The following is a 144,179-nucleotide window of genomic DNA, read 5'->3' as shown; positions in this document are numbered from 1 at the left end:
AATGGCGCCCGTGTTTTACATTACTTTAAACTGTTTGTGATTGGTAAAACTGTTTAGTAGGTATTCTCATGAAAAAAAATCTAAAAGAAATTATATCATACTTATCGTGTTTACAAAATTGAATTAATTTTCAACAAACAAAAGAAAGGTACCTGTATTAAAGGAAGACTAGTTACAGAGAACATGTACATAACATTTCTATACGATGTTTCATTACTCCTACAATATGAAATTAGCCATACATAAAAAATATTAAATACAGTTAGCAAATCATAACTTTATTTATCTACATCGATAGCTCTTACTGAGACTATATTTGGCTGTGTACAACGAGCACACATAACCTCGGCCATCGGGTAAGACCTGCACCTGGCTGAACCTGTCAATCAAACTCTGTGTATTTGTTTTCATTGGATGGTCACGCGTCTCCTTTTTTTCAGTAGCCAATAGAAATTTAATGACTTCAAGGTAGTCGGAATCAGAATTTGATGAAGCAAACAATCTAAATGATAGGAACATTAACAATTATTTGAACAAAATTAAACGTAAATATAAAACAAAAAATTACTGTTTATTTCTATCAAATGCGGGAAGTAAATTCTTTGGAATCCCGATTAAGAATATGTCTACAAGTAATTATTTTAATTATTTAAAAACTGTTAACGGAAAACAGCAACTCTTAGAAGTAATCAATACACAGTGATTTGCCTACTTTGTACATGTACATATGCAATTTATTATTATGGAAATCTATATGCATGGCACTTAATTCAAATAGATTATGATAGATACACTGTCCGCCGTTATACGGGGCGCCGGTTATGTATACGAAAATTGAGTCAAAAATTTAATTTATTTTTATGTTTTGTTCTTTCCAATACAATGTTGAATTACTTCTAGAAAAAAAACCCGAAATAGTATGACAATTTTTTGTTGTTGGTTAAACCGATTGAATTGTTTCTGGGGTTTTACATGTATGTACGAAACATATTTATTAACGCGAATGCTCGGACGTTTAAGACAAAAATCAATCGGTTGTTTGAATAACATTTTTTTTCTAACGTATCTGACTAATTTAGTTTTAAATAAATTTCAAAATTACCAATGCAAATAATTGCAGGTTTATATACTGTTTGTATTTTTACTTCGTATTTTCTGAAACCAATAAAAATACTAATGTGAGAAGAAAAAACTAATCCCGCCGAATACTGTAAAAACCGATTTCAGTTTGTAATCAAACGGTTTTTGTTTTTGGTATTGATTACCGAGTTACGGTAACTTTTTTCTGAATTTTTTTTTATTATTTACAGCATTGATAAGAATCATGGATATCTCTTTTGTGGCTTTCTTTTGTCATAAATATACCTGTATTTAGTAACATTTTTATTAATTCTGTGAATTTTTTTTAATTAATCAATTTAATACCTGTGTGCATATATGTTTCTATTATCAGTATTTCTATTATTTCGTGTTTTCTTATAATTAATTCTAACTAACAGGGTCAAGGGAAAAATCCGAGAGGACGAGAAGGAAACGAAAATCGATCTGGATAAAAGTGTGTCCAAAGCGTGTGAACAGCGAGCTAATCGTTTCGTGCGAGAATCGTTTGGTGTAAACCGTTCAGCGTTTCGTGTAAATCGTTTAGCGTTTCGGGCAAAGCGTGCAGCGTTTCGTGTAAACCGTTCAGCGTTTCTTGTGAACCGTTTAGCGAGCGTGTAGCGAGCGTTTTGTGTAGTAGTACGTTTCAAGGTCTCTAAAAACCTTTGCAATTTTGTTCTCTAGTATTCTGACATATTCTTAGGCGTATTGTCTTTTGCAAGCTCCACACAACAGGGAGTGTCATGTGTAATTAATTCCAAGTTTTGACAGTAGTAAAGTTTTGCACAGTACATGCTGAAATTCTGGTCAGCTCTCGGCCGCTAACCTGGCAGTGTGATCCAGGGTAGAACATTTACAGTTACACCAAGTGACGAGGCATTCAGAGTGCTCAGCAAACCACCCTAACAGGTGAGAGGCGTGGCCTCCGTGTCTACATGATTGGCACCAGGTGAAACAATCGTCAATGGCTGTCATCTTTGCTGAATATGCTAAAGAGAAGAATGCAAAAATTAAGATATTTTTGCTCAATATGTTAATGAGAAGAATACAAAAATTAAAACACATTTGCTTAATATATGATAATGAGAAAAATACAAAAATAAACATACTTTTGCTGAATATGCTAATGAGAAAAATATCAAAATTAAAACACATTTTTTTTAAAAATCAAAATCAGGTCTGTACATAAAAAGTAGATGATCAAAATTGCACTTCATCATCAATGTTTTTATAACTTAATGTGGTTCAGACACAGGGAAGGGGAGGGGCTTCCTACATCCTGGGCAGCACGAAATCTGGAAACAACAAGAGTATGCTCCCTTGATCATATGAGCTTAATTTACATGTAAAGAGTGTTGTGGTCATCTTTTATCAACTTGTTTGTCAGTAGCTTGCTTCGTCTTAAGAACTGTTCATACGAATAGCATGCCCGTGCGTATCAAATCAACTGAGAGACAAAAACACCATATGCAGGTGATGAAAGTATATTGCTACATAAGCATGGAAAGATTACTATGGAAAAAATTAAGTCATCACGTTTATCATAAAGTTTTGTTGTAAGGTTACCATCAATGTCTATGTCCAGTAAAATATCCAAATTTAAACAGATGACGCAGACTCTGTGGTATCTTTTATATTAAGTTTACTAGGATATATATCGGGTGACGTCGGTATGGAAATAACAACTGTTAATTGTTGATATGTCGTCGATAAACCTGAATGTTGAGTTGAAGGCCACAGCGAGTGATTTATTTTTTTCACGTACAAGTTTTTGAATAAATTCTAATTGTAATACAGTTTGTGGGTGTAGTAGTATTTTGAACATCAATCAGTTTAAAAAAGAATAGAAAATCTTTAATTATTTAGTCAAAAGAAATAGTATCGTCATCTGGGATTTAGGTTTTTTCTTATCATAAACTATAAACTACATGGTTAAAAATATTAAAAACTGAAGAACTTACTCGATTTTTGAGCAAATGTGAGCCAATTAGATGTTAATGTGGAACATCCCTCTGATAAGAGAGATAACTTCTGTAGAAAATAATCTCACTTTGGTTCTGTTAGCTCACAATTAGTAAGGCATGTAGCAATAAGGGAAGCAGTGCTGGACCCCAATTCATGTTGGAAGGCGACATTTATTTAATATTCAATTATAAAAAAAGGAAATTTGAACCAAACAAACTAAACCCAAACTTTTGGCAAGTGTAAAAAAGTAAAGAAAATTTCACAAAAAAAAGTAAGAAGCGAATTATATTTATCAAAATTTAATGAGACAGTGTCTACATGTATACCCCTTCCCCTCCCCCAATGGATGAATTTTTTTTAGAAATATTACTAATTTTATGTACTAGTTCAGTACATGAACAGTACGTGTTTGATGTTTTAGGCCAGATAATTTTGGATGAAATTTTGCTCTCTCTCTCTCTCTCCCCATTTATAGCTCGTTCACAAAGGTGAATGAATAATAATTGATAAAAACGTGACCAAGACAATTGCAAACTCTAGACTTCATTATCATTGTTTGAAACATAACATTTCAAATGTTTAAAATTGAATATGGGTTTTCTTATCTGAGAGAGCAGATATGGGACAACAGAATTAAAGAAATAATAATATTAAATTATATTCAAGACAATATATCTCTATATTGAGATCATATCAATTACTGGAAGATCATTTATTTGATCCCCTTTTTAGTGTTATAACAAAATGCTCTCACGAATGGTTTACATTTTTAGCATTTCTAAAACATATGGATCCAATGACATGAACTATTATATTATCCAAATTGAAAAACAGAAAACACTTCTGATTAATTAGAAACTGTGGCAATTTATCAAGTACTGTATGTGAAATATGTATGTACAACCTTTAATAGTCTATGATAAAGAAAGATAACTCTTGCTAATTGAAGCAATTTGTGTTACAAACCTATGCAACAAAGTGCTATTCTGAACTAAGAAGCATCGCTTCATTATGTTTTCTAATATGAATTGGCAATGTATTAAACTATAGATTATTTTAATTTGCATTTAATTTTTTTTATTTTACGCTGCGATGATAAAATTTTGCTTTTTCTATTCACTATGTCTAGTTTTCTTCATAACATGATTAGACACATTATCAATTTTTGAAAAATCTAGCAGTGCTTCATCACTTCAACTTTGTTTCATCTGAATCTATTGATATTGAATTTCATGAAAATCAATATGATTTTTTTTAAAAGATATGGTAAAATTAATAGCAGAGGGATATTACGCCTTAAGTAGTCTAGTGCCATCTAAAATTGTAAAGTGAAAGGTAAAAGAGACTAGGCGTGATATAAAGAAGCATTTTTTCTATAAACTGTGCGTCATATTGACGTCATGTTTTACTATGCTCCGCGGTGACAAAACATGATGTTTTTAAATTCGGGTATCATAAGTACATTTTCATCAAATGTAAAACTTCATATATTAATTAAAAAGGTGTTGATGCCTACAATAATCTGTTAGATATGACTTATTTAAAATGTATTTGTCATGATTAAAGAGTCACATCGTCTTTTTGATTGACCCTCGTATGTCATTATGATTTGTTTTGACACGTTCAATAAACAAATCAATGACATTTAATTGAAGCATGAATTATCAGCAGTTGTGTGAATTGTAGAAGGAAACTGAAGAACATTTAACCCTGCATATTTAATTATTTGCCACCATCCATTAAGTTGATATGCATTGGAAAGGAATTTAGATGCAATATAACGATCAATAATACTTTTAAAAAGATTTAAACAATCTAGTCAAGTTTTGTAAAAGACTTCATTTAACATCCAACTAGATTGTAAAAATATATTAAAACATTTCTTTACTTAATAGATCCACTTTAATTGTAAAATATATTTAAATAATGTATAAAGACACCCGCATATATTTATTGGTGTACATTAGTGTTAGTTATCATTATCTGCAACGTAATTCTTTACAATCCAATCCTATCGTATCGTGTATCAATCCTATCGTATCGTGCATGCATACTGTCCTATTGTGCGTTAATCCTATCCTATCGTGCGTTAATCCTATCAGGTTTATCATTTGATTTTAACTTTTTTTTCATTTAATCCTATCGTGTTAATCGTTTCATGTCTTTTGATAAGCAAATACATTTATTTCAAAGTTACAAGTCGTTCAGTGCAGCGTATACGTAAATTTATCGAACAAGAAATGGAAAACCCTATCAAGCCTTCTATCATGATACTTAATTTTTAATTCTTTAGATCAAAATTAACCAATATTACATGTAAATCATATCTGTAAGCAGTGGAAGTGAAAAATTAAAGTAAATAAACTATAGAAGATCTTAAGAATAAGGTAACATATTTACCTGCATATCGATTATACTAAATCGTACGCGGAGTGTATATGTATATTTTTTTGCATCAGATTTTACGGAAACAAAGGTATTTATGATAAAATTTATATCTAATTAAAACTAGAGTTGTATTTTAATTGAACCCGTTATTTTCCGTGTGATATTTGATCTCGGGCTGAAATGTTCACGGCGATCGGTTTGGGTGTGGGTAATGATAACAATGTTTAACTTAACACTTATTTAACTTATTTGCAATACAACTCGTTTTTAATGCATCATTTTTTATACAAAATTAAATGTATTTATGATAGATTTTATATTTATTTAGAACATTTTTTTATTTAACCCGCTATTTTCCACGTGATTGATCACGGGCTGAAATGTTCGCGGCGATCGACTTGGTGTCAGTATTCAATACAGAAAATTTATTGATCAATCTAGCTCATAATATTTGTAAAGAAATAATTACTTCATTCTATAAATGATGCTGCGATGATTAACAACTCGGCATTTGTTGATAGCAAGAAATTTCATGTGTATATTGATTTGTACGAGTTTTTTCTCAGATTCGGCAATTATCAGGTTAATCGTGAAGATCGTGTAAGATGATCATACGTTTAACATGAACATCGTTTATCCTATCCTATCGTGTATCAAACCTATCGTATCGTGCATGTATACTGTTCTATCGTGCGCCAATCTTATCCTATCGTGCGTGAATCCTATCATATCGTTCATCTTGTAAAAAATAACGTTGCAGGCACTATATCAGAGCAAATATACCCAATGATTAAATCAAGTACGTGACGAACTGCTAATGTTACTGTTACTATTATTTGTATTTTTAACCTTTTGCCTATATTTAGAGCAAGAATAGCGTGGAATCAAGAGGGACCAAATGTGAGTATGAAATAAGAGATTAAATTTACGTCAATGCGATATTTTAGAGAATTAAATACTTTAATTGCCGATTTCTGTAAATACAATATACTGTAGCTAAGATTTTTGTAGTTCTTCTCAATAACTCGATTATTGTTCATTACAACAGAAACAATTATTTGTAAATATCGGATCAATTTCATTGTATTGAAATGTATTTAAAATGCACGGAATCTATTATAACCAAATTGTCTGCGTAGGATAGGTTTAACCTTAAGTGGCAGGGGACAGTTTTTTTGATACAATTCATTGTAGCCAAAGGATGCATGTCTTCGGAACTCTGTAACTAGAATTTCCTCAGTTCCCATTCAGCACAAATACCTTTACTTCACTCTTTATAAGGCCAATAACCAATTCCTGAAGAAAATTATTAGTCAAAACCTGTAAAATTCTCTACATACTGGTTTTTATGAGATTTTGACCCTTTCATATTTTGCTAATTTTTCATGATTTTTCAGCTTTTTAGACCTCCCCCAGCTAATTCCCTGCAGAGGGTTGAACTTGCGTACCGCGTGCATGTTGCACTATCACATGTCAGAAACTTACCGGTGTATAGTTTACAATGTCCCATCCACCTACTTTTCGTGTTATTTTACCTCCCGTCTGTAACTTGCAATTTCACTGTGTAAAGTCAGCACAACAGTCATAGCCGCAGGTTTTGCATTTTACTTCTGATTCTCATGTACCTAACATAAGGGGCCTAAATATTGCATATCAATTTCAACAACAGACACCCCTCTAACTAATGGTAATCATTAAAAACCATTTCATGAATTTTAGCAACACTCATAAGCCTTCAAGTACCGCAACTCTCAATTTTACAAAAATATTGACGGGTACTTTATTCGAAACTGTCCCTTGCTACCTTTAACATACACTAACATTCTCTGAAAAGTCATCTTGTCTTAAAATAACAAGCCTTATGCTATTCTGAGAAAAAGTACACCACATTTCGACAATTCCATTGAGGTTAAAGAAAAATATGGCCATTTAAGTGAACCCACCATTTCCACTTTCCTCTATTTAACACAGATTCATAGGGCTCTCCATAAATAAAGCATCTTTACCTAATCTTTTAGAGGTCAACTGTTGTTCAACCTCTTTAAATAAGAAATCTTATTCAATAATACATACATTTGCTTGATATTATCATGATAAAAGCATCACATCACTTAGAAATCCCTCTACATGTATACCCTCCCCCTATCTTTTGATTTTCACAAGAAGGATTAGTTTGAACACTTTAACCTAATATTATGAAACTTTTGGCAGTTCCATGACTGATTTCTTACAAATATTTGAAAACAACCTTCACTGATATTTAAAATTGATCTTTTTTGGTAAATGGATGATTTGTAGCATTTTTATTCACAAAAAGTCATGTCGCCTTACATGTGATTTCTTGTTTTCATGAAAAACTAAGCCTATAATCATATTTAGTGGATATCTTACATATTCTGGTTTCTAGTCTCCTTTTAACTTTGCTAAATTAGTAAGACCTACAAGTGTGATGTGTGCGTTTAATTAAAATGAAATTCAAACACACCCGGGTACCTGGAGACAGATGAGAATTCCATGAAAAATGTTCAAATTTCACATGTTTTTCTACATTTTTGATGCATATATACAATAAAAGGGTAAAACTATGTTGTTTTGTATTCATTTCAAGAGTAATTATCATAGCAGATGTTATGTCAAGGTCAAATGTACATTTACATATCCTACATGTAATGGTAATGGAGTCCATTGGAAAGAGGGGGTGGCTTTTTCAATTATGTAAATACATCTAAAATACCATTTTTTGATAGGAAGGAGCAAAAACTTGAGTTTTTTGACATATTGAATACTTTGATAACTGCATTTGTCTACATGTAAAGTTACTTTGAAATAAAAATATGCTGTTTTAAAAAAAAATGGGTGATATAAGTCAGGTGGCTTAATGTTATTTCATAAAATCAGACAGCAAAATGGCTGCAAATTCATGAATTTAATGATTTGATTGATAAAAACTGTTTTAAAGTATTTATTCTTATCTCCGTAATTAACTTAAGCCTATTAATTGTCATCAGGATAGGAAATACCTACTCTCTTAGCCAATTTACTCTAGTGGTGGTTATTCTACACATTTAAGAGGGAGTTACTCCCCTTGAATATTTTAGCTAATAAATCATGTCATGGCATCTATAGCCAAGAAAATCATCCATTTTCACAAAATGTATTACTTATGATACAAAATCTACTCAAAATTACAGTTAAAGGATAAGTATGAAAATACCATGTAGTCTTGAAGGTGGCAGGGGACAGTTTTTTTTATACAATTCATTGTAGCCAAGGGATGCATGTCTTCAGAACTCTGTAACTAGAATTTCCTCAGTTCCCATTAAGCACAAATACCTTTAATTCACTCTTTATAAGGCCAATAACCAATTTCTGAAGAAAATTATTAGTCAAAACCTGTAAAATTCTCTACATACTGGTTTTTATGAGATTTTGACCCTTACATATTTTGCTAATTTTTCATGATTTTTCAGCTTTTTAGACCTCCCCCTGCTAATTCCCTGCAGAGGGTTGAACTTCCGTACCGCGTGCATGTTGCACTATCCCATGTCAGAAACATACCGATGTATAGTTTACAATGTCCCATCCACCTACTTTTCGTGTTATTTTACCTCCCGTCTGTAACTTGCAATTTCACTGTGTAAAGTCAGCACAACAGTCATAGCCGCAGGTTTCGCATTTTACTTCTGATTCTCATGTACCTAACATAAGGGGCCTACATATTGCATATCAATTACAACAACAGACACCCCTCTAACTAATGATAATCATTCAAAATCATTTCATGAATTTTAGCAACACTCATAAGCCTTCAAATACCGCAACTCTCAATTTTACAAAAATATTGACGGGTACTTTATTCGAAACTGTCCCTTGCTACCTTATTGTGAATTTTTATTTTCTTGAAAAAAAGGTGGGCACAATATACTAAGTTTTACAAAATAAGGATATTCGAAAAGAAAATAACACAATATCCTGATACAATATTTCTTTTGATCTTGACTACTAGTGTCTACAAATTCAAACTTGTCAGCAGTAGCTAGCTCAACATTCATTGAGCGTCCGATATCGGAAGTAGAATATCCAGCTTCCAATGTTCTAGATGAAATTTACGGCAACGACTGCAAAAATATTAATGTATACAGTTCTATCAATGAAAAGGATCCATGGTTAGAAGTAGCATGGTTAGGAACAATAACAATTTGGAGAATAATAATCTACAATCGTTATGAATGTTGTGGTAAGTAATGTTAAAAATGCCTCCATAAAAGACTGATGATTAAATTTTTAGTATTTATAAAAAAATCTAAATCAATAAAATATTCAGATTAGTACATAAAAAAAAAAACTGCGTATCAGTAATCGAAATAGTTATGAGAAATTGTAAGGATCCGAGCAAAATTCAACTCTAGTCTCGTTCAACCAGACTCTCAGCTGTATCCGTTGATCTCCATACTCTCTGCTTGTCGGAGATTTACGGAGACAGCCGAGCGTCTGGTTGAACGAGACTATATTGAACTCTGGCGTAGGAATACATTAAATGTACGACTTCAAAAACTATCTAAATTTTAAATCTGACTATGTACAAGGTATTTATAAATTAGTGTCCTTGAAAAACAATGCTTAAGAACTCATTTCATCGAATTATTGATTACAACTAAATGTTGTCAGCGGTGTTGATTTGTGCTTAGGTCAAAACTCTGTTTCACTTTCGGTTTGCCTGAGTAATTGCATAGGAAAGTTGATTAAAATCAACTTCCAAAACTCACTTAGTGAACACTTGTATATTTGACTTGATCAACTGTTAAGACCAATGTTATGTCTTTTGATATATCTCACATCATTCTATACAATCTAGTGCGACTAGTTTTGACACAGGGAAATTTTGTCTAATATTATATTAAAAAAAAACTATCTACAAATTCTGCAGGATAACAGAGATGTAATAAACGCACAATTTCTTACAATTTTTAAAAAAATATTTTTGTAATGACATAGTAATTTCCTATCATTAGTCAGCAGCATGATTGATCTTAATTTACAAATAATTAAATTTATTGACACCATTCAAATAGATTCATACATCTGTACAAACATATACTTATAACTTCATCTATCTATCATTTCATTTTGACAGGTTATCGTTTGGTCAATTTAAATGTCACATACAAAAGCAACGGGGTTACCGGCATTTGTGGCTTTTATCCGGGTTTCTTGTCACGTGACGGTGATATCCTTCTGTTTTACTGTCCACCAGAAGCTCATGCTACTTCAGTAAAGCTCCAAATCCATACTAAGCCAGGACAAATTAATGAACTGAATTTGTGTGAAGTTGAAATTTATAAGAAAAGTTAAATTCAATTCTTTTATAAATCTTGGTTATTTAAATATTTAGTTTAATAATTCTTTTTTTTTTTTTGCTATTAGTATATCAGAGACAGTGGACACTTTCAGAATTAATTGAAAGAGAAATTGTTCCCAAAATATCGCTTTATTTTGTCATATTCAATTCAATTCCCCAGTTACATGTACATACTAAGTATGTCAACAAACAAGACTTTTTTCTAGTTCTATGGTTTTTTCATTGTTGACAAAAATTGAAGGTTTGAATATTTCATAAAGATGTAACTATGTAACGATGTAGAAAAAAAAATTCTTATTCTAGTATAAGTGAAACATAAAAACTAACTTATTCTACTTTTGCAGTATTTGATCGGAAATTAAAAAAAAATCCTTATTTTTTTCATTTTTTAAAGACTTTTTTCGTTTCGATTATTAACCTAGTTGATTTCTCAGTATTTACTTGTCAAACGTAAATTTGATTAATTGTTCATTAAATCAAAATGAAAGGAAATGGAAAAAAAGTATATTTTTATTTCTTTTTTAATATCTTACAACTTGGCATAGAAACAGTAATCAATGTTAAAAATCTAACAAGGACTATTTTTGGGCGGAATATTGGCGTAGGAAAATATCACATTTTTCTCAATCCAGAATTGATGTAAATTAATGAGTTTGTTTTTGGCATGTTTAAAACAATAACATTAATGTTGGATTTTTTAACTAATGTGAACTAATGGTATGATACTTGGGTTTCAGAATCTGTTTTTAAAATAAGATTTAGAGAATAAAAACCTATGGGTTACTTGATATTAATGACAGGCGTTAAACTGGTAAACAGTATTACATGTAATATTGATCTGACAAAGTTTCACTTTTCTTTTCTTTCTTTTTTTTCAATAACATGTATTTAATTCAATCCATAGCAAATATTACGCGACGTGTGCTGACTTGATATATTTTTAAAGATTCAGCAACAATTCTTTTAGGTTTCTTTTTCTTTTTTTCATAAATGTTATATAAAAACTGTACAATACAGACCAAAATTCTGAGCTAGCAATATTACCGTATAACGGGTATTTTTAACGTCCTGCTAATTTTTACTAATTTTTACGAATTATATAAATCCGTAAAAATTAAACGCTTAAATTTTCACAGAAGTAAAAAAACACCGCACGTAAATCTCTACATCGTACATATGAGAGTAATGGTCATGACCTTCAGCTCAGTCCCTGACGGCTGTACATGTACATGTACATGTAGGTATATTTGGGCGTTTTTGGTTAGGTGGTGATAACAGTTCAGATCTTTCAGTCAATCTTGAGTATTTTTTAAAACTACGTATAAATCCACGTTAGTAGCTAGATGTCTTTTTTGGTTGGGAGAGAAAGAAAGAGAGAGAGAAAAAATGTTGAAATGGAGTTGTCTTTCTTTTTTCCCGGTAAATAGAACTGAGACGAGCACATGGTGTACATCAATGATGATACCCAGATAAATAGGAATAAGTAAAGTGTATATCACATATGAAATAAAGGTAAATGTATAAAGTAAGGATGTCAACGAGTACCCGGTTAACCGGGTACTCGATCGAACGTCAGAGTATTGAATACAAAAATTGGTACTCGGTTACTCGGATGTATATTTTTTAATATTTCTAAGTTTATTGAACAATGCATTAAAACATCGGTTTTAAAACTTAAAACGTCCATTGCACTTGTACATACAATTATTAGGATTTCCTATGCCTCTAAATATGCTAAATGACCGTTATCGCCTGTGGCAGTGTTTATATAGTAATTATCGTGACCAAACACCTGTTACCTAGCTTTTCTCACCTTAGGCTGTCTTCTACCCTTATTTTTGGCTTACTTTAATGATTTTATTTCACTAAACATCGTCGTTATATAGTCTATTATATAAATTAGATAGCACACAGTAGAGAAATTGAACATATCTAAACTTCAAAGGTCTAAAAATATTTTAAAAGAACTGAAGATTCAAAAAACGTAAAATATCAATTGTGCGAGTAAACTAGCTTATTCTATACGTGGGGAACGACAAACATGTTAAATAACATTTGTCTTAAACATAAGGAGGAATTTCTACAAAAGTGACCAAGTTTTTACAGTTATCAATGTACTTGTTCATATTTATTTACACTCTTACCGAGTACCCGGTTCTTGATCCCAAAAACGTCCGAGTAACCGAGTACTAAAAATTGACTAATTTGACATCCCTAGCTATAAATATAAGGAATCGTAACAGAAAAACGATTTTCTGATTTTTATATATATGTGTCAACTGTAACAAAGTCAAGGTGAAATTTCCCCCTTTTACCACAGATGATTTTAATTTTTACAGACATGTCAAATTCGTAAAACTAGATGCTGTCATTAGACAGTAATACCCGCACCAAGTGTTTGCCCCTAAAAAACAATGTTTTGTACCAGTTTAATTAAAAATGAAGGCCACATACAAGCTCCGGTAATACATTTAAAAATTATAATTTTCATAAGGATGAGATCCCTTCACATTTGATAATACACATGAGCAGCACTTTATGTGCAATTTGGGGTCGAACTGTTTGCAGTGAATTTTCAGTTAATCAATAATCTTAACATTTCATGTCATAGAAAGTATAATGGTCTATATAATTATTACAAACAAAATCAAAAATTAGATAATGCCCCCTCGAGCTCCCCGTGGCGGTTGCCGGTTTTAGATTTGCTTCTGTGTGCCTACATGTACATAATCATGTGCACAGATTTAGAGAAGGGGTGGGAGTGAGGGGTCCAGACCCCCCCCCCCCCCCCATGAAAATTCATTGATATCAATTGTAAAATTACCAAAAATACATCTTGGACCCCAATGCTCTTACAGACATGTAAACGCTCTAACCCATTGCGCTTCAATGTTAGGTAACATTTTTGGGGGGTAAATATTTAATTAATATTTAATATACTCTCTTCTTTATCTCAATAGGAAGTATACATCACAGTATGCAGGTGTCCTGTACCACCTTAAAACTGTTATTTACCTAATAAAATAGTGCAAGTGGATTTGAAGAATAGGTCATAAAAATGCATGCATGTTACAAATGACTGATCTTTGTCTGAAGTTACGTACACAACACAGGTCTGCAGGTCTCATTAGCGGGTACTAGTTTTACCCAGCTCTTCGATTAGATTGGTTCACGTGTTTGCATACATGTCTGTGTTTTCCATAATGCAGAAAAGGATTAGTTAAGATCAGCTAAAGGAATTCATTATTGTGTTTATATTGGATTATCATTATGATGTTGACCAATATAGGTAAGCATAATACATACAGTAGCAGTAGCACAATATAATGAGATGCAAGCATACATAAGTTCTACTTTCACTTTCTAAATGTGATCTCCCTTTGACAGCATACTGTGTCATCATCTTTTAATATTTAAATAAGCTTATCATCGTTACCTATCCTATCGCATTTGTAAAGTTTCTTTCATTTTAGTTGCAAATTAGTTATTTTTTTCATTTGTCAGACTAGCACTATTGAGTTGACCCCATATTGACCCTGTATAAACAATTTCTTATTAAATTTGTGTATTACATGTGAGTAAGTGTAGACACTTATCATTTTAATATGACTTTTAATAGGAAGGAATATTTCTTTCTTAATGTATTATAATGCATCAAATACAATGTAGGTCATGACCTTATTGGACTGTTCTGACCCCACGAAAAATTGAATTAAGCAATTTCCAAAATGTTAATGTGCATCAGGAGAGAAAAAGCAATCAAGAAATGATTTAAAATTTGCTACTGTACACATATTAGAATGTATTAAGAAAACTGAATCTTTAGAACCAGGTTAGATTGGGGGGGGGGGGGGTGAATTGAATTAAGCAATTTCCAAAATGTTAATGTGCATCAGGAGAGAAAAAGCAATCAAGAAATGATTTAAAATTTGCTACTGTACACATGTTAGAATGTATTAAGAAAACTGAATCTTTAGAACCAGGTTAGATTGGGGGGGGGGTGAATTGAATTAAGCAATTTCCAAAATGTTAATGTGCATCAGGAGAGAAAAAGCAATCAAGAAATGATTTAAAATTTGCTACTGTACACATGTTAGAATGTATTAAGAAAACTGAATCTTTAGAACCAGGTTAGATTGGGGGGGGGGGGTGAATGTGGAGTATAAACATTTATAATTTGAATAATTTATTGTTATTAATTTTTACTTGTCAATGAATACTAGTTATTGATCCCAAGGTAGAAATATGACCTCTGATATTATCTCAATAGATCATTTGTCAAATACACAAGGTGTAATGTAATTTTTTTTAAAAATAACATTTTTTACCTGTTTATAAAATTTTTTAGACACCCAAATTATATTTTGATTTTAATAGATCATTCGACAATTATTGGGGGGGGGGGGGCAGTTTATATTTGAGTTTGTTTTGGGGTGGGGGTTCCAAGTCATAAATTTGACAATTTTTTAATGTAATTTAAAATAAGACTTAGCCATACTACAGTCATGAACATGAATAGTATAGAACAAAACATAAACTAATACATGTATATATACAGAGGAAGTATTTAAAAACATAGATGATTGATCTATATATGGGTTCTTAAATTGAATCATATATCATGTATTATTGTTTCTTTATTCAAGGCATTTCAGATGGTATGTGGGTCATGATCCCAAGTGCTCTTCCTGAAATTATCAAATATCATTAAAACCATTGCGATCCCCACCTTAATCCAAAGATATTGTTCTTCCTTAGGTCATGGCGCATCAGATCCTTATGGCATGTAAGTCATGACCCTAACGGGTCATCCTGATCCCCTAAGAATCAGAAATTGTCAATTATCTTTAAATTATTGATGTTTGATGATCCTATCTCTATTTAATCTTTATTATTAAGTCTCCAGAATGAAATTTGGAGACTTATTGTTTTTGTACGGTTCTTAATACATGTTTTATTATTCTTTGTCTTCTTTTTCTTCTTTCCCGCTCTGAACTTGTTTCTCAGACATGGCTTAAACAGAATTGTACAAAACTCTACGATATAATAGGCCTGCATATTTAGTTGTACACCCAGGTTTGATTTTTCTCATTTTGGGTTAGACAACCACTTTTCGGGGAGGGGGGGGGGGTGTCAAAAGGGTGTGGGGTCTAACATTGAACCTTGTATGAAGAATCGTAGACTATTGTAAATGGTAACTTGAAAACGAACAAAGATAATAATATAGGGTTTTCATAATCATATATTGACTGTTACTTGCAATATATAGGGTTTATTAGATTTGACCCCTTGGGTCATCCTCACCCCCCAGGAATTTGAAATTACCATATATCTCAGAAACTATTATAATCATGACCCCTAAACCATATATATTCATGTTTCTGATGTCAAGGGGCATCAAATGTTAACGTAGGTCATGGGCCCTCGAACAGGAAGTGCATGAATATCTCGAAAACGGTTGAGATCCCCACCCCTTAACCATATATATTCTTGATCCTTAAAGGGCATCAAAAGGTATGTAGGTAATGGGCCTCAGTGTTAAATTTAATTTCTCAAAACCGTAATGCACATCTATGGAACAGTTCCTATCATATCCCAAGATATGATGTGTCTATCCATTAAATCATAAAAGGAGTTCTAGGATCTATGCATTTTTGAAGTGATAAATGTCAATTTGCTGCTACTTTTTGACTCCCTGGATGAAATTTAAATTTTTAAAACCTTACTGCACATCTATAGAACAGTCCCTATCATATTACAAGATATGATGTGTCTATCCATTAAATCATAAGAGGAGCTCTTGGATCTATGGTTTTTTTAGTGATATACGTCAATTTTCTGCTACTATTTGACTCCCTGGATGAAATTTAAATTTTTAAAACCTTATTGCACATCTATAGGACAGCCCCAATTATATCCCAAGAGATGACGTAGCTACTCAAAAAGTTGTAAGAGGAGTTCTGGGAACCATACTTTTTTTTCAAAAAAAAACGTCATTTTCTGTTGCCCACTGATCCCTTTAATAAAAAAAAATTCTGGAACCTGATCACACCTCAATATGACACCCCCCATCATATTCTAGAAGATCATTTGGCTATTGCCAAAAAAAATGACGTTTTTGAAACCAGTTTTTTTTGTAAAAAAAAAAAAAACGTCATTTTTCAGCCATTAAATGACCCCAGGACAAAATTGAAAATTTCGAAACCTTATTGCACATTTATAGGATACCCTAAAACATATTCCAAAAGATGATTTGTCTACTGTTGAAAATGTAGGAGGAGGTCGAGGAAGAAGGTTTTTTGTGAAAAAAACGTCATTTTTTACCAATTATTTGACCCCCAGGACTACCAGAGAATTTTTGAAACCTTTTTACAAAACAACATGATACCCCAAATTAAACTCCAAGAGTTCAGTTTGCTAGTTTATAAGATGTAAGAGCAGTTTGAGAAAGTAAAACGCGACAGACGGACGGACGGACGGACGGACGGACGAAACAGGGTAAAAACTATATACCCAAAATTTCTTTAGAAAGTGCGGGTATAAAAATAACGCGTAAAAATTTAAATCACCCTATTTTATGACAAATTCGTGAAAAATTACAGCAGTAAAATTTGCCCATTATACGGTATTACAAAGAAAAAAGGTACACGTAGATAATTGATCCACTTTCCCGTTTTCAGAAATTGGAGGTGACATTTATATTCGTTAGGTTGTCATAAAAAGCAATTATAAAAAGTCAAACCCCTTCTCACGACGCGCATCCTCAATTTGTTCGAGGAAGAACCCAATTGACATTTATATTATGAAAAATATCGAAATCAGCAGTTAGTTATTGAAGCTAAATGGATAATGTTCAACAATTTACACGTTTAACTTGATTTCGAGAATATATAAAAGGAAATGAAGTTGAATGAACGGCGGCAAAAATGGAACTCATAAGGTCCTGTTTTTATTTTGTCTTATTTGTCTACTTTGGAGCACAAGGTTTTTCATTTGATGATCACCTTAGGATAAGGACGGTTCAGAGAAATGAAGGTATGTAATCAAAATAGAGGGATTTCAATGAAAGGTCAGTTCATCAAGATATGATATTTCTTAAAACATGTTTATTGATTATTAAAATATATTGTCCCCTTTGGTGTTCAGAAAGTGCACTTATATGATTAAACCATTACATCTTTTGCTTATAATTTATGGTATTTATGGCATCATAGAATGCAAACAAAACATGTTCTTTTAAATCAAAGAACCTGATTTGAAAATTGTGTATATCTGCATCTTTCTTTGAATTCTGATTTTTTGAAAATCCGGCTTTTTTTATTGTTCACGACAATTTCTTTCGTATTTTTTACAAGATACTAGTAAACTGTTAAGTTTCAATTAATTTTTCCTCGAAACTCTTTAATGAAGGCAATAAATAATCCTGTTTTGCCAATACATTCAATAATCATATTTTTACAATTTTTACAATATCATATAAGTCAAGCTTATTATTTATTATCCAATTATCCTTTGTCTTGTATACAAATATATCAATAATATATCACTCTGTAAACTGGTAAATTATACTACATACTATATACTATATTCTATGATTATTTTATAACACCACTTCTTGACTTTGTATTTTGGAGAGGGTTTATATAGGCTTTGTCTGTTGCCTAATCCATTTGATTACTAAATAAAATATGTTTAAATTAAATTAATCAAATTTTTACTCGTTTCACTAAAAAGGTCAAGACAACTGTCCGACGTATAAGCGGATGAGAGCATGTATGAACGGAAAGGTAGGCGATCCACCTTTCAACGAAACATCCGATGGAACATACGTATTCCCCGAAAATTTTTTTTCTCGTGTGTGCAGGTAAGCAAAGCAATCTTTTTATCTGAAAACTTTGGTATGATGGTATTGTGACGTCGTTTCAACAGACTCATGTTTCAAGTTAATATAACACGGTAACTTTTTTAATTTGTTTGTGAATTCCATCGATGCCTTTCATTCACAAAATAAAAGCTAAACTGCTGGGAAATGTCACTAACATAATACTCATTTATCTTTGCTTACAATTCAAACATAGTCAAAGTTCATCGTTCATAACATCTAACATATTTGCAAATGTGAATAATACTGTTTTATGTTTATTGTGTTTATTTGCTTCTGACAAAAATTGATGCTATATGATACAGTGACAAATGTATGGCATACGATTTAGTAAAAAATTGATTGTATATAGTTCATTGACAAATTAATAGTATATAATTCAGTGAAAAAATGATAAGAAGTTTATACTAAATGAATCGTAGATGAGTTGATACTAAATCATTCAGAGACAAGTTAATACAGAAATATCAAACTCAAGGTTTTTAAGCCAGGAAACCTCAAAATAATTATAACTACATTAAGTTAGTTATGTTGATCAAAGCCGTAGCAGCAAACAACAGAAATTTTTGGACGATAAGAATATATTGTCAAGGTTACTAGACTAAGTGTAGAAATTCAATGTAAGTATACTATCTCTTTTCTCTTTAATATTGGCTGGTCAGAGAGTTAGGAATTAATAAATCATAATAATTATTTTATTTTAATTTTTAGTATATTTACTGAAGTAAGTAAATGCTACAAAAGCTTTGGACTCCCGGACTGCGATCAACCTCTGCCAACCTATATGAAGAAGTCACGTGATCTAGCAAATTTGGTTTGTCGTAATAAAGACAGTAAGCTTGTATTTTATAAACATGTGAAAACGTTAAATGGCAATATAGAACTTCTAATATATAGATCTAATCTAAAGGATAACCTTTAAAGTGGCATGGTCATAATTTGAGCTGAAACTTTTCATATTGTATTTCATTTCTTTATTACTCAGTGAAAATAATTATCACAATAAATAGTTAAATTGATCATGTATAAGTTGATATATCTTATAACAATATGTAGGGTTACCAACACTTTTGTATGTAAACGTTTATATATTTTCTATTCGACTTGTTCGGGACCAGCATCGGGTACCCAAACCACCAACTGTTATTATGTATCGTTGTACATAAAATGTTAAATTTTTTTTTGAAATAATAATTTTGCCAATTATGCCCAGGGACTTGTACATTGTTTATCCTAATTTTCACAAGAATATGTTACTTTAAGATGAAAAAAAAGATATGGGTTGTCTCAATAATTTCCTCGTTCTTAAATTATGTTTAATTACTCAGCACAATGCTTAATTGTCTGTGTTTCTTTTTTAATATTCAAACAAGCGTTGATTTATAACCAAGAACGTAGATCCAGTTGTTTGTTTAGTCCTTGCCGAGTTTAGTTAATATTGATTCATTAAATTTGTTCTACATCCAGTATAAAAACACAAACTTACATCTCATTTTAACGGTATGTGCCATTTTTCCTCCTTTATATTTAACACATTTTACATTTTAAATTATGTAACGGCTTTTGCATCAACATCATATAGCTGTCATGAAACACACACACATTGGTATAGTTGATGAACTGAGCAAATGTTGACAAACTTTATTTTTTTACTCATCAGAGTGGACTACGCTGTTAGGATGTATGAATAAGAGGACTTTTCAATCTGCAGTTACAACCTTTGCATACTCAGAAATCCAACAAGTCAACGCTGAAAATATATGCTCGTACGTTCAGATTACATAAAGTTTAACTATTTTAAAGGGGTTCTGATGGTAAAAAAAAAAAATAACTTTTTACAAAAGAGAATTCTAAAGACAAAAATTATACATGTATATACGAAAAACAGTATCATTTTACAGTGTTTTTGTCATTTACATCTATCTTTGCTGGCTTCTTAACCTTTTTTCATCATTTGTCATCAACAAAGTAACGAAAATGGTAATTAAAAACTAACTTTGTAAACTTCTCAATCATTCTTCAACATTGCATGCCTTTTTCGCTAGCCTTATTTCCTATTCGTTTTCTCGTCGCATTATTCCGTGTTTAATAACAAGAGGCCCACATGCCACATCGCTCACCGGAACAACAGTGCCTTGTAACATTTTATTTTGTAGCATATATGCTATTTCTATTGACAATTTAGAATCTACGCTGTTTGAGGATCATTGCAGAGTAGTCACACAAACTGTAGCAAAGACGTTTTCAATAGATATTTCTATGTTAAACTTTGTCCCCGTCGCGGGACCCCAGTATTAGTCCGATAGTTACAGCTTTATCAATTTAGAATCTTCATTATTTAATGATGCTTGCATAGTTACATTATGTACCTCACAACGTTAAACAATGTAGTTCTTCAGAAGATTTTTAAACAGTTTTTATGCTAAACTTTGAACCTTTCTGGATCCCTAGTATCAAATCGAGGGTCGCAGCTTAAATAATTTAGAATTTGGGCTATCTGAGGATGCTTAAATAGTAATCTGACAAATTGAAGCTATGTGATTCTCCAAGATTTTAAAATATTTTCCATATATCCTTTTATGACTTGTACGTTAAATTCTGAACCCATCTTTGGTCTTTAGTATTAGTCCAGGGATCGCTATTTCTTTTTAAATAATTTAAAATTTACATTATCCAAGGTTGCATAGTTTTTCCACTGAACCTTCGTTTCAGTTGTGAACCTTCGGTTCAGGTGAACTAACAAGGGCTAGCTCTGCTCTTTTTATATTGGTTTGGGTTGGTTCAGTTGAAATGTCAAGCTACATAATAAAATGCGTCAATTGGTTCTCTGTAAATTATCTTTACAAGGCTAAGTTTTTTTTGTTTTTTTTTTTTACCAAATAAGCCCAAATAATTATTTTTATTCTTTAAATCATTGCACATGACATTCGTGCGAGCATATGAAGATAGCGAGCTTTGTTTTAAAAAGTACACAATTTGTGACAGCATTTTTCTTTCTCTCCTTTTTTTGGAAAAGAAAATCAAATATATCAATTTGGGAATATTTGTTTTATTATTTCAAGCGGTGGAACTTAGAAGATGCATTTGATTCTTTCTGTTACATATGTAGTAAAAGCGCAATGAATAACTGATAATATTTTTGTTTATCAAGGGCTGTAAATAAAAAACTAAATGAATTCCTGCAATCTACGCGTACAGCTTGTGGAGAGGAAGACTATACAACGATAAAGACGGCGCTAAGCAGAGATGTCTTCGTCATCGTTGGTTCATTTGGGTTCCCGCGTTACCCCGAGCAATGTGACCTTCAAGTTGACGAGACACCTTCGTTTGCTCTGTAAAGATTCCGAAGCTGATCCATGATGAAACTAATTTCATGAACAACAACCGACTGAATTGAATCTTAAATAAATATCACATCATTTAATTGGTTCTGGTTTTTTTTCTTCAATTTAAAAAAAATATTTTCGTTGTCTGTTTTTTTTTCCCATTGTAGTTGAGCTTTTTAACGAGAGAGTGTCAATGAGACCGATTTGATCTTGGCCTTTCTCTGACAATTCACATGCACAGCTGTACATTGCATTCATCTAAACCCGGCGTGGAGAATCAAACTAAAACGAACATAACATTTCAAGCCATTATTGCATCACATTTCATATGAGTTGACTTTTAGACATAAGTATGTCCTTTATTCCCTGCATTTACATGTTGAAGCATTCTGACATAAGATAAACATGTATGCAGAATATTCAGCACTTTCTTTCACCCAATATTTAACGGATTTTCAATACAATGTGTTAGCTTCTGGTACTGATCTTTTTTTCCAATTAAATTGAATTAAAAAAAATTCTATTTTAAAGATGTCAAATCCTACAATGTTTTTATTGTACACTGAATAAAAAGATGCACTTGATTGTGAAATCACTTTTTTAATTACATTAATGATAAATGAACAATGTTTTAATCACATATCTTTTAAATATTAAAATATGACACTGTCTTGAGTCATTTGTAGAACAAATAATATGGAATCATTGCAAACTTCCCCTCGATTTTCACTTTATGTTCTGAATTATTTTAAATTTCCATGCATGTTCTTTAGGAGTTCACTGTTTTGGCAGCGCGGTTTAGGTAAAACCTTTGCAATTTTGTTCAAGTATTCTGACATATTCTGAGGCGTTTTGTCTTTTGCAAGCTCCAACACAATAGGGAGTGTCATGTGTAATTAGTTCCAAGTTTTCACAGCAGTAAAGTTTTGCACAATACAGGCTGAAATTCTGGTCAGCTCTCGGCCGCTAACCTGGCAGTGTGATCCAGGGTAGAACATTTACAGTTACACCCAGTGACGGGGCATTCAGAGTGCTCAGCAAACCACTCTAACAGGTGAGAGGCGTGGCCTCCGTGTCTGCATGATTGGCACCAGGTGAACCAATCATCAATGGCCGTCATCTTTGCTGAATATGCTAATGAGAAGAATACAAAAATTATGATATTTTTGCGGAATATGCTAATGAGAAGAATACAAAAATTAAAAACCATTTGCTTAATATATGATAACGAGAAGAAAACGAAAATTAACATACTTTTGCTGAATATGCTAATGAGAAGAATATCAAAATTAAAACATTTTTTTTTAAATCAAAGTCAGGTCTGTACATAAAAAGTAGATAGTCAAAATTGCAGTTCATAATCAATGTTTTTTTATAACTTAATGAACAAATGATTGTCTAATATATGCGTTACCTGGTAGTCATTGATTATGCCTTTAATTTAGTCAATATTTATGAACATGAGAAACAAAAGAAAAGCAAAGAGACTGAACTTTATGTAATATCTTGGGCCTACATAAAACTAACTGTAACAAGCAATTAAACCCTATATATTTAATGTTATATCCTAAAAATACATACTTTAACCTTTTTTTTTTTTTTTGTACAATGGTCAAAATAATACATCAACACATATTAAGGCAAAACCATAGTCTTGTTTTAACAAATAACGTAATTTCAGTCATTTTGAATAAACATTACAAAATAAATCTCAGTGAGGTTTCAAATTGCAGTTACTCAACAAATAGTTTATATTCTTTATAAATTGTTAGAAATCCTTTAAAGCCTGAGAATGTACAGTAAAACACGCTTATAACAAAGTGCCAGGGATTTGATCAATACCTGATATAAATATGTTTCATATCGTACATCATGTTCAATAGACAAAGGACATGATAATCAACCTGATTCAACGCGTACAGGTGACTCCTCTTTTTCGCTTTTTGTTGGACGATTTTGCTTCATTATATGCATAATTCGTTATACTGTATCAGTCAAGTTTACAACATGCAATAGAGTCACAGGGAATGAAAATTACGACGCTGTACGCATCAATTCATTATAAGCGTGTTCGCTATAACCGTGTTTAACTGTAACTATTGATTATCAATAAAACATACAAATGGTGGAGATCTATGAACGAGAGAGAGGAAAAGATAGAGAGATATAGAGAAGTTGTGTGAATGCTGACTTGTTTTGTCCTTCTGTGTGTACAGAGCAGACCCTGAGGGCGTCCCTAGGTGGGTCAGACACAGGGAACACCGGGGGAGGGGCTTCCTACATCCGGGGCAGCACGATATCTGGAAACAACAAGAGTACGCTCCCTTGATCATATCAGCTTAATTTACATGTAAAGACACATATCAAATTAAATCTGAAAGGGATATTTAAACTAAAAAAAGCTTTGGACAAGACGATGCTAACTTTGTTAAGAAACATGAGGGCATCATAACAGTTGCCTCTATGCATGAATTTCAAATCAAATTCTATCTGTGAGAAGTATTGTATTTGAAAAATAGTTACAGGCAAATGTGCTTGTTTTAATTAAAGCTAGTGCTTTTCATTGCCATCGAATGTCAAATGTTTGGTCATTAATTTAAAAACATCCTGCATTTTCATCAAGCCTATATACATGTATCCTAATGAAAGGTTTAAATTCCAAGTAGATTTTTCCCCTAAACTGTTGAAAAAGTCCACTGTACAGTAAGAGAAATACACATATTTATTACCATAAACTGTTCATAGAGAATCAATGACTACGGAAATGATCTTAGACACATGTACAATTATTATAGTGAAATACCTTTGGTTTTGTGGACGTCAATGTTCCGGCTGAGTAAGAATTGTGTGGTCGAGCACGACTAGCGACGGGCATGTTGCAGGCGATGGATTTTCCGCAGAAGTTACAGCTGACAAACGCCTGGGAGATGACGCGGAAGTTGTCAGTGGCCCGCCAGATGATGTCAAACTTAGATCTGTAAACAACACCAACATGTTTTTATAATAATTGTTTTTTTTTTCGAACATGAGTGTAGATCTGTTAAAATTAGTGATGATAATTTAAAAATTTTCTATTCACTTTGATTTGTAAATTTTCTGACACCACTTTCTTTTTAATTTGATCTCTAGAATATTGTGTCAACAGTTTCTTTTGTGTTTTTTACCTTCATACTCTACTGTTTTATCTGAAAGGGGCATGGTCACAATTTTGGTCAAAAATTATTTTTTTCGATTTTAATGTTTACAATGGGTGCGTCTGTTTACCCCAATGAACCCCAATGATACCCCAATGAACCCCAATGAACCCCAATGATACCCCAATGAATCCCAATGATACCCCAATGATACCCCAATGAACCCCAATGATACCCCAATGAACTTTGAAATACCCAAAGTATGTTCATAATTGATACACTTAATGAATTTTATGTAACAACATGTTACACAAATGAAATTTCAACTACGTGCCGTTTTTTCACCGATTGGGCCATATCTTGTAATGGGAAATGATTAGAATTTTTTAAGCTAAAATTTGAATCAAAGATTGTTTGTGACCTGTAATTATGTCCTGATGGAAGCTTTGGTCATTGGTGCTAGTTCAACATAACTTTAAGAAAAAGAGACATATCGATTCTTTTCCATTAGAGAAAGACTTCAGTTTTAATATTTTCATTTGTGAGCTTGCTCGCAGTACCTCTAGTTATTTTCAAATGACTATTATTATCAAAGTACATTGTATACATTTATTAAATTATACAAAACATATCCCCAATATTAATAACACAAGGCACCTTTAACGTGTCGGGTCTAAAGATATCTATAGATACTAAGCCAGTAAATTGAATATATAGAGCACAGAAAATGGCTAACAACGCGAATTTTCACAATTTCAATTTTTCGTGTCGCTAGCCATTTTTAGTGCTTTATATACGTGCGGACCCATATACGAGAGTTTTTCAGTAATTATTGAGACATTTTCTCTTATTCGTTAAGGAACAAAAATTAGCCCTTGAAATTTCACAAAAATCTAAATAAGGATAGAGTTTATTGATGTGAAAAGTTTTCTGTCTACGGCATGATTAGATCATCCCTAAACGCTTCAGTTAGGCATCATTAATACGGAACCAAAATGTCAGTGTCATTTGTTAAGTTATAAGCAAGTAACATGGCTTACAATTCTTTGCTATGTAAAAAAAGCCTTTGTTAGGAACTGTTCGTTTATACTTAAAATGAATAAAGAGATAAATTAATTAGCTTGAAAAAGATTTTTACTGGTATTTTGAACCATAATTTGTAAACAAAAACAGGGCACGGGCCTTGTTTGCGTGACAAAAATTGTGAGCGCTGTATCTTACTTGTAAATCAACAACCGACTCTCAGATTTCACTTGAATTTTAGAAATGCATTTGTAAAGTATTGTAAATAATTAAAACAGAAAAATAGAATTTGACCAAAATCATGACCATGCCCCTTTAAGTTACAAAATAATCCCATAAATTCTTAGGTACCAATTCCTACCAGTACAAGAGACAACTTTTTCTAGGCAAAATTATTATTTATAACTGTCATTGCTGTCAAATATGCAAGCAAGGTATTTGCTATTGCAACAATTTTATATAGTTTAAATATTTAATCAAATATCTCTAGAAAATTTTATAAATTAGATACAGGTATAAGCAAATTTTAAAAATTCAAGTGTTACACGTACAAATTTTAAACAATGACCATAATTCAATGTTAGCATATTGATAAATGGCAAGGGGGATTTGCTGTATAATACCTGTGGTGCCAGAGTCTCCATCGATCCAAAAGTTCTCTGTACCTGCCACAAAGAGCAACACAGGGGCTTATATTTTTGTCCTCAAATGTAATCTACATACTCAATGACCTTTGATATAAGCAATAACCTAAATATTCATACACACTTTTGATTATTAATTTTAATACTCATATACTTTTAGTTTAAGCAATAGAAACAACAATTAGAAATAGAATATATTGATGCAGATTGTGATTTTATCCATTTCAGCACCCACTTATCCTCGAATATTTCATTGTGCAAGGAGAACAAAGAGCTCATACTAATTTAATCACTGACAATGCTGTATATTCCTCATTAAATGCAAAGAATTAATATCCGCATAAAATCGGGAGAAGCTTATCTCTCAAATTTTACAATCTCGTTTTATTTTTCTGACATATGCAAACTACTTGGAGTATGATAAAATTAATGAATGTATGTTCTGGCGATTAGGCAGAAAACTGCTGAATCACGTAATAAAGTATTTGAGGAATCTACAGTAACTAAAGGGATAACGATTATATATAGTAGGAAGTCACGGATTACGATTCTATCCAGTTCAGCACTCGCTCGTCCTTGGACATCTCGTTGGGCAGTGAGAACACACACAGCAGGGCAGCCGTCTGTATATCACCCGTCATGTCCACAAACCTGGAGATGAGGGACACTCCGTCAGGGGTCAGACCTACAACATAATATAGATCATACTGAAATCAATGAAAACTTGAAGATTAGGGACACTCCATCAGGGGTCAGACCTACAACATAATATAGATCATACTGAAATCAATGAAAACTTGAAGATTAGGGACACTCCATCAGGGGGTCAGACATACAACAGACCATACACTGTAGATTTTTAAAAACTAAAACTGGCAACATATCAAAAAAGTCTTTTTTCCTATGAAGTAAAAAGTATGCAAAATTAAACTGGTTGTGTACAAGACAATTACAAATTTGTTGATTAACAGAAACAATCTCCATAAATGAATGTTAGGTATGAAAGCCTTTAGGACAAAATAATGTATCATTAGAGATTGTTATCAATAGGTTATCTTCTCTGTAGTTAATTCAAAAATTCATGTTATAAAAGATACCAGTAGGTGCTGTTTCCTGTGAAAAATTACAAGTGTAGAAGACAGCAAAAAGGTGCACAGAGATTTATATAACCTGTACTAATGTTCACTTAACCATATGAAAAGAAAGTCAATAAAGTTTAAAATGGTTAATATGCTACACTGTACATTAAACCATCTTCATCAAAACAAAGACGAAATTTACATGTAAAATTAAATGAAGAAACAAATCCTTAGAACAATGATAAACTCAGACCTGTAATGAGTAGTGCATCTAGGTTCCCGGCCTCTATCACCTTCCTTGTCAACCTGTTGATGTACTCTTTGAGCTGCATGGTGATAAAAATCAGAACACGTATCATAAAACTGAAGTATGATTTTAATTTCAAATTGTATGGAGCCGATGTAACTACAGACTAGTTACAGACCAGTGAATGGAACATAGTTACTTTACAGACAAGTTACATGTTATTACGCGGGGGTGTTAAGGAAGCATATGGAATCTGAGTTACATGTAATTCCGTGAAATCACAAATCTTAGTTATTATGTACATATTCAAATATATAAGCAACGAAACGTAGACAAAAACAAATAAAAAATACTCAAAGACAATTTTTGTCAAACATTAGTTTGTATTACGTAGATTTACACATTGATGACGTCATGGCTAAAAGTTGAATGTCGTGTGAATTTGATCGGAAAGCATTGTAAACATATTCAAAATATAACTAATCTAAGAACTCTAATAAAGTATTATAGTGTGATTTATTGAGAATTGAACATAAGGATACTGGGGGAGATGTTAGTTTTATCATTCATTCGCTAAAAGGTATGTAAATTTGCTTTTATTTCTCGGCCAGGCTTTCCTCTGTCGTTGTTTACAATATAAAAATCCAACTAGAACAACACTACCCCGTGTATGTTGAACTTGAAATTTTATACGTATCGTTAGTTTGATCAATGATTAAATTGAAAAGTGCTGCTAGAATCCCATGTTGTGTGTTGTTTAAATGCAATTTGCCATTTTCCGTGCAAACTTTATAAAAGTTGGGAAGGTTTTACGAGAACCGGATGAATAACTTTTTAATAAGGAAAACCATAGGATTCTAGCAGCGGTTTTGATTAAATTGAGATGTTTTGCCTTCACTTGGTATGTTTATTTTATTTTGGAAACCGCGGGGTAGTGTTGTTCTATCTCATTTTATGTTAAGGAATATACGTAAGCTATTTATAGCTGTCACGTGATAATGCACCAATATGGCAGTGATGTACTACCCGATTTTATTTCACTGACATCTATTTTAAAGGATAATACTACGTTTTTGATCTTATTCAAAATAATTATTTAATTTCACGATTTTGAATACAACAGTCAAAATAAGACGGCAAATTGTCCATATGCTTCCTTAACACCCCCGCGTACATGTAAATAACTAAATACATTTGAAGACCAGTTACATATTTCTACACTTAATTACAGTTAAGAGACTAAATATATGTAACTACAGATTAGTTACATGTTACTGCAAAACGTTACAAAATAGTTACATAACTGTAACTACAGATAGTTGCAAAAAGTATCAGACTAGGTACGTGTAACTCCAAATAGTTACAAACAAGTAATCTATAACAACATATAATTACAGACTATTTATATATTACTGCAGAACTACTCAAAAACTAGTTGCATATAACTGCAAATAGTTACACTTAGTCTAATGATCTATTTTACAGATAGTTACATACTAATTAATAGTTACTTGTTATTAAAGATAGTTACATGTACATGTTACTTCAGACAGTTACAGAATATTTACATATTTTAATTACATAATGAAAAATTACTACAAGTAACTATAGACAATTATGTGTCAGTGAAAATAATTCTATACTAATTTGAAAATTTTGGAACAAGCAACCATTCCAGTTATAAGTCCAATGAGTTAGTTTTATCTTATCATTGTCCAGATGAATGCAAGCAAAGGCCACCTTGTCAGACAGCTGCAAGCCGCCTTGTTCAGTCTGTTGGCAAAAATAAATGTTAAACAAATTAAAAAATATACGGCAATACAAACCTTCATCAAATGCATGATGTTTACTAGTAGCTGATGCACAAGTGCTTCATAACACGAATTAATAAATTGAAACCTCGTAAGCATTAATCAAAAGTCCTTAACTTTTGAGGGAAAAGTTTTTCAAACAAGCACAAACTTGCAAATTTTAAAAAGGTATGATTTGATTCTGATGTGTGTAAAATTTTGTTAACAACTGGAAAAATGGAAATTTTAACAGATAATACATAATGTGCTGCAATCCAAGGAAACAAAAGTGACTGCTGAAATCGAACTCGTTATTTGCAGGTCATAGCCTGTTATCATAACCACAGCACCACAAAGTACTGTAAATTTATTTAATATATTAAGCATGTAAAATATATGGTGGAAAATTATAAAATATTGCTGCATTTTAAGATTATACGGCAGTAATAGAACCTTCTTTTTGGTTTCATTAAGAACATTATGATTTATTAATCCCTATGATGAGCACTCCTGTGGTCAGAGAATTTCACTCACTGCTGTTTCTTATTTATATTGTGGTATTATGCAAGAATATTTACCATGTTTAGCAAAATCAATAATAAAAAACATCCTTCCTTTTGAGAGAACATTTGATTATTAAGCATGCATATGAGAATTATACACTTTTGCACAAATTCATCTTATGACAATGTACACGTTAATTTTAAATTAAATATTTTTCAACCTAAAAATTTTAATAAAATACTATGTTAATATTAATCATACTTAATATGATGAATATGATTAAAACCACACCATTAGTTTTGAATAAACTACTGAAATAATAATGATTATATGTTTTGTACAAAAATTGTTCTTGTCGATGAATACTCATGCAGCATATTCATACTAAGTTGTTGCAATTACAATACATTTCTTCATTTTAAAAATAAAAACATATTTCTTCCAAAAATATAACTGCAGGTGTTTGAAAACTGCGAGAAAAAACCAAATGGCAATGCCCTACAGTAATATACATACAATCAAATTATCACAATTTCAAAATGAAATTCCAAAATTCAATAATAAAACCAAATTATTATTTCTAATCATACATGAACAATCTTCCCTTTATAATATCTGATTTCAAGAGACTAATTCCCAAATATGAAATAATTTCTGAATGAATTGACATGATTAAGTTTAACTTATCTCTACAGTCTTAAGAACACTGTCTTATAATTAGTTGTCATGTAACATCTTTATTGTCATACAATTAATTAATTAATTAATGTATATCATGAATATCTCTGTGAATGATGTTTTTCCTCCATTGCATAGCTTTGTATCAGAATAAAATGATAAAATGTTAATAAAAGTAAAAGTTTGCTTAATGTTTACATTTGCAAACAATATCATATCAATTTTATTATTAATTTCACACAACAGATTTGAATACTAAATCTAGTTGAAATAGTTTATTCAATATCAGTTTTGAACATATGCCAAGAATGTCTGGTACTCATTTGATTTGATCAAAACATATCCATTCATCTTTGTGTGACTTCGAAAAATGCTCGTTGATAGTTAATGAAGAGTCTAGTAGTATTCTACTATTTTACTGGATACGTATAATAAAGTTGTAAAACAGAGAGATTTTAATCTCATTATGCACAAACTAAAGCATATATCTTAAAGCATATAGAATTTATAATTGGAAAAAAATCAGTATGCAAACATTATAGCAAAGTTGAAAAAATATACAAAGTACTTAACATTTATAAATACAATCAAAAGAGATAAAATGCCACTATAAATGCTAATTTCATCTGATGGTGATACAAAATATGTCTGTAAATCAATGTTCCAAAAAAAATTACACGAAATTGAATAAATAAGAAAATGAAAGTAGAATAAGATATGCATGAGCACAGACTGCTAAGATGACCCCGAGTATATGATACTGACTATGGTGGCCCACAAACCTTTCTCCAGCCATGTCTCTGGGAATAAAGTGCCACAACATCAATAAAGAAAAAAAAAACATTTAGTGTTCACTGTTAAAACATCGGTGCAATCATTATCAGGAATATATCACTTTCAAAAATTCATATTGCTGTCCGTCACACTATTTGTGACAATAATTTCAAAACTTTTTTCGACTTACTTAGTATAGAGCTATTTATAAATTTCCAATGTAAATGAAACTAAACATATCTTATATCAGGTTTGCTTGAGGAGGGAGACAATTCTGTGCTTGTATGCTGTGTACCCAAATAAAAAGATCCCCTTGTAACATGCCTGGACCTTTAAATTATTGCAGTCACTGTGAAATATACAATGAATGCCCCCAGCTCACCAGAATTTCCTCGTTATTTTCGCGGTCACAGGTAAGGAAGGCGAACATTGCGCGGAGGTAGGGGTCCTCCAGCTTCTGTAGCAGAAACATGCAAGTCTTCCTCCATAATGTGTTCTTCTCCTCCGTGTAACCCGCGATCGCCTTGGTAACCGTGCTGAGGTTGGTGTTTCCATTTAATATTCTGTTCAATTGTAACCTTCAAAACAACTCAAACAAATTACCTTTTGAATATTTCAGCATAATTGTAGCATAGCTTACTAAAATATGTTCATTGTGCATATTTTTCTATAGTCAACTTTGTCCGCTTGTGTAGCAATGCACCTTCATCTAGTGCACCTTCCTGCGTACGTTGTTTTTGTCTCTCAGTTAATTCGATGCGCAAGGGCATGATCTTCCCGTGAACAGTTTATAAGGCGATGCAAGCTACTGACAAACAAGTTGATAAAACAGGACTATCAACAGTTTCGTTAGAAATCATCTTTTCGTAAATTCTATGGTCGAATAATGACCGTGTCACCAAATACAATCTTCCACTGGGTCGCATGCTGACTGACGTTTTTATGCTGCAGACGATTCTCACTCCTCCTAGGCACCTTATCCTACATCTATCTTTTTGGAGGTCTGTGCTGCTCTACTTAGCATTTATGTTTCGTTTTTTGGATTTTTGAGATGGTTGACGCTTTTTTTTTTTTGGTCATTTTTTCATGTAGAAGATGAATTGACTTTTTTTCTTTTTGATAAAAAGAGTGCTTGAGAATTTTGGAATATACTCGAACATCAAAGCTTTATATTTTTAGTTTCTGATTTACTGTGAGTTAACCTCGTTGAAAAAAGCTGCAAAGTTTTCAGTATGGATACAGCAGGTGAATAAATTTTGCTCAGCTGAAATCAAAACTTGTTTAAATTAATACAGCTTTCAACAATTTCATAACAAATTTTGCATAAAGTTTTGGAGTTTCAAAGATCTTATTTAATTAATGAAAATGAAAATTCAATAAAAACTTATGAACATAATTCTTATTCGCCTCAGTACTCGCCCAAATATTTTATTTCTTCTATATAATAAAGAAGAATAAACAGTTTCTTTCAATAATTGCCCTAAAATTCAAAAGTTGTTTAAATCTCATAAAAATACACATGTACCATCTTGAACATTAGTGTATATAAAGTACCAAACTATACGCTTTTTTCTCGGTTCAATAAATAGTTATGACCTAAACTTTACAGCATATTTCTAAGATTTGGTAAAACCTGAAGAAAAATGGCACATTTTCTCATAGTTTTTGGAAGAAGAGAATGTGTCCACAGCTGTCGCCCACATTGAAATTAATATATCTTATGTGATATCACATGATAAAGTTATAATGTGAGTTTCATCGTCGGCGACGGCTGCGGATATTTTTCTATTCAAAAGAACTACTAAGGAAATGGTGTCTTCTGCTCAGTTTTATGAAAATTACCGGAAAATGCATTGTTCGTGACGTCACAGTTAAACTTGTGGACGTCTAATCGGGTAACTATATATAGATTCTTAATTTATGGGTATTCTTGTGTAAATAAACGTTACATTTCAATGTCTTGTGATATCTTAAAAAATCACTCTAAAACAGGGCAAAATATAAATGAAACTGTTCCTAGTTCTTAAAAAAAAAACATAGGCTCGTCTTTATTTTTCTACCCCCCCCCCCTCTTAAAAAGAAAATAAAGTTTCTGAATTGCAAAATGGATCAAAAAAATTCCCAGGAAACTATTCGTTTGTCCAACTAAGACTTTATTCATATTCAATGAAATGGCATATCCATACTTTGTGATATATGGGGAATTGTCAACCAAACCAATATGAAAATGAAATGACGGTATTTACTGTTTTTCGAAAAATAATTAAATCCGTTTGAAATAAAGATGAAGTAAGATTATACAATACAGAGGTCTTGCTGGTGTTACTTGATCAATAGAAATGCAATTTAGAACGTGCTTGACTCTTCATCCTTAGGGACCGCTCTCTAAGAAATGAGTTTCTGATCACAGTTCTTTTTCACTTTATAAATTTTTGAAACAAGATATTAGAAAATGCAAAACATTTCCTCTTGCATGGCATGATAATGCTTATACGTTAACTCTTTTGAGGATTCTTCTATTAACAGCGAAGCTGACACCATACAGTTCCAAGTTTTCAACACAATAAGTGTTTGTATTATTGCATTGTCCCAACTCTCAAACAACCAACAACCAGCATCTTCGACCTACACCATGAATAAAAAGTTTATCGGGTCACTTCACGAAGATCGAGCAAAGCCTCTCTGGGAATTCGAGAGGGAATCTGTTGAACAAACTTTCAGTAAAATGTAACGATACAATCCTAAATGATTGATACAATACTCAATGATTGCTTTTATTGGAGAACCCTTATTATATGCAGTTTGTTTCGCAATTTATTAAAGAAATGAACTCATGTTATACGAGTATAACATGTGTTGGGGCAATGTACGCTTTAAAGTCCGCAAAGTTGATTAAAAAAAGCGTTAATTGCTCGAACCCAGGTTATACGAGCATAACTTGGATAGATATTGAGTTCATTCCTTATAGTCTAATTTTCTGCAATTTGCTGTACAAATTGAGCCCGTTTTACTTTTAAAAATGATATCAATTTATTCAAAATTCAAATACAATGTCAGAAAAAAAATTAAGTCGATATTGTTTGTAAAGAGAAATGTTTATGCTTTAAACTTTAAATCACAAAAACAAGAGACAAAATAAAAGTTTTTAAATACTTTCCGGGTTTTCCCTCATTTTCAAAAATTTTGTGACACTGGAAAATCGTATATTTACAGTATGACGGTAAATCAAAAAATACGACAACTTTTGCCATGGCTTAATTACTTAACGTCATATCATTACAAAATTTGAAAACATGATTTAATAAGCTTTTGTTTCAATAAATTTGGAGTCAAAAAAGCTATTATATTCTTTTATATCTAAGAATTAATACAACCTAATCCTGCAGAAAAGGGTCAGGGTGCAGGGTCAAAATTTGTGTTTTGTCGGAATATAATCTCGAAAGTAATATTTCAATAAATTCGGCTTAAAACAAAATAATATTGAAACCTCAAATGATGCATGTCACGACATTTTACCAAATACTGTCGGAATTTAGTGTTTTTTTTAAAGAATCATTTGCTATAGACAGTCAACTTTAAGGTCAGACGATACGTTCCTCAATTTTAGATAACGTTTTCCAGGAATTTGTTAATGGTTTACTACTACTTTGACAAACCTTCTTGCAAAAAATTAGGGTACCTTACCAGGCATTTCTGCAAAATACCAGAGTATTCAATTTCCTATATAATCTTCTTAAAAATACACTTGAATCGCTGATATAAAAATAATTACATCTATTATTATTAGTAGAATATTAGAACTATATCTCCACCGGTAAAACCTACACGCTTCTGGCAGTGAGCGGCCACGGTTCTAACCACTCGACCATCTAGACATATAACCACATCTAAGTAAATTTTAATCATTTTTAAAGTAATTATAAAATAAATATTTTTTATTGGAACTCTTTATTACGAGGAGATACAAAAAAAATTTTCGAGGAACGTGTCGTCTGACCTTAAACTTGACTAAAATCGTTAATGTCGCTGGAGGTCGCAGTGCAATGAGAAGAACAAAAAGTATGGATTTAAGTCAAGCAAAAGCATATACAAACTGTGAAAATGATTTATGGTGCAAATTATAAGTCAAAACTGTTTTGCATATTAGTGTTTAATTGAAACATTGACAATAACAAACCGTGAACCATCTAAAAAATCCATTAAACAAAATATAAATTTAAAGCAGAGCAACACGGCCCTCGAAAAAGATAAAGGTAGGATCAGGTGCCTCGGAGGGTGAGCATCCTTTGCTGACCTGTCACATCCGCCGTGTCCTCTTTGTCGTAAGCGGAAAAAAAATTGGAAAAGTCCGTAGACAATTATGTGATTAATTATGGTCAAGCAATTAGTATAAAAAAAGTCAGTCAGCTTGCGACCCAGTGGAAGATTGTATTTGCTGACAAGGTCGTTGTATCGACCATAAAACGTACGAAAAGATGACTTCAAACGAGACTGTTGTGGTTCTGTTTTTTCAACTTGTTTGTCAGTAGCTTCTTAGAAACTGTTATGCGAATAGCATGCTCCTGCGTATCGAATCAACTGAGAGACAAAAACACCATATGCAGGTGATGAAGGTATATTGCTACATAAGCAAGGAAAGATGGCTAAAGAAAAATTGAAGTCATCACATTTATCATAAAGTTTTGTTTGCACAATTTCAATGTCTATGTCCAGTAAAATATCCAAATTTAAACAGATGACGCAGACTCTGTAGTATATTTTATATCAAGTTCACTGGGATATATCGGGTCGACGTTAGTATGGAAACAATTGTTAATTGATAATACGTCGTCGATAAACCTGAATGTTGAGTTGAAGGCCACAGCAGGTGATTTATTTTTTTTTTCACATACACGTTTTTGAATAAATTCTAATTGTAATACAGTTTGTGGGTGTAATAGTATTTTGAACATCAAACAGTTTGAAAAAGAATAGAAAATCTTTGATTATTTAGTCAAAAGAATTAGTATCATCTTTTGGCGTTTAGGTTTTTTCTTATCATAAACTATGAACTACATGGTTAAAAATATTAAAAACTGAAGAACTTACTCGATTCTCGAGCACGTGTGAGCCAGTAGGATGTTAAGTATCTAGTGCCATCTTAAATTGTAAGGTGAAAGGCAAAAGAGACTAGGCGTGATATAAAGAAGGTGTTTTTCTCTTAACTGTGCGGCATCTTGACGTCATGTTATACTATGATCCGCCGTGAAAAAACATGTTGATTTTTAATTCGGGTATCAAAAATAAATTGTCATCAAATGTGAAACTTCATATATCATATATAGGTGTTGATGCCTACAATAATCTGTTAGATATGACTTTTATGAAAAGTATTTTCATTAATAAAAAGCCACATCGGCTTCGTCTTTTTGATTGACCCTCGTATATTAATATGATTTGTTTTGAAACGTTCAATAAACAATAATCAAATCAATGACATTTAATTGAAGCATGAATTATCAGCAGTTGTGTGAATTGTAGAAGGAAACTGAACAACATTTAACCCTGCATACATAATCATTTGCCACCATCCATTGAGTTGAAATGCATCGTAAAGGATTTAAGATGCAACATAATCATAACGATCTATAATACTTTTAACAAGATTAGAACAATATCGTCAAGTTTTGTAAAAGGCTCTATTTAACATCCAACCAGATTGTAAAAATATGTATAAAAACAATTCTTTACACTATAAATCCACTTTAATTGTAAAATCTATTTAAATAATGTATAAAGACACCCGCATATATTTTATTGGAGTACATTAGTTTTAGCTATCATAACCCGCAACGTTATTCTTTACAATCCCATCCTTTCGTATCGTGTATCAGTCCTATCGAATTGTGCGTGTATACTGTCCTATTGTGCATTAATCCTATCAAATTTATCGTTTGACTCTAACTTTTTTTCGTTTATCCCCGTGTTTATCGTATTATGTCTTTTCATGAGCAAGTACATTTATTTCAAAGTTACAGGTCGATCAGTGCAGCGTTTATTTACTTAAATTTATTGAACAAGAAATGTAAAACCCTATCCAGTCTTCTATCATGATACTTAATTTTTAATTCTTTATATCAAAATTAACCAATATTACATGTTAATCATATCTGTAAGCAGTGGAAGTGAAAAATTAATGTAAACTATCGAAGTTCTTAGGAACACGGTAACATAATTACCTGCATATCGATTATATTAAATCGTACGCGGAGTGTATTCCTTCGTAAACATTAACTTTTATGCAATATATAATTTGTTTTTACAGACACAAAAGTTTTTATGATAAAATTTATATTTGATTAAAACCAGAGTTGTATTTTAATTGAACCAATTTTTTTTCCGTGTGATTTTTGATCTCGGGCTGAAATGTTACCAGTGTAACGCAGAATTTTAACCCGGGTTGAAAATTGACCCGGTGGTCATTTTTCCACGTTGAATATTGAGACCAAAATTGTTGAATAAAGACCCTAATCCGTTGAAAATTGACCCGCAACGTGGAATTTTGATCATGGAACCGGTTCAAAATTCAACACCAAAGAAGCGCAACATGCCGAATCAATGTTAATAACTCGAGTTTATCCAATTGAAAATTATTTTTTTTTCTTATTTATTCTGTCGATTTACATGTTAACATGTTTTAACTGGGGGGGGGGGGGGTTATATGTAATAACTTTTTTATTCGTAATAAACTTCTCGCATATAATTGCTGTTTTGTGTGATCCATATATTAAAAAAAGAAAAATGTTTTTTAAAAAAAAAATTTTGTACACATGGTTACACCTTAAACAATTAAATTCAGTAAAACTCCTTTAATTTTTAATTCGCTGAAGAAGTGTACAAATACAATGAATTTAAAAAAATAACAATACGTCATATTGTTTAATTTTGGTTTTACATTCACCCAGTAAATTGAAGCTTTGATATTGTTCATTGTGAATTTTCTGGGTGGGTATATATACACAATTTACAGTATGTCATATTGATTTTTTTTGTGTTGGCACCAACACAGTTTTTTTAAAAACTGTGACATTATGAATTTTGTATTCACACCCATTCAGCCAATAATTTACAAAATGGTGATACGCTAACATGTACTCTTTCATGAACAATGCTGTAGTAACTATAAATCTTGAAAGCGGATGTTTTAAGTGTTTTATTTGTTCCGTTAGGATAACTTCTGATGTAACTAAATATCATTAAATCGCTAACTTTTCTAGGCATAAACAATTCTGCTTCATGGAATCTGTAGCAAGTGAGCGACCTAATTTTTGTACAGGATGACAATAAAATAATTCTGCTTTAATAGTTTCTAAATTGCTTTGATCACAAAACTTTAACATATTTACTAACAGTAATTGTTTTCGTCAATAAATTGGTAAATTACATTTTTTATAGAAATATGTAGTAGAAGATCATACAACAGCGTTGGAGTAGATGGTTGATTTTCCTATCACAGGCACCTACATTATTAATTTAATTTAAACGTTTTTTATTGAACGTAATGTTGAAATTATTGAATGGATTGGATAACAGACATAGCCTTTGTTAACCCTTTCAAACATACAAAGTCAAAAAGAAATTATCTATAGACATAAAAAAGTATTACAAGTTTAAAAAATATTATTGATATTATGTGTATAAAAGACAGGGGATACTTAAATATTAAATAATTATCTGAACATTTACCAGATATGATTGTAAGACATACTGTTGGTAGACATGTTCACTCACACCTACATTAACAAACCTATCACCTTTTCTTTATACTTGCAGAGATACAAACATAAGAATGTGATTTTCATGATTCAGCACACTTTAAAAGAACAGTAAATAAAAAGAAACTATATAATAAGTAAATATGCATGACTATTGTATAATTTTTAAATAGGTTTAAAAAGTGTAACTTAAGAAAACCGCTCTAATATAACTATAAACATGGGAAACAATTTTACAATTTTATTTATATGAAAAATCAGAACTACCATAAAGTATATGGTTCATATGAAAAGGTAAATTTAAACATGTTTGATTCAATGACTACATGTGCATGAATACATTCATTATCATTTGTATGTTGGTGTACATGTAAGCCTATATTTAAATATCATTTTAATGGCCATAATGTACCTTCTTTAAAGTATAAATTATTTTTTTTCAAAATTTGATTTGACTAAATGTCTTAAAGTATATTAAAACAACAATTTGAAAAACTTAAGGTAGTGTAATAAATGTAAATATTTGTGAAGTCATATTTAATGAATCTACAACAATAAGGTTACAAAAAAACACTACATTTGCAGAGAATATCCCTCTTTGACAAAAAAATTAACCCAAATTTGAAACATAATGCTAGGGAAGAAGAGAATATTTAGATAATAAAGATGTTATATAAATTTACCCAATTTCACTTTAATTATAGTCATAACTCAAACAAACTCTTTTGAATCTGTTGATTTGAAATTTGACGAAGTTAAGAGAACTGTTTAAATTTTTCAAAATAAAAAGTCTTTCATTTCACAAGTACCAGCCTAAATTTTGGGAGATTTGTTTCTCCCTAACAGAAATGTAGGGAGAATTTTTGAAACCAGGGAAACTGTCAATATTTGATACAGCATAATTTACAAGAATGATGATATACACAGCTTTTACGTTAATTAATATTGGATTAACCAAGTTAATAAACAATAATACAACTTCTTAAAGTCTTGGAATGATGATATACACAGCTTTTACCTTAAATAATATTGGATTAACCAAGTTAGTAAAAAATAATTCAACTTCTTTAAGTTTTAAAAACTTGTTATCCAATCTATTAAATTCAATTTATTTAATGTATTCATATATTTTACGGATGAAATGTTTTGAAATTGTGTTAGCTGTATGACAAATATAATCAGTCTCTGTATACTTCAGTGTATTTTGGAGGTATAGTCCAACCTTTTGACCCAATTACAACCGTTGTCTAGTGGATCATATAAATTTTAAGATAAATGTAGGCAAACGGTTTTATGATTGTTTTGGCAATAATTTGGCAGAGTTATTAACTACTTACAAGTTGCCAACCAATTGTAATATCAACACCAAAAGTAATAAACAATGTTTGTAATATTTAATGCACAGTATACCCATAAGAAATAAGACACTCGATTAATCACAACAATCATGGTTAATTGAGGCTGTGGAAACGTCTTTTGAAAAAAATGACTATCATTTTCATGTCTCTGGGATAAATTTATACCATCGTGAACTCTTAATACAGGGCGACTTCAACTCTTTCAGACTAAATTCCGGCGAAGTTATATGTACCGATCATAAAGCAAGTATTTCGCCAAAGTTGATGATCGAGACTTTCAAAATGATTGTAAAACCAAAAAGATGTGGGTCTTCTAAAAACGTTTTTCAATAAAATCAGGTTTAAAAAAAAAAATATTTTCAATGTGTTAAAAAAAACCCAATTCAGTCGGCGGGATTTCATTGGGTCGGTCACGAAAGGGAAAACATAGATATTTTTTATTTTGGCCAAACGGGCAATATATTTGTTAGAAATATTTATCAGAGATTATGACAAGTATAAACTTTAAATTTTGTCACACGGGGGAATGAAAATTAGTTCTATGTCAAACAGTATTCTAGCCCGACTCGCCTGTTTCATTCCAAAGCAAACGGTCATCTTCCTAGCTTTATTTACGTAGTATTGTGATAATAAATGGATATCATATTATCAGTCTCAAGATTAAATGATTAATCGGACACATCAACCGAAAAAGAAATCAGCCACGTCCACATAGGTATCGGACAGTATGAAAATTTAAAAACTGAAACTTTCAAATATATGCATGATTGTACATTCAAACCGTATAGATATCGAGTAAGTTACAGTTTAAATCAAAACTCTGAGGTTGGGGTCAATTCTCAACAGGATAAATTTTCAACGTGTCGTGGTCATCAGAGTTTAGAAAAATCTTTTTCATAACGTTGAAAAATGACCCCGGGTATAAATTTCACGATTTTGGTCTCAATTTTCAACGTTGAAAAATGACCCCCCCGGGTCAATATTCAACGTTGAAAAAAAAAACCGGATCAATTTTCAACCCGGGTCAATATTCTTCGTTACACCGGCAATCGTCTCGGGTGTGGGGTAATGAAAACAAAGTTTAACTTATTACTTATTTAACTTATATGCAATATAGTTCATTTGTAATCCATCATTTTTTTTTTACAAAAATAAATGTATTTCTGATAGATTTTATATTTATTTAGAACAAGAGTTGTATTTTCATTTAACCCGCTATTTTCCGTGTGATTTGATCTCGGGCTGAAAAGTTCGCGGCGATCAGCTAGGGTGTTCGGTGTTCAATACAGATAATTTATTGATCATTCTAGCTCATCATTTTTGTAAAAAAAAAAATAATTGTTCATTTTAATTCATTTTTTAAATGATGCTGCGATGATTAACAACTCGGCATTTGTTGATAACAAGAAATTTCACGTGTATATCGATTTGTACGAGTTTTTTTCTCAGATTCGGCCATTATCAGGTAAATCGTGAAGATCATTTAACTTAATCATACGTTTAACATGAACATCGTTTATCCTATCGTATCGTGTATCAAACCTATCGTATACTGTTTTATCGTGCGTTAATCTTATCCTATCGTGCGTGAATCCTATCCCATCGTTCATCTTGTAAAATATAACGTTGCAGGCACTGTATCATAGCAGATATACCCAGTAATTAAATCATGAACATGTACGTTACAAACTGCTAATGTTATTGTTGCTGATATTTGTATTTTTAACCTTTTGCCTATATTTAGAGCAAGAATAGGGTGGAATCAAGAGGGACCAGATGTAAGTATGTAAAAAGAAATTAAATTTACCGTCAATGCGCTATTTTAGAGAATTAAATACTTTAATTGCCGATTTCTGTTAATACAATATACAGTAGCTAAGATAACTCGATTATTGTTCATTACTACACAAACAATTATTTGTAAATATCGGATCAATTTTATTATATTGAAATGTATTTAAAATGCACGGAATCTATTATAACCAAATTGTCTCCGTAAGACAGTTTACACCTTATTGTGAATGTTTTTTTTCCTTGAAAAAAAGGTGGGAACAATATACTAAGTTTTTCAAAATGAGGATATTCTAACACAAAACAACACAATATCCTGATACAATATTTCTTTTGATCTTGATTACTAGTGTCTACAAATTCAAACTTGTCAGCAGTAGCTAGCTCAACATACATTGAGCGTCCGATATCGGAACTAGAATATCCAGCTTCCAATGTTCTAGATGGAATTTACGACAACGGCTGCAAACGCGTTAAAGTATACAGTTCTGTCAATGAAAAAAATCCATGGTTAGAAGTAGCATGGTTAGAAACAATAACAATTTGGAGAATAATAATCTACAATCGTTATGAATGTTGTGGTAAGTAATGTTAAATATGCCTCCATAAAAGACTGATGCTTAATTTTTTCTGTATTTCTAAAAAAAAAAATCTAAATCAATAAATTTATTCAGATTAGCACATCATAAGAAAAACATATTCAAATGATTTTGATCATGTTTAAAATTAAAAAGACAAAACATTGTCATATTACGTGATCAAATAAACTATGCATCTTTTTCCACAATAAAATCATGTATATATACATGATTTTACACACGGTAAAATTTGATTACTGAATAGAGGGAAATATTCGCCCTCCCTCGTTATCAGAGGGCGAATTTAAGACTGGGTGAATTCCAATATTCCAAGTTATTTCTTAAGTACACAAGCAAATTTTGTCGAATTTAAGACGGGGCGAAACTGTTTGCAAGTGTAGAAGAGTGAAAATAACACGGGGCGAAAATAACCCGGTATACAGTATGGCAAAAATATAAAAAATTAAACAAAAATTACTTAGTGAATACTTATATATTCAACTTGATCAACTGTTTAGGCCAATGTTATGTCTTTTGATACATCTCACATCTATACAATCTAGTGCGATCTATTTTGACACTAAAAAAAATTTGTCTAATATTATACTGAAAAGAACTATCTACAAACCCTGCAGGATTACAAAAATGTAATAAACGCACAATATCTTGCAATTTTTAAAAAAAATATTTTTGTAATGACATATAATTTCCTATCAGTAGTCAAAAGAATTATCTTAATTTACAAATAATTAAATTTAATGGCACAATTCAAATAGATTCATACATATGTACAAACATATACTTATAACTTCATTTCATTTTGACAGGTTTTCGTTTGGTCAACTTAAATGTCACATACAAAAACAACAGGGCTACCGGCATTTGTGGCTTTAATCCGGGTTTCTTGTCACGTGACAGTGATAGCCTTCTGTTTTACTGTCCACCAGAAGCTCATGCTACTTCAGTAAAGCTCCAAATCCAATCTAAGCCAGGACAACTTATGGAAATGAATTTGTGTGAAGTTGAAATTTAGAAGGAAAGTTGAATTTAATTCTTTTGTAAATCTGGTTATTTAAATATATAGTTCAATAATTCTTTTTTGTTTTCACTATTAGTATATCAGAGACAGTGGACACTTTCAGAATTATTAGAAAGAGAAATTGCCCAAAAATATCGCTTTCTTTTGTCATATTCACTTATATTTCTCAGTTACAGATACATATGTCAATAAGCAAGACTTTTTTGTAGTCCCATGGTTTTTTTTTTATCGATAACATTGATGACAAAAATTGAAGGTTTGAATATTTCAAAAAGATGTTACTATTTTACGGTGTAGAAAAAAAAATCTTATTCTAGTATGAGTGAAACATAATTCCTACATTGTAGTGTTTGATGGGAAATTTAAAAAAATCATTATTTTTTTCATTTTTAGAGACTTTTATCGTTACGATTATTAACCCAGTTGATTTCTCAGTATTGATTTTGTAGAATTTAATAACACGTTTCGTTTGGTATGATAGGAAAATTAATTGCTTTGGGGTTTTATATAAACACATTTTTAGAATATTCGATTTTATTTAAGGAAGGAGTCTTTTCTTGTTTTTGACTTGTCAAACGTAAATTTGATAAATTGTTCATTAAATCTAAATGAAAGGAAATAAAAATGTATATTTTTATTTCTTTTTTAATATCTTACAACTTGGCACAGAAACAGTACTCAATGTTTAGAATCTAACAAGGAATATTTTTGGGCGGAATATATTTGCGTAGGAAAATATCACAATCTCAATCCAGAATTGATGTAGATTAATGAGTTTGTTTTGGCATGGATAAAACAATAACATTAATGTTGGATTTTTAAACTAATGTGTACTAATGGTATGATTCTTGGGTTTAGGAATTGTTTTTAAAACAAGATTTGGAAAATAAAAACCTATGGGTTACTTGATATTAATAACAGGCGTTAAACGGGTAAACAGTATTACATGTAATATTGATCTGACGAAGTTTCACTTTTCCTTTCTTTTTCTTTTTTTTTTCAATAACATGTATTTAAATTCAATCTATCGCAAATATTACGCGACGTGTGCTGACTTGATATATTTTTATAGATTCAACAGGAATTCTTTTAGATTTCTTTTTTTTTTTCACAAATGTTAGATAAAAATTGTATAATACAGACCAAAATTCTGAGCCAGCAATATTATTACAAAGAAAAGGCTACACGTAGATAATTGATCCACTTTCCCGTTTACATTAATTGGTGGTGACATTTATATTTGTTCATAAAAAAACCCTCCGTTATCATAAAAAGCAATCATAAAAAGTCAAACCCCTTCTCACGACACGCATCCTCAATTTGTTCGAGGAAGGATCCAATTGACATTTATATTATGTAAAATATCGAAATCAGCAGTAAGTTATTTAAGCTAAATGGATAATGTTCAACAACTTACACGTTTAACTTGATTTTGAGAATATATAAAAGGAAATGAAGTTCGAACTTTGAACAACGGCGAAAATGGAACTCATAAGGTCCTGTTTTTATTTTCTCTTATTTGTCTACTTTGGAGCGCAAGGTTTTTCATTTGATGATCACCTTAGGATAAGGACGGTTCAGAGAAATGAAGGTATGTAATCAAAATAGAGGGATTTCAATGAAAGGTCAGTTCATCAAGATATGATATTTCTTAAAACATATTTATTGATTATTAAAATATATTGTCCTCTTTGGTGTTCAGAAAGTGCACTTATATAATTAAACCATTACATCTTTTGCTTCTAATTCATGGTTATAATGGCACAATAGAATGCAAACAAAACATTTTCTTTTAAATCAAAGAACCTGCTTTGATACATGTAATTGTGTATATCTGTATCTTTCTTGAAATTCTGATTTGTTGAAAATCCGGGTTGTTTTGGTTCACGACAATTTCTTTCCTGATTTTTACCAGATACTAATAAACTGTTACGATTCAATTAATTTTCCAATTCAATCAATTGCTTTCGTATTTTTTACCAGATAGTAGTAAACTGTTAAGTTTCAATTAATTTTTGCTCGAAAACTCTTTAATAAGGGCATCAAATTATCTTGTTTTGCCGATACATTTAATAATCATCTTTTTTTACTTGTTTCACTCAATAGGTCAAGAAAATTGTCTGACAGTTGAGCGGATGGGAGCATGTATGCGAGGAAAGGTCGGTGATCCACCTTTCAACAAGACATCCGATGGAACAATCGTATTCGCCGAAAATGTCTTTTCTCGTGCGTGCAGGTAAACAAAGCAATCTTTTTCACTGAAAACTAAGGTATGCTGGTATTGTGACAACGTTTGATTTTTTTTAACAGAATTATGTTTCGAGTTAATATAACTACAGTAACTTCTTTAATTTGTTTGTGAAATCAATCGATGCCTTTCATTCACAAAATGAAAGCTAAACTGCTGGGAAATGTCACTAACACAGTACTCAGTTATCTTTGCTGAACAATTCAAACAAAGTCAAAGTTCATCGTTCATAACATTAAACATATTTGCAAATGTGAATAATACTGTTTTATGTTTATTGTTTTTATTTGCTTCTCACAAAACTAGATGCTTTATGATACAGTGACAAATTGATGGTAAATGATTCAGTAAAAAAAAAATGATTGTATGTAGTTCAGTGACAAATTGATGGTAAATGATTCTGTGAAAAATTGATAAAAATTTTACACTAAATGAATCATAGATGAATTGATTCTAGATTATTCAGAGACAAGTTGATACATATATATTAAATTAAAGATCTTTAAGCTAGGAAACCAAAATAATCATAACTACATTAAGTTTGTTATGTTGATCAAAACCGTAGCAGCAAACAAAAGAAAAAATTGGAATTTTTGGACGATAAGAATATGTTGTCAAGGTTACTACTGTAGAGATTTAATGTAAGTTGTAATGTTTTTTTCTCTTTAATAATAGCGAGTCAGAGAGCTAGGAATAAAGAAATCTTAATAACAATTTTATTTTAATTTTAGCTTATTTACTGAACTAAGTAAGTGCTACAACAGCTTTGGACTCACCGACTGCGATCCACTACTGCCCATCTATGTCAAGAAGTCACGTGATGTGGCAAATTTGGTTTGTCGTAATGAAGACAGTAAGCTTGCATTTTATATATAAACTTGTGAAAACGTTAAACGGCAATATAGAACTTCTAATTTATAGATCTAATCTAAAGGAAAACCTTTAATGTTGGATGGTCATAATTTTGAGCTGAAACTGTTCATGTTGTATTTCATTTCTTTATTACTCAGTGAAAGCCTACTCAAAACTCTACCGGTTTCATTGTAATCTTCAGGAGTTTTTTCTTGTCGGTGTTTCTTTTTTACTTATCAAACAAACGTTGATCTCTAACAAAGAACGTAGATCCAGTCGTTTGTTTAGACCTTGCCAAGTTTAGTAAATATTGAATAATAAAACTCCTTTTTTAATTCTTTTTAAATAATAATTTTGGTAGTTATATACAGGGACTTGTACATTGTTTATTCTAATTTTCACAAAAAAAAAATGTTACGTAGAAATGAAAAAAAACATGGGTAGTCTCAATAATTTCCGCGTTTTTTAATTATTTTTAATTACTCAGCACAATGCTTGTCTGTGTTTCTTTTTTACTATTCAAACAAAAGTTGATCTATAACAAAGAACATAGATCCAGTTGTTTGTTTAGTCCTTGCCAAGTTTAGTTAATATTGATTCATTAAACTTGCTCTACGTCCGGTATAAAAACACAAACTTACATCTCATTTTAACGGTATGTGCCATTTTTCCTCCTTTATATTTAACACATTTTACATTTTAAATAGTGTAACGGCTTTTGCATCAACATCATATAGCTGTCATGAAACACACACACATTGGTATAGTTGATGAACTAAGCAAATGTTGACAAACTTTATTTTTTTACTCATCAGAGTGGACTTCGCTGTTAGGATGTATCAATAAGAGGACTTTTCAATCCGCAGTTACAACCTGGGCAAACTCAGACAACCAACAAGTGAACGCTGAAAATATATGCTCGTACGTTCAGATTACATATAGTTTAACTATTTTAAAGGAGTTCTGATGGTAAATAATAACTGTTTAGAAAAGAGAATTTTAAAGACAAAAATTATACATGTATATACGAAAACCAGTATCATTTTACAGTGTTTTTGTCATTTATACCTATGTTTGCTGGCTTCTTAACCTTTTTTCATCATTTGTCATCAACAAAGTAACAAAAATGGTCATTAAAAACTAACTTTATTAACTTCTCAATCATTCTTTAACATCGCATGCATTTTCGCTAGCCTTATTTTCTATTCGTTTTCTCATCGCATTATGCCGTGTTTAATAACAAGAGGCCGACTTGCCACATTGCTCACCTGAACAACAGTGCCTTGTAACATTCTATTTTGTAGCATATATGCTATTTCTATTGACTATTAAGAATCTACGCTGTTTGAGGATCCTTGCAGAGTACTCACACAAACTGTAGCAAAGACGTTTTCTATAGATATTTCTATGTTAAACTTTGTCCCCGTCGCGGAACCCCAGTATTAGTCCGATAGTTACAGCTTTATCAATTTAGAATCTACATTATTTAATGATGCTTGCATAGTTACATTATGTATCTCACAACGTTAAACAATGTAGTTCTTCAGAAGATTTTTAAACAGTTTTTATGTTAAACTTTGAACCCTTCTGGATCCCTAGTATCAAATCGAGGGTCACGGCTTAAATAATTTAAAATCTGCGCTATCTGAGGATGCTTAAATAGTAATCTGACAAATTGAAGCTATGTGATTCTCAAAGATTTTAAAATAGTTTCCATATATTTTTTTATAACTTCTACGTTAAATTCTGAACCCATCTTGGGTCTTTAGTATTAGTCCAGGGATCGCTATTTTTTATTTTCAGTTGAAATGTCAAGCTACATAATAAAATGCATCAATTGCTTTTCTGTAAATCATCTTTACAGGGCTAACCTTCTTGTTTTACCAAATAAGCCCAGTGAAACATTTTTACTCTTTAAATCATTGCATATGAAATTCGTCATCTTCTCTAGCCAAGGGTTTTCGGTCCACTTTGCTCCCCATAATGGGGTTTATGGGGAGCAAAGTGGACCGAAAACCCTTGGCTAGCGAAGATGGAAATTCGTGCGTATCAATTTGGGAATATTTGTTTTATTATTTCAAGCGGTGGAACTTAGAAGATGCATTTGATTCTTTATATTACATATGTAGTGAAAGCGCAATCAATAACTGATAATTTTTTTTGTTTATCAAGGACTGCAAATGAAAAACTAAATGAATTCCTTCAATCTACACGTACAGCTTGTGGAGAGGAAGACTATACAACGATAAAGACGTCGCTAAGCAGAGATGCCTTCGTCTTCGTTAGTACATTCGGGATCCCGCGTTACCCCGAGCAATGTGACTTTCAAGTTGAGGAGACGCCTTCGTCTGCTCTGTAAAGATACCAAAGCTGATCAATGATGAAACTAAATTCATGAACGACAACCGACTGAATTGAATCTTAAATAAATATCACATCAATTAATTGGTTCTGGTTTTTTTTTCAATTTAGAAAAAAAAATTTTGTTGTCTGTATTTTTTCCCCATTGTATTTGAGCATTTTAACGAGAGAGTGTAAGTGAGACCGATTTGATCTTGGCCTTTCTCTGACGATTCACATGCACAGCTGTACATTGCATTCATCTAAACCCGGCGTGGAGTATCAAACTCTTAAACAACATTTCAAGCCATTATTGCACCACATTTCATATGAGTTGACTTTTAGACATACGTATGTCCTTTATTCACTGCATTTACTTGTTCAAGCATTCTGACTTCAGATAACATGTATGCAGAACATTCAGCACTTTCTTTCACCCAATATTTAACGTATTTTCAATACAATATGTCAGCTTTTGGTACTGATCTTTTTCCCCCTTATATGAATTAAAAAATTATCTACCTTAAAATTGTCAAATCCTACAATGTTTTAATTGTACACTGAATAAAAGATGCACTTGATTGTGAAATCACTTTTTTAATTACATTAATGATCAATATACCAATGTTTTAATCACATAACTTTTAAATATAAAAATACGACACTGTCTTGAGTCATTTGTAGAACAAATAATATGCAATCATTGCAAACTTCCCCTCGATTGTTACTTTATGTTCTGAATTATGTTAATTCCCATGCATGTTCTTTAGGCGTTCACTGTTTTGGCAGCACGGTTAAAGTAAAACCTTTGCAATTTTGTTCAAGTATTCTGACATATTCCAAAGCGTTTTGTCTTTTGCAAGCTCCCACACAATAGGAAGTGTCATGTGTAATTAGTTCCAAGTTTTCACAGTAGTAAAGTTTTGCACAATACAGACTGAAATTCTGGTCAGCTCTCGGCCGCTAACCTGGCAGTGTGATCCAGGGTAGAACATTTACAGTTACACCCAGTGACGGGACATTCAGAGTGCTCAGCAAACCACTCTAACAGGTGAGAGGCGTGGCCTCCGTGTCTACATGATTGACACCAGGTGAACCAATCGTCAATGGCCGTCATCTTTGCTGAATATGCTTATGAGAAGAATAGAAAAATTAAAACGCATTTGATTAATATATGATAATGTGAAGAATACGAAAATTAACATATTTTTGCTGAATATGCTAATGAGAAGAATATCAAATTTGATCCATTTTTTTAAAATCAAAAGTCGGTTTGTAAATAAGAAGAAGTAGATAGTCTAAATTACACTTTATAATCAATGTGTTTATAACCTAATGAAACATGTTTGACTAATATATAATTTACCTATGGCAGTGATTGAGAAGGCATTTGATCATGTCAATATCTATGAAACACTCAAAGCAAAGAGACTGAACTTAATGTAGTAGATGCATTATCTTGGACTTACATAAAACTAATTGTAACAAGCAATTAAACCCCATATATTTAATGTTCAATCCTAAAAATACATACTTTAATTTATTTCATCTTTATTTTGTATAATGGTAAAAAAAATCACATCAAATTAAGGCATAAACTTAGTCTTGTTTTTAAAAAATTATGTAATTTAACTTTCATCTTGAATATACATGACAAAATAATCTCAATGAGGTTTCAAACTGCAGTTACAAATAGTTTATATTCTTTATAAATTGTAAGAAATCCTTCAAAGCCTGAGTATGTACATGTAACTACTGATTATCATTAAAACATACACGATGGAGGAGATGAATGAACGAGAGAGAGGAAAAGATAGAGAAATACAGAGAAGTTGTGTGAATGCTGACTTGTTTTGTCCTTCTGTGTGTACAGAGCAGACCCTGAGGGCGTCCCTAGGTGAGTCAGACACAGGGAACACCGGGGGAGGGGCTTTCTACATCCGGGGCAGCACGATATCTGGAAACAACAAGAGTACGCTCCCTTGATCATATCAACTTAATTTACATGTAAAGACGCATATCAAATTAAACCTGAAAGGAATATTTAAACTAAAAAAAGCTTTGGACAAGATGATGGTAACTTTGGCATGAAACATGAGGGCGTCATAACAGTTGCCTCAATACATGAAATCAAATTTTATCAATTTGAACTATTGTGTTTGAAAAATAGTTACTGGCAAATTTGCTTGTTTTAATTAAAGTTAGTGCTTTTCATTGCCATTGAATGTCAAATGTTTGGTCATTAATTTAAAAACATCCTGCATTTTCATCAAGCCTATATACATGTATCCTAATGAAAGGTTTAAATTCCAAGTAGATTTTTTCCCCTAAACTGTTGAAGAAGTCCACTGTTCAGGAAGAGAATTACACAGTTTTATAACTATAAACTGTTCATAGAGAATCAATGACTACGGAAATGATCTTGGACACATGTACAATTATTATAGTGAAATACCTTTGGTTTTGTGGACGTCAATGTTCCGGCTGAGTAAGAATTGTGTGGTCGAGCACGACTAGCGACGGGCATGTTACAGGCGATGGATTTTCCGCAGAAGTTACAGCTGACAAACGCCTGGAAGATAACGCAGAAGTTGTCACCGGCCCGCCAGATGATGTCAAATTTAGATCTGTAAACAGCACCAACATCTTTTTATAATAATTGTTTTTTTTCTAACATGAGTGTAAATCTGTTTAAATTAGTGATGATAATTTAAAATTTTTCTATTAACTTTGATTTGTAAATTTTGTGACACCACTTTCTTCTAAGTTTGATCTATAGAATATTGTGCCAACATTTTCTCTGTGTTTTTTACCTTCATACTCTACTGTTTTATCTAAAAGGGGCATGGTCACAATGTTGGTCAAAAATTAATTTTCGATTTTAATGTTTACAATGCTTCAGAGAGGCATTTTTAATAGGCAATCAAAATTTGAGTGACATTTATTGAGTTATAAGCGAGTTACAGAGCTTTCAATTCCTCCCTATGTAAACAAAGCTTTTGTTTACATTTCGAATATTGAAGTGAAAATTCCAGTTTTAGACCTAAAATAAATGTGTTAACTGTTTATATATGCTTTAAATGAATAATAAGATAAAAAGATAGGAAACCAAAATGTCAGTGTCATTTGTTGAGTTATAAGCGAGTAAGATGGCTTACAATTCTTTGCTATGTATACAAAGCCTTTGTTAGGAACTGTTCGTTTATGCTTAAAATGAATAAAGAGATAGACTAATTAGCTTGAAAAAGATTTTTACTGGTATTTTGAACATTAATTTGTAAACAAAAAGAGGGCACGGGCCTTGTTTGCATGACAAAAAATTGTGAGCGCTGTATCTTACTTCTAACTCAAGAACTGACTCTCAGATTTCGCTTGAATTTTAGAAATGCATTTGTAAAGTATTGTAAATAATAAAAACAGAAAAACTGAATTTGACCAAAATCATGACCATGTCCCTTTAAGTTACAAAATAAACCTATAAATTCTTAGGTACCATGTCCTACCAGTACAAGAGACAACTTTTTCTAGGTCAAATTATTATTTAAAACTGTCATTGCTGTCAAATTTGCTAGCGAGGTATTGGCTATTGCAACATCTCATACAGTTTAAATATTCAATCAAATATCTCTAAAAAACTTTATAAATTAGATAAATGTATAAGCACATTTTAAAAATTCAAGTGTTACACATACAAATTTTAAACAATGACCTCAATTCAACGTTAGCATATTGATAAATGGCAAGGGGAATTTGCTGTATAATACCTGTGATGCCAGAGTCTCCCTCGATCCAAAAGTTCTCTGTACCTGCCACAAAGAGAAACACAGGGGCTTATATTTTTGTTCTCAAATGTAATCTACATACTCAAGGACATTTGATATAGGCAATAACCTACATATTCATACACCTTTGATAATTTATTTCAATACTCATAGACTTTTAGTATAAGCAATAGAAACAGCAATTAAGAATATAATAAATTGATGAAGATTGCGATTTTATCCAGTTCAGCACCCATTTATCCTCGAATATTTCATTGTGCAAGGAGAACACAGAGCTCATACTAATTTAAGATAATTACTGGCAATTCCTCATTAAATGCAAAGAATTAATATCCGCATAAAATCGTGAGAAACCTATCTCTCAAATTTTACAGTCTCACTTTTATTTTTCTGACATATGCAAACTACTTGAAGTATGATAAAAATAAAGAATTTGCGATTTTATGTTCTGGTGATTAGGTGGAAAACTTCTGAATGGTGTAATTAAGTACTTGAGGAATCTACAATAACTAGATGGATAACATTTATTGATAGGCGGAAGTCACGGATTACGATTCTATCCAGTTCAGAACTCGCTCGTCCTTGGACATCTCATTGGGGAGAGAGAACACACACAGCAGGGCAGCCGTCTGTATATCACCCGTCATGTCCACAAACCTTGAGATGAGGGACACTCCATCAGGGGTCAGAGCTACAACATACCATAGATCATACTAAAATCAATGAAAACTTGGAGATCAGGAACACTGAAACAGACCATAAGTCATACTAAAATCAATGAAAACTTGGAGATCGGTGACACTCCATCGGGGGTCAGACCTACAACAGACCATAGGTCATACTAAAATCAATGAAAACTTGGAGATCGGTGACACTCCATCGGGGGTCAGACCTACAACAGACCATAGGTCATACTAAAATCAATGAAAACTTGGAGATCGGGGACACTCCATCAGAGGTCAGACCTACAACAGACCATAGATCATACTAAAATCAATGAAAACTTGGAGATCAGAGACACACTATGTTATTGTTTTTAACCATTTACAAAGTATAAACTAGGAGGAATGCTGCACACTTAATACAGTCACTTAATTTTGATATCATTATTTGATTGATAGCTGAACAGTACAAGGAAATTGAAAGATATCTAGTTAAACAAGCTTCTCCTAATTCTCTCTGTATGAATATAACATGGAAAAATTATAAGTGTTGATTTAAATGCTTTATGTTTTGGAAATTAAGTACAACAACCCCTGTACTTTTACACGGTGAAATAAACCGGAGGTTAAAAAAAATGTCATATTTTTTGGTCATCGAAGCGGTCACGGTCCAGTAGCTATAGTCTGAAGGTTAAAGCTGAACACCGCTCGTAAATAAGCACCGTCACAAAGGTACCTTTTATATAAACCCTTCAATTTGTTCCACCCGATTGCGCACCTCAAACTCGTGGCCTACGTGTAGTATTCCTTTTGTTGTTTTTGAATTTTATACATTTATTTCTTATTCTATGTCCATATTCTGTTTGCAAATAATTACATTGACCTGTTGATTTGATGTTAGTGTTCACGGAGCTTGAAAGAAAGTGCGTAAAATTTGATAATTTCATCGTGACCGAGAAATAAAAAGCGAGTCAAGATGTATGTCTACACATGCGATACACAGTAAACACTGTGCCGGATAATTATGCCAGTGCCAAGGTGACATTTTTGCACCCGCTTAAGCTGCATATATCGAATAATTCAAATATGCCAAATGATAGACCATTGCTTAAAGAGTTAACAACCACCTTTGTTATCATTGTATTTTACCTGTCAGGTGAGATATTTTCCTTTCAAAAACAAATTCCCATAGGAAAATAATTTTTCCCATAGGAAAAACAATATTCCTATAGGTAATTTGAAATTTCCTATCGGAATACAAGAACTTCCTACAGGAATTTCAATTCCGATAGGATTTGATAAAATCCGATAGGAAAACTTAATATCCTATAGGAAAACTACATGTCTGAATCAAATTCCTACAGGAAATACCATTCTCCTATAGGAAATATAATTCCTATAGGACTTTTTAAAAAAAAATCCTGTAGGATTGTCAATATTTCCTGTAGGAGAATCAATTCTGCCATGGGAATTATCATTTTTCGATGGGATATTAATTTCTAAAGGTAATTATCTCACCTGTCAAGTGAAACACACTAAAAACAAAAGTGGTTATATACTATCTAGACAATGGTCTATCATTTGGTATACATGGATTTTTCCGAAACTGCATATTAAGCGGGTCCAAAAATGCCACCTTGGCAGTGGCATAATTATCCGGCACAGTGTTAGTACCCCTAGAGCAGTGTTTTACTTAAAATTTTGAGAACTCTTTTACTGCAATTCCCTGCGACAATTTAAATCGATTTACACGGGTTGTTACATTTGAATTCAATAGTTAATAAAGAACAGACATTAATTATTTGTTTTACGTAAACGTGAGAGAACTCTTTATTGCAATTCCGTATCAGTGCATCAATTTTGATTGATTAACACAAAATGGTAAATTATAAATAAATATTTAATACATGTACATAAAAACATATTGTGTTTTGCTTAAAATTCAGAATTTATTTTTACTCCAATTCCCTGCAACAATTTTGGTTAATTAACATGGACTGTACATAAGATGTGAATATTTAAACAGAAAATACATTGATTTTCTGTTTAACTTATACATGTAGTTAAGGGAATTCTTTCATTTCAATTCCCGGGCAGTGCATCAATTTTGATTGATTAACATAAAATTGTACATTATGAATAAATATTCTATACAGAAAAACATATATTGTGTTTGACTTAAAATTAAAACAAAAACTTAAACTGTTCTGACTGCACTAATGTAACGACTTCTTTGGTTGATATCACATCTTTCATCGGTTGTGGTTTATTTTGATTATTTTTTTCCCACGGACAGGTACATTATAAACTAATATTTTATTTAGATGTTTACAGGCAATTTGTGCGTGCAATCAAACATAGCTGTGCTATTTATTCATCCCTACCATTACCCGACATTCAAGTTATCATTCAGTTAGATGGATAACACAGGCTTATCCTGTCATCATGACGTGAATTTTAATGACACTTAACTTCACTTCATCAAACAAGACTAGAAAAGAATGAACGTTTACGAAAAAGAATGACTACAAGAGCTAACAATTTCATTTTGATGTTTAAATATTGTAGGTGTATGTGCTTTAGACTCCAAAAATAAGAATACACTCCCCGATACATATTTATAAAATTTGCAATATTACATTTTGTGTTGATCTTAATGAAAATATTAAAACACAAAATGTAATCATTACTTATGATCACTCAAAACCTGTCAAAATGTATCATGATAACGACTGATAATACACCAGTGATCAAGACCTTACCGATACTAGTACTGTACCAGTACATCTTATTATGTATAACAAATTAAATGATTATACTATTGTACACGTGATTAAAAGTTATACTATTATACGGATCATAGAGGACTTTGTACTATTTCTAGTGCCATATAAAATAATCGAGGGTCATTTATCAGTTATATATCATTAAGGAAGGAGTCTTTTCTTTTTCTGGACTTGTCAAACGTAAATTTATTTAATTGTTCATTGAATCAAGATGAAAGGAAATTAAAATAGTATATTTTTCTTCCTTTTTTACTATCATATAACTTGGCATAGAAAAGGTAACCAATGTTTAAAATCTAACAAGGACTATATTTTTGGCTTAAAATTGGCGTAGGAAAAATCACGTCTCGCAATTCAGAATTGCTGCAGAATAATGAGTTTGTTTTAGCATTTTAAAAACAATAACATATTAATGTTGTTTTTTTTTTGTACTAATGTGAACTAATAATATAATGCTTGGGTTTCAAAATATGTTATTAAACTAGAGCCGAGCTCGTTGCAAAGCAACGAGTAGGTCTTCCGTCGCAACTTCGTGTCGCGAAAGGATTGTCCATCAGTTTGATTAAAACACCTCCTTCTCCTGACACTTGTCAGAGCCTGACAGACCCTGTATTGATAAAAGGTCATCTTTACACGACCATTTCTTCTTACCAATTAGAGCTTTAGAAAATTGATTGGAACTCTTCAAATGGAGACCAAAAAAATAATTCATGCCTGTTTTCTATGTAACCTCTAGATTGAGTATTGCACCACTCATTAAACAGATAAAGGCATATCTTTGCTAAGTAGGTGTTTATTTAGATTGTATGCAAATGTGGAGGTCAAGTGGAAATAATCTGTTATTGATACAGGTCTATCAGAACCTGGCGAGTGTAAGGAGAAGGGAAATGGTTTTTAATGATACTGGATTATCAATATGATAATAGTAAGTTCAAGAAATAAAAAACGAGACTCAATTGCAAAGTAATATTTTCATACCAGGCAAGTTCTTCGTTTAACTTACTTTAAGTTTAGGATAACTTTAAAAATTACATCATTTTTATGTACATGTATATAATTAATTTAATTATAATAAAAGTGTGGATGTGGCGGTGGGGGAAATTTTCTAAGCGTTAACTTAAGGGAAATTTTGGTTGAGAGAAAGGGGGCATTGCTTCCACTGGACCATCTAAAAGGTACTGTTAGCAAGCTCACAAATGATATCCCCGCTAAGAAAGAAGTCATTACTCACGTATTTCTCTATTAGAGAATAATGGATGGTTCGTTTTCTTTAGTGAGTCAGACAAGGCAGGGTATATTTACAGGTCACAAGTAATCTTTATGTTAAACTCTAGCTTTTACTCATTTCCATTAATACAAGATATGACATATGTTTAATATGATTTTGAACTTGCGCAACTGACCCTGGGTCAAGTTCATGACACATCATCGGTCATCAGGAATCTTTACATGAAATAGAAACTCCCAATGTTTCTCCTTAAATGACTTGGGGACAAATCATTACACACCCTCAGGTCATAAGCAATCTTTGTGTGAAGTAAGAAGTTCCAAAGTGGACCAGAAACAAATTTTGCACTTTTCCTGCCAGTGACCTTTACTTTGTCCAAATGACTTTGGGTTTAGGTCATGACGCTTCGTCAGGTAATGAGTAATATTTATATAAAGTAAGAACACTTCCAATGTTTCTCCATCAGAAAGATATAGACCGGACATGACGTACGGACGGACAAGGTGATTTTTATTTACCCCCCCCCCCTTAATTTATTTTCGTGGGGTATAAAAATCCTTTTCGCCCGTTTTGTGCGGCACAAAAAAACCCCTATATTTTTCAGTTATTTCTATCACATCACATATAAATATACATGTAAATGTATGATTTGTATGCACATTTGAGTTCTTCTCATCATCGTCGGAAAGGATAAGAAACCCTTGGTGTCCAATAATGTCTTTTCATGGGCATTTGTCAATTTGCATCACTAAATGATTTCCAAGCGGTAAGCTATCAAAGCTTTTGAGATGTTACATGTAGATATTGAATTTCTATAGATTTAAATTTAACGTAAGGAAAAACAACACTTTTTATACAAAAAAATCTAAAATAGCTTTATGTACGCGTACACATAAATAAGAAGATGTAGCGAAAGCTATAAAGACTTTATTTCTTCTGTTCTAGACTTTTTCAGAGTTAACAAACTACAAGTTAACAATCTCCCATTTTGACAAGCTAGATGAAAAATAAAATATTCCGCTGAGTTTTAGGTCACTTAATCTGCATGACAACCTCATACTACACAACTTCAATGATTTTTTTTATCAATGTGCATATACATGTAACAATAAGTAAAATCCCCAAGAACAAATATCTATCGCAATTAAATGCATACATTTTTGGGAGGCAGAAAAGTCGCTATATTATAGTCTGCAAGTCAATTGAACTACTACAATTATTTTAAAAAAATAAGAAACTGTCGAAACTTGCAGTACTCTGATGATTTAATAACGATCGACCGACTTTATTGCTTAATGTAGTCGTATATCATTACTAATCATTCTAATCCTGAGAACAAATTTTATTTAATCTTTGACTTAAAACTGTTAACTTATAAACCCAGAGACATAAATAACTTATTAAGTTATTTATGTCTCTGATAATATATATTTTATTCTGTTCACAACTATAGAAGTTTAGCGTGTTCAACAGGTTAATTGTTTAGCCACATTCTCAGATTACGATATCGCACCTTTAATGTGAGGTTGATTGGCATCGAATATTTAGACACTTATTGTTTAACAATTGACCGCTGCAGTGAAAGCACCCTTCCAAATGTTACTCAATTATTTATCAATAATTGCTGATCTGCAGCCCGGGGGCAATATTCTGAGCTATGTGCGCTGACGCGACAGGAGATTTTCGGTCGCACGTGGACCGGATTGACTTAGCATAGACTGACCGAATAAACACACGGGTGGGAAAGTGACATACATTGAGGAGAAAAATGTACACATGTTAAGTAGTCGCCAAAAATAGGTCTTCGCCACATTTTGAAAAAAATAAAGCCCTTGCACTGTGATCATGAAACCGATAAAATCTAAACAAATCTTGTTTAAAAACTCATGTAAACATTCTAAAAATAATCACTAAATTCCTCAATTCTGGACAATTCTTTTATCGTGTCAGCCTCTACCGCCAATCGCAACTTCTCGGGCCTTTCCGGCAAGCTCGGAAAAACACTTCGAATGTATTACCTAGGCGTCCATGACAACCCCCCTTTTTATAAAACTTGATATAATTACAACACATTTTGATCTGTTGAGATGCGAGCTATACTTCTTTAAAGGTATCAATATACACTAAAAATATAACACAGAAACGACATACATGACTTCTTGCCGATACTTTTTTTAATGGGAAGCGACTCCATTTTGTGTAAAATTCTAACATCCGGTTATGTTAATACACTCAAGGTGTTTTTCCAAACTTGCCGGAAAGGCCAGAGAAGTTGCAATTGTCTCTACCGCATGTGTTAATTTGATATTTGATTTTTTATATCCTGCCTTGAACGCTAGGGGACTGTTTCGTTTTCTAAATTCGGCTAAATAATGCTTCCAATTTTGAGCTCTCTCTCTCTCTCCTCTCTCTCTCTCATTTTATGTGCAACCTTATGAAGACGTCAACTACTTTCTACGATATCTATAAAACATCTCGAATAAACAAATAGTTGGAATCGTACAAAATATCAATAAACATGCACGAGTGATAAAGTACATGTAGAAGAACACGAAGCTACCGCGGATCACTTGTCCACTCGCGCGGGATCTCCTTGGCTATGTTCTAGGGGTGATCATCATTTTAAGGTTTAATCTTTGTGGTTTTTCGTTGTTTATCTATAAAATTATTAGTACATGTATAGTTTTTAGAACACTTTAGAATTACAAATTCACTATTGATTTATGTCTGATTATGTTTCTGATTTGGAATAATATCGCTTTTATCAATTTTTAGAGGGGCTTCTCAATTCACATTCTAATGTTTAATTAAATAAATTGAAGGTGAACAAACTTTAAGAACATAAAATTGAAACAGTTCTTGTATATATATCTTGTTATTAGATAACCGCTGACCTCTAGGTAGTGCAGCCGCGACCGATTTCCTCGGCCGCGGATGAGGGATCGGATAACTTACGTAAAGGTAAAACACACATAGAGAGCTCAGAACCCAGAACGATTTACAATGTTTGCAGTATGATGAATAAACTCTAATTAATATAAGTTTTTTCCCCCTTTAATCCCACAGTTGATCTATCTGTCTGACACTGCTTCAGTTCGAGAATGGCATTGCTTTTATGATGAAACAGAACGATTTCTTATTGACACTCTATCGTTTAATTCAAATTAGGAAGAGTAAGCTTTAATTTCACTGTGTACGATTCTTGTGTTTGCGGCTAAATAAAACCACATATGACAGACGCGATTCTTGTGTATTAGATAACCGCTGACCGCTAGGTAGTCCAGCCGCGACCTCGGCGATCGATTTTCTCGGCCGCGGGCGAGATGGGTTATGTAATGACGCACACAACTAAGAATTTAGGTCGATTTGAAATGCTTGCAGTAAAATGACTCAAATCTATTTCATGGAAGTTATTTTTTTTTTAATCTAGTTGATGTATCTCACTAGAAAAGAAAAAGAACGTTTATATTTTCTCGTTTTTGTTTTTCATAACAGTTGTCCACTATAAGAACTAAACAGAGGTGTCTCCAAAAAAAGGCTGTAAGAAAAACATGTACACGTATACTTTTTAGACACTTTTTCAAATGAATTAAAGCATCCACACTTTCAGCTGTTAATTTATGTACGTTATGCGCACGAAGACGATTCGCTTACTTGCCAAATGAATACAGGTACATGTTAACAAGACAAGCTTTTTACACTCATATTACGCATTACCGGTACAAAATAATTTTGTAACGACATTGATAACACAATAATGAACAACTTTTCTATCGACAGCTATAGCGAAATATTAACCATTTTTGAGCTATAAAGCGAAGACTTTTAAGGGCTCTAGGCCCCTAATTTAAGGGGCCAGCCCTTTTTCAATGGTGTCAAGTGAAAGCCCTTGATATTTTGCACATATTTTGTTCTATATGTGTTTAGAGAAATTTTTAAACTAAAGAGCTACATAACAAAAACACAACCAAAAATCAGCATTTTTTGAAACACAAATTCAAATTAATTTTTTGAAACTTTAAAGGAGGAAAATTGTAAAAACAAAACTCGGAGGACAACGTTCAAACTCTCTATTTTTAAGATTTGTGACTTTTTAACACATGCTGTGAGCGGTTTCAGAGCCTTTGCGTGCACAAGAATGCCTATATTTTTGGGAAAAAGGGGAATAACTCGGTACCGGAGGTGTCGATTTTAACGATTTTCCTTAGATATTGAGAAATAGTAACTACCAATATGCTCTGAAAATTTGAACTTTATAGGACAATAAACAAGCAAGATATTTGAGTTTTAAAAAACGTCTAGAAGAAAAAAAAGAATAAAAAGAATTACCAACAGAATCAGTACAAGGTCTTCCGTTGAAAACGGAAGACCTTAAAAATGATTTGCCTATCAAACTTCACTTTTATAAGCTTTTTAACGCGCCCATTCTATACATTGATTTTTGTGAAAAAAATCACTAAAATCAGTTTTTCTCTCTAAATAAATGGTCAATATATTAGCTTTTCTCTCAATTCATATCTTTTTATAAATTCAGAATATATAAAAATCAGAAATGTTTCATTATTGGAAGCATAAAATAATAGTTAGATTTTCTTCAAAATGTAAAAAAATAGAGGAAATGCGGGCTAAGCAATATCAATTTTAGTACAAATATTTATTCCAATTTAGTAGTACTAGCTGATAGACATTCTGATATTCTATTATTTTATTGAAGAATAGAATCTTCAAATCTTAAACAATGTCAACAGAACTACAAAGAGCTACATTTATTTCTTTTATGATCGTTTACGTTGATCATCATTTACGTTGAGGAAAAAGGTAGTGAACTTGACCTGATCTTATACGAAAACAAAAAGGTCAAATTTGAATAAAATGGTAGAATCAATTGGTAATATGATCCCATTGACTGTGTCAAAATTTCATAAATTTCTTATTATAAGAAGTATGTTTGATACCGAGAAGACTCTTTCCTTAAGTGAAAAATATTGCAAACATTGATTAAAATCAAATATGAATTCTAAATCAATTAATATTGTTCATTAATAATTAATAATAACATGGCATTTAAACATGAAGTTAGTGCGATATTTAGTTCCCAGTATGGATACTGTTGATGTACTGTTGATACAAGTTAAGGTCTTTATCATGGACACGTTTGTCAACTTTTTATGTAGAAGATGACTTGATTTTTTTCTTTCAATGAAATAGCGTTTGGGAGTTTTAGAATACTCAGTATACTTGAACATCAAAGTTATATTTTTTGAGTTTCTGATATACTGTAAGATATCCTGGTCGATAAAAAGCTCCAAAGTTTTTTTTCAGTATAAATACATTGTACAACGGTTCAATAAATGTGTGCAGCTTAAATCAAAACTTGTTTAAATTAATACAGCTTTCAACAATTTCATAACAAATATTTCATATATCTTATTCAAACAAAGGATATGAACATAAATACAAACTAATGAACTTATTTTAAAACAGGAAAATTGACTTTTCTATATATTCAATTAAATAAAACCAAGTAGACTCCCCTTAATTTTTTTACCACCACCCCCCCCCCCCCCTCATGTATCTGGGTTGCAAAATGGGTCAATAAAATGTCCAGAAAACTTTACTTTTGTCCAACAGAATCTTCAATCATATTCAATGAAATGGCATCGCAATACTTTGTGATATATGGGGAATTATCAACCAAACCAGTATGATATTGAAATGAGGGCGTTTATTGTGTTTCGAAAAATAATTTATCTATTGTTAAATAAGGAGAAAATACGATCATGTGATAACGAGATCTGTTCAGTGAAACTTGACATTAGCTAATCAATAGGCACGCTTTTAAAAACATGCTTCAAACTTCATCCTAATGGATTGCTCTCTTAAAAATGAGTTTTTTGCACTTTATAAATTTTTGAAACAAAATATTAGAAAATGCAAAACGTTTCCTCTAACCTGTATGTTTATACGTAAACTCGTTAAAGGATTCTTCTATTAACAGCGAGGCTGACAACATGCAGTTCCAATTCTTCAATACAGTAATTGCGTGTATTCTTGCTTCGCTTCAACTCTCACACAACCAACAGTCTAGATGTACAACCTACACCATGCATAAAAAGTTTATTGGGTCACTTCACAATGATCGAGCAAAGCCTCTCTGGGAAATAGAGAAAGAATCTGTTGGTTTGGCCATGCATGTTTGTTTCGCTTATTGTGAAAGAGACCAGCGATGCGTGGGGATCGAGATTTGCACGATACGACCAGACTTGGCACGATGCAGGGGATGTTGTGAATGGTACGTGGTTGACAAAGATGGAGGACTCCCCAGAACCGCTATTGTTGGCTGCAAATATTTTGAACTGGTTTGAATATTTGATTTTTTTTTTTTAATTTCTCTGCATAGAATATGTAAAGTATGTTTTGTTTCTTTTTATAATAGAAATCTGATTACAAAATATAAATTTAAACCTTATTTTCCATTGAAAAACAAACCTTCAGTAAAATGTAACGATACAATCCTCAACGATTGCTATTTTTGGAATACCCTTATTATGTGCAGTTTGTTTTGCAAATATTGTTAAGGAAATGAACTCAATGTCTACCCAAGTTACACAAGTTTAACCTTGGTTGGGGCAATATACGCTTTATAATCTGCGAAGCGTATTTGCACATTAGTATTTAATTGTCATACAATTTGTGGGTATAGTTGTAAACGTATTTTGGACTTCACACAGTCCGAAAAAGAATGGAAAATCTTTAATTATTTAGTCAAAGGAATTAGTATCATCATCTGACCTTTAGGTTTTTTCTTCTTATAAACTATGAACTACTTGGTTAAGAAAATAAAAACTGAAGAACTTACTATATTCTCGAGCAAACGTGGGCCAATAGGATGTTAAGTAATCTAGTGCCATCTTGAATTGTAAGGTGAAAGGCAAAAGAGAGTAGGCGTGATATACATGTAAAGACGGGGTTTTCCTATAAACTGTGCGTCAACTTGACATCATGTTATACTATGCTCCGCGGTGACAAAACATGTTGTTTTTTAATTCGGGTATCGAAAATACATTTTCATCAAATGTGAAACTTCACATATCAATAAAATAGGTGTTGATGCCTACAATAATCTGTTAGATATGACATTTATGAAAAGTATTTGTCATAATTAAAAGGTCACATCGTCTTTTTGATTGACCCTCGTATATCATTATGATTTGTTTTAAAACGTTAATAAACAACTCAATTATTAATGCAACATGAATTATGAATAGTGGGAAAAATTGTAGAAGGAAACTGAAAAACATTTAACCCTGCATATATAATAATTTGCTACCATGTATAAGTTGAAATGCATTGGAGAGGATTTAAGATGCAAGATAATCATAACGATCTATAATACTTTTAAAAAGATTAAAACAATCTAGTCAAGTTTTGTAAAAGGCATCCTACCAGATTGTAAAACATATATAAAAACAATTCTTTACTTCATAGATCCACTTTAATTGTAAAATCTATTTATATAATGTATAAAGACACCCACATATATTTTATTGCTGTACATTAGTTTTAGTTATATCAGAGCAAATATACCCAGTACTTAAATCATGTACGTTACAAACTGCTGGTGTTATTGTTACTGATATTTGATTATAAACCTGTTGCTTATATTTAGAGCAAGAATAGTGTGGAATCAAGAGGGACCAGATGTAAGTATGAAATAAGAAATTAAATTTACCGTCAATGCGATATTTTAGAAAATTAAATACTTTAATTGCCGATTTTTAAAAATACAATATACAGTAGCTAAGATATTTGTTACTTCTTCTCAATAACTCGATTATTGGTCATTACAACAGAAACAAACAATTATATGTAAATATCAGAGCACTTTCATTGTATCGAAATGTATTTAAAATGCACAGAATCTATGACATTTTTCACCTTATTGTTAATGTTTTTTCCTTGAAAAGAAAAGGTGGGAACAATATACTTAGTAAAAAAAATGAGGATATTCTAACAGAAAATGACACAATACTTAATAAAACAATATCCTGATACAATATTTCTTTTGATCTTGATTACTAGTGTCTACAAATTCAAACTTGTCAGCAGTAGCTAGCTCAACATACATTGAGCATGGGATATTGGAAGTAGAATATCCAGCCTCCAATGTTCTAGATGGAATTTACGGCAACGACTGCAAACGTGTTAATGTATATAGTTCTGTCATTGAAAAAAATCCATGGTTAGAAGTAGCATGGTCCGGAACAATAACAATTTAGAGAATAATAATCTACAATCGTTATGAATGTTGTGCTAAGTAATATTAAAAATGTCTTCATAAAAGAATGATAATTCAATTTTAAGTATTTCTAAAAAAAAAAAAATCTAAATCAATGAAATATTAAGATTAGCATATAATAGAAACAAGCTCAAATGATTTTGATCATGCTTAATTTAAAAAGACAAAACATTGTCATATTAGGTTATCAGATGAACTATGCATCTTTTTTCACTACAAAATCAGTATAATTTTATACATGATCTTACACACGGTAAAATTTATTTACTATATACAGGGAAATATTCGCCCCCTTTTTTTCACCCCTTTTGCCCTCGATATCAGCGGGCGAATTTAAGACTGTGCGAATTCCAATGTTCCAAATTATTTCTTTAGTACACACGCAAATCTTTCCAAATTTAAGACGGGGCGAAACCGTTTGCAAGTGTAGAGGAGTGAAAATAACACGGGGCGAAAATAACCCAGTATAAAGTATAGCAAAAATAAAATCACCAAATAAATAAATATACCCCAGAACCGGCCTTTAAGAACTCATTAGGTCGAATTATTGATTACAACTAAATGTTGTCAGCGGTGTTGATTTATGCTTTGGTCCAAACACTGTTTCACTTTCGGTTTTTTGAGTAACTGCATAGGAGAGTTGATTAAAATCAACTCCCAAAAATCGCTTAGTGAATACTTATATATTCGACTTGATCAACTGTTAAGGCCACGATTGTTATGTCTTTTGATACATTTTACATCTATACAATCTAGTACGATCTAGTTTTGACACTGGGAAATTTTGTCTAATATTCTATTGAAAAGAACTACCTACAAACCCTGCAGGATAACAAAGATGTAATAATTAACGCACAATTTCTTACAATTTTTAAGAAATATTTTTGTAATGACATAATAATTTCCTATTATTATTCAACAGCATGATCTTAATTAACAACTAATTAAATTTGATGACACCATTAAAATCGATTCATACATATGTACAAACATATACTTATAACTTCATCTATCTATCATATCATTTTGACAGGTTCCCGTTTGGTAAATTTAAACGTCACATACAAACGGGGTTACCGGCATTTGTGGCTTTTATCCGGGTCTTTTGTCACGTGACGGTGATATCCTTCTGTTTTACTGTCCACCAGAAGCTCATGCTACTTCAGTAAAGCTCCAAATCCATTCTAAACCAGGACAAATCAATGAACTGAATTTGTGTGAAGTTGAAATTTACAAGAAAAGTTAAATTCAATTCTTGTGCAAATCTTGGTTATTTAAATATATAGTTCAATAATTCTTTTTTTGTTTTTACTATTAGTATATCAGAGACAGTGGACACTTTCAGAATTAATTGAAAGAGAAATTCCACCCAAAATATCGCTTTATTTTGTCATATTCACTTCATTTCCTCAGTTACATGTACATATATCAATAAGCAAGACTTTTTGTAGTCCTATGTTGTTTTTTTTTCATTGATGACAAAAATTGAAGGTTTGAATATTTCAAAAAGATGTAACTATAAGTAGAAAAAAATTTCTTATTCTAGTACAAGTGAAACATAAATACTAACTTATTCTACTATTGCAGTGCTTGATGGGAAATTTTAAAAATAAAAAAAAAATCCTTATTTTTTCATTTTTTTAAAGACTTTTATCATTTCTATTATTAACCCAGGAGATTTCTTAATATTGATTTTTTAGAATGTAATAACACTTTTCGTTTGGTATGATAGAAAAATTAATTGCTTCTTGTTTTTAAATAAATACATTTTTAGAATATTCGATTTAATTTAGGAAGGAGTCTTTTCTTGTTTTCGACTTGTCAAACGTAAATTTGATGAACTGTTCATTTAATCGAAATGAAAGGAAATTAATTATGTATATTTTTATTTCTTCTTTAATATCTTCCAACTTGGTATAGAAACAGTACTCAATGTTTAGAATCTACCAAGGAATATTTTTGGGTGGAATATTGGCGTAGGAAAATACCACGTTTTTCAATCCAGAATTGATGTAGATTAATCAGTTAGTTTGGTATGTTTAAAACAATAACATTAATGTTGGATTTTTAAACTAATGGGAACTAAGGGTATGATACTTGGGTTTAAGAATTTGTTTTTTAAATAAGATTTAGAGAATATAAAACTATGTGACATACATGTACATCACTTCTAGTGGGTAATGTATAAATGTATGCTATGTATCACTTGAAGGATATACCCCAATGTCACTTGATAACAATGACAGGCGTTTAAGGGATAAACAGTATTATATGTACGTTTGATCTGACGAAGTTTTACCCATGTTATTTTAAATTACGTGTTTTTAATTCAATCAATTCTAAATAGTACGCAGCGCGTGCTGACGATATATTTTCATAGATTCAACAAATTTTTTTTTAATTTTTTTTTTTTTTTTTTTACAAATGTTAGATAAAAATTGCATAATACAGACCAAAGTTCTGAGCCAGAAATATTACTACAAAGAAAAAAATACACGTAGATAATTGGTCCACTTTCCCATTTTCAGAAATTGGTGGTGACATTTATATTTGTTCCGTTATCATATAAAGCAATCATAAAAAGTCAAACCCCTTCTCACGACGCGCATCCTCAATTTGTTTGAGGAAGAACCCAATTGACATTTATATTATGTAAAATATCGAAATCAGCAATGAGTTATTTTAGCTAAATGGATAATTTTCAACAATTTACATGTAACTTGATTTCGAGAATATATAAAAGGAAATGAAGTTCGAACTTTGAACGACGGCAAAAATGGAACTCATAAGGTCCTGTTTTTATTTTGGCTTATTTGTCTGCTTTGGGGCGCAAGGTTTTTCATTTGATGATCACCTTAGGATAAGGACGGTTCAGAGAAATGAAGGTATGTAATCAAAATAGAGGGATTTCAATGAAAGGTCAGTTCATCAAGATATGATATTTCTTAAAACATGTTTATTGATTATAAAATATCTTGTACCCTTCGGTGTTCAGAAAATGCACGTATATGATTAACCATTACATCTTTTGCTTATAATTCATGGTATTTATGGCACCATAGAATGCAAACAAAACATTTTCTTTCAAATCAAAGAACCTGCTTTGTTAACGACAATTTCTTTCGTATTTTTTACAAGATACTAGTAAAATGTTAAGTTTCAATTAATTTTTGCTCGAAACTCTTTAATAAAGGCATCAAATAATCCTGTTTTGCCAATACATTCAATAATCATCTTTTTAATCGTTTCACTCAATAGGTCAAGACAACTGTCCGACGTATGAGCGGATGGGAGCTTGTATGGACGGAAAGGTAGGCGATCCACCTTTCAACAAGACATCAGATGGAACATACGTATTCGCCAAAAATCTGTTTTCTCGTGTGTGCAGGTAAACAAAGCAATCTTTTTCTCTGAAAACTATGGTGACGTCGTTTCAACAGACTCATGTTCCAAGTTAATATTACTACATTAACTTCTTTAATTTGTTTGTGAATTCCATCGATGCCTTTCATTCACAAAATAAAAGCTAAACTGCTGGGACATATCACTAACATAATACTCCTTAATCTTTGCTCACAATTCACACATAGTCAAAGTTCATCGTTCGTAACATTTAACATATTTACAAATGTAAATAATACTGTTTTATGTTTATTGTGTTTATTTGCTTCTGACAAAAATTGATGCTATATGATACAGTGACAAATTGATGGTATATGATTTAGTAAAAAATTGATTTTATATAGTTCAGTGACAAATTGATGGTATATAATTCAGTGAAAATTTGATAAAAAGTTTAAATACTAAATGAATAATAGATGAGTTGATACTAGATTATTCAGAGAAAAGTTGATACAAAAATATCAATCTCAAGGTTTTTAAGCTAGGAAACCTCAAAATAATTATAACTACATTAAGTTAGTTATGTTGATCAAAGCCGTAGCAGCAAACAAAAAAAAATTTTGGACGATAAGAATATGTTGTCAAGGTTATTAGTGTAGAAATTCAATGTCAGTTATACTATCTCTTTTCTCTTTAATATTGGCTGGTCAGAGAGTTAGGAATTTATAAATCATGATAATTATTTTCTTTTTAATTTTTAGTTTATTTACTGAATTAAGTAAATGCTACAAAAGCTTTGGACTCCCGGACTGCGATACACCTCTGCCAACCTATGTCAAGAAGTCACGTGATCTAGCAAATTTGATTTGTCGTAATAAAGACAGTAAGCTTGCATTTTATTAATAAACATGTGAAAACGTTAAATGGCAATATAGAACTTCTAATATATAGATCTAATCTAAAGGAAAACCTTTAAAGTGGCATGGTCATAATTTGAGCTGAAACTTTTCATATTGTATTTCATTTTTTTATTACTCAGTGAAAAAAATTGTCACAATAAATAGTAGATTGATCATATATAACTTGATATATCTTATAACAATATGTAGGGTTACCAACACTTTTGTATGTAAACGTTTATATATTTTCTATTCGACTTGTTCGGGACCTGCATCGGGTACCCACACCACCAACTGTTATTATGTATCGTTGTACATAAAAGGTTAATCTTTTTTTTAAATAATAATTTTGCCAATTATTTCCCAGGGACTTGTACTTGTTTATCCTAATTTTACTTTAAGATGAAAAAAAAAGATATGGGTTGTCTCAATAATTTCCTCGTTCTTAAATTATTTTTAATTACTCAGCACAATGCTTAATTGTCTGTGTTTCTTTTTTAATATTCAAACAAAAGTTGATTTATAACCAAGAACGTAGATCCAGTTGTTTGTTTAGTCCTTGCCGAGTTTAGTTAATATTGATTAATTAAACTTGTTCTACGTCCAGTATAAAAACACAAACTTACATCTCATTTTAACGGTATGTGCCATTTTTCCTCCTTTATATTTAACACATTTTACATTTTAAATTATGTAACGGCTTTTGCATCAACATCATATAGCTGTCATGAAACACACACACATTGGTATAGTTGATGAACTGAGCAAATGTTGACAAACTTTATTTTTTTACTCATCAGAGTGGACTTCGCTGTTAGGATGTATCAATAAGAGGACTTTTCAAACCGCAGTTACAACCTGGGCAAACTCAGACAACCAACAAGTGAACGCTGAAAATATATGCTCGTACGTTCAGATTACATATAGTTTAACTATTTTAAAGGAGTTCTGATGGTAAATAATAACTGTTTAGAAAAGAGAATTTTAAAGACAAAAATTATAAATGTATATACGAAAACCAGTATCATTTTACAGTGTTTTTGTCATTTATACCTATGTTTGCTGGCTTCTTAACCTTTTTTCATCATTTGTCATCAACAAAGTAACAAAAATGGTCATTAAAAACTAACTTTATTAACTTCTCAATCATTCTTTAACATCGCATGCATTTTCGCTAGCCTTATTTTCTATTCGTTTTCTCATCGCATTATGCCGTGTTTAATAACAAGAGGCCGACTTGCCACATCGCTCACCTGAACAACAGTGCCTTGTAACATTCTATTTTGTAGCATATATGCTATTTCTATTGACAATTAAGAATCTACGCTGTTTGAGGATCATTGCAGAGTAGTCACACAAACTGTAGCAAAGACGTTTTCAATAGATATTTCTATGTTAAACTTTGTCCCCGTCGCGGGACCCCAGTATTAGTCCGATAGTTACAGCTTTATCAATTTAGAATCTTCATTATTTAATGATGCTTGCATAGTTACATTATGTATCTCACAATGCTAAACAATGTAGTTCTTCAGAAGATTTTTAAACAGTTTTTATGTTAAACTTTGAACCCTTCTGGATCCCTAGTATCAAATCGAGGGTCACGGCTTAAATAATTTAAAATCTGCGCTATCTGAGGATGCTTAAATAGTAATCTGACAAATTGAAGCTATGTGATTCTCAAAGATTTTAAAATAGTTTCCATATATTTTTTTATAACTTCTACGTTAAATTCTGAACCCATCTTGGGTCTTTAGTATTAGTCCAGGGATCGCTATTTTTTATTTTCAGTTGAAATGTCAAGCTACATAATAAAATGCATCAATTGCTTTTCTGTAAATCATCTTTACTGGGCTGACCTTCTTGTTTTACCAAATAAGCCCAGTGAAACATTTTTACTCTTTAAATCATTGCATATGAAATTCGTGCGAGCATATGAAGATAGCGAGATTTGTTTTAAAAAGTACACAATTTGCGACAGCGTTTTTCTTTCTCTCCTTTGTTTTGGAAAAGAAAATCAAATATATCAATTTGGGAATATTTGTTTTATTATTTCAAGCGGTGGAACTTAGAAGATGCATTTGATTCTTTATATTACATATGTAGTGAAAGCGCAATCAATAACTGATAATTTTTTTTGTTTATCAAGGACTGCAAATGAAAAACTAAATGAATTCCTGCAATCTACACGTACAGCTTGTGGAGAGGAAGACTATTCAACGATAAAGACGTTGCTAAGCAGAAATGCCTTCGTCTTCGTTAGTACATTCGGGATCCCGCGTTACCCCGAGCAATGTGATTTTCAAGTTGAGGAGACGCCTTCGTCTGCTCTGTAAAGATGCCGAAGCTGATCCATGATGAAACTGATTTCATGAACGACAACCGACTGAATTGAATCTTAAATAAATATCACATCAGTTAATTGGTTCTGGGTTTTTTTCAATTTAGAAAAAATATTGTTGTTGTCTGTATTTTTTCCCCATTGTATTTGAGCTTTTTAACGAGAGAGTGTAAGTGAGACCGATTTGATCTTGGCCTTTCTCTGACGATTCACATGCACAGCTGTACATTGCATTCATCTAAACCCGGCGTGGAGTATCAAACTCTTAAACAACATTTCAAGCCATTATTGCACCACATTTCATATGAGTTGACTTTTAGACATACGTATGTCCTTTATTCACTGCATTTACTTGTTCAAGCATTCTGACTTCAGATAACATGTATGCAGATTATTCAGCACTTTCTTTCACCCAATATTTAACGTATTTTCAATACAATATGTCAGCTTTTGGTACTGATCTTTTTCCCCCTTATATGAATTAAAAAATTATCTACCTTAAAATTGTCAAATCCTACAATGTTTTAATTGTACACTGAATAAAAGATGCACTTGATTGTGAAATCACTTTTTTAATTACATTAATGATCAATATACCAATGTTTTAATCACATAACTTTTAAATATAAAAATACGACACTGTCTTGAGTCATTTGTAGAACAAATAATATGCAATCATTGCAAACTTCCCCTCGATTGTTACTTTATGTTCTGAATTATGTTAATTCCCATGCATGTTCGTTAGGCGTTCACTGTTTTGGCAGCACGGTTAAGGTAAAACCTTTGCAATTTTGTTCAAGTATTCTGACATATTCCAAAGCGTTTTGTCTTTTGCAAGCTCCCACACAATAGGAAGTGTCATGTGTAATTAGTTCCAAGTTTTCACAGTAGTAAAGTTTTGCACAATACAGACTGAAATTCTGGTCAGCTCTCGGCCGCTAACCTGGCAGTGTGATCCAGGGTAGAACATTTACAGTTACACCCAGTGACGGGGCATTCAGAGTGCTCAGCAAACCACTCTAACAGGTGAGAGGCGTGGCCTCCGTGTCTACATGATTGACACCAGGTGAACCAATCGTCAATGGCCGTCATCTTTGCTGAATATGCTAATGAGAAGATTAGAAAAATTAAAACGCATTTGATTAATATATGATAATGTGAAGAATACGAAAATTAACATATTTTTGCTGAATATGCTAATGAGAAGAATATCAAAATTGATCCATTTTTTTTAAATCAAAAATCGGTTTGTAAATAAGAAGAAGTAGATAGTCTAAATTGCACTTTATAATCAATGTGTTTATAACTTAATGAAACATGTTTGACTAATATATAATTTACCTATGGCAGTGATTGAGAAGGCATTTGATCAAGCCAATATTTATGAAACACCCAAAGCAAAGATACTGAACTTAATGTAGTACATGCATTATCTTGGACTTACATAAAACTAATTGTAACAAGCAATTAAACCCCATATATTTAATGTTAAATCCTAAAAATCGTACTTTAATTTATTTTATCTTTATTTTGTATAATGGTAAAAAAAATCACATCAAATTAAGGCATAAACTTAGTCTTGTTTTTAACAAATTATGTAATTTGAATATACGTGACAAAATAATCTCAGTGAGGTTTCAAACTGCAGTTACTCAACAAATAGTTTATTGCGTGGACCCTGAGGTCCACGCAGGAGATATATAAGCGAGGTTAAACCGGATGCTATGGGGAAAATTCAGCCTGCGCATGCGCTAGCCTGGTTCTTGTGCGTAATGGGTAGCTCAGGGAACCAGGCTAGCACACGTTTATCTGAATCGGGATCGGGATTCCGTGCCATTTGCACACATAAGTTCAAAGGCGCTGTAATTGTAAAGTTGTAGGTAAACAGTACAGAAACAAAGTATTCCTTTTAAAGAAATGATTGGCATGTGATATGAACTATCAGTATTATGAAATAAGTTAATGTTATTCCGAAACTACAACATGCATCAAATAGCATATGACAATTTATGTTTTGTTGTTTTCCGAATACACATGTAACTTAACTTTACTTTTATAGTAGGCGAGCCTAGAGAACTTCCCGATTAAATTTGTTTAAGCATTTAAGTTTGATTGAATAATTATGTCACTGTATAAAAGTTTAAATCTCAAGAAAAATGCATCAAATTATGAAATTTTTAATTTACACAAAGCTGTCGCTGCATATTCAACAAAGTAGTGCCAATCGTAATGTGTGCGCAAATAGTAGAATTCCCCCAATGCCTGATACTATACACACAAACTTCATTCATAGATTGATCATAATTATTTTAGAAGTATGAACCCTTTAAGTTCTGAGATAAAAAGTCAGGGTTATACATACATGTATACGTAAAACAACGTACAAATTTAGTGGTTAAAAGCAGAGGGCTAAAGTCGGCGGATTCTCTGATGATCTTAATTAAGGCTTTCACGTTTTCGTTGGAAACATATGCAAATAGTCCACGTATTGTAGTCCTTTTTTAAAGGACATCAACTTGTATTCTTTATAAATTTTAAGAAATCCTTCAAAGCCCGAGTATGTACATGTAACTACTGATTATCATTAAAACATACACGATGGAGGAGATGAATGGACGATAGAGAGGAGAAGATAGAGAAATATAGAGAAGTTGTGTGAATGCTGACTTGTTTTGTCCTTCTGTGTGTACAGAGCAGACCCTGAGGGCGTCCCTAGGTGGGTCAGACACAGGGAACATCGGGGGAGGGGCTTCCTACATCCAGGACAGCACGATATCTGGAAACAACAAGAGTACGCTCCCTTGATCATATCAGCTTAATTTACATGTAAAGACACATATCAAATTAAATCTGAAAGGAATATTTAAACAAAAAAAAGCTTTGGACAAGAGGATGCTAACTTTGGCATGAAACATGAGGGCATCATAACAGTTGCCTCCATGCATGAATTTCAAATCAAATTCTATCTATGTGAAGTATTGTATTTGAAATATAGTTACGGGCAAATTTGCTTATAAAAAGAGTTTTAATTAAAGTTCATGCTTTTCATTGCCATTGAATGTCAAATGTTTGGTCATTGATTAAAAAAAAATCCTGCATTTCATCAAGCCTATATACATGAATTCTATTGAAAGGTTTTAAATTCCAAGTAGATTTTTCCCCTAAAGTGTTGAAAAAGTCTACTGTATAGTAAGAGAATTACACAGATTTATTACCATAAATTGTTCATAGAGAATTCATGACTACAGAAATGATCTAAGACACATGTACAATTATTATAGTGAAATACCTTTGGTTTTGTGGACGTCAGTGTTCCGGCTGAGTAAGAGTTGTGCGGTCGAGCACGACTAGCAACGGGCATGTTACAGGCGATGGATTTTCCGCAGAAGTTACAGCTGACAAACGCCTGGGAGATGACGCGGAAGTTGTCACCGGCCCGCCAGATGATGTCAAACTTAGATCTGTAAACAATACCAACATCTTTTTATAATTGTTTTTTTTTTCTAACATGAGTGTAAATCTGTTAAAATTAGTGATGATAATTTAAAATTCTTCTATTCACTTTGATTTGTAAATTTTGTGGCACCACTTCCTTTTTAATTTGATCTATAGAATATTGTGTCAACAGTTTTTTCTTTGGTTTTTACCTTCATACTCTACTGGTTTATCTTAAACATGTTAAAGGGACATGGTCACAATGTTGGTCAAAAGTTATTTTTTCCATTTTAATGTTTACATTGCTTCAGTTAGGCATATTTAATACGGAACCAAAATGTCAGTGTCATTTGTTGAGCTTTAAGCGAGTAACATGGCTTACAATTCTTTGCTATGTAAACAAAGCCTTTATTAGGAACTATTCGTTTATGCTTCAAATGAATAAAGAGATAGACTACTTAGCTTGAAAAAGATTTTTACTGGTATTTTGAACCTTAATTTGTAAACAAAAACAGGGCACGGGCCTTGTTTGCATGACAAAAAATTGTGAGCCCTGTATCTTGCTTGTAACTCAACAACTGACTCTCAGATTTCACTTAATTTTTAGAAATGCATTTGTAAAGTATTGTAAATAATAAAAACAGAAAAATAGAATTCGACCAAAATTATGACCATGCCCCTTTAAGTTACAAAATAATCCTATAAATTCCTAGGTACATTGTCTTTCCAGTACAAGAGACAACTTTTCCTACGCCAAATTATTATTTATAACACTGTAATTGCTGTCAAATACATGTGTATGCTAGCCAGGTATTGGCTATTGCAACATCTCAATGACATATAGTTTAAATATTTAATCAAATATCTCTAGAAAACTTTATAAATTAGATAAATGTATAAGCACATTTTAAAAAAATTCAAGTGTTACACATAAAAATTTTAAACAATGACCTCAATTCAATGTAAGCATATTGATAAATGGCAGGGGAATTTGCTGTATAATACCTGTGATGCCAGAGTCTCCATCGATCCAAAAGTTCCCTGTACCTGCCACAAAGAGAAACACAGGGGCTTATATTTAATTTTTGTCCTCAATTGTAATCTACATAATCACAGACCTTTGATATAGGCAATAACCTACATATTCATACATCTTTGATAATTTATTTTAGTACTCATAGACTTTTAGTATAAGCAATAGAAACAACACTTTAGAATAGAATAAATTGATGAGGATTGCGATTTTATCCAGTTCAGCACCCACTTATCCTCGAATATTTCATTGTGCAAGGAGAACACAGAGCTCATACTAATTCAAGACAATCACTGACAATGCTTTACATTCCTAATTAAATGCAAAGAATTAATATCCGCATAAAATCTTGAGAAGCCTATCTCTCAAATTTTACAATCTCCTTTATATTTTTCTGACATATGCAAACTACTTGGAATATGATAAAAATAATGAATTTATGTTCTGGCGATTAGGCTGAAAACTGCTGAATCACGTAATAAAGTATTTGAGTAATCTACAGTAACTAAAGGGATAACGATTATATATAGGAGGAAGTCACGGATTACGATTCTATCCAGTTCAGCACTCGCTCGTCCTTGGACATCTCGTTGGGCAGCGAGAACACACACAGCAGGGCAGCCGTCTGTATATCACCCGTCATGTCCACAAACCTGGAGATTAGGGACACTCCGTCAGGGGTCAGACCTACGATAGACCATAGATCATACAAAAATCAATGAAAACTTGGAGATCGGTGACACTCCATCAGGGGTCAGACCTACAACAGACAATACCCTATAGATTATTTATAAACTAAAACTGGCAACCAATAAAGAAGAAAAATCTTTGTCCTATGAAGTAAAAAGTACAAAAAATGTCAATGGTTGTGTACAAGACAATTACAAATTTGTTGATTAACAGGAACACTATCTTTACATGAATATTACCGGTAAGTATGAATGCCTTTTGGACAAAATAATGTATCATTAGAGATCTTCTCTGTAGTTAACTCAAAAATTCATGTTATAAAAGATTAAGGTAGGTGGTGTTTCCCGTGAAAAATTACAAGTCAAGAAGACAGCAAAAAGGTGCACAGAAATTTATATAACCTGTACTAATGTTCACTTAACCATATGAAAAGAAAGTCAATAAAGTTTAAAATGGTTAATATGTTACACTGTACATTAAACCATCTTCATCAAAACAAAGACGAAATTTACATGTAAAATTAAATGAAGAAACAAATCCTTAGAATACTAGTAATGATAAATTCAGACCTGTAATGAGTAGTCCATCCAGGTTCCCGGCCTCTATCACCTTCCTTGTCAACCTGTTGATGTACTCTTTGAGCTGTATGGTGATAAAAATCAGAACACGTAACATAAAACTGAAGTATGAACTTAATTTCAAATTGTATGGGAGCTGATGTAACTACAGACTAGTTACAGACCGGTGAATGGAACAAAGTTACTTTACAGACAAGTGACATGTTATTACATGTAATTGCAGACTAAATAACTAAATACATATGAAGACCAGTTACATATTTCTACACTTAATTACAATTAAGGGACTAAATATATGTAACTACAGACCAGTTACATGTCATTGCAAAAAGTTACAAAATAGTTACATAACTGTAATTAGAAATAGTTGCAAAAAGTTACAGACTAAGTACCTGTAACTCCAAATAGTTACAAACAAGTAATCTATAACAGCATAAAATTACAGTCTACTTACATATTACTGCAGAACTTCTCACAGACTAGATGCATATAACTGCAGATAGTTACACTTAGTCTAATGATCTATTTTTACAGACTAATTAAAAGTTAAATGTTATTAAAGATAGTTACATGTACATGTTACTTCAGACAGTTACTGAATATTTACACATTTTAATTTCATAATGAACAAGAGATGTTTGTGAAACACTTATGCCCCCTTCCCTTGAAAACATCCACTAAGAAAATGAACAGAAACTGCAAATAATTGGAATTTTTCTACGTCAAAGGGGCATAACTGTCAAAAATTGCTACGACATACCCAAAATCGAACTTGACCTAAATATTACCGGTGATATAATACATGTGTATACCAAATTTCATTTCAATAAATGCAACCTTTGAGAAGAAAATGAACAGAAACTGCAAATGAGTGGAATTTTACTAAATCCAAGGGGCATAACTCAGTCTGTCAAAAATTGCTTGATCATACCCAAAATCAAACTTTACCTAGATATCATCATAACTCTGTATAGCAAATTTCATTTCAATTCGTACAACCTCTACAAAGAAAATGAGCGGAAACTGCAAATAAGTGGAATTTTACTAAATCCAAGGGGCATAACTCTGTTGTAAATTGCTCAATCGTACCCAAAAATGAACTTGACCTAGATATTATTAATATAAATGTGTATATCAAATTTTATTTCAATATGTGCAACCTCTGCGAAGAAAATGAACGGAAACTATTGTTGGACTGACTGACATACTGACAAACGGACAGCAGCAAAGCAATATGCCCTCCCTTCTTCTGGGGGGGGGGGGGGGGGGGGGGGGCATTATAAAAATTACTAAAATGATTACAAGTAACTATAGACAATTTTGTGTAAGTAAAAATAACTCAATACTAATTGCAAGTTTTTGGAACAAGCAATCATTCCAGTTATAAGTCCAATGAGTTAGTTTTACCTTATCGTTGTCCAGATAAATGCAAGCAAAGGCCACCTTGTCAGAGAGTTGCATGCCACCTTGTTCAGTCTGATGGCAAAAAAAAAATGTTAAACAAGTAATCAAATAATAATAATTACATGTATATGTTTTGTACAAAATTGTTCTTGTCGATGAATACTAATGCAGCATATTCATAATAAGTAACTGTTGCAATCAAAATAAATCTATTCATTCTTTAAAAAAAACACACCATATTTTCCTCCAAAAATATAACAGCACTGTTTGAAAAATATTAAAATGTGCAAAAAATAACCAAATGGCATTCCCCTACGTACAATCAAATTATCACAATTCCAAAATGAAATTCCAAAAAATAAATAAAACCAAATTAACATATCTGATCATACATGAACAATCTTCCCTCTATAGTATCTAATTTCAAAAAATTCCCAAATATTAAATAATTTCTGAATGAATTAACTTATCTTTACAGTCTTAAGCACACTTTTATCATCTTATAATTAGTTTGCATGTAACATCCTCATTGTCATACAATTAATTAATTAATAAGTGTATATCATGAATATCTCTGTGAATGATGTTTTTCCTCCATTGCATAGCTTTGTATCAGAATAAAATAATAAAATGTTAATAAAAGTGAAAGTTCGCTAAATGTTTACATTTGCAAGCAATATCATAAATATTATTAAATAAATATTATTATTGATTTCACGCAATCGATTTAAAATACTTCATATAGTTAACATACTTTATTCAATATTAGTTTTGAACACATGCCAACAATGTCTATTTATACTTAATATTTGATTAATATATTTGATCAGAACATATCCATTCATTTTTGTGACTTAGAAAAATGCTCGTTGATAGTCAATGAAGAGTCTGGTAGTATCATAAATGATACTGGATATGTATAATAAAGTTGTAAAACGAAAGAGTTTTTAATCTCAGTATGCACAAACTAGAGCATATAGCTTAAAGCATATAGAATTTATCACTGGAAAAAAATCAGTATGCAAAAATTATAGCAAAGTTAAAAAAATATACAAAGTACATAAATACAATCAAAAGAGATAAAATGCCACTATAAATGCTAATTTCATCTGATGGTGATACAAAATATGTCTGTAAATGAATGTTCAAAAAAAATAAAATACATAAAATTGAATAAATAAGAAAATGAAAGTAGAATAAGATATGCATGAGCACAGACTGCTAAGATGACCCTGATTATGTGATACTGTCTATGGTGGCCCACAAACCTTTCTCCAGCCATGTCTCTGGGAATAAAGTGCCACAACATCAAAAAAAAGCATTTAGTGTTAACTGTTAAAACATTATCAAGAATATATCACTTTCAAAAATCAATATTGCTGTCAGTCAAACTATTTGTGATAATGATGTCCAAACATTTTGATTTACTAAGTACAGAGCGACTGGTAAATTTCCAATGTAAATCAAACTAAACATATCAGGTTTGCTTGGGGAGGGGACAATTCTGTGCTTGTATGCTGTATACCCAAATAAAAAGACCCCCCCTGTTGTAACATGCCTGGTACCTATAAATTATTACAGTGAAATATACAATGAATGCCTACAAGCTCACCAGAATTTCCTCGTAATTTTCGCGGTCACAGGTGAGGAAGGCGAACATTGCGCGGAGGTACGGGTCCTCCAGCTTCTGTAGCAACGACATACACGTCTTTCTCCATAACGTATTCTTCTCCTCTGTGTAACCAGCAATCGCCATGGCAACCGTGCTGAGGTCGGTGTTTTCTGAGGAGGAAAACAGGAAAACTACTGTAAACCAACTTTTTAATGGCGGCAACTTTATTTTGCCAATGAAATGTGAAAAACTAGTTTGCAGTGATTTCTTTTATTGTGACAAAGCCAATATTAGTTACTTAATAGATACACATACATATACATAAAAGGACTGTTTCAGCAATTCTTTTCTTGTGACAGAAGCAAATGTAGATACATGTAATAAATAAAAGGACTGTTTAATAAGGAAATATAAGACATTAAGACTTTGTAGTTCACACAGATGTTGTGAAAAAATATTAACACACACTGCTATTTCAGTTAGTTAGCAAAATTAATCATGTGGAATCAATGAACTATGTTGAGGGAATCAGTTTTCAATCAAAGGCTACCCAATAGTACACCAAAAGCTGGAGAGTCATTTATAAGAATTTATTAGAATGAGAAGATTTAAACTTAAAGAGAGTCTATCTTCATGAATGAATTTTGAAATTAATAGCTATTTTTATTTAACAAAACATATTGGAAACTTATTAGATCTATGTTTGATAAGGTTTATGTAGTTCAGCGGGCAAAGATATTATTAAGATGGGTCCATGCACATATAAGCACAAATAAACTGACATTGTCTAAAGTGAAAGAAAAAGTACTGACCTTGACCTTTGCTGGTGCTGAGTATTTCTATGGCCTTTGAGATTTGAAGGTTGAACAAGGCCATGGCAGCTGCTATTGCGTATTTACCATCCATCTGGAGTCTGCACAGAGCAAGCATTCCAGTTAAAATGTACATGAGTAAACTTCAAAAACTACACGACATTGTCAAACTGTTCTTTGCACATAAACACTTTTATAACGTTTTTGATATTATTTTATATTTGATCACCAAAACTAGCATCTCATCAGAAACACAGTGTTAAGAACTAACCACTATCTAATGCTACTGACAGTTAAGCATAGAATGCTTATTTTTGGATATCATTGGTCCAATAACACACCAGCCCGTACCAAACATTCTAACAAATGCTCATGAGCAGCTCATGAGAAGCACATGAGAATCTAGTAAGAAATGTATGCAAATTAGGTAGGAATTCATTTTGCTCATGTGCAGATTGTTAGTCTCTGTTAGGGAGGAAAATACTAACCAAAATGCACATGTGCAAAAATTTGCTCACCTAATTGCTCATGAGCAAAATGCTATTCGAATTGCTCACGTAAGCAACAGGCTATACAGATACATTGACGGTAGATTTTTTTTCTAAGTTCAACTTTCTCACGTGAGCAAGAGGTTAGGAAATTGGACTTAGTCAGTATATTATGCAGTATCAAAGTTAAATCAAAATGAAAGAAAAAAAAATTACATCCTTTTTCCTCACGTAAGCAATTGCAAAATTTTGTTAACAAGTACATTTTGACACCCCCTCCCGCACCCCATTTTTTTTTCGTGAACACCAAACTGTCAGGTTTTTTGTTGTTTTTTTTTGTAACGTTATATTCTTTTTTTCCTAAATTCAATTATCACTCAACTTACTATTTAGATATGAGAATCTGACAAAACCGTTTGATATTGTGATTTTTCGTAAGCTGTTTGTTTCTACTTTTACTTTTGTTTTAATGTAAAGTTACCCGCTAGTCTGGTTCTCGCTCCCGCCCAAAACGAAGTAAATAACGCAGTGGCGGGAGAACCAGTCTAAGCTACGCGCGCGCTCATTGGTCGATTAAATGCCAGCCGCCAATTTTCATATTCGATTCCGCCATGTTGTCTACCATCACAGATGACGGTGAAATGAATTAAAATGGGAATTATCTGATTCTGTACAGTACTACCGGTTGATAAGGTTAAAAACTACGTTGTCAATGGGGTATTCGTCTATGGAGTGTTTTAGTGTGAAAAATCCACGGCTGAACAGAGGAAGAATCTGATTGAATGAATCGAGTGTCGACACCCCCTGCATCTTCTGTATGAGCACTTCAAGTAAGTTGAGCATTATCTTGTTAAAATATATTCTTTGAATCACTTGAATGGCAGTTAAACGTGTTTGTAATTAGAATGAATATGAAACGAAATACTGTGATCTTAGCATCTACCTTTAAAACGGGGTTAAACAATTTACAATTACTGACCCACGGGCAAATACCGGTGTCTCGAATGTAAAACACACGTTATTTTTTTCTTTGACATTTTACTTGACAATAATTTTTGAACAAATAATTCTAACTACATTTTTTTTATTATTAACACTGATTAACGATTTATGACATGAAGAAAAGAGTTCATGTTTTTCTTGTGTAGAATCTGATAATATTAATAGTTGCAGTATTATATAATGATTTCCTTAAAAACTGCTTGAAATATGAAAACTTTTAACAATTTCACTGATATCAAATTTATTTATCTTTCCAATAGGCCTGCCCTGAGTTGTACAGACCTGAGGAAAACCATGAAAAGCTCGCTGATTTTATGAATGATGCAACAAAAAAAGTGAAGACGTAATTTAAGTAATGGAGAAGTTATACATGCTGAAGTCTGGTTGTGTCCATTTGGATATTATTGGGATGTTCTGGTAGTCAGCTGTTTGTGTGGTTTACAGTTTATGTGTGAAATCAGAGAGCATGTGAGACACGAGACTGTCAAAGAAAGGACATTTGGAATGTTGGAGATGAATGCCTCGATTGATTGTAATGCAGCCAGTGTTCGTGCAGCACTTATGAACTACTTTGTATGGTTAAATTGAACTTTGCCTACTGTGAACTGTGATTTTTTTTCCAAGTCCGTCTGTGTGCTACACTGCTTTGTGTGATCAAACTGCAATACAAGTTTTAACTTGCCAGCATTTATTATTGGTAAACTTTCTAAGGATTTATGTAAATGTAATGTTAAACAATGTATGAAATTGTATTTTTAAAATGACTGATGTAAATATATATTGATGATTTTAATTTCAATTTTTGTTCATTGTCTTTGAAGTGAGCAACTGTTGCACATGAGCCTCATGAGTCTCATAAGCCTCATGAGCCTCATGTTAGCAAAACTCTTGGTGAGCAGATCTATTCCTCACGTGAGCAAAAAATGCTCATGTGCAGAATTTTTCTCACGTGAGCATTTTACCTAATTTGCATGTTAAATTGCACATAAGACTCACATGAGCAACTCACGTGAGGAAATCTTGTTAGTCCTCACGTGAGCTGCTCATGAGCAAATTGTGAGAATGTTTTGGTATGGGAGGCTGTGCAGACAAATTAAATACCGCGCATTATGCTAATTCATCTGCATGACCTGGGCTGCGTTTTACAAAAGAACTTACGACTTACGACCAAATTAATGAATGTTTATTAATCACAAACTAATCAATATTTTATTGTAATAGTTGTAAAATATAATTATGGAAATCAAAATGGATGTAAATGAATGGTTTGATATAAATTCTGTTCATCAAAGACCGCTCCATTAGACTGAAAATATTTACGACTCTGTCGTAAGTTCTTTTGTAAAACGCAGCCCTGGAGAATTATAGGACTAACGATATCCAAAAATAAGCATTCAATGCTTATATATGTATTTATATATTTTTTCATTCTTGCCTTGTCTGTTAATGTGATTTACATATGTATACCTCAAAATTACTGGTAAGTTCAATTTGTGGAAGAGCAAATGTAACAGCCACAAGCATGGACTCTGATTTTTGCTTGTGACATTGCACTTCGACGTTTGTGATGTTATAATAAAACTCATCATTTAACCTAAGTGTTTTCATGGAAAATTGAACGTTGCAGATTTCCAATGCAGACATAGGATGTCAATATTTACTCATGTAGGATGGTGTCCAGTAGTTCTGGCTTATGATGGTCTCCTCCCCACCCACACAGCTGCAACGCCTTCGACCTGTACATATACACAACAGTTCCAATTTATTTCACATAATAAATATTGTACCAATCACAACTTCAGCGCAATAATCAATTGTTTGTGCAGATCTTTCTGACTTTCAGAATCTTTTAGATGAGTACTGATTATTCAGTGTGGCTATGGCTTTCTGTACTTTACTGACCTGTCCTGCACTAACCTTTCTGTACTGTGCTTATTTTCTTTTCTATTTTTTTTTATCCTATATGAACTACATTTGACATTTCTCTCTTGTACTGATTTCTGATTACTGTATTGACCTTTGGGTACTATTTTGACTTTCTTTTATATATAGTACTAATCTTTCTGCACTAAGTTGACATTTATGTACTGTAATGACCTTTCTGCACTATGATATTGTTTCACACAGGCAAGCTTTCTATAGAAGTCCGAGGACCAGTACATGTTAGTCATATGAGAGGTGGCCATGTCATCCACATCCAATCCCAGAATGCTCTTCACTCCCAGGTGTTTTCCCATCATGCCACGCTGAAAGGTCTGTCCTTGTTTATTGTATTCAAGCATTTCTCGTGCATCTACATTAAAAAAATAACAACACTGTACAGTATTGATGACAGATTTGAAAGACAGGAGAGAGATAACAATTATACACTCATACAAGACTGCTTTTTCTTTCTCTCTCTTCCCCTTCAAATCTGTCATCAATATTTTGAAATGTTGTAAATTTTTCAAAAAGCTGTCTTGCGTGTATTATTTTCTATCTAAGAGGAGAGAATCTGGCAAGAGAAGAGAATAATGATAGAGAATCTGTAATCTTACATGATAACCACCTCCACACTCCATACAGCTCAGGTTCCTCTTTGATGGCATACACATTTTCCCAGATTATGTCAGACTGAAAAAGTAGAGTACTTGTTCACAGAACATTTTCCTACAGAATGATAACGGTAACTAAAAGGAGTTTAAACATTTAAATGTTCATAATACTTTATTCATCTTTACAGTAAACACTAAGTAATTACAGTAACATCCAGTCACCTTTCAGTATACATTAAGTGACCTTTTCAGTAAACATTCAGTCACCTTTCTGTAAACATTCAGTCCCCTTTCTGTAAACATTCAGTCACCTTTCAGTAAACATTCGGTGACCTTTCAGTAAACATTCAGTGACCTTTCAGTAAACATTCAGTCACCTTTCTGTAAACATTCAGTCACCTTTCAGTAAACATTCAGTCACCTTTCAGTATACATTAAGTGACCTTTTCAATAAACATTCAGTCACCTTTCTGTAAACATTCAGTCCCCTTTCTGTAAACATTTAGTCACCTTTCAGTAAACATTCGGTGACCTTTCAGTAAACATTCAGTGACCTTTCAGTAAACATTCATTCACCTTTCTGTAAACATTCAGTCACCTTTCAGTAAACATTCAGTCACCTTTCAGTATACATTAAGTGACCTTTTCAATAAACATTCAGTCACCTTTCTGTAAACATTCAGTCACCTTTCTGTAAACATTCAGTCACCTTTCAGTAAACATTCGGTGACCTTTCAGTAAACATTCAGTGACCTTTCAGTAAACATTCATTCACCTTTCTGTAAACATTCAGTCACCTTTCAGTAAACATTCAGTCACCTTTCAGTATACATTAAGTGACCTTTTCAATAAACATTCAGTCACCTTTCTGTAAACATTCAGTCACCTTTCTGTAAACATTCAGTCACCTTTCAGTATACATTAAGTGACCTTTTCAATAAACATTCAGTCACCTTTCAGTAAACATTCAGTCACCTTTTTAGTAAACATTCAGTCACCTTTTTAGTAAACATTCAGTCACCTTTCTGTAAACATTCAGTCCCCTTTCTGTAAACATTCAGTCACCTTTCAGTAAACATTAAGTGACCTTTTTAGTAAACATTCAGTCACCTTTCTGTAAACATTCAGTCACCTTTCAGTAAACATTCAGTCACCTTTTAGTAAACATTAAGTGACCTTTTCAGTAAACATTCAGTCACCTTTCAGTAACATTTATAACTACCTTTTAGTTAAGATTAAGCCCTTTCAGTAAATATTCAGTAACGTTTTAGTTTACTGAATGGCATTACTCTGTGTGAATCAATATACCTTCAGTCCATAGCCTTGAAGTATGCGTTCCTTCATTCTGACGGCAATGTCCTGTGGAATGGAGTTGTCCTTGGTAAAGGAGGTGATACTCATGGACTTTCCGTGGGCTGTGACAAGTGTGGAATCAACGGACCAGTTCTGGAAACACACATCAAAAATAACATTGTCATCAATGTTATGCATATTACCTATTGTTTTTACCTATTCTATAGGGTACTTTGTATAAAGTATAAAAACCATATAAGTGACTAATCTCAGTTATTCAGAAAATACATTAATTTTAAAAACAAGTCAATTTTAAGACTGATATTTTCTGACAAGTTCAATTTATAACTACAGAAATGTTAAAAGTCTTTTGGACAAAACTAATGGAGGATGCTTCTGTTATCAAACAAATGCTAAGCAATAATTGGATTTGAATCCTGCATTATAAAGTCCATACTTCTTTTATCAACAGACACAGGTACAAAAAAAAACCTTTGTAAAAATACTTACGAAAGGAATGTGTTTTTATACTATGAAGTCCTTTAAATAGATACTGATGAAAGGTATGTGTACTTGTACTCTAAGGTCCTTTAAATGGATATTTACAAAGAAACATGCTCTTGTACAATGAGGTCCCTTAGACAGATATTTACAGTACTGACCAGACCCAACCTAACACCAAAGCAAACTCCAACTAAGCCCTAGGTTTACTTTCAGGGTTTTTACTAAGGGTCTGCTTTTAAAAAAAATAAGTCCACTTGGGTTTACTATGGGTCAAATCTGAAATTACTTTGGGTTATCTCAGGATTTTCTTATAGGGTCAACTTTTGAAGTGTAAAACAGACCAGTCCTTTATCTTAGTACCATCTTACTGCGCCTGTGATTCCTGCCTGTTTTATATTTCAAATAACTTAGAGAGATACTTATAAAAAGAATGTATTATTTTACTCTGAGGTCCTTTATGGAGATACTTACAAAAGGAATGTGTTCTTGTACTATAAAATTTATAACTTAGACAGATACTTACAAAAGGAATGTGTTCTTTTATTACTTGGTCCCTCTGACAGATACTTACAAAAGGAATGTGTTCTTGTACTATGAGGTCCCTCAGACAGATACTTACAAAAGGAATATGTTCTTGCAGTATGAGGTCCCTCAGACAGATACTTACTAAAGGAATGTGTTCTTGTACTATGAGGTCCCTTAGACAGATACTTACAAAAGGAATGTGTTCTTGCACTATGTGGTCCTTATGAGAGATACTTACAAAAGAAATGTGTTCTTGCACTATGAGGTCCCTCAGACAGATACTTACAAAAGGAATATGTTCCTGTACTATGAGGTCCCTCAGACAGATACTTACAAAAGGAATATGTTCTTGTACTATGAGGGCCCTCAGATGGATACTTACAAAAGGGATGTGTTCTTGTACTTTTAGATGCCTCAGACAGATACTTACAAAAGGAATATGTTCTTGCACTATGAGGTCCCTCAGACAGATACTTACAAAAGGGATGTGTTCTTGTACTATTAGATGCCTCAGACAGATACTTACAAAAGGAATATGTTCTTGCACTATGAGGTCCCTCAGACAGTTACTTACAAAAGGAATATGTTCTTGCACTATGAGGTCCCTCAGACAGTTACTTACAAAAGGGATGTGTTCTTGCACTATGAGGTCCCTCAGACCGTTATTTAAAAAAGGAATGTGTTCTTGTACTATTAGATGCCTCAGACAGTTACTTACAAAAGGAATATGTTCTTGCAGTATGAGGTCCCTCAGACAGATACTTACTAAAGGAATGTGTTCTTGTACTATGAGGTCCCTTAGACAGATACTTACAAAAGGAATGTGTTCTTGCACTATGTGGTCCTTATGATAGATACTTACAAAGGAAATGTGTTCTTGCACTATGAGGTCCCTCAGACAGATACTTACAAAAGGAATATGTTCCTGTACTATGAGGTCCCTCAGACAGATACTTACAAAAGGAATATGTTCTTGTACTATGAGGGCCCTCAGATGGATACTTACAAAAGGGATGTGTTCTTGTACTTTTAGATGCCTCAGACAGATACTTACAAAAGGAATATGTTCTTGCACTATGAGGTCCCTCAGACAGATACTTACAAAAGGGATGTGTTCTTGTACTATTAGATGCCTCAGACAGATACTTACAAAAGGAATATGTGCTTGCACTATGAGGTCCCTCAGACAGTTACTTACAAAAGGAATATGTTCTTGCACTATGAGGTCCCTCAGACAGTTACTTACAAAAGGGATGTGTTCTTGCACTATGAGGTCCCTCAGACCGTTATTAAAAAAAGGAATGTGTTCTTGTACTATTAGATGCCTCAGACAGATACTTACAAAAGGAATATGTTCTTGCACTATGAGGTCCCTCAGAATGTGTTCCTGTACTATAACAATTTATAACTTAGACAGATACTTATAAAAAGAATGTCTTATTTTACTATGAGGTCCTTTAAGGAGATACTTACAAAAGGAATGTGTTCCTGTACTATGAGGTCTCATAGAGAGATACTTACAAAAAGAATGTGTTTTTGTAGTATTAGGTCCAATAGACAGATACTTACAAAAGAAATTTGTTCCAGTGCACTTTGAGGTCCCATAGACAGATACTTACATAAGGAATGTGTTCTTGCACTATGAGGTCCCATAGACAGATACTTACAAAAGGAATGTATTCCTGTACTATGAGGTTCCTTAGACAGATACTTACAAAAGGAATGTGTTCCTGTACTATGAGGTTCCTTAGACAGATACTTACAAAAGGAATGTGTTCCTCGAGTATGAGGTCCCTCAGACAGATACTTACAAAAGAAATGTGTTTCTGTACTATAAGTGGAGAAGAATTGTCTGTGGCCTATGCTCCTCAAGGGAGTGAGAGAGGCTTAAGTAAGTAAGTACTATGAGGGCCCTCAGACAGGTACTTACAAAAGGAATATGTTCTTGCACTATGTGGTCCTTCTGACAGATACTTACAAAAGGAATGTGTTTCTGTACTATGAGGTTCCTCAGACAGGTACTTACAAAAGGAATGTGTTCTTGCACTATGAGGTCCCTCAGTAAGCCCTGCTGTGTTACAGTCAACAGTCGACTGTCTTGTTTGGGATGCCAGGAGAAGGAGGACACGATCTGAGAGTTAAGGACTACAAAAAAAATCCACAAAAATAAGAAAATACAAAACAACTACACTTCTCTTAATATTAAAGATCAAAGTGCATATATGTGAACACTAGGGATGAAACAATTCACCGATTATCGATACTGTTAAATACCGATTCAATTTTCGATTCACTGCTTCCATTTTCAGTTTGATACATTTTTTTAAAATTGGGTTTGGTTTATTACATCGGGTTCGGCCTACTTTATTAGATTTACTGCCAAGGGAAAAACATTGCGACAATTTGAATGGATACAAATAAAGGGGGCAATCGCAATGTATGTGTTGTGGCAGATACAAACAATAATAACTTGTAAAAACCTGCAAAACTGAAGAATCTACCTACCTTCTATCGTTCCGCGAAATATAGGCGATATGCTTACTTTCTTCCTAATAAAATGATTTGTATTTAAGATTTGCAAATTTAATGAACTTCCAATAAAAGCAGATTTGCAGCTTGTTAACATGATATTACTGAGGAAAAACTAAATAAGTGTGGAGTCAATATATCTGAGGTACTTTTCTGATGAGAGTCATTCCTTTTTGAAATTTTGAAACTTAAAAGAATGTGTGACCGTTCAATATAACATTAAAGCAGTTCAACTAAAAGTCTTTTTCATAAATGACTAATCAATAAAAAGTTAGCTCTGTCCTTTTATTGTATTTGTCATTATTTAGTGCATAATGAATTATTCGTTTACATTTATTTTATTAAATTAAAATTGCAAGTGTGATTTGGTTAAACAATTTCTTTCTTCAGTTGTTTGAATTGTTTCTTCTTCCAAATGTATCGTTTTGAAAATACTGAATCGTGGTTAAAGTATTGCAATATGTATTGTATCATGAGGGGGCGTATCGTTTCGGCCCTATTGAACACCTAAACATCAACTATACTATGAATGCCTACCAAAAGTGCATATTTTAAAATTTTAAATATCACATTCAGAGTGCATTAAGTAAACATACCTTTTCAATAAAAAGTATAGACTTTAATTATTTAATTTCTAGATTTGGCAGATGTTTCAGTTTTACCTATTAGCCTAAAAGATATAATTTGATATGTTGATGAAATTTGCAAAGGGAGAGAAACACTGAGCAGACCTTTGATGGTTCTCTCACTGTAGTACTGATCCAGTTCTTCAGAACCCACTGTAAGTAATCAATAAACCAATGAACATCAAAGAATGGAAAGTTACTTCAAACAGATATATTATAAAACATGCAATACAGTTTAGCCTCCAACAGCCCTTAAAATGATTTTACGTATCAATATGTTTTGAAGGTCTCCTTCATATTGTAGATTCTTTAATTTACTGTTTGAATTTATATGATATTACCTGTGTAATGTAGGCACTTTTTTACCTGTTTGTGGTAGATGCTTTTTACCTGTTAGATGTAGATGCTTTTTTAATACCTGTGTGATGTAGATACTTTTACCAGTGCAAAGTACATGTTGATGTTTTATACCTGTGTGATGTAGATGTTTTATACCTGTGTGATGTAGATGTTTTATACCTGTGTGATGTAGATGTTTTATACCTGTGTGATGTAGATGTTTTATACCTGTGTGATGTAGACCTGTGTAGTATATGTACATTATAGCTGATGGTTTTACCTGTTTGAGGTAGATTAGTTTTACCTGTGTGGTGTAGATGCTATTTACCTATGTGATACTAATGATTTTACCTGAGCTATGTAGATGAGTTTTTACCTGTTTGTGGTAGATGGAGAATGTCGTAGATTTTGACTGTCAGGCTGTCCTGGCTCAGAATACCTAGGTATCCTTTCCTACAAATCACAAGACCAAAGTATGTTTAATTTGTTTAAGGGATGGCACAATATAAAAAATCATTTAATACATTACAGGAAATGTACATTTAAGTTAGTTTATCAAGTGATCTCTAATTTGTTATTGTAATAAACAAGCTGATTATATAACTAAAACATTGAAGCATTGTCACATTTTATGTGTCTAGTGTAAAATTCTTTATAAATCATTTACAGTTTATCAAATGAAAAATAAGAAAACAACCATCAGTGTCAAATTGAATTGAATTCAATTACAGTTACTTAATTATCATGACATACTTACTGGTAATAAAAATACAGTGTTGTGACAAACTATCTAAATCAATGAACATGCATATAATATACAGAATGAATGAAGTTAAGGATAAGCATGAAACTGTTTGTGTTAAAATGTTACAATGCTGCATGTATTACCTTGTTGGACACCAGCGAATCATAGAGACTGCTTTCGGTTCTTGAAATGTTAGCATCTTTGTAGTGTATTAAGGCATGTTATGCTTTGAAACGATTGACATGGTTCTTTTTCCTTATATTCAGCAGAGAGAGAGAGAGAGAGAGAGAGAGAGAGAGAGAGAGAGAGATTGTACAGAGGATACAGGTTTATCAAAATTCCTCACATCCCACACACTGACATGGTTCTGGAAAAAAGACATAATAAATATCACATTCATTCTGATTATCAGAAATATGTCATCTAAGGTATCTGTTTACATTCACCATTTCACATCTAAAACTAAAATCTATTCTTTTCTTCATAACAAGCTTAATGTCTATAGCTTTATATTAGGTTTTATATGTATTACATGTACTTCATCATTACACATAAGAGTTATCATAATATTTTACATTGCATATATACATGTAGCTAAAATTCCTTCTTGCCAAATGACAAATCAGCACAAGTCAAAAGTATCCCCTTACATTAAAACAGTAACTATCAATGTGCCAAGGCCAAAATTAAATTTATCGTTTGCTTTTCAAGTAAAAAAAAATGTCAAAATATAATGCAGCAGACAGGGATTTTATTTTGAATTTCGTTGCAGGATTTGTGAGAGGGAGCAACTATTACAGTTCATTAATATCCCTTATTTTCAGGGGACAGCACATTTTTGGACTTAATTTATCTTTTTTAATCATATAAAGAACTTTAAATGAAGATGTAGGAAAATATTCAGCTAAATAGATGATATTATTATCATATCATGATATTTTAAGGTAGATTCAGTAGTTGTTGACCATTCAGTCTCCTTATAAAACATGGCTGACCTCGTTAAAGGTAGCGATCCTGTGCTCATTCTGTCTGTCCACACTGGCCCCTCGTATCATCTTGGTCTGTGTCTGGTTTTGGGGCCGAGTGCAATCTGTTAGTCACAAACAGAAAACCATGTCACTAAGAATCATTTCTATGGGAACAAGCACTGGCCTTAAGACAATAAACGGATCAAGGATCATAAAATAGAATAGAAAATGTGTGTTTGGGATTTCTTTTGTCTAGGGATTCACTATTTTCAAACAGTTATCTTTATGTTTTGTATCAGTTATCACAGCCAAAGTTTTATCATAAATTCATTTGTAAAAATAATAACATTAATTTCAAAAATTATTACAAATTAAAATTAAGAACCTAAATTTATTCCGAATCTAAATAATGAATTAAAGCCCAGTTCCATTTTGGACAATTCCTCTGATGGATTACAGATTCGGGACACCTTTTCAGACAATTGTGTAGTTTCCTAATGAGGAAGCTCTACTTACCCCTAAGGTCGTAGATTCGGAGGTAACGAGTGTTCATTCCAGTCACAAATGTCCGGGGTTCCTTCTTGAACCAACAGAAAGAAGCTGTCGTCTCTGAGGGACCTGCAACAGAACAATGTCTTAGTTGTTTATACTCTGTAAGATAGCAGAGTCAGGATATAGACCTGCTTGTGTGTGTTAGAAACCTATGAACAGTACAGTTAATTTACAGTCGCAAATTTTGTGCTTAGCAAGATCACTAAGCAAATTTGCTGTGTATAATTTATAGTATCACTGTGGTTAATGACTAGCTCACTTAAAAAATGTAGCAACCGGTTTTCTTGGAAGCTAATTTTTAATATCTCTGAAGATGGCACATGTAATAATCTAGACCTATCTCTTCAGATTAATTGTGTAATGAATTGAATTATTCCCAATCTCTACATACATGTATGGTGTGTGCAATGACTTACTCCTTATCTCTAGGTATTGTGTGTGTAATGACTTACCCCCTATCTCTATGAATGGTGTGTGTATTGACTTACCCCCATCTCTATGTATGGTGTGTGTATTGACTTACCCCCAACTCTACATATGATGTGTGTAATGACTTACCCCCTATCTCAATGAATGGTGTGTGTATTGACTTACCCCCTATCTCTATGTATGGTGTGTGTAATTACTAACCCCCTATCTCTATGAATTGTGTGTGTAATGACTTACCCCCATCTCTACATATGATGTGTGTAATGACTTACCCCCATCTCTACATATTGTGTGTGTAATGACTTACCCCCTATCTCTATGAATGGTGTGTGTAATGACTTACCCCTATCTCTATGTATGGTGTGTGTATTGACTTACCCCCTATTTCTATGTATGGTGTGTGTAATGACTTACCCCCTATCTCTATGAATGGTGTGTGTATTGACTTACCCCCTATCTCTATGAATGGTGTGTGTATTGACTTACCCCTATCTCTATGTATGGTGTGTGTATTGACTTACCCCCTATTTCTACATATGGTGTGTGTAATGACTTACCCCCTATCTCTATGAATGGTGTGTAATGACTTACCCCTATCTCTATGAATGGTGTGTGTAATGACTTACCCCCTATCTCTACGTATGGTGTGTGTAATGACTTACCCCCTATCTCTACGTATGGTGTGTGTAATGACTTACCCCCTATCTCTACGTATGGTGTGTGTAATGACTAACCCCCTATCTCTATGTATGGTGTGTGTAATGACTTACCCCCTATCTCTACGTATGGTGTGTGTATTGACTTACCCCCTATTTCTACATATGGTGTGTGTATTAACTTACCCCCTATCTCTACGTATGGTGTGTGTATTGACTTACCCCCTATCTCTACGTATGGTGTGTGTATTGCGCCGCTGGATTCACTGTGACTAGAACTGTATCGCTGGCGGTCCCCAAGCTCATTCCCTGGTTTGTGGTGAATGTTCCAGATGTTGATACAGCTGTCATTTCTGTACTTCTCCAGACCCTCCGCAAGCTTGATAAAAAAAACGCACTGAATAAACTGTGCATGAAATTGACCTTAGCATTATTATATTATACAGTCTTTGTCGAACTTAGAACCTAACCCATACATCCAACCAACCAACCCCTTACCACCTCCCCCCCCCAAAAAAAAAACAAAAAAAACCTAAAAATAGTATGTAGAAGAGAACTTTGGGTTATCATTCATATGTCCTACAATTATGCATAGACTTAGAACATAGAGATTGTCAATATGCAGCAATTGCCTTTTGTTGGTTTGAAATTAAGTTTAAAATACAATTTCTTTATTCTGAAAAAAAATGCTTTAATTTGCACCATCAACAAAGCATGCAAAAGATATAGTAAATACTTTATTGTAGTGAAAGGACAGTTAAAAAATTACACCTTTTTGTAATTACACGACAAATAGATTTAAAAAACCATTTAAAAAAAATAATTAAGACACACATGCATATTTTAGGGGAAATATCAACTTAAGGTTTTAGCCTACAGAAAACGATGAAGTCCATGAAAATTGGTATAAATGAATATTGATGAAAAACCAAAGAAAATAACCTACTAAATGGCTGTCCACTGGGTTCCAGTTCAAGTAAATACAGGATCTAGTATGCTTGGGGACTGAAAGATAATAATGTCAGTCAGTTAGTTAGTTAGTTAGTCTACATCCTGATACACAAGAGTAGGTCAGCATTAGAATAAAATAAACAGATTTTTATGATCAATTTTCAAATGTGAACAACAGATGGCCCCTTTGTCACCAACTTTTGTCAAGTCAAAACTCAGCCTCAACTCTAAAAAGAACTAGTACTAAGTTTTCCGATCGTGTTTCTGATCCTTTTGAAGATCAATAAAGTATTTTCAAAACAAACAAAACAACTCTAAGATTTGACTTTTTAAATTTCTGCATTCTCTTGAAAGAATTTGAGTTGAGAACTGTGCTGAGTGATGAGTGATTTGAAAATTTTAGTGAAAGTGGGAGCCAAAGTAAAAAGCAGTCACAAACTTTTATGCCTGACGTCTAACTTTATAAGATCATGTTACCTTTTTTTTTTTTACAGTGACTGTAAATAGAGACTAGATATTTTTACGGAATTGTTCTTACCAAACTCCTTTTTAATTAGGTCACTCTCACTATTACCGCTGAAACTGTAATTCAAGAAAAAGAGCATTCATAAATATACTGTAAGTCGTTTTAATTCCATGTTGTTAAAATTTCATAAATTCTCAAAAAGTACCATTCGCGATGGTTTTAATTTCACGCTCCAAAAAAACCAGTTGATCAAAATACAAGCAATAAAATGTTTTAAAAAACTCATGTTAATATTTACAATGGGTTTATTTTAGCGGAAAAACGATAAATCACAAACATAGTGAAATTAAAACCATTGTCACCGTGATTATTTGCCAATCTACAGTTTCTCAGCATTCTGCGGTGATTTTTATTTCATCAATGTGAACACAGCTTCACAGTTTATTTCTAGTCATACTTGTAACAATCATAATTGATAACAAACAGATTTAAAGAAGTCATCTAGCCAAAGGGATTTCATAACCAAGAAATGACCACAAAATCTGGCCGCAATGAAAAGTAGCTTTTAGTTATTTTCCTAGTACATACTTGTTCAATATAACTCTCTCATTGGCCTATATATATTGTTACAATGTTGATAAAATAACAAAATTTCAGATGAGCACCAGGCAGATATGATGACAGGTTAACACATATGGCTTTAAATTTACATCAGCACATCAAAATCTGGCCACAATGAAAATAATAAATAGCTTTTAGTTATTTTCCTAAGTACATACTTGTTCAATATAACTCTCCCATTGGCCAGTCCGATGGCCAGCATGTTGTCTGGTTCAGGTTTCGGGTACCAAGCTACTGTCTGTAAATCACAATAATTTGTTAAAAATTTAACTAATAAGTTAATTACTGCAAACCAACTCTTATTCGCGACAACTTTATTTTGCGATTTACTTCTGATAAACTGCTTTGCAACGCCAAATGTTCCCAACCAAACCTTCTCCAGAGCCATATTGCTATAACTAACGTTCGCAACCAAACCTTATCTAGCTCGATGTTGCTAAAACCACCATACAACATGGACTGGTTCACGGTGAGAAAAATTCACTACACGTGGCTCTTGCAAACCTCACAAAAATTTCTTACAGGCGAATAAAAGTTGGTTAACAGTACATGTATGTACATGTTTTAAATAAGAGAAAAAAAATAATTAGGTTTTCTGTTGGTTTACATGCAACTTTATTGATAAAGCTACATGGACTATCAAGATGACTATGGTACTAATTAAAACATAATGTTATACTGTAGATTCCTTTTTTTACATGATTGAGTACTTAATTCCGCAATTACGCTGTTTTGAATCAAATCGCGAGAGCATTAAATCACAAACACAAATATTTTTGTTATAATTTCATAGAGTTCAACACTGTCTATTAAATAAAAGCAAGATTTTAAAATCCACAAGATCTGATTTTTGCGATTTTACGCGGATGTTCATTCCTCGTGTTCTACATTAACCTAACATTTCACAGACTCCATCACCATCACCGACCTTTAGCATCCCCATCTCAATAGACTTGGGTTGTTCCACTGCCCAGAGGGTGTCTGACATCTGTCTCATCGACGGCACTGTCAATTATAGAGTAATATTAAAATATTTACATCATCTAGATCACACTGTCGAAAATTTGATCTTAAAAATGAAAAGGAAGACCATTTAGACTATATGTTAATCAACAATACATGGAGTCCAAACTCATGCAAATAGACATAAAAGATACATGGATGTATTATACAAATGTTTATGTCTGTCTTCTCTCAGTCACAAAACTCATGTTTATTATTGTGCATAATGGTTACTCATGTAAATTCGATGCCAAGGGTTACCCACAAAAGCCACAAACATTGGTCCTCCACAAACAATGAAGATTCCACAGTATCTTCTTTAGCAAGAACAATTTTTGTTTTGGTTTTTATGGACTATCACATTTTATAACAAGAATTAATCCAATAGCTACATAATTTATACAAATATGAACTTGGCTGCACAGTTCACACTTAATAAACAGCAAAAAAGTGCAACCTCTTACAACCGAGTTTATGTGATTATAAATTCTGAATCTATTGCATGAATTGTATGAATTTTTCATCCTCCTAATATTTCAATTCTTTATCATCAAGAACAGAAATTGAGAAGATCTTGCATCATTGCACAAAATATAAATACAACGTCATACAGTTCGATACAAGAAATTACAACACCATCAAAAAAGTACACAGGTGTAATTGTTTTGATCTTAAGACAATGAAATAGCACATTATACAAACAGATAACACTTTGTTTACTCACCTTTCTGTGTTGGCTTCTCTGCGGAGTGTACCACTTTATACAGTAGGATTTTGTTTGGACTACATGTGCAAAACACATCGTCGTGGATCGGGGACCAATGTACTTTCAGGTTACTCATCCTGGATATATTTATGTTTTGTTTCTCCTAATAAAGATCTGAAATTAAAAAAAAGTAACTAATATTCAAGCTATTTTTTTTTTTATTCTAGATAGCAAAAGTTTTAGGTATGCTAATTTACCCTTTCTTGCAGTGCAAATTAATAGGCCTACATTTAGGCGAAGTTTTAGATGGTAGATAATTAAATGACGTAGATTAACATGCAATTGATGTTTAATACATCATTGTTCATCAAACCATGTCAATTTGCCCTGACAAGTTACCATGACATGGTTTAGGGCTTATTGATCTAAACAGGGACGTATATACGTCCCTGATCTAAATAAGCATTTCAGAAATGTATATCTCTTAAAACAAATTTTTCACAAAAAAATCAAATGTCTCGGATGAAGTCCCAAAAATACAGAGAAGTCTAACTATATGAGCCTGAATTTTAACAGGCGTTGTGTATTGTGCCACTGGAAGTACTTTGCTTTGCACGATATTGTATGATAAGACAGACATACACAAAACAAGCTGCTCAAGTTATCATTTCATTTCGTCCTTCCGTAGGTCAACTTTCGCTTTCAATTTAGAGGTGAACCAGTTTACATTCAGTCCTAAACAGTATAAAATGATATTGATTTAACATTGTAACATGTAACATAAAAAAATAATTTCATGATTCATTATTTTATAAATGCCAAGAGATAGGCCTTATGTACCGGGCTCCGCATCAAAATCTAGATCTTCCAGATGCCTATGTTTTTTTCCACAAGCGTTAAGCGTTCTGTTGATTAAAACTTTTGGACAGTTCCGATTTCTGTTATTTCCGGCGTCATGTTTTCATGGCAGCAAAATGCGACTTGTCGAATTTTGTAGAATTCATGTGTGTTCTGTACCATGTTTTAGTTAACGGTGTCATGTAAACCAAGAAAAATGTCGAATACGAGGAACCCTAAGGACATACGCGGGATGGTGACCAGCAGTGAACGGGTAACTGCTTTCGATATGGTCGATGTCCACTTGGTCGACAGTAAATCAAACAAGAAGGTGGTCAGATCTACCTTGAACTTATTTAGTTTTGTTTGATTGAAATGATAGCATGATATTTATTGTTTTTATTTATTTAATTTTACTGTCTTGCGTTGTACGCGGACAAATATCTATATCGATAAACACAGTTCGATCATATTAATGATAAAAATTCATTGTCAACGTGAAATGTAGGGCTGATATGAATATTTTCAAGATGCTCGATAATTGATAACAATTAATAATTTTGAACGAAGAGATACCTTGCATTTCTAACTGTATAATTAAATCATAAAGTCATGCATGTATGATTTTTATTTTAGGATGTAGAGGACATGAAAAGCAATTTGGATAAACTGAAGAATCTGTCTGAAGATGACAAGAAAGAGAACGCCATGCTGCGATCTCGAATCGACGAACAATGTCAGCTGATTATGATCCTTAAACAGCGAGCCGATGACGTGCAAGGCAAAACCTCCACCTTGGAACGAATCAACAAAGAGTTGATTGAATTCAGAGGCAATGCTCAAGAAATGTTAAACGCAGAAATACGGAAAAATACTTTACTTGAAAAACGCTTCGATGAGCTTGCATCAAATCATCAGGAAATGATTAAAATCAAGGACGAATACAAGCGCTCCAATCAAGATCTCCGACTAGAAAATTCTCGGCTCAGAGACGAAAATGCTAGATTGTTTTCTGGTGCAATTGTCGAAAAAGACCAACTCATTGCTGATTTGGAAAAGAAACTTGCCAGCATGAAGGAACAAAATAGTTCTCAAGAACTGAGACAGAGGTAATTCTATCATATATACACATTTTATACAGTATCTACAAAATACATGGTTACAGTCTTATTGAGAATAATACGTACCCTTTTCCATATCACAGCCAGTAACAGCTCGAGACTCCAATATCAGCCCGAGGGCCAAAGGCCCGAGGGATGATATTGGTCATGGGCCGATACAGGCTGTGATATTGAAAAGGGTATTTATTATTATATTTATTACATACTTAGTAATAAAAAATTAAAAAGGCATCAACTTGAACAAATTGATTTTGAATATTATTTGAAAGTAGTCTGTATATGTACTAAATAAAATATAAAATCTTGTTGTTTTACCAAACATGTAGCTACAGAACCGAAATTTCCTAGTGTTTTAAAATTAACTGCTCCAAAACATAAGTTTTCAACTGCATTTAAAATGTCGACGTAAGAAATGTTTTAGTTTCCTTAAGCTTCTAGAAACATGCACAAATGCCGAAACGGAAAAAAACTGGGAAGGCAGAGGAGTTCCTCAAGGGGTGTGATACGGATCCCTATCAGCCCTAGGGCTGATAACCTGTATCAGTTCCGGAGGCCGATATGAGTTTTGGGATGTGATCTTTATCAGATATGCAAAATCTGTATTTATTACTAAATATTTACATTCTACTGTGTTTTCCCATTAAACTCTGTGATCTTCAAATGCCTCTAAATGCAACAAGTAGTCAAAGGTCAAATTGATGAGTTTTATTATGACGTCACAAAACGTTGAACGCTGTAAACTGCAATGTCACAAGCGAAAATCAAAGTTCACGCTTGTGGCTGTTACTGTGGCTCTTCCATTAATATTAACTTACCCTTAGGATAAGATAGGAATTTTAAGGTATGAATCACATTTGCAGACAAGGCAAGAAGTTAAGAAATGTAAATATAAGCATTAAATCATGATTTTTTGAAGTATACACTCTCATAACTGCAGCGGTGTGTGCATACAAATTTTCATAACGCGCTAACGCGCGTTACTCAATTTGTATGCACACACCGCTGCAGTTATGAGAGTGTATACTTCAAAAAATCATGATTCAATGCTATAGTATGTAATAAATAACAATATCAGGGTGAGGGTAAGGTCAAAATATGATAGCAGGAAATGCTTGTGGAGCCTTCTTTATATTTTGACCTTAGCCCAAATATCACCTTAGTTAGTTATATTTCAAGACAGTTAACATTGTGTTGATAACCTTTTAGGTGCATCTCTGCAGTTGAAACTATGACACCATGGTGTTGTCAAATGCTGCAATATAGCTGATGTCACAATACATTTGAAAATCAGACATGCACCGGTCTATTTTGGGGCACTGCTCAAATATAACTCACATTTAGTTGGTTACCTTGCTTTGTTTAGGTGCATGACGAATAATAAATATGAACTAGAGCAAAGCTCGTTGCAAAGCAACGAGTGGGTCTTCCGTTAATGTCGGAAGTAAAGCTGGAAGTTCCTGTAAGAAGCAGAGCTCTTAAACCAATAACAACAGTAACTAAAATAAAAAGATGAAAAAATCGAATTATTCCTGGTACGACTTAACAAAATACGAATGATTTTAAGTACGACTTAACAAAAACCTTTCCGATTTCAAGAACGACTTAACAAAAAAAATCCGAATTTGTTCAAGTACGACTTTACAACTATTTTTGGTACGAGTTAATTTAACTTTTAACTTTATGCTATTTTTTAAACCAATAGCGTGGAATCAAAATTTCCGGAAAAATCAATTTTTAAACCCCAATATCTCTGTAATGAATCATCCGATTTAAAAACGGTTTTCAGTGTTAAATTCAGCTTATTTAGCTCTACAAAATACATATACGTTTTTTATTTGATCAAAAAATTCAAATTTTCGAAAAATTTGATTTACTTCCGGTTTCGACCGGAAGTGACGGATTTTCATTTCCAGCCTTATTACAGAGGTAAAACGATCAATATATAAGCTCTAAAAATTTCAACTTTCTATCTTGAATCGTTTTTGAAAAAAGCCGCGGACAAAATGACTTTTTGAAAATTTTAAAAATGACGTAACGTAAAAACGGAAGTGACGTTGCTATAGAAACTTTAACATCTTTGAGCCATTATAATTTCACATTATCTCTGAAAGTTTCATAAAAATCGGTCAAAAACTTTTTGAGTTATGAAGCCGAAAAGAAGTCAGAAAAAAAAAGAAAAAGTATAATAATAACTAGAGCAAAGCTCGTTGCAAAGCAACGAGTGGGTCTTCCGTTAATGTCGGAAGTAAAGCTGGAAGTTCCTGTAAGAAGCAGAGCTCTTAAACCAATAACAAGAATAACTAAAATAAAAAGATGAAAAAATCGAATTATTCCTGGTACGACTTAACAAAATCCGAATAATTTTAAGTACGACTTAACAAAAACCTTTCCGATTTCAAGAACGACTTAACAAAAAAAATCCGAATGTGTTCAAGTACGACTTAACAATTATTTTTGGTACGAGTTAATTTCACTTTTAACATTATGCTATTTTTTAAATCAAGGACGCGGAATAAAAATTTCCGGAAAAATCATTTTTTAAACCCCGATATCTTTGTAATGCATCGTCCGATTTTAAAACGGCTTTCAGTTTTAGATTCAGCTTAATAAGCTCTACAAAACACATATTCATTTTTGATTTGATCAGAAAATTCATTTTTTCGAAAAATTTATTTCACTTCCGGTTTTGACCGGAAATGACAGATTTTAATTTCGAGCCTTATTACAGAGGTAAATCGACCAAATCATAAGCATTGAAAATTTCAAGCCTCTATCTTAAAGCGTTTTTGAGAAACGCCGCGGACAAAATGACTTTTTGAAAATGTTAAAAATGACGTCACGTTAAAACGGAAGTGACGTTTTCAACGAAACTTCATTAACTTTGAGGTATTATAATTGCACATAATCTCTGAAAGTTTCATAAAAATCGGTTGTAAACTTTTTGAGTTATAAAGCCGAAAAGGAGTCAGAAAAAAAAATAAAAAGAATAATAATAATAATAGAAAGAAACCGAAGAATAACAAGAGGGTCTTCCGTTGGAAACGGAAGACCCTAAAAAGAAACCGAAGAATAACAAGAGGGTCTTCCGTTGAAAACGGAAGACCCTAATTAATCTATAGTGCAAACTTCTGATAGAAATAGTTGATTTATACTAAATGCTTATATTTGGAGAGAAAGAGAGTTGAAGTGTAACCAACTGTAGGTTTTCAATAATCATGGTAATGGTATGTTGGTTGTCTAAGTTTGAAGTCTGGTTAGTTGACATCTTAAAATGAAATCATTGCATCCTGATCCTACATGTAACTTTCTTCCTATAGGCAGAGTATCCAGGATCTGAGAGCCAAGGAGCAGGAGCTACAGAGGGAGGTCGACCGCCTCCAGGAACAGTATAGGACTGACCTCAAAGCCCTGACCTCTAAACTGCAGGACACAGAGGAAAGGTTAAAAGGTCGGTATCATAGGGTCAAAAGATCAGTCATCAAAGCATTGACCTCTAAACTATAGGATAAAGTTGAAACTGAAGGTAAAAATGGTCAGTATTAAAGGGTCAAAAGGTCGGACATCAAAGTGTTGACTTCTAAACTCTAGAAACAGAGGAAAGGTCAGATTTTTTAATAGGGTTTAAAGGTCAGACTTATTGGTCATAAAGGCTTATATAGTCAGAGTTAACAATGTATGAGATCAGTTCTAAGGAGTTTATTTTCTACTACTGTACAGTTTTTGCTGAAATTAAAGAGATGCCACTGTCTCAAAATGTTTTTTGAAACCTGAAAGCCTCAATAATTCATTGGCTTTTATATAAAATTCAAAACAACATTTTTCAACCTTGGAGATTATTTTGCAACATTCACAATAACTCATATTTTATTTCTTGAATAATGTCATTATTACATGTACATATATATGAAGTCAGTATCGCAATAAATAAGGTGACTATTAAAGTAAATAAACTCAATTATACTGTTTGATATTTCACAGTTTTACAAATCTGAATTTAATTTAGTTGCTCATCTGATTTTGATTTACTTTTATGAACACAGGTGCTAATTACAAGCTGCAGAATCAAATGGATGACAAGAGGTCTGCAGATCTAGAGTCTCAGACCAAATTACAGTCACTGGTGAAGGAGAAAGATGAGTTACTGGACCTAGCAATGCAGAGAGGGAAGATAATACAGGTAAAGCATAGACATAATGAAGATAAAACATAGACAATACATGTAAAGCACCATGCTTGGGGGGGGGGGGGGGGTAAACTACAGGTATAGCACAGGTAATAGGATAGAAAGCCATACAGGTACATGTAACACACACTGAAAACATGTATACTTATTTTTCTCAGTAAAATTTTTCTCCTTTTTTATATGGTAATGAAATGCTTAAATTTTACAATTATCTTTTTTTTTAACTGTAGAAAGAACAAACAGAAAATAAGAGACTGCAGAAAAAGGTGGAGGAAATGGAGAAATCTGTTCGTAGCATGGAGGATAAGTTTGAGTAAGTGTATAGTACGGTGGAGAGATCTGAGTCTTAATGATATTCCTTTTAACGCAACCAAGTGTGCCTCTGTATTCTATTTTGACCATGTTGACTGATTGCAGATTATAATATTTGAACATTTAATTATAATGAAAATAGGATAAGAGTTTCAGATAATTTTGTATTTTATTGGTCTATGACTAATTGTATAACTTGCAAGCAATTGTTAAATGGTTAAAAAAATATTTTAAGTGAAATAAAAGTTCCAGCATTTGGCCACCACAAATGATGATTCATTAAGTCAGAAGCAATTTAAAACTCATGAATTTTTTATTCCACAGTAATATTGTATAATCATTTCATCATCTCGCGGGCATGTTAAGGCTTCCCGATGGATTTTACAGCGATGTGTAGAAAGTCACTTGTCTTTACTTCATACGATATGACGTCATAATTAACTTTGACGTCACGATCTGCATTCCTGTCGATAGTTCTCAGGGAATGTATCTCAACGTTAAAGGTGAATTACATCAAACCAGTATAAAACCGCATGTTTCCTTTACATAGATGCTGCCGTTAATGCTAGACGTACAAAATTCATTCATATTAAAAACCAGTATCAAATAATCGGCAGTTGTAAAGCTTCGTTATAGGTAAAAGACTATTTATAAACTAATGGTTTGGAGACTCTTCCTGCTACGTGTAAACAACTGAATGAAGAAATTTTAATGCATGTAAAACCAGCTTGGCGCAGGTGAAAGATCAACACAATTTTAGAATATTTTACGTAAAATTGGTAGAGAATATAAGTAACAATGTGAATCGTGCTACGGAAAAATACGGATTAACCCCAATTTTTTGTAAATCGCTTTTGATTAGTAAAAATGTGCATTATTTTGATGATTTTCTGGAATGTTTCAACAATATCTTCCATAAACGATATATCTATTTCTTTCCCGAGCAAGAACTTCAAAGTATATGACTTAACAAAGACTTTTTCGTAAAAATATGTATGATTTAATGTCATTAATCACCTGCGCCGATGCGATTTAAAAGATCATTTGCAATATTAGGATTCGCCCGTCACGTGATTACAAAGAACATGTGACGTCACAAAATGCATCAAATATAATGTTTAACATCGGTTTCAATAAATGTAACATATATTTTAAGAAATACTCCCGGTCAAAGTATTTTTGCGATGATTTAAATAATATCGTTTTCCAGCCGTATTTTAGCATCGGGACGCCTTAACATTGCTGCGCTATATACTATATAGTAATAAAAAATGAACACACAGTAATATTGTATAATCATTTGATCATCTATATATATATACTATATACTAATAGAATGAATAATCATTTGATCATCTATATACTATATACTAATAGAAAATGAACACACAGTAATATTGTATAATCATTTGATCATCTCTGTACTAAAAAAAATGAACACATATTTGATTGGAATGCACTGTTATTTCTTCTAATCTCCTGAACTCTTAGATTAACATATTTCTTATATCTTTCTGAACTTCTCTGGATTTATAAAGCTGTAAGCAACCCACATTCATGTACCTTTAACACATTCATGACTTGAATTCATTTCACTGTATCACAAAGCATGCTTTTTCTTAGTTCTTGCATTTTTAGGTCGTAGTAATTCGTTATTGGTAAAACTTGTTTTCTATATGTCTGGACGTTCTTTGTAAGCATCAAATCAATAAAGCTTGTGTTGAAATGGAGAGGTAAGGTTTGCAATATTAAGAAAAATATCCTACTTAAGGTGGAATGGAAAACTTGTGGATATTAATGTGGATAAAAGTACATTGTAATCAAAATACCTTGAATTCACCAATTTAGAATTTTTAACTTTTATGATATATACACAGTTAAAGCACATAATACATAGTTCACAGTCCATGTGTTATTTTTTAATGGTAGATACACATGCATGAGTTTCTTTTCTTTTTTTTATGATGAAAATAAAATAAAGTTTCTTTTGTTCATGCATGTAATGTTAAGTAAATATTTTGAAAAAAAAGGATTGATTAGAATTATCTTTTATCAAGTACATTGTGATTTATGAATATGATTTGATGTTTTGCAGAAATTAAATGGCTTTTATCAGTGTTAATTAAAACCATTATGATAAATCATTTAAAATCCTTTTCGGTTTTATTCCTCTATTTATTCAAATTTAAAGGAACTTTCATTTAATTTTTAGCATCATTGATGAATTATAATTAATCCGTAGAAATTGCTTTTGATATACCATGAATGTTTAGTTTTTGTTTTTTGAAAGATTTAATTTCAACAACAATCAGTTGAATGTCAAAAGAATTGGAAAGAATAATGAAATGATATTTGATATATTTGTTAGTTTGAATCAAACATTAAAATAGAGTTCATGTAATATGTTCCACTACATGGCATTTTTAAAATTTTCTTTCAGAAGAGAAGCAGCCACGGTTAATTCTAATTTACAAGTTCGAAAGTTACGTGATGAGCTGAGCTCCGCGGAGACTCGATGTCAGGAGGTCATGAGGGTGAGTCTGAGACCCAAGTGTGTACACGTTTTCACTTATTGACATAGAGATGGCCACTGGCATGTTCAGGGCTGCGTTTTACAAAGGAACTTACGAATTACGACCAAATTAATGAATGCTAATTAATCCCAAACTTATCAATGCTCTATTCGAATGGCTGTAGAATATATTATGGAAAATAATATGGTTGTAAATAAATGGTTTTAGTTTAAATTTTTTTTTATTAAAGACCATTCTATGAGACTGAAAACATTTACAACTTTGTCGTAAGTTCTTTTGTAAAGCGCTGTCCAGTATCTTAATATGTATCACATGTAGACAATAGGTTGTTCAGTAATTATAAGATTGACATTGGTTTCGAGGGGTATAATATTTTTGACTGGTCCCTCACTCATTTAGTCTGTTAGTCCTATTGTATTGTAGGTGCAACAACTTTTAAACTTCGTAGGTAGTTAGGACACAATGTGTAGATGAGGATATTCCTATTCCATTCCTTTTCTTTGAATTTAATTTGGCCCTTAAAAATTTTAAATGTAGAATTTTGCAGGCCAAGTATTGAAAATAGTCAGGAACGAATCAATAAGCTTAACTCCCCCTTAACCACTTCATGGAATTTAGTGAAACGTTGTAGTCATTTAGGACACAATGTGTAAATGTGAAAGTTTCAAGGACATTCTGATTCCATAATTTTTCTTGGAATTTCGGCTCTTTTGAACTTAGAATTATGTTAGTTGCTTAAGGAATTGATTTGCATACTAGTATTTGCAGGATGCTTTTTGCAAGTTATGCCTTTTATCTTATTATTTTGTGTATTTAATGCATATCTTGCCATTCATTATGTGTGTGTCATTGTCAAGTAGTGGGGGAGCGTAGGGTATGTGAGCTTGCTTACCTTTTCTTTCATTTTTTATGTGTTATGCATTATGGTAAAAGAATTGAATACATGTACTTGAAAAAAAGTTTTTAATCTCCAATGTATAAGACATAGCATGTCAAATTAAGTTGGAATTTATCTGATCTTACCATTCGTTGATGATATGGTACTTTTTAAAATTTGTAAAAGAAAGGAGCAGATATTGGACCATTTCCATTTCAATTTTATAGTCCTTTAAAATAGCAGCCAGTACTTACATGATTGTTGTTTTAGGTATTTTAGCCACAATATGTTGAATCCTGTTTCATATATCAAAGTTTTCTTTATTCAGTTTTTCATTTATCAGTAATGATCAAAAGATTGATTTATTAATTGATATATAAATAAAATGTGAAACTTTTTAGTCATTTTTTAACTGCAATACAGTTTTAATTTGTTTTAATTTACAGGATTTTGAGGCTTTCAAGAAATATTCTAACACGCTTTTACAGAAAGAAAAGGAGATTAATGAAAGACTACGACACTTAGCAGAGTGACCTCCCTGGTTAAAGGGAACAGTTATTCCCCTTGTTGATGGAATCTTAGGGAGTTATCTCTCTTATACAAAATGTGGGGAAAATGGCTTCAACTTAAATCATTTCCCTTATTTTCAAGTGGATGACTTATTCCCCTATTTGAAACCATCTTAAGAGAACAGTTCCAGTAAATTGAAATGTGCCTGTATATGAAAATGTATGTATATGCAGCTTCATAAAGCTGAACAGTGTCAATGGAAATCCACATGTCATTGTCTTTAAAGGTATATAAATATTTAGGTGTTATACTTCAAGATTTTGAATTCAGACATTTAATCTGTAGTAGAAAGTTATGATGATCAGATTATATTTAAATCTACATATAGATTTGTCTACCAGATTTTATTTATTCTAGCAAGAAAATGGTGTATTTTTTACAAGATGTTGATTGTGACATTGACTCAATCGTTTGATAAATGCCTGATTTATTTTCACTTGAGAAAATATTTTACATGATGTAATTGTTGAGAAAAGAATGATCTATGGTGCAAATGGTCATATATTGCAACTTTAACTTACATACTTCTGTAATGGTTCCCATGGTAACATTATTGCATGGTCTGAATATTTTGTAGTTCTAGCTTTGGTTTTCATTTATTAAAAGGTGTTCTTTCTCTCCAACTATGTTTGAGTTGAATTGAATACGTCTCATGATATGCAAAAACAAGACCAAATATTCATTATACTGCTGATTTGATATTTATTTGTTGTGATATTGTTATACACAATTTTTAAATAAATATTGTATATGATAGTAGAAATAACTGTTCTTTAATAAATGAATGTCAAAGTTTGTACATTGTATTAATTTACAGTGTTCCAATTTTGTATAAAATTGGATTAGAAGCAAATATGAATATGCTGTGCTGTTATACAAAATATCTGACTTTCAGACAAATGCCTAGTATGTAACTGCTGATTGTATAGCTATAATTTATTATTTTTTTGTGATAAACCATGCATGTACTGTCATATATTGTACGTGATTAACACAGTTCTAGTAACTGTATTAAAATGAATTCATGTCAACAATATTTATCTTGTGTTCATATGGAGAAAAACCCATGGTAACCTAATTATTCAATGTATTTAATGTGGTATGGGAATCTGTCAGAATTGATGTGGATTAAAGTACATTAAATTATTTTTACTAATTTAGAATTTTCAAATTTCACAATATTTCACCAAACATCGTTTTAATTATTTTTTTGAAAATTAAGGTAAAAACTTTACAATCCCCAGCAGGGTTTGAACTCATGACTTACAGCAGAGACATAAATAACATGTTATTCATGTCTCTGCTTACAGTTTCGAAGTGAAACCTCTAACCCACAGCGCTACTCTGCTAGGTAACAATTATGAGAAAGAAAATTTGGAAATTACGTCTTCCAACAAGTTGTTGGAATTATCATTGACACCAATTCATGTCATTGTTAGCAGACCTTTTTCTATATTGATTTCATATAAAGCAGGATTTTTTCAAAAACTTGTACGTTAAAAAATGAATCGCTCGCTGTGGTCTTCAACTCGACAATCGGGTATATCGACGACGTACATGTATTATTAATTAACAATTGGTACTTCCATACGTCGACTCGATATATCCCAGAGAACTTGAAATAAAAGATACCACAGGGTCTGAATCATCTTTTACGTATTTTGATATTTTACTGGAAAGGGATGATACAGTTTTAGTTCTATAGTCGATACAACGCCCTTGTTAGGAAATACAGTTTTCCAATAGCTTGCTGACTGACGTTTTTTTATACTAATTGTAAGACCGTTATTATTTACAGAATGATCTAGTTTTTTCCCCCCGTATTCCCGATTATGACAAAGAGCAAACGGCGGGTGTGACCGGTCAACAGAGGATGCTCACTCCTTCATGGCACCTGATCCTACCTCTAATAGTTTTTAGTTTGGTCCATGTTTGTTCCGCCCTTTTTTGTATTTTTTCTGTTGAATTATAGATTTGAACAAAATCCGTTATTACCATATGTCATTGAGAAATTCGTCCCTAAGAGTGATTGTCATAAACGTTTTAATTTACGTCTATTGATTAACTTGTGTCAATACTAGACCAATCAGAAAAGAAAAATTAATGGTTATATATCTTAACTGTAATGTAATTTTGTAATGTTATTTTGTTTTAATAGTCATTTAAAAGATTTGAATATAACTCATTTTCTTAAATTATTAATACAGACTAAACTGCCGAACCGGTCATCCTAATAAGCAGTCATCTATTGTATGCAGTCATTTAACTCTTCCCGATAATAAATCCCATATAAAGAACTTTAAAGACCGGTCTCCAGTCCAACGTATTTTGATCCGATACATTGATTTACTGAAATCTACTGATTTGAAATTGGCTAAGTTAAAAATTACAGTTTATGATTGTAATCATTGTCAGTTTGAAAGATATTTTCTTGAACATTTGGTTTTTGGGGTTTTATCTTTAAAAGAATGGTTTGGTTTTTTTATTTCATGACAATACCAAACAGAAGACGTTACACCTTTTTCCTATCATGTTGAAAAACTTACTTTTACCCAGAGGAAACAAGTTACTTTTTCTACATCAACTTAAAAAAAATTTAATAAAAGAGTGTTCATAACAGGTCCAAAGGGAGGGGTAGAGTGTGTGGGGTTAGCGGATGGGTCTCGGACACAAACTGCGACAATTTCTTGTTTGCTCTTATAATCATAATCATATTATATTTATTGTTAGTTTTGACATGATATCACATATTTTGACCATCACAAACAAACCAAATCATCAACGTTTCGTTTTTTCCCTTTTATGACATTTTCCAGATTTTGACATTTACCTCGATTATTACATGCCCAATTGTGACAAAGAGCATACGGCGGGTGTGACCGGTCAGCAGAGGATGCATATGTTTATTCCTCCTAGGCACTTGATCCTACCTCTATTTATTTAGAGGTCCGTGTTGCTCTGCTTTGGATTTGTATTTCTTTTTATGGTTTTTTGAGAAGGTTCACGGTTTGTTATTGTCATATTTTTTCAGGTAAAATATGCAGAGCCTTGTTTACTCTCAAGTCAAGTTAAATAGGACTCGAAAAGATAAACATAAAAAAGATCAATATTACAACTTTAGCTTTATGGAATAAATCAAATATAACAACACAAACATAATACGCATAAGTAAAAATCGTGTCCTGTATAAACAGGATGATGCTAGGAATCAATTAGTATAATTAATATACAGAATGCAATTCTGTATAGTATGGTTTTCCCTCTTTGTTCCATTTTATTGATTTCAAGATATGAGTTGAAAATTCATGAGATGCATTGAAACCATTCATTAAACTTTTAAATACCATGTCAGTTTCCAACAATAAATTTATACCTGTATGTAGTCTCTTTGAACAAGATACATTTTTTCTCTTTCCATTCAATTTAAAGCTTCATAGCGTCTGTGTATACGACGCCGATTGATTATAGACTGACATATTACGGATAGGCTGTATACTGTGTATATAACGCATAATTTAATAAGTCATAATAGTCATAATAGACAATAGATTGAAAAAAATAAAAAAAAAATGTCATACTTATGTTATTTATTCGCAGCCAGGGTCGAAAGTTATAATATAATTATATGTTGTTACGTTACGAGGGCAACTGTTATAATTCTAAACTCAACCGAAAAGCCTTGTAGATGAAAGGTCTTCGGACTTAATTGCTGAAGTATAACATTCAATATTTGTGACAACCAAACGCTACGGACAAAAATTGCATAATTATAACTAAAGATGTTAAATTATAAGTGAACATTTGAAAAATGAAAATAAACAACGGTATTTCTTAGGTTTGAGAAATTGAATTTTCTAAATCTGAGAACAGTTTGTCTAAATTGTCTAATTCGTCTAAATCATTTTCAGAAATGTCTCAGTCAAAAAGAAAATACTTGATGACAAGAAATCACAAGTCACCAGTATGTGAGCAAGCCAGAAGATTATTTTGCAACCCTTAGGTTGACTTTGTATTGGTATATTCTAATTTTAATGTGCTTTTAAAATCTGCAAAATCTCCTTTTATTTTTGTCCTCTCATGGAGAAAGAAAACTGTGGTGCACACTTTTTACGATGCATATTTCATCCCTGAAAGATCCAAATTCAATTTGTTTGTACTCCACTGAACAAAAAAAAAAAAAAACGCCAACGAAGGTAAAAAGACTATTTATGTGAAACAACTTTGTAATTAAAAAATGAAATAGGTTGAAAGTATTCAAGAAAACTCATTCTTTATCATTCATGAAACTGTCCCAGATGCTTATGATCCATCAATACAAATATTTTTAAGACAACAATTTTAAAAGTAAAAAAAAAAAAAAAAAAAAAAAAAAAAATAATACTAGGACCTTGCAGATGCTCAATATTAATGGAAAAAATCAATTCGTTTGGATTTATTTTTTCCGGTAGATTTCAACCTCGCACAACATAAGATAATCTACTTGTCCCGACTTTGACTGGATTTGCAATTTTACTGAACTAGCACGAGCTTCCGGTGGGCAGAAGAACATGATAACATCACCCTCACGTGACAAGAGACCCGGATAAAAGCCGCAGATTTCGACGGCACCCTTGATACTGTACGTGACGTTAACATTGACCAAACGGTCACCTGTAAGAGTAAAATAAAAAGATTTTAAAATTAATTTCATTAACATATAATTATGAATTATGTTCATGGTGTCTTTAGAAAAAAATGTATTAAATTAAAATCATGCTGTTGACAATTAAATATAATCTATCATATCCTTATGAACGATTTAGAAAGTTTTAGGATAAAGAGATTGCCTTTATTTTATATAATTTCTTTTGCAAAGTCTGCAAAACGTTCTTAGTAAGAATATAATATCAACAATTGTCCAACTGTCAAAAAGACCGTTCAATGAAAATTGTCATCAAGAGATGTAATGTCATGGACTCTAACAGTTAAAATGAATTAATTTCGAATGATTACATATTATTTTATATTTTACTTTATTAAAGAACATATACATGTATAAGTCGTTTCAGTAGCGTAGTTTATCTAATAAATAAGAGTAGTCTTTTTTGAGAACAGCCTGGTGATAATAATCTGGGTCTAATTTTAAATTATGTGCATATTTTTATGGTTTTTTAAACTTTGATTCTTAAAAGCAATCAAAATATGTAAATTACATTACCTTGGAGCCGTATCTAAATTAACTTACCACAGCAGTCAACTCGATTGTATATTATTATTCTCCAAATTGTTATTGCCCCGGACCATGTTATTTCTAACCATGGATTTTCTTCTTTGCCTGAACCGAATACATTGCTTCTATCGCAGTCGTTTCCGTTAATCCCATCAAGAACATTAGACACTGGAAATGTATCTCCCAAACTGTTCATGAATGTTGAACTTGCTACAGCTGACAATTTTGAATTTGCAGAAACTATATATTGAAATGAAAATAATCAATTTGCATTATTCTCTATTTAAATGTAATCTTTCTTTTGTATAATTTGTTTGTTCATTTAGAAAAAGAAGTTCACAAATTTGTCTGACAAATAGATTTAAACTAAACAATTAATCGAAACACTACTTGTCATTTTCAACGAATTCCAGGTATAATGCAAAATAATCTTTCCTGTTTTAGCACATTTATTTCATACATTACCATACATTTCAATATAAGTGACAGTGAATTAATTACAACGAAGTTTCTTACATAAGGTGAGTAGTAATGAACTACGCTTAATAGCTTAATACAAATTTAGTTTGAGATAGTTTTTTTCCTGCAATGCAATACAATGAAATACATGTAGGTCAGACATGAACATTCAAATTAAGCATTTTAACAATTTAAGGTTATCTGACAAGAAGTAAACTAAAGTAATTTTTTAACTAGTCATTGCATGATGTATATACATAAATCTGTAATTAAAGTAGTGTAAATTCCCTATATTACGCGAGTACTTAATTCCGCGATCCCGGCGTTTTGTATCAAATCGAGAGAATATAAAATCGCAAACGCGGAACATTTATCCATATTTCTTAGAGTTTCCCTATTTCATAAAATAATGGCAAGATTTTAAATCTGCGAGGGGTGCTTCTCGCGATTTTACGCTGATATAAATTCCTCGCGTTTAATTAGGAATCTACAGTATGTTATTTTCTAAAATGTCCGACTTTTGATGGGCTTATGCTGCTAATCTAACACCATTACTTACATTTGGTCCCTCTTGATTCCAAGCTATCTTGTCTCTGTGGATAGACAAAAAAAATCGACAAATCTAGGATAAATATTCAGCCAATATAACAATGACAGGTTGTAACTTTCATGATTTTAGTTCAGAATAGATTTGCTATGATGGTACTTAAAGTAATCGTAGTTTTCTCTTTTATAAACAATTAACACTTAAATATGAAAGTGATCGGAAAATAAATGGAAATTAGAACACTTTGAAAATAACTATTCCTTAGTTTAATTAAACGCAGCTGAAGAACAAATCATATTTTAACTGAAAGTTTATTTCTCACGAATGGGAGTGACACCCTTTGATTTGTATGGCCAGATTAAAACACGTTTATATGTATGAATTATGTCAAATGTGTGTACTATGTGGGGTTTTGTTAAAGAAAAAAATAGCAATTCAAAAAGGTCACCGGGATATGAAGTTGGTTAGTCATGTGATCAAATCCTCTGAAGCCCGGGGCATCTCAGTAGATTTTATTACATACCTTTACTGTAATCTGTGTGTCCAATCCTATTATGTAATATTTTTTACATAATAAAATACAGTTTACAAAATTTACGGTGAACTTTTTAACCTTTGCTGCCTATTACTTAGATTTACGTTTGAGAAAGACAACTCATTCAGAACTGTTATAATTACCGAGATTTTATGTTTACAATAATACAAGCGATGAGTGCGTGCTATAATCATTGTGACGCCATGAACAAGTTCAACAGAATTGAACATTTTTGCTATTGTATACATTCATATCAGGAAACAAATTGTCAAATGTAAATATATATGCATGTAGATATTGAGTATCTACTTTAATCGTATGAATTAAATTTTTTAGATACTTCAAACCTCTGTGAAAATTATCAATACAAGAAGGGATTGTTTCATTAATTTTTCCCGATTAACACATATACACAAGTAAGGTATGTACATGTAATATTTTTCCTTTCTGTCATTCTGATATAATAACATATTTCAATTTCAACATAATTATTTGATTTTGTGCGGTAGCACAGATACTGTAAATTCCTTATATTACGCGAGAACTTAATTCCGCGATCCCGCTGGTTTGTATCAAATCGCGAGAATATAAAATCGCGAACGCTGAAATTTCTCATTAATTTCTTTTAGTTTTCAACTCTCAGAAAATAATTGCGAGATTTTAAAATCCGCGAAGGATTTTTCTCGCGATTTTACGCGGATATTGATTCCTCGCGTTTAATTAGGAATTTACAGTATGTTGATATCATGAACGACATTTAATTATATTCTTGTTTGTAAGGAATAATTAAGGCAAAAGGATATCTGAGAGAACAATTAATTTTAAATTTTTATACTGTTAATCAGAGTCAGAATAAGATTAGTTTTACCAAGCGTTAGAAATTCTATTAATATAGATACTACAATTACATACCATTTCAAAATAGTTGCAGCCATCAGTAGCATTTCTGGGGAGACCTCCATCTTTGTCAACCACGTACCACTCACAACATCCCCTGCATCGTGACAAGTCCGGTCGTATCGTGCAAATCTCGACCCCGACGCATTGCTGGTCACTCTCACATCTAAGAAAACATGAGTGCATGGCCGAACCAACAGATTCCTTCTCAACTTCCCAGAGAGGCTTTGATCGTTCTTCTTGAAGTGACCCAAAGAACTTCATTGCGAAAGCTGAACATCGTGGTTGTTGGGTGCTCGAGATTTGGATACAAGCAAGAGTACAAAGAATTATTTTCTCTATCTCGGATAATTTTAAATACATTTTGCCTGCCTTGTTCTTTCGGAGAATTGATCTGAAACAAATTTAGGCGATCTGTTCCCGTATATGATAAATATAAGACAACGTGAGAGAAAGTTGTTTGCCTCTCTGCTTTTTTTTTTTTCGCTTTCAAACTTTATTTCCCAAAAGAATTGTGATCAGAACTTTTTTCAAAGCCATTGAACTAACTGTTCTAAAATGAGAAAGCATTTGTTAGATTGCATTATTAAACTTCAGCTAATGTCAAGATACCGTGCGGCCTGTTTTGTGGTTGTCCTTTGGGTTTTACTTTCTCTTTACTATAATAACAAGTACACATAAGTGTTACATTGGAACTTAATATAATTCATCTAGTTTGATGTTAGACTTTGAACTGATTAACATCATCAATTTTCTTCACAAAACATGAAAGTCCACACTTTATGAAATTTGTATAACTTTTTAGGACCGTAGTGGTCCTAACACAGTTTCAATTAGATTAAGTGTCATTTCTGAAATTAAAAGAATATATATAACTAAATCAATAAAGTCAATGATACTTTGAATTGATTTCGCATTCCGGTTAATGTTTTTTAAATGAATGAATAGATGATAAAAAAATATCATTACACTTACACTATTTTGATCTATGATTTCTTTATTAACCATTTGTCGATACCTTACATTGATTTCAACGTGGTTTAGTTTATTTACAATATTCATATCAAAAATGTTATGTCTTTATTAAAAACCTAAAGAAAAAGCGCATAACTAACTTGAATTCTGCTTCAGTTTTCAACTGATACTAGTACACGTATAAAGTTTTACCTATTTGCAATGTTCATAATATTTTGCTGCGTCAATCTACAATTGTAATAATTAAAATAAATAAAAAAATGGTATAGTTAAATATCTTGAAATTTCCCATTTGTAATGTTATATGATTTGGCGTATATTACATCAAAGGTAAACAAATTAAACTACAAACTATTTTACGGTTTGAGAAAAATGTATAGCTTAGTATTTCTGTGGTAATTTTCCTCGAATGTGTTGACTCTGATATGGAATCTTTATAACGCAATAGTTCCCTTTCATCGTCTACTACAGCCATACTACTTATCTATTTCTACCCTTTAAGCTACACAGACACTATAAGGCAGTGAGCACAATTCATGCTTGTTCGCATTCAGGTATTTCATTAACACGAACAGGCGTTACTTTGATTTGCAGAAGCGCGTTTTGAAAAAAAATATGGCATTGGTAAGGAAAACAATATTAAAAACAAAACAAAACCGACTCAAAATCTAAATAAAATTCAAATTCGAATATGGTATCTCTTTTAAAAGAATTTTACAGACAGTGTTGGATTTTTTCGCGTGCACATTGAACACGTGTGGCCTTTAGAGTGCAAAGCGTCTACATCTTATCGGACGCAATAACTCCAGCACGGTTGATTAGTAGTAAATTCAACGAAGTGTTCTCTGCCTTATAAGGACTGCGTTGGGAAGAATGTAACAAGAGGCCAATAGGCCTTAACGGTCACCTGAGAAGCATATCACCCATACACAAACTTGTCGAGGAGTCTCATATACGCATTTAAACTAAGTTTCATTAAGGAGTAGAACAATTATAATATTGTAATGACGACCACCTCCCTGTCTGAAATCTACCAAATAGGACTATGAAACCTATGATTTTAGCAAAAAACTTAAAAGATCATAATAGAGTGCATGAATTGATTTTGAAAAGCTACAAGTCTCTGATAGAAAAACATATTACCATAGTTGTTAAATTTCGGGATAGGTTTTATGTGTATATGTCTTCATAGATAAACCAAAACAAGGTGGCTAGTATACATATTTTATCTAAAACAACCTCCCATCCTCCATCCCCAAGGAGAAACTCTCCCTATGGGCATTTGAACAAACAAAAAAAACTTTAAAAGGGGTTACTTGTTGCAACTTTTGCCCCGCCCGTGGCGCCCCGGGATGATAAAGTATGAATTTCACTATTTCAATCAATCTTGCAAAAGGGATGCTTCACACCAACAACAAAAGTGACAAAAATTGGCCTTGTAGTTTTTTAAGAAAAAGTTAAAAATGTTTAATTATTAACGTACGACGGACGACGCACGACGCACAACGACGGACGATAACAAATAACAATTGTTTACCTGAGTAAACTCAGGTGACCTTAAAATGAAAATCGATAAGAAATGTGTCTGCCATCGTAATGAAAGGAAAATATTGAACAATAATGATTTTATGTGTTGTACTCGAACATGCCGACATTCTTTAATTTGCAGACATTATATACAAAATGAAACAAAAAAAGATTTTCATAAACTTTTTATTTTATTTTTTTTGACAATATGTTATATAAATATTTTTAACTAAAACCACGACAATTAAAACTTTTAAAATCAAAATTACTTAATACCATTTAATTTTATTATAATTTATTATCTCACTAAGTAAATATTTGAAGCTTGAAAAAAACATGTGTTTGAACGTGTTGTAATAGCTCCACATAAACATATAAATGAACGAAGAACGATGAAACGTTTCCTCAAACAGTGAGAATTTGTAAGATATCATTATCTCATCACTTGTAGGCAACAATAGAGACACATGTTATACAACCGTTACAAGGTTATATGTATGCATACTATAACAATATATAGTTTTCATTTGAAGTATTTTATCTTATATTTTTATACCGAGATAGCTATCATGTGGGTCAATGCATTGAATTTCCTCTTTAAGCAAATTCAAACAAATATGACAAAAATATACTAAGAGAAATTAAATGGTGAAGATACTGAATTATCAAAACAACTGATAACGAGCATATTTTGTCTCTATTTATTTTTAGTTCTAAAACTCCGCATCAAATACTGCAAAGTAAAGCAGAATCAGAAAATATGCATGTTCATCTATAATAAAACCGTAATAAAAAATGAATTTTTTTCTTCTAAAATTGCCATTTTTATTTGGACCTTTAATTTTGTCTATCATTTAAAAATAAATGTGGACATGAAAACAAGTACAATGACATAATTGACGAACAGTAGGGCATAGGAAAAATTAAAAACAGTATTATCGGAACAAATTCAGTCGCTATAATTTCTTAAGGTTTGCGGTCACAGGGAGGTAACTCACAGTTTCATTGTTACATAAAACCTACTACCATCTATTTCAGCTATGACGTCATCATTTATATACCGTAATAATTGATTTGATTTTTTTTTTATTTCGCGGGGATTTGTAGTTTCATTGAAAAAAAATTAACATAAGCATTTTATCAATTTCCACAAAACTGAAGTCCGCATGATATGGTTTTGAATAGTGTTTTAAAACCACCATGTTAGACATATATTAATATACGTTTTTCCTGAAATCGATGGACTTGGAAAAGTTTCAAATAAGATGTTTCCGTTTACATAATATTAGTCCAAAATTAAGACTTTTGTTGCATTTTATACTATTTTTAAATAGTTCATTAAAAATTGATAAAAATGAATCGTGAAATAAATAGTGACATTATTTTCGAACATTGTAAGCAGAAATAACCCCCAAAACAGTCAAATATAAAAAAAATACATATTTTCACGAAATTATTTACATTTCATTAACATGAAAATTTGAAATCACGACTTTTGACCTTTTATAGTTACATTGCGGGGTCGGCAAATGTTTTTGTATTTTTAGGGGAAAAAGAATTTCGTATAATGAACAAAATAGTATGTAACTTTTGTACAACTCCTAAAAAATGCAAGCCGCAAACCTTACTTTAAAGTAACCTTAAATCTTCTCTAATATCCTAAAAATGATGAAAAATCAAACCTTTTAGCAATATAAAAAAAGGTAAATAAATAACCAGTATTTACAAAAGAATTTCCTTTAACATTTTTGGTAAATTTCAACTTCACACAAATTCAGTACGTTTTGTTGGGCCAGTTTGGATTGGATTTGGAGTTTTACTGAAGTAGCATGAGCTTCCGCTGGACAGTGAAATATAATAATGTCACCGTCACGTAGCGAGGGACCCGGATAAAAGCCGCAAATGTCGATGACATCGTTGTTACTGTATGAGACATTTAGGTTGACCAAACGATGACCTGTAAATACAGATGATTGTTATTTGATCCAGATTTTTCCTTATGTATACTTTCTCATCCTCTCTTAAAGAGCTACGTTTGAAATTTTTGATTTTCTATGGATTTTATCAGCTCTATCAAGCTGAAGGCTAAAATGATATTTTCAGTTTACATGACGTCTATCTGTCTGTCCCTTTGCCTGTCCACCTGACCGAAAACTGTTTACAATGGTGACCTCTTATCAAGACCCACTACGCCAATTTCACCAATTTAAACCAAACTTGACATAAAGTTTTATTAGGTAAAGGAAAATTGATCTTTTTATAAAGAGTAGATATGTTCTCCTCAAGGGAGAAATTGAAAGTTTGTTGAAAGTTTGTCGTTATTCTTAACTTCTTAAAAACTCTTCTTCTCAATTTTCTCAAAGACCTCTTTGCCAGATATTCTAAACAAATGTTCAAGCATTTTCACGTAGTATTTGGATTTAAGTTTGTTTAAGTCATGAACCCCACGGATAAGATGAGGCCACATTATAACTTCTTACAAAGAGTTATTTAGCGAATAATCATCACAAAAACCAATTGTCCAGAATAGGTGAATCACCACAGGATGGAACTCTGTCTTTCAGTCAACTTAATTGTGATTGAAATTTGACTGTAAGTTGACCGAAAAGCATAACCATGCCATTTACTCACCGTTTTAAACCATTTTGTAATGATAGAGCTTCAACCTGATTGGGTCGAAGCATCCTACGGTAGTGTAGAATTAAGAATTCAAGCTTGTTTAAATTATGTTCCTCTGCGTGAGGCTGCAATGGTGGGTCGAATTTTTACATAAAAGATATATCTTACTTTGTAGCATACAGTGTAAATTAAAGTTTGTTTAAATAATAATTTGGGTAAAATCTTTCCACAGGAAGAGATATAAGACACTCTATAAAAATTATCTTCTCAAAAACATTTGGCAGGATAAACTTTAACTTGTGTTGAGACATCCACAAGTAGGATAGATGCAAGCTTGTTTAAATCATGATCTCTGGGAAAGAGGTGACCATAATCTTCGTAGGAAGGTTTATGCCACAATGATGTGTTCAATTTTAAAGGAAAAATTAGTCTTGAGAAATTAAATGTCGTTATATCTGATATACATTATTTACAAGTATCTTGACACATTGATGATACTCATTTGTTTTTACTGTGGCCTCTGGACAATTTTAGGACCATCAGTTTGGTGGTTTAAATATGAATATGAACAATTGTTTCAGATCTTTTTTTAGAACTGTAATGCTTAAATACTCAATATGTGAAATGCTTTTGTTGTCATCCTGGTAAGGAAAAATGCTCAATGTTTAATTATTAGAATAGATGATTAAAAATTGAAAAATTTTCTGTACATGCATGCATTGTCCAGATATTTTGTACATGTATATCACTCCATAAAACTGATTATTGAATGACTATTGTTGCTCAGGTAAGCGATGTGACCCATGGGCCTCTTGTTGAACATAACATACCTTTCTTATTTAAGCGATTGTAAATTATTATTCTCCAAATTGTTATTGTCTCGGTCCATGTTATTTCTAACCATGGATTTTCTTCTTTGACCGAACTGAACGCATTGCAGCCTTTGCCGTAAACTCCATCAAGGACATATGAAGGTTGTTCGCTCATAAAAGTAGAGCTTGCTACTGCTGACAAGTTTGAATATGCTGACACTATATATATAAATAAAAAGCACATTTGGTATCGGAATATTGAATAACTAAAAATTGTAGATTTTGTATTTGAATATAAACCTATCCATTTGACTCAATATTTATTTCAATAAATGTATACTGACACTTTTGTTTATTTAGTACATTGTTGTTACACATTTAAATACAAATTATAAGTAGAACAGTGAACGAATACAAGGAAGTAGCTTGTTTTATTAATTTATAGAGTAGAAATGCTTAAAATATTACAGCATACTTATTCTATGCAATTTTTTTTGGTTATGCAATAAATGAAATAGATCCAACATGAACCAAACAGTGTTGGCTTCTGTAGTCATTAACAATAAAATTATTAAAGAAGATGAAAGAAAGTTCTTAATGACTGTAATTTCCTCACACGCAGTCAATGAAAGTATTTCTTTTAAAAAATGGCACATTGGCTATAATTTTCATTTTGTAATGAATTACTTACATCTGATTCCTTTTGATTCCACGATGTTTTTGCTCTGAGGATAGACATAACAGTTTCAAATGATTAAACTAGCCATTCACAAAATGAGAATACGTATCATATCGGACTTCGGTACTGAGTGCATATCCTATGATATGTATATATATATATATATATATATATATATATATATATATATATATATATATATATATATATATATATATATATATATATATATGAAATCCAGCATTCATACGGCTCTGTCTCTCTTTACAATAGTCAATCTATCTATCTATCTATCTTTCTATATATATCAGTCCCTATTATTAGTCCCATGCACTTAAAACGGGCAAAATGACTATTGTAAAGAGAGACAGAGCCGTATGAATGCTGGATTATTGGTTACTTTTATAAAATATTTACATAATACTTATTTTTAATTTACTTTTTTAGCATTATGTAAAAAAGGTTATTCTTAGATAATATCCTCCATTATAAGAGAAACGTCTTTCCCATCAGCAAACCAGAACTATTCGATATATCTGAGCGAAAATCGACCAAACCGGAGGTGATACAAGTTAAAGAATCAGGTATGTTATCGCAATCTGTAAGCACAGCTACATTGTACATCGTTCGTACTAACTTTGAGAAATAGGGGAAATCAGCCATCAAGTCTTTTATGGCCAGGATTATGAATTTTTTCTACCAATTCTCTAATCATTTTTTTATTATCTTGAGGTTGTGTCATATAAAGGGATATTTACATTTGGTAAAACTATGATTTACGGTGCGACCTTTGGGAAGACTACAGCAGGAACTACATAAATTTTGGTTTTAATTTTTAAATGCTAAATTTATTTTTTTAGGCGTTTGCCCCATTTTAAATGTGTAATTACCCATAGATATAATATATTATATAATATTTTGATAGTATACAAACTTTTTACGTTAATTGTTAAATTGTTTTCCTTTTATATACCACATGATAAAAACTATTTAAAAAAAAACCCACTATTTGATCAGCATGTCAGTAATGAAGCTAGCATGTATATCATCTCTTTATATAAGCCATACACGAATTATAATAAAATCTAACTAGCTGTTTACACTGAAATAGCGAGTACTTATTACACGGAACATCCAGTAAAGATGTTTGATCCATCTTTAATTTGTTCGCAGGAAATCTAGTGCGAGTTCACTGTGACGTCGTTCGTAAACTTTCTTGTGCCTTGCAAACCATCCTCAACATAATATAAGAAGGAATGGAGACGTGTAATAGCTTTCTTTGTTCTCACCAAAGTGTTTTCTTTAACGAAATCGAGTCCGAGTTAACAAACTTCACGAAACTGTTAATCTTAAATTGAAGGTCAGCCGTTTTTGGCATATCACTACGAAGCTGGAAGGCATGCTGGAATGCTGCCAAAACGTTTTTCTTGATATATTTCAATTTATTTTTAACAGAAACGATACTAAAGAAAACAACTTACAATGTAACAAGATGTCCCTTGAAGTATGAGAATATTGGCCTAAGTCATTTATCACATATATCCTATTACATTAAAACTCATCTACAAATATACCTCTTCACTACTATTTAAAGGAAGATCGAGTAAGTAAAAACGAGCAGAAAGAAATTCTTTAGTAAAACATTGGGGAGTAGTTATTCATAATATTACCTACTCACTCTAATAAATATAATTAATATGGCATAATAGTGTCAGATATTTTCGCCAGTTCCTGTCAATCTGAGAATCTTCACTTTTAAAGTAAAATATATCTATCTACATACATGTATATTCTGTTCTTATTATATTTTCAAGTGCACTGAAACTCAATTTGGAACATCAATATATCTACTTGCAAATATGTATTGCTTTACTATAAGAATTAAGAGTATGTACTTTTAACATATTTCTCTCTTTATATTTTCCAAATAAAAATGAGTTTTTTTCAAATGTCACTTGCATTTCAAATTTTCTTTAGCAACAATTTCTTACACAGTTCCCAAAGTTCTTAAACACAAAATCTCACACAGTTCCCAAAGTTCGTATACACAAAAGCAGTATACAAATAAGTGATCAATAGTCTCTTTTTTTCTTTTTACAAAAGATGCAGACAGGGGTTTTCTTTAATTTATTTAATCTAATGAAGGAAATTATTAGTTGGTATTAATCTATGTAAATTTGAAACTGTACCACATACATCACATGTTGATATTGATAAGTTTAGCTCGTTATTTTTCCCGCGCACTGGTTGTTAAGAATTGAGCTGCGATTCTATGAGTCACTTTGTTGCATTTCCACACAGCATGTACACCCAACAAAACATGCATCATAATTTACGACTTAATTTAATTTAGTGTTTACTTCATCTGCTGGGTCAATTTATGGGCAAACACTTAACAATTTGGTTCAATGTATTCACATTTGAGATTATAGATAAGTATTATAACAATAAAAGAATATTTTGTACAGTCCATGCTAATTTATAATTTACAAGGTGGTAACGCAATACTATCTACGGCTTAACGTTATTCAGCTTATGTATACCATACTAAAATGTCATTGCTTTTGAATTTCGATGGTTGTTTTTTTTTTTTATCAATAATAAATCTTTTATTGATAATATTTACTTTGGAAATTGATAAATATGTGTATTTTTTTTGCGATGCAAACCTGAGGAGAACTTTACGTGCGTGTACGTCAGTTTATTGAATGAAAAGTTCGGGGGATTATATGATTTAATTTAACTTTTCTTTTTTTTTTTTTTCTTTTTTAGATTTTTCATTTTTTTAATGAAAGGGTTAGGGTTAGGGTTGAGATTTGGGATCATTTTACGAAATCAAATTAAATTATTTGTATAAATTATATTAGAAATATTTTTTTTAATAAAATAAAATATGATTAAAAGTACATACCAGTTCAAAATATTTGCAGCCATCGGTAGTGTTTCTGGTGAGACCTCCATCTTTGTCGATCACGTACCAGTCACAACATCCCCTGCATCGTGACACGTCTGGTCGTATCGTGCAAATCTCAAACCCGACACATCGCTGGTCCCTCTCGCATCGGAAGAAACAATAATGCATTAACAAACCAACAGAATTCTGCTCGATTTCCCAGAGAGGCTTTGCTCGATCTTCCTGAAGTGACCCGATAAACTTTTTATTCATGGTGTAGGTTGTACATCTTGGCTGTTGATTGCGTGAGAGTTGGACACAAGTAAGAATACATACAAATACTTTCTGAATTATTTTAAACTGCATTTCAACAGCTTTGTCGAAGATGGAAATCTTCTGAAACACATTTATGTAGCCCAGAGATGCTTGCTTATGATAATTATCAGATCATATGATTGGATGTTTCTGAATTTCTAATATAAGGTGAGACAGGGAATTATTCACGTGACTTTTCTTGATCACATGACAGTTATTATAGAACATACAACAATAGATAAAATAAACATTGGTGACGTCAAGTTGTTTAGTTGAACGTTTCAGATAATCTAAGGATTGATTTTTTTTTTCAGTTCGTTTTAATTATTAGGCTCACATATAATGATTTATTATGTACTAAAGCATTTTTTTTTGGTTAAGATAATCATAGACATTTTCTTATAATAATTTATTTTTTTTAAATCTTTTTCAAAAAAATAGCATTCCAAAAATATGTAATGGGATGATTTCAATTATGTTATCGCTGTTTTATTCCTAGAAGCGCTCAATAAAATTTATGTTTTAAAATAAAATAAAATAAAATTTGACAAAAAGACATAATTTTAAGAATTTTTTAGGTGGATTCCAATTGTAGTATCGCTGTTTTATGCCTAGAAAGTTCACAGTTAGTCTTTATATTAAAGTACATATTAACGTTGATATATTAAAGGTTTTTAAGAAAATTCAAGTGAGTACACTTAATGTGCTGTCACAGTATGTTCAAATTTAGAAATAAGTACTAAAACATTTAAAATGTTGAATTTATCCCTTTTTTAACTAAATATAAAATCACCATTAAATATAAGCATAAATATACAAATGATTTGCCTTTAAAATAATAATTTACCTGTTATTTTAAACAATTGTCCAAAAAAATTCATTATGCCAGAAAAAGGGACAATTCATTTCAAAAGATATCACTTGCAAAGCAAAAGAGAAGTCATGATATTGATATCTTTTGTAGGGGGCTTCTTAGCATTGAGAAATAAGTGTATAGCCATCTTAAATAATTGATCAGAACCTGAAAAGTAGTCGTCCCAAATGATGAATAAGAAGTATTCCATTGCATTGTTAATTGTTATCTGATGTTAAATTATACATAAATTGCGTGCAACTTTTGATTGCTATCAGGTTTAATCTATGTTTCACATTGAAATAATACCATGTTTTACATAAAAAGTCAGAACAATGTATTAAATATTCTTTTAATTGACAGAAATCTCGTCACAAAAAAAAATTCGATGAAATTGTATGAAGTTTTTTAGACGCAAAGCATTTATCATAATAGAGATGTTTAGTAGACTAAGGGGTACGCGTACTAGAACTTGTATGTAACTTTTAGAAGTTAATATTGCACATACAAATTCGTACATGTACTTGTATTACATTGTATATTGTATATTCTCTTCTTTTAATCTTAGTATTGATAACTGAAAATAGACAGTTGTTATTTTATTGAACAACATCGTTTTAAGTATCTAATAATATAAATGTTTTTAATTACAGATGAGTAAGAGTGATGACTTGTTTTGAAAAAAAAAGCAATAAGTGTATTAAACACTTTACAACACAACACATTTGAGTTAAAATTGATCTTTTTTACATCAGTAGTTGCATGAAATACTAAGCCTTTAGGAAAATACGAGGGTTGTCTCAAAATAGCGTAGACAAATGCAAGTGACGTTAGTTCGTGAATCGTAGACACAGGAAGATGAAACTTGTGAAACAAAAAGTTTAAGTAATTTGCATCTAAATTATGTTTTGAGATCAAATATTGTTTAAGACTAAATTAGTGAAAATAAAAGAATGTTAACAAAATGTTAAAACCAACATAATGAAATGGAAATTGCAAGGAAAAAGACATTTCGAAAGAAAAATTTAAAATGAAAAATACATTTATATTTTTTTTTTTTATAAACTTACTAAGAATATGTTGTGGCTATAACAGAACTTTTACAGATTATATAGCTGTTGTTTTGACCAATTGAAGTGTTAACTCGTAATAAAATGACGACGTCAGCGTTTGTTGCGGCGCAGCAGTACCTGATAAAATTTTTTAAAGACCTTGAAACAAATTCTAAGCGGCTTTTGAAGTAAACAAACAAAATCGCTTAGAAATGCATTTTGTGAATTAGAAGTCCAACAACATTGAAAATATTCGGACGAGTAAGATGACAATAAGTGATAAAAAAAACTCGATAAAAACGGACGTCAAAATGCTTAACGACACATTGCGGTAGGACAAACGTAAGAGAACAAGAAATACATGGTTTGGATTCGGCAGATCGTTTGTACTTAACAACTATTTTAACAAAAAAAAACTGGAAATGGGTGTTGAATGTGCACTAAGGTTACATGTTCAAAGAAAAAAAAATTCAAGATTTTTTTTCGGAAAAAAACCTTAAATGTTATCGTAAATGATGTGGAGGGTCTAGCAACAACGTAAAGGCCGGAGATTTTCGACGTTGCACATTGCGCCACTTTACGAAACTTTTTGTTACTAATTATTAATTTTCTCAAGAAATGAATAAAGTTTAGATTTTATTTTTTTCAGTATTGTTTGCCAAAGGCCGTCGAAGAAAACATAGAAGTCTTATGAAATAACAGTAAACAAATTTTAAGCTATATGTTCTGTCTACGTTGGACAACCCTCGTAAACTCATTTGTTTATATAAATGCTAACAAGTAAATATAAGCTACAACATTGACCTTAGTTGTACTTGTACACGAATGTTTATTCCTGTACTTTCGACTTGTAAAAATTCGTCATTACAAGAACTGATGACGTAATGAGAAAAATTTTGAAGTATTCCGAAACACCTCTTGAATATTCAGCATCAAATAGAAACTAGTTAACTAGTCCCAGAACTAGTTTATGATAGCAAATACCTACAAATAAATTTAGTAAGTGATATCAATTGAAACTGTGCTTTTTTTCTGAGCTATTGTTCGTATCGATAAAATATAACACTTAATTCATGCCATTGAATAATTCTATATTGATAAAAGAGACGGACGATGGGTATTTTATAGCAGAGTAAGAACTATTTCATCTTATTTAGAGACAAGAAAGCTGTTCTTTTCAGGTTTAACATCTGCTGCATTTAGAAAAAAAATACACGAACAATAAGATATTTCTTTTTTTTTTGAACTAAGTAGTTTTCTAGAAAAAATTAGTCGATTACCGTCGTGACCGAACGATAGTTGAGTACTCGATCTTAGGTTCAACATATTTTGTATTTCAATTGGACCATTGTACAAACATTAGCGTGCACGTTTTGATGTATGTTTTTCCTTGCAATAATTTCTACTAATATGTATATATATTAACAAATCGTGTATATAAATATCTTTAAGACAAAATATCAAATAATAAGTAAAGATTGTTGTCACAAGAAGATACAATGTATTGCTGACATTTTTAAAGTGACCCAAATCACCATGAATACATTGTTGTGAAGAATCGATATTTACACATAACTTACAAACAGATATTGTTTTACAGTACTCATTTATAATTAACAGCTGGCCTTTCATCATAAACAAACTTTCCACGCAATTAGATCTCTCATGTGTAAATTGTATGATACGAATGTGACAAGCCAGGTTTAATTTTCAATACGGTAAATTCTATAAAGCTGAACGTTAAAACATTCATATGATTCAGTTCATATTTGATTCCATTGTTTGCGATTTCTTAGCTGGTGAACGTGTTTAGCGAATTAAATATTCACAGGGAATATGTTTCATGACTATTTATTTCTCGGTCCACTTTTCAAATATTGACTTTTAGTGCGTAAGTAAATTATTAAAGGGGCATGGTCACGATTTTCGGTCAAATTCTGTTTCTGTTTTCATTATTATTAATGCTTCAGGAAAGCATTTCTAATGATCAAATGAAATTTAAGAGTCAGTCTAAAAGTCATAAGCAAGATACAGGGCTCACAATTCTTTGTCATGTAAAGTAGGTCATGCCCTGTCTTTGTTTACATAGGTTCAATGTACCAGTAAAAATATTTTTTAAGCTGATTTGTCTATCTTCTTATTCATTTTAAGCATAAAAAACAGTTCTTAACGTTTAATATATTCATTTTAGGTCTAAAATTGGAATTTCAACATTCAAAATATAAACAAAAGCTTTGTTTACACAGCAAAGAATTCAAAGCTCTGTAATTCGCTTATAACTCAATGACACTCAAATTTTGGTTGCCTATTAAAAATGCCTTACTAAAGCATTGTAAACATTAGAATTAGAAAAATAATTTTTGACTAAAATCGTGAACATACCCCTTTAAACCCCTTCTTTGTACAAAGTCTATTTATTTGCTTCTTTAAATTAAAATTTCCTCTATTGGTATGTTTTTAGTAATTTAATCCCTTCCCTAAACTTTTTATAGACATTTTTTGTTACACAATTCACTACTCTTTTGATGTATTTTAACCACTTTCCCTAAGGTGCGTGAGTTACCGTGGTTGACTTTAATTCTCCTATTGTCAACTTTCCTTACTTATGTAGCAAAAAACCTCCATCACCTGCATATGGAGTTTTCGTGTCTCAGCGAATTCGATACACAAGGGTATGCACTACGTATGAACCGGTTCTAAGGCGAGTCAAACTACCAACAAACAAATTGATAAAACAGGACTATGTGGGGGTGTTAAGGAAGCATATTGGTAAATCTGCGTCTTTTTTGACTCTTGTATTCAAAATCGTGAGATTGGATAACCGTTTTGAGTCGGATCAAAACCTTAGATGTATCCTTTAAAATCGATAACAAAGCAATAAAATCGGATAGAACATCACTGCCACTTTGGTGCATAATCAAGTGACAACTACATGTATAAATAGCTTAAGTATATTCCTTAACATAAAATGAGATAGAACAACACTACCCCGCGGTTTCAAAAATACTATAGTGTTTCTCAGTCACTATCACTAATAATATCCGTGGGTTGCCGCTGGACTTGCCTGTTTGTCAACATAGCATCAGCGTTAGCAAACCATGAAGATATTTGCTCTAAATGAAAAGTACTGGAAAATATGAAAGAGTATCAATTTGATGCTGTTCTTTTACCTTTTACTTTCCACTAAATTACAAACCAACGTGAAACAGAGCATTCTCGTTGAAATCTAAAAGCGATGGTTAGTGTCGGAGGAATCACCGCGTACTTGTGGAAATTGTCAACAAATATCGTAAAAAATGAGTGCCGTCGTCATTTCGACATTCCGTCTTAAGAAAATGTATTTTAAAGATTCCGATAACAACCCTTACATTTTTTTCAGTTAATGAAAAACTTGGAATAAAAAATAACTCGAGGTCATTTTCAACTTTGAATGTCGCAGATTGTCCTTGATTTAATAAAATGCCTACAATTATGCATGCATGTATTTATTCTTTAGAGTGGCATATGAACCCAAAAATTATCAATTTTGTTCAGTCGATTACCAAAGTAACAAAACGCGCACAAACCAGCGTAACTGCAGAGCATTAGGTACATTGTATACGGAAACCAAAACAGTAAAGATGGCGTGACGTCAAAAAAATTAGAATAAGATACTTTTTACCACTTTATCGAACCGCTATAATATTTCTGATTGTTTGACATCTAAGAAGTAAATTAAGGCGTCGAGTAATACAAAAACACTTTTCACATTTTTTTACATAGAATTAGATGGGGTTTTGGAAAGAAAACCATTAAAAACAAATGTAATTATTTTTTTTTTCAATTAACTATTGGAACAAACCAAATAAAAAAAACACAAAAAATAACACACTAGGTAAATACATGTACATGTTTTGTCTAAAAAAGATGATTTCAAAATTCAGTAAGAATATATCTAATGTAAAACTACATGATATGCATGATTTTTGTGGATTTGTTCAAATCTCTCTGGTTTGGAAATGAGTTTCAAATTCACTAGAAGCGACAACACATTTTTCTCTTAAATTGTTTCATGAACAAAATATTAAAAATGTAATCTCTTATAAACAGGTAACGGTTATTTCTGATATAAGATTAAAGTAAGGATTCAGTGACCTTTTTAAGATAATATTACGGATCAACAAATAACTATACTTTTTATAAGTATGTTTATGATAAAAATAATAGATCATTTAAAATTCAACCGAAGAAATCCAAATCTTATTGATTCAAGGCAACTATAGAAACGAACGTTTTACAATCCTTACATGGTCACATGTATACATACAGTGACGATTTAAAATCCTATAAAATGATTAAGGAGAAAAAGACCGTAGCAATTGAAGGATATATTTACACAAATGATGAAATCTTACTTAAACGTTTCGTCCTTTCTTTTTTGAAAGTTTAAGGCGACTGCTTTTGTTATTATTAAAAATATATAAGAACATATTTTAAATTTATAAATATAGAACCCTATTATTTAAAACGTCTGAGCGAATAATTTCGCTAACAAACTCTTTTTAAAATTTCATTTAACCAATATTCACAATTCTTTGGGAATAACAAAAAGAGAAAATCAATTTGATAAAAATACGTTAGATACCTGAAAAATCAAAACGTACGAAAGAAATATATATGAAAAAATGACAATAACAAACCGTCATCTATTGCCAATCCATAAAAAGGAAATACAAATTAAAAACAGAGCTACACGGACCCCAAAAAAGATAGAGGTAGGATCAGGTGCCTAGGAGGAGTGAGCATCCTCTGCTGACCGGTCACACCTGCCGTGTGCTTTTTGTCGTAATCGGGAAAACCCCCCAGAAAAGTCAATAGACAATTAGGTGATTAATTTTGGTCTTACAATTAGTATGAAAAAGTCAATCAGCATGCGACCAAGTGGAAGATTGTATTTGCTGACAAGGTCGTTGTATCGACCATAGAACCTACGAAAAGATGACTTAAAACTAGACTGTTTATAGTCTTGTTATAACAACTTTTTGTCAGTAGCTTGCCTCCCCTTAGAATCTGTTCATACGAAGAGATGCCCTTGTGCATCGAATTTATCGCGTTTATCAAAAAATGTTGTTGTAAGGTTTCAATCAATGTCCATTTTCAGTAAAATATCCAAATTGAAACAAATGACGCAGACTCTGTGGTATCTTCAATTTCAATTAATGGGATATATCGAGTCGACGTAGGTATGGAAATAACAATTGTTAATTGATAACCCGTGGTCGATATACCTTAATTTTGAGTTAAAGGACACAGCGAGTGGTTTATTTATTTATTTTATTTTAATTAATTTTTTTTATTAACTATGGAATAAACCGATATAAACAACGCAAAAAATAACACAATACCCAAATATATGTACATTTTTTGTCTTTAAGATGATAAAAAATTCAGTAAGAATATATCTAACGTATAACTTAATGATATGCATGTTTTTTTTTCTGGATTTGCTCAAATCTCTCTGTTTTGAAAATGAGTTTCAAATTCACGAGAAGGGACGACACATTTTTCTTCTAAACTGTTTCATGAACTTCTTGTACAAAATAATTTTTAAATAAATACATTCTATTTCTGATATAAGATTGGAGCAAGGTTTTTTACAACACTGACCTCCTTTTCAGATAAATGTACGGATTAACAAACAACTACACTCTGTATATGTATGTTTACGATAAAAATAATAGATCATTTGAAATTCAACTGAAGAAATTCCAAATTTTATTATTTAAGGCAACTATAGAAACGAACGTTTCAAAGTCCTTAAATGGTCACATGTATACATAAAATGACGAGTTAAAATCCGATACATAGATTAAAGAGTGAGAAAGACCGAGACAACTGAAGGACATGGACAAATGATTAAATTTGAATTAAACAATAATGACTTTAAGTCCTTTCTTTCTTGAAAGTTTAAAGCGACTACTTTTGTTATCCTTCAGAATATATAGGTCATTTTTAAAATGAATTATTAAAGAAACATATCATTTTAAATGTCTAAGTGAATATTTTCTTTATCAAACTTTCTATTAAATTTCATATAACCAGTATTCAAAATTTTGGAGGGAACAAAAAAAGAAAATCAAATTGGTGAAAATACGTTAGATACCTGAACATCAAAACGAACAAAAAATGAATAAATATATTTACATTTTATTAAATATTAGAACATTCATTTCATTTTCTATCATTTTTCAAAGTGTCCCTAACCCGACCAATATACTGAGAACAATTATATTGAAACTATTTTAAAATTGATAGTAGTACCAATTCTAGCAAAGTATTGTTTAAACTAAGTTTACCAAATACTGGATTTATCCTTTCCTGTAAATTTCAACTTCACACAAACTGAGTACATTTGTTTGTTCCGGATTTGATTGGATTTGGAGTTTTACTGAAGTAGCATGAGCTTCCGGTAGGCAGTAGAACAGAATGATATCACCGTCACGTGACAGGAGACCCGGATAAAAGCCACAAATGCCGGTGACACCGTTGTTACTGTAGGTGACGTTTAAGTTGACCAAACGGTGACCTATCAAAACATAAGATTAACAGTTGATCCTAAGGTTTGCTAATGTATATTTTCTCATCTTTTCTTAACGGTTGAAGTTAGGAATATTAAAAAAATATATTTTATAGAGTTATTTTTTAAAACCTACCTACCTTGATTTTGGGAACGATTGTAGATAATAATTCTCCAAATTGATATTGTCCCGGTCCATATCACTTCTAACCATGGTTTTTTTTCATATACTGAACTGTATACATTAATTGTTTTGCACTCATTGCCGTACAATTCATCTAGAACATAGGATGGGTGCTCGTTCATGTGTGTTGAGCTTGCTACTGCTTTCATGTTTGAATTCGCATACACTGCATAACAAGATCAAAACAAATGATTAATAAGGATATTGTATACTTAAATACGTTTACAGTGTTAAATCCATTTAAAATATAAGCATATTTATTTAAATTCAAAATTGCTCCACATTTTTCAAGAAAACTTTTACAATAAAATTGAACTATCCTACAGGGTATAAAGTATTTAAATGATCCATGAGAAAACTACTTGTTAAGTTTAACAATATCCAGAAAAGATGCACCTTCCTTTTCACCCATTTCTTTTATTTACTACATAGATTCTAAGCAATTAAATCCACTAAAAATGCATAACGTAGAGTAAATAAGTACAAAGAAGTTGGTTGATTTGTCAGTTCATAGAGGAATGGCATCTTAAATAGTCACAACATAGTACACAATTTTATTATGGTAACTTTTGTGAATCTGTTTTTTTTCCAATGCAATACAATAAACTAATCATTGTTTGATTTGGTAAATATAAACAGGAATCAGATTATTTAAGAAAAACTAAGGATAAGTTTTTGAGTGACTGTATGGTAAATGTTTACGCAAATCGACAACAAATGTTCTTAGATCTGTACAATGTCACATTGACGTTGAAAATGGGTCTCTAATCTTATACTTACATCTTGTCCCTCTTGATCCCACTGTATCTTTGCTCTAGGGAGAGATGGTAAAAAATTGAAATGCATAAACCAGCTATAACGACAAGTAGTGTGTTTATAACGTACATGAACTCAGCACTAAATTTGATTACTTTGATTTTGTTTACATAAAAAAATCAACATCAATAAAATGTGTGTGCATATTACATTTAATTCAAACAATACAATATCTTAAATCAATATTTTTTAAAATTAACACTATATTTTCATATTTTTACAACTTGATCTGAAATTCTATCCTTGTTTTATAGAGGATCATACAGGACTTGATTGGACTGAATTGTTTTCCTTCAAATTTATCATGTATTTTGCATCTTAGTTCTGTTCGAATGCTTGTAAACTTGATAGATTGTGGCACAGTACTGTGGGTGCATGGTAAAATATTGATCTGTTTACTTCTGTTATACATTGAACACAACATTTATTATTTGTGTTATATCATTAATTAGCTATATATTTAAAGTAGATCCAGTGTCCTGTGATGTCATACTTTTTTGTAAAACTTTGAGTTCTTTAAAATATGTGCAAGATAGTTTTTTCTATTTTATATGAATATAATCACATGGAAGAAATTGAATTATTGGTAGGTTCAAGATATTTTCGCAGGTTGATTTTATGCTAAATTTCTTTATACATTTTATCGATGCTAAGGGGGAATAACTCTTTTTTCTGACTTTTCTTTCATTTGTATGTCTAAATGCCATAGTTTTTCTTATCCCAACGATTAATTTAAAAATATCTTTGTAGTTTTAGTTTTCTGATAAAGTTGACAATAAAATTAAACAAGATAAACACATTTCTGCCTACAAAAGTTTTACCTTTAACCAAAATAATACGGTTTTCTGATGCTTAAATATGCTTAAGTTTATGTTTATCTGGCGTCTCAAAAAGTGTGATGACATTAATATTTTTTCTAACAATTGATGAAAATTAAGTCTATTTAGTTGAAATTAATTCGGTTTTTTAACTTTCGTCAGAGAATTGTACGAGTATGGAGTTACCTTAAATGGATATTTATACGTCAACAAAATTTATAATAATTTAAACTATTATTCAAAGGTTTGTCACAACAGTTTTTTATTCCCACAAGTATTATTTGCGAAGTGAAAGTGGCCGCAAAAATAAATAATTGCTAAAATAACCGGATGTATATCATACCACTTCTTAAAGTCGCTGAAGTTTATATCATAACTGCATTTTTAAGATTTGTTTTTGAAAGGATAACCGGTTTTGAGATCTTTATGAGGAATCCGATTTCTAATATTCTATAAATCATTGTATATACATTCTTGTACAGAGAACTTGAAAAATTTAACTATAAGCACATACCATCTCATAATATTTGCAACCGTCGGTAGCATTTATGGGGAAACCTCCATCTTTGTCAACCACGTACCACTCACAACATCCCCTGCACCGTGACAAGTCTGGTCGTATCGTGCAAATCTCGATCCCGAAGCAGTGCTGGTCGCTCTCACATCTAAGAAAACATGAGTGCATGGCCGAACCAACAGATTCCTTCTCAACTTCCCAGAGAGGCTTTGCTTGTTCTTCGTGAAGTGACCCAAAGAACTTCATTGCGAAAGCTGAACATCGCGGTTGTTGGGTGCTCGAGATTTAGATACAAGCAAGTAAACAAACAAATATTTTCTTGAATTGAATCTGCATGTTGCCGTCTTTGCTTTAAGTGATCCTTTCTTTAAACAATTGTATTTATGATCACTATCATATCACGAGAGGGGATGGGTTTTCCATTTTCTAATATCGTGTTTCGAAATGTTTGATTTGCAAACGAATATGATCAGTAATTTAATTGTAAGTGAGATTTTCTCAACATATTGCATCCTACGTGTTTTATTCAGTCTCAATCAATCAACTAGTGCTAAATAACACTAGCTAGAAATTTTAAATGAAAGATTGGCCCTGTCCTTCATCTAACAGTAAATAACTGTTTCTTTGAAATCTTAAATGCATTAATTTAATTATTAGACTGCTATTTTCGATATTCCCGTTTTAAATTCATATTGCCGGCCTCGGTGGTTCTAAAATTGATTTCCAAAGGTTTAAAGGCAGACGAGTTAAAAGAGTTCCAAGGTATGATAATAAATAAATAATGATCAGCCGATGTCACGATGTTATACCACCTGTGTTAGTGTAATCATTTGGGTTTTATTTATTTCTCTTTACGTTGATAACCGATATGTTTATATGTTTCATGTAACTGCAATATACTGCATTGATTGATGTTAGACAATTTCCTTTAAAAACATTAAAGTTAACATTTTATAAAATTTGTATAATTTTTTAAAACTTTGGTAGTCGTAGCACAATTTTAATTATACATCAAGCTTCATTAAAAAAACAAAGAAAATTAATTAACTCAAAGAACGTTTTAAATTGAATTGATTTGCATCAATGTCATTCCTAAGAACCAAAAAAAAATCACCCTAATGTTTCTCATTAAATGAACAGATAGATGAGGAAAAAAAATAATTTGACTCTTAAATGTTCATTGCACTTTATTTTCCCTTCTTCAAAGGATTACATTACTATTTTCTACTGTTTCTCAATCTTTATTTCTTCATTTCTGTTCTTGGTAACAACCATCGATTGCTCAATTATGTAAAAATTGGTTTTGATGATTTCCTAGGGAAATTTTTTTTTGTTAAAGTAGATCTGCATTTCCTATCATTTCTGAAAATTCACCTTTGTGTTAAAAGTATCTCTCTTTTTGTGATCGGCTTCGGCCGATCACTGTTGTGTCCATATGAGGCATCCGGCAAATGCTTCCATGTGCGCACACATTACGCTTGCATAAGTAGTTCTTTTAAAAACTTGAAGTTTGGTTTAGTATTCATATAACATTTTATTCAGTTTTATTTCAATTAATTTACCTTAAGAGATGCAAACGTACATAACATACAGTTCGACCTGTTAATTCAAGAGTGCACATTTTGTCTCACGCGTAAGAATTTTGATCGAAAGATTCATTCAGTAATGCAGTTGACCTCGATGAACTGACCTCAATCATAAAAAGATGTTCCATGAACTGACCTCGATCTATTGATGCTGAATAATAGTAGCTAGGAAGACGGCTTGATTTATAAACAAGGTTACGTTATAATGCGACCTCAATAGCAAGTTATGATGGCATTCAATGTTTTTTAGTCGCATTAAATCATTTTAATACAACTCTTTCTTTACATACGTGTTAATGCTCTTTGAAGAGCCCTACTGAGTATTCTGAAGAAGAAGAAGAAGAAGAAGAAGAAGAAGAAGAAGAAGAAGAAGAAGATACATTAACATTTAATAATTACGTAAAAAATAGAAAACTAGAAAAGGAGTTTACGAACGGCTTTCCCCAAATTTATTTCAAAATTAAATTTGTTGACGGTTTATAATCATGATGAAATTATGGTGTACAGATTCAAAATATTCTATATTTTGTAAAAATACAGTACTTTTTAAAATTATTTTAGATCAAACTGATCATGTTGCTATCAATATATCATTATTGCCGATCAATCCTTTAAAAGGAATGCTTGTTTAAGACTTTCGATAATAATTTCTCCTTGAGCATTCTCAAAAATCTTTTAAACCAGATACTTGAACAATATTTGCAAGATAGAGTTATAACTTTAAACTTGTACCCTTGTTTTTGAATTTACTTAATTGAACCTCTATAATATTTCTATATGTTTGACAAATAAAGAAAAAAGGAAAGGTGTCCAGTCAAACATATAATTTTTTAATTTTTTTTTTCAAATAGAATTAAAGAGTTAGATAGGATTTTGAAGAAAAAAACATTAAGGAACATGGACCTCTAAAAAGATAGAGATGGGATCAGGTGCCTAGGAAGAGTGAGAATCTTCCGGTCACACCCGCCGTGTGCTCTTTATCGTAATTGGGAAAAAACGGATACGTCCGTAGACAATTAGGTGATTAATTATGGTTTCACAATTAGTATGAAAAACGTCAGACAGCATGCGACCAAGTGGAAGATTGTATTTGCTTACAAGGTCATTATATTGACCATAGAACTTACGAAAAGATGACTTCAGAAGAGACTGTTGATAGTCCTGTTTTCTCAACATCTATGTCAGTAGATTGCTTCGCCTTAGACACTGTTCATGCCCTTGTGTGTCGAAGAAACTGAAAGAAAAAACACCATATACAGGTGATGAAGGTATATTGCTACATTAGCAATATGTAAATATAAACAACGCGGGTTATGTACTTTTCTGCAGTGTCGCCACCTACATCTCTTGCATGAATTACCCAAGAATTCATCCTTTTGTTTAATTACCAGCAGTTGAAAATTGATATTTGTCACATTCTAATTGTAAGTTTACTAGCAATCGCTTTATCGGCACCATACAATACCCAATATGCGCGAAGTTTAGTTCTTTTTGAACGATTAATAATGGAGTAATTTCAACAAAATGTAATAAATTACTATCGGCCACTGGTTGTTATGATTTGTGTAATCAGTTTTGGTTTGAATATATTTTATTGTATATATGATATACAAAGGATTCGAACAAAAGTTCTTGCAACTGACTCGGTTCTCACCCTACAAATAATTTACAATTGTCATAAAACATGATATATGTATATATATTTACATATCAAATGCATTTGCCAGAGATAACACTACATATCAATTCTGTACTATATATCCCATAACTTCAAATTGAGGTACCAGCGGGGTGTTGCTATTTACAATTGAAAATTTAATCGTATGGTGGCTTATAGTTATATAAATATACGTAATAAGGAATCATTCTCTGAATATATTATGAGGTGATAGTTTCGGATGGGGCGTGATCAAATCCAATAAGGCCCGAAGGACTTATTCCTTTAATAAAAATGGTATAGAACAAACATATGAAAAAATGTACTTATATAGAGCTGCAAAAATTGGTTATAAAGTTCTGCAGTACAAATTCTTAGTGTAGTCATTATATGGATAGTTCAACATTTCAATTTTAGTGTTGAATTGTGTGAACTATATAACAAATACACAATTAATACAGTACATGGACTTCATAAAATAACGTTTATACTAAATGCTATATCCAATGCACTATTTCAACGGGGCAGTAATAAATGGTTTCATGTTTTGATCCATTACTGTCTCTTTTCACCGTGTAATAAAAATACTTCACCATTTAATTTTCAATTGTCACCATTTAATGTATTTTCCCCACCAGATGAAATGTTCTGCAAACCGACAAATGTATTGGACGCATCTTTTAGAGCGTGTAACCAACCATTTATTATGTAACTTTCACTCAATAACAAGGAGTGGCAACCATTTAACATACTGTACTGACCCACTGATATATAAGAGAACACCATATGAATGTAATGGTGACCAAATGGTTGTACGCTATGAATAACTGTTTCATTTTTCTAATCATATAATATAAATAAAGCACCAGCTATGTAATTATTACCACCATTTAACATGATTTTGCAATCATGTAAAGGTAGCGGTAAACAGTTTAATGTATTTGAGGCACTTTTAAAAATGTGTTACACACCATACGTTATATACGTTTTATACTTTTCACCATATAACAAAGGCCAGCGACCATTTAACACACAAAAACGACCATTTTTTTTTTAATCTCACCATGTATTATGACGTACCATACCTTAAGGAAGTTATGGCGTTCTATAGGATCATACAGAACTTTATTGGATTGTATTTTTTTCCTTCAAATTTATCATGTATAATGTATCTTAAGAGCATGTCTACGAGAAAACCATGCAAAAGGTGGTGGGAGCAAGGTTCTCTGATCAACTTCATATTTTGTGTGTAACAAAGTGCATCTATATGAATTAGTTTGCCACAAATTTTTTTTGATGTGGTCAGTCTAAACTTGGTTCTGCAGCACTGTTACTAAAAATAGCATTTTGACCCTTTTAAGAATAAAATTTTGTATAATTTACCAAATTAATGTTAAGAATTCTGAGTTTAGTTTAAATATGAATTCAAAAAGCCATTTAGAGTTAACACTAACAAGGTACACTTGTGTAATTCATTTTGTGAGAATTCCAATATATTCTTTCTGTTAAGTGCAGATAGGTCACGAATCTGGCATGTTTCCAACTTTTTGTAAAATTATGAAAATATACATTTTTTAAATGCTTAAAAGTCAGAAAATGGCACTTTAAATTCACTAAATCTGTTTCTAGTTATAAAAGGACATTTATCTTTACAATATATCAAATATCTGTCTTTGGACTCTCAATAATATTGCAAATATATTGTCTTAAAGTTGGACATTTTTCTACTTTTAAAAGTCTCCAGAATCTGTAGTTTGGCATAAGCATTACATTGTAACATGTATATTATGGGGAAAAAACCAGACATATTCGCGAGCCAAACAATATTTTACTGAACTGAAGGATTGCTTCATCACATTTCAGTTTTTTTTTTTAAATCAATGCCATTAAAACACGAGAAATCATGGGAAAATGGGAATTTGAATATACATGTAAGCTGAATTGGACTTATTTGCCAGTGCTACACATTCACTGGCGTCGGAAGCAAATTGAAAGTGGGGGGGCTTGACTAATTCTTAGAAATATTGGGGAAAAAACCTTATTCCCCAAATCATGAAATTCCTAATCCGGGGGGGGGGGGGGGGGGGGGGGGACTAGTATGCCTGTGACTCCAACTTCTCAATCTTTCAAGGTAATGTAGGAACAATTATCTTTACTGCTAGAAAAAGTGGGGGGGGGGGGGGGGGGGGGCTGAATCCTCTATGATGCTATGTTCATAATGTTTAGGTCTAACTTTGCAGAAAAAGTGTGGGGGGGGGGTGCTAAGCCCCCCCCCCCCCCCCCTGACCCCCCCCCCCCCCCGGTTCCGACGCCTATGACATTAAGACAAGCAGAGTGCCCATTAGATACACAAATGAATAATTACAGGGGCAAAACTACAAAATTCAAAGTACTGAAATACTTAGAGCCGGGCTCTTTTGGTGTGTAATTTTACATATTGTTTACCACAGATTGACAATCTCTCCTCCCTCTCTCTCTCTCTCTCTCTCTCTCTCTCTCTCTCTCTCTCTCTCTCTCTCTCTCTCTCTCTCTCTGTGCATGTATTATGTATT

The 144,179-nt window shown here is 32.0% G+C and overlaps 11 protein-coding genes and 2 pseudogenes across 12 annotated transcripts; 7 read left to right on the top strand and 6 right to left on the bottom strand.

Moving 5' to 3' along the window:
* The window catches only part of LOC128162996 (uncharacterized), a 29,892-nt pseudogene extending 19,089 nt beyond the window's left edge, over positions 1–10,803 (top strand).
* A 6,933-nt stretch (positions 10,804–17,736) lies between these two features.
* LOC128162995 (uncharacterized) lies at positions 17,737–22,101 on the top strand. The gene is made up of 5 exons (XM_052826462.1): positions 17,737–17,845; positions 18,545–18,674; positions 19,404–19,525; positions 20,353–20,458; positions 21,844–22,101. The coding sequence occupies exons 1-5, from the start codon at positions 17,737–17,739 to the stop codon at positions 22,028–22,030; spliced, it is 654 nt and encodes a 217-aa protein (XP_052682422.1). The 3' UTR covers positions 22,031–22,101.
* A 492-nt stretch (positions 22,102–22,593) lies between these two features.
* On the bottom strand, positions 22,594–27,500 carry LOC128162998 (GATOR complex protein MIOS-like). The gene is made up of 4 exons (XM_052826465.1): positions 27,366–27,500; positions 24,822–24,993; positions 24,210–24,318; positions 22,594–23,152 (listed from the first exon to the last, which is right to left on the bottom strand). The coding sequence occupies exons 1-4, from the start codon at positions 27,458–27,460 to the stop codon at positions 22,971–22,973; spliced, it is 558 nt and encodes a 185-aa protein (XP_052682425.1). The 5' UTR covers positions 27,461–27,500; the 3' UTR covers positions 22,594–22,970.
* LOC128162340 (fucolectin-like) lies at positions 27,459–44,405 on the top strand. The gene is made up of 4 exons (XM_052825483.1): positions 27,459–27,497; positions 42,748–42,781; positions 43,145–43,375; positions 44,200–44,405. The coding sequence occupies exons 1-4, from the start codon at positions 27,459–27,461 to the stop codon at positions 44,403–44,405; spliced, it is 510 nt and encodes a 169-aa protein (XP_052681443.1).
* Positions 44,406–45,871: 1,466 nt separating this feature from the next.
* LOC128162992 (uncharacterized) lies at positions 45,872–49,936 on the top strand. Its single transcript, XM_052826460.1, has 5 exons — positions 45,872–46,002; positions 46,518–46,647; positions 47,391–47,512; positions 48,327–48,432; positions 49,684–49,936. Exons 1-5 carry the CDS (start codon positions 45,894–45,896, stop codon positions 49,868–49,870), a joined length of 654 nt encoding a protein of 217 aa, XP_052682420.1. The 5' UTR covers positions 45,872–45,893; the 3' UTR covers positions 49,871–49,936.
* Positions 49,937–50,428: 492 nt separating this feature from the next.
* On the bottom strand, positions 50,429–57,082 carry LOC128162339 (GATOR complex protein MIOS-A-like). The gene is made up of 6 exons (XM_052825482.1): positions 57,075–57,082; positions 54,464–54,525; positions 54,186–54,324; positions 52,307–52,478; positions 51,700–51,808; positions 50,429–50,982 (listed from the first exon to the last, which is right to left on the bottom strand). Exons 1-6 carry the CDS (start codon positions 57,080–57,082, stop codon positions 50,801–50,803), a joined length of 672 nt encoding a protein of 223 aa, XP_052681442.1. The 3' UTR covers positions 50,429–50,800.
* A 7,238-nt stretch (positions 57,083–64,320) lies between these two features.
* Positions 64,321–67,854, top strand: LOC128162990 (uncharacterized; annotated as a pseudogene).
* Positions 67,855–69,359: 1,505 nt separating this feature from the next.
* On the top strand, positions 69,360–73,253 carry LOC128162993 (uncharacterized). Its single transcript, XM_052826461.1, has 5 exons — positions 69,360–69,493; positions 69,867–69,996; positions 70,712–70,833; positions 71,650–71,755; positions 72,996–73,253. Exons 1-5 carry the CDS (start codon positions 69,385–69,387, stop codon positions 73,180–73,182), a joined length of 654 nt encoding a protein of 217 aa, XP_052682421.1. The 5' UTR covers positions 69,360–69,384; the 3' UTR covers positions 73,183–73,253.
* Positions 73,254–73,739: 486 nt separating this feature from the next.
* On the bottom strand, positions 73,740–100,406 carry LOC128162997 (GATOR complex protein MIOS-A-like). Its single transcript, XM_052826463.1, has 28 exons — positions 100,330–100,406; positions 99,706–99,861; positions 98,908–98,984; positions 98,138–98,217; positions 97,431–97,474; positions 96,888–96,946; positions 96,164–96,320; positions 94,821–94,922; positions 94,332–94,426; positions 93,662–93,703; positions 93,480–93,535; positions 92,968–93,044; positions 92,358–92,405; positions 91,124–91,242; positions 88,084–88,221; positions 86,779–86,854; positions 86,339–86,534; positions 85,903–85,977; positions 82,752–82,852; positions 81,940–82,109; positions 81,596–81,613; positions 80,331–80,399; positions 78,915–78,987; positions 78,204–78,342; positions 77,628–77,669; positions 76,477–76,648; positions 75,855–75,963; positions 73,740–74,293 (listed from the first exon to the last, which is right to left on the bottom strand). The coding sequence occupies exons 2-28, from the start codon at positions 99,821–99,823 to the stop codon at positions 74,112–74,114; spliced, it is 2,634 nt and encodes an 877-aa protein (XP_052682423.1). The 5' UTR covers positions 99,824–99,861; positions 100,330–100,406; the 3' UTR covers positions 73,740–74,111.
* Positions 100,407–100,623: 217 nt separating this feature from the next.
* LOC128163934 (coiled-coil domain-containing protein 89-like) lies at positions 100,624–110,683 on the top strand. 2 transcript variants are annotated; one of them, XM_052827627.1, is made up of 7 exons: positions 100,624–100,798; positions 101,161–101,633; positions 104,963–105,093; positions 105,686–105,822; positions 106,059–106,141; positions 108,581–108,674; positions 109,998–110,683. In XM_052827627.1, the coding sequence occupies exons 1-7, from the start codon at positions 100,742–100,744 to the stop codon at positions 110,082–110,084; spliced, it is 1,062 nt and encodes a 353-aa protein (XP_052683587.1). In that variant the 5' UTR covers positions 100,624–100,741; the 3' UTR covers positions 110,085–110,683. The 2 variants fall into 2 exon arrangements, with proteins under 2 accessions (XP_052683587.1, XP_052683586.1); XM_052827626.1 differs by having other exon boundaries at positions 100,624–100,855.
* Positions 110,684–114,524: 3,841 nt separating this feature from the next.
* Positions 114,525–118,131, bottom strand: LOC128162072 (uncharacterized). Its single transcript, XM_052825263.1, has 4 exons — positions 117,784–118,131; positions 116,349–116,382; positions 115,346–115,570; positions 114,525–114,771 (listed from the first exon to the last, which is right to left on the bottom strand). Exons 1-4 carry the CDS (start codon positions 118,129–118,131, stop codon positions 114,554–114,556), a joined length of 825 nt encoding a protein of 274 aa, XP_052681223.1. The 3' UTR covers positions 114,525–114,553.
* A 3,878-nt stretch (positions 118,132–122,009) lies between these two features.
* LOC128162338 (uncharacterized) lies at positions 122,010–127,639 on the bottom strand. The gene is made up of 4 exons (XM_052825481.1): positions 127,292–127,639; positions 124,393–124,426; positions 123,720–123,920; positions 122,010–122,227 (listed from the first exon to the last, which is right to left on the bottom strand). The coding sequence occupies exons 1-4, from the start codon at positions 127,637–127,639 to the stop codon at positions 122,010–122,012; spliced, it is 801 nt and encodes a 266-aa protein (XP_052681441.1).
* Positions 127,640–135,716: 8,077 nt separating this feature from the next.
* On the bottom strand, positions 135,717–138,721 carry LOC128164369 (uncharacterized). The gene is made up of 4 exons (XM_052828163.1): positions 138,382–138,721; positions 137,014–137,047; positions 136,190–136,399; positions 135,717–136,058 (listed from the first exon to the last, which is right to left on the bottom strand). The coding sequence occupies exons 1-4, from the start codon at positions 138,628–138,630 to the stop codon at positions 135,841–135,843; spliced, it is 711 nt and encodes a 236-aa protein (XP_052684123.1). The 5' UTR covers positions 138,631–138,721; the 3' UTR covers positions 135,717–135,840.
* Positions 138,722–144,179: the final 5,458 nt, after the last annotated feature.

This window comes from Crassostrea angulata, chromosome 9 (assembly GCF_025612915.1).
Source record: "Crassostrea angulata isolate pt1a10 chromosome 9, ASM2561291v2, whole genome shotgun sequence".
Classification (NCBI taxonomy): domain Eukaryota; kingdom Metazoa; phylum Mollusca; class Bivalvia; order Ostreida; family Ostreidae; genus Magallana; species Magallana angulata.
The sequence above is the reverse complement of the archived record's forward strand: the minus strand, read 5'-3'. Positions and strand labels throughout refer to the sequence as shown.

Excerpts from the sequence above, each read along its gene's own strand:
- LOC128162995 (XM_052826462.1), top strand. The coding sequence starts at position 17,737 with ATGGAACTCATAAGGTCCTGTTTTTATTTTGTCTTATTTGTCTACTTT. Across the intron at positions 17,846-18,544 it reads GACGGTTCAGAGAAATGAAG|GTCAAGACAACTGTCCGACG; the intron begins GTATGTAATCAA and ends TTCACTAAAAAG. Across the intron at positions 19,526-20,352 it reads GGTTTGTCGTAATAAAGACA|AGTGGACTACGCTGTTAGGA; the intron begins GTAAGCTTGTAT and ends TTTACTCATCAG.
- LOC128162340 (XM_052825483.1), top strand. The coding sequence starts at position 27,459 with ATGTCCACAAACCTGGAGATGAGGGACACTCCGTCAGGG. Across the intron at positions 42,782-43,144 it reads GGAATCAAGAGGGACCAGAT|TGTCTACAAATTCAAACTTG; the intron begins GTAAGTATGTAA and ends CTTGATTACTAG. Across the intron at positions 43,376-44,199 it reads CAATCGTTATGAATGTTGTG|GTTTTCGTTTGGTCAACTTA; the intron begins GTAAGTAATGTT and ends TCATTTTGACAG.
- LOC128162998 (XM_052826465.1), bottom strand. The coding sequence starts at position 27,460 with ATGACGGGTGATATACAGACGGCTGCCCTGCTGTGTGTGTTCTCACTG. Across the intron at positions 24,994-27,365 it reads GTGCTGAACTGGATAGAATC|ATCTAAGTTTGACATCATCT; the intron begins GTAATCCGTGAC and ends TGTTGTTTACAG. Across the intron at positions 24,319-24,821 it reads TGACGTCCACAAAACCAAAG|ATATCGTGCTGCCCCGGATG; the intron begins GTATTTCACTAT and ends TGTTGTTTCCAG.
- LOC128162992 (XM_052826460.1), top strand. The coding sequence starts at position 45,894 with ATGGAACTCATAAGGTCCTGTTTTTATTTTCTCTTATTTGTCTACTTT. Across the intron at positions 46,003-46,517 it reads GACGGTTCAGAGAAATGAAG|GTCAAGAAAATTGTCTGACA; the intron begins GTATGTAATCAA and ends TTCACTCAATAG. Across the intron at positions 46,648-47,390 it reads GTCTTTTCTCGTGCGTGCAG|CTTATTTACTGAACTAAGTA; the intron begins GTAAACAAAGCA and ends TTTTAATTTTAG.
- LOC128162339 (XM_052825482.1), bottom strand. Across the intron at positions 51,809-52,306 it reads TGACGTCCACAAAACCAAAG|ATATCGTGCTGCCCCGGATG; the intron begins GTATTTCACTAT and ends TGTTGTTTCCAG. Across the intron at positions 50,983-51,699 it reads CACACAGAAGGACAAAACAA|CATATTCAGCAAAGATGACG; the intron begins GTCAGCATTCAC and ends TCTTCTCATAAG.
- LOC128162993 (XM_052826461.1), top strand. The coding sequence starts at position 69,385 with ATGGAACTCATAAGGTCCTGTTTTTATTTTGGCTTATTTGTCTGCTTT. Across the intron at positions 69,494-69,866 it reads GACGGTTCAGAGAAATGAAG|GTCAAGACAACTGTCCGACG; the intron begins GTATGTAATCAA and ends TTCACTCAATAG. Across the intron at positions 70,834-71,649 it reads GATTTGTCGTAATAAAGACA|AGTGGACTTCGCTGTTAGGA; the intron begins GTAAGCTTGCAT and ends TTTACTCATCAG.
- LOC128162997 (XM_052826463.1), bottom strand. The coding sequence starts at position 99,823 with ATGAGTAACCTGAAAGTACATTGGTCCCCGATCCACGACGATGTGTTT. Across the intron at positions 97,475-98,137 it reads GGGAGAGTTATATTGAACAA|TTTCAGCGGTAATAGTGAGA; the intron begins GTATGTACTTAG and ends CTTGAATTACAG. Across the intron at positions 88,222-91,123 it reads TGCAAGAACACATTCCTTTT|AACTGGTCCGTTGATTCCAC; the intron begins GTAAGTACCTGT and ends GTGTGTTTCCAG.
- LOC128163934 (XM_052827626.1), top strand. The coding sequence starts at position 100,742 with ATGTCGAATACGAGGAACCCTAAGGACATACGCGGGATGGTGACCAGC. Across the intron at positions 105,823-106,058 it reads AGAGAGGGAAGATAATACAG|AAAGAACAAACAGAAAATAA; the intron begins GTAAAGCATAGA and ends TTTTAACTGTAG. Across the intron at positions 106,142-108,580 it reads AGCATGGAGGATAAGTTTGA|AAGAGAAGCAGCCACGGTTA; the intron begins GTAAGTGTATAG and ends ATTTTCTTTCAG.
- LOC128162072 (XM_052825263.1), bottom strand. The coding sequence starts at position 118,131 with ATGTATTTAAAATTATCCGAGATAGAGAAAATAATTCTTTGTACTCTT. Across the intron at positions 115,571-116,348 it reads GGAATCAAGAGGGACCAAAT|TTTCTGCAAATTCAAAATTG; the intron begins GTAAGTAATGGT and ends TTCAATATATAG. Across the intron at positions 114,772-115,345 it reads CAATCGAGTTGACTGCTGTG|GTGACCGTTTGGTCAATGTT; the intron begins GTAAGTTAATTT and ends TTACTCTTACAG.
- LOC128162338 (XM_052825481.1), bottom strand. The coding sequence starts at position 127,639 with ATGCAGTTTAAAATAATTCAGAAAGTATTTGTATGTATTCTTACTTGT. Across the intron at positions 124,427-127,291 it reads GCTGCAAATATTTTGAACTG|AGCAAAAACATCGTGGAATC; the intron begins GTATGTACTTTT and ends GTCTATCCTCAG. Across the intron at positions 122,228-123,719 it reads CAATCGCTTAAATAAGAAAG|GTCATCGTTTGGTCAACCTA; the intron begins GTATGTTATGTT and ends CTGTATTTACAG.
- LOC128164369 (XM_052828163.1), bottom strand. The coding sequence starts at position 138,630 with ATGAAGTTCTTTGGGTCACTTCACGAAGAACAAGCAAAGCCTCTCTGG. Across the intron at positions 137,048-138,381 it reads GTTGCAAATATTATGAGATG|AGCAAAGATACAGTGGGATC; the intron begins GTATGTGCTTAT and ends ATCTCTCCCTAG. Across the intron at positions 136,059-136,189 it reads CAATCGTTCCCAAAATCAAG|GTCACCGTTTGGTCAACTTA; the intron begins GTAGGTAGGTTT and ends ATGTTTTGATAG.